The sequence below is a fragment of the Embiotoca jacksoni genome, unplaced genomic scaffold (genome assembly GCF_022577435.1).
Source record: "Embiotoca jacksoni isolate LCO1_2020_lvr unplaced genomic scaffold, fEmbJac1.0.p SCAF_20, whole genome shotgun sequence".
Lineage (NCBI taxonomy): Eukaryota > Metazoa > Chordata > Actinopteri > Embiotocidae > Embiotoca > Embiotoca jacksoni.
In genome coordinates this window covers 1265655-1409833 of record NW_027185341.1, presented here as the reverse complement: position 1 = coordinate 1409833, position 144179 = coordinate 1265655, and the positions used below count along the sequence as shown (strand labels likewise).

General features: G+C 42.0%; 8 protein-coding genes across 13 annotated transcripts in view; 2 read left to right on the top strand and 6 right to left on the bottom strand.

Annotated features, from left to right (window-relative positions):
* Window positions 1-18715, bottom strand: part of LOC138201911 (SH3 and cysteine-rich domain-containing protein 2-like) — a 25970-nt gene extending 7255 nt beyond the window's left edge. The window contains exons 1-3 of one of the 2 annotated variants that reach the window (XM_069155498.1): window positions 18208-18715; window positions 5571-5949; window positions 4811-4905 (exon numbers count right to left, since the gene is read on the bottom strand). In XM_069155498.1, coding sequence (XP_069011599.1) covers window positions 4811-4905; window positions 5571-5949; window positions 18208-18297 — 564 coding nt within the window. In that variant the 5' untranslated portion in view covers window positions 18298-18715. The remainder of the gene's footprint in view (window positions 1-4810; window positions 4906-5570; window positions 5950-18207) is intronic. The other variant, XM_069155499.1, reaches the window with a different exon arrangement.
* Window positions 18716-33929: 15214 nt separating this feature from the next.
* med1 (mediator complex subunit 1) lies at window positions 33930-45843 on the bottom strand. Its single transcript, XM_069155497.1, has 16 exons — window positions 45699-45843; window positions 43954-44060; window positions 42779-42857; window positions 42436-42490; window positions 41972-42104; window positions 41822-41850; window positions 41588-41659; window positions 41209-41283; window positions 40815-40978; window positions 40575-40686; window positions 40257-40381; window positions 40017-40144; window positions 39361-39562; window positions 39128-39223; window positions 38564-38669; window positions 33930-38475 (listed from the first exon to the last, which is right to left on the bottom strand). Exons 1-16 carry the CDS (start codon window positions 45817-45819, stop codon window positions 34602-34604), a joined length of 5478 nt encoding a protein of 1825 aa, XP_069011598.1. The 5' UTR covers window positions 45820-45843; the 3' UTR covers window positions 33930-34601.
* A 23311-nt stretch (window positions 45844-69154) lies between these two features.
* LOC138201909 (neurogenic differentiation factor 2-like) lies at window positions 69155-72802 on the bottom strand. The gene is made up of 2 exons (XM_069155496.1): window positions 72538-72802; window positions 69155-70559 (listed from the first exon to the last, which is right to left on the bottom strand). Exon 2 carries the CDS (start codon window positions 70544-70546, stop codon window positions 69452-69454), a length of 1095 nt encoding a protein of 364 aa, XP_069011597.1. The 5' UTR covers window positions 70547-70559; window positions 72538-72802; the 3' UTR covers window positions 69155-69451.
* A 4272-nt stretch (window positions 72803-77074) lies between these two features.
* Window positions 77075-89781, top strand: LOC138201908 (protein phosphatase 1 regulatory subunit 1B-like). Of its 2 annotated transcripts, none has more exons than XM_069155493.1 (5): window positions 77075-77601; window positions 84726-84809; window positions 86268-86343; window positions 88326-88451; window positions 88560-89781. In XM_069155493.1, exons 1-5 carry the CDS (start codon window positions 77494-77496, stop codon window positions 88691-88693), a joined length of 528 nt encoding a protein of 175 aa, XP_069011594.1. In that variant the 5' UTR covers window positions 77075-77493; the 3' UTR covers window positions 88694-89781. The 2 variants fall into 2 exon arrangements, with proteins under 2 accessions (XP_069011594.1, XP_069011596.1); XM_069155495.1 differs by lacking the exon at window positions 77075-77601 and adding an exon at window positions 84191-84301.
* A 1711-nt stretch (window positions 89782-91492) lies between these two features.
* LOC138202362 (phenylethanolamine N-methyltransferase) lies at window positions 91493-93701 on the bottom strand. The gene is made up of 3 exons (XM_069156304.1): window positions 93527-93701; window positions 92804-93014; window positions 91493-92140 (listed from the first exon to the last, which is right to left on the bottom strand). The coding sequence occupies exons 1-3, from the start codon at window positions 93699-93701 to the stop codon at window positions 91702-91704; spliced, it is 825 nt and encodes a 274-aa protein (XP_069012405.1). The 3' UTR covers window positions 91493-91701.
* A 7114-nt stretch (window positions 93702-100815) lies between these two features.
* aldh18a1 (aldehyde dehydrogenase 18 family, member A1) lies at window positions 100816-111475 on the top strand. 4 transcript variants are annotated; one of them, XM_069156300.1, is made up of 17 exons: window positions 100816-100903; window positions 101735-101886; window positions 102566-102715; window positions 103491-103595; window positions 103721-103879; window positions 104723-104813; window positions 105257-105381; window positions 106322-106466; window positions 106584-106657; window positions 106851-106950; window positions 107397-107617; window positions 107767-107904; window positions 108097-108292; window positions 108461-108582; window positions 108803-108989; window positions 110482-110577; window positions 110761-111475. In XM_069156300.1, exons 1-17 carry the CDS (start codon window positions 100816-100818, stop codon window positions 110955-110957), a joined length of 2346 nt encoding a protein of 781 aa, XP_069012401.1. In that variant the 3' UTR covers window positions 110958-111475. The 4 variants fall into 4 exon arrangements, with proteins under 4 accessions (XP_069012401.1, XP_069012403.1, XP_069012402.1 ...); XM_069156302.1 differs by lacking the exon at window positions 100816-100903 and having other exon boundaries at window positions 101780-101886; window positions 103721-103873; window positions 106851-106944; XM_069156301.1 differs by lacking the exon at window positions 100816-100903 and having other exon boundaries at window positions 101780-101886; window positions 106851-106944.
* Window positions 111476-115076: 3601 nt separating this feature from the next.
* On the bottom strand, window positions 115077-116566 carry crygmx (crystallin, gamma MX). The gene is made up of 3 exons (XM_069156278.1): window positions 116558-116566; window positions 115606-115896; window positions 115077-115352 (listed from the first exon to the last, which is right to left on the bottom strand). The coding sequence occupies exons 1-3, from the start codon at window positions 116564-116566 to the stop codon at window positions 115077-115079; spliced, it is 576 nt and encodes a 191-aa protein (XP_069012379.1).
* A 548-nt stretch (window positions 116567-117114) lies between these two features.
* Window positions 117115-126204, bottom strand: crygmxl2 (crystallin, gamma MX, like 2). The gene is made up of 3 exons (XM_069155492.1): window positions 126126-126204; window positions 117790-118032; window positions 117115-117412 (listed from the first exon to the last, which is right to left on the bottom strand). Exons 2-3 carry the CDS (start codon window positions 117970-117972, stop codon window positions 117137-117139), a joined length of 459 nt encoding a protein of 152 aa, XP_069011593.1. The 5' UTR covers window positions 117973-118032; window positions 126126-126204; the 3' UTR covers window positions 117115-117136.
* Between the last annotated feature and the right edge of the window lie 17975 nt (window positions 126205-144179).

Below are 144179 nucleotides of genomic sequence, written 5' to 3'. Positions count from 1 at the left end.
CATGTTCTTTTATGTATCCTCTAATGTAAAGCTTTTCTGTAATAGAGATGTTAATTCATTTATGTTTTGGTACTTGGGTGATAGTGATGGTGTTGTAAATTATATTGAAATATATTCTGGCTCCCCTTTGTGTGCAAGGTAGGGACAAAATATTTGAAACGCCAATCAATAATTTTGCCACACCATGATACCATTTATCTTAATCTACACATTCCCAACAACGTCAACAGAAGAGTATGAGGTGTGTAAAATTAGATGCGAGATGGATGTCGTATTTGGACAGCATTACGTTGTCCACCGTGAGTTTGAGACAACAGGACATTTTGTCAACCACTAAAGCCTATTCTACATGGTGACCCCCCCCCCCTCTCGTCCCTTCTTCTTGCTCCTAAAAATAAATTATTGTTGAATTTTCTTTTCATCTGGGTCCTTCAGTTTATGTACTCATGATGAATGAGCAGGCTATTGCCAGTTAATACATTTTTGACAGAAACACGAACCTGACAGTAATCCATCAAACTCTAATCACCTCATTTTATAGTCTATTAGAGCTATAAAAAAAAAAAAGAAGCAAAAATGAACCCCTCCGACGTACTTCTCCGTCTTGACACAACATTTCATCAGATAATGTGATCTATGGATGGATTTTTGGCACTGATGGTGGCAGTAATGAACTCGCTTAGTTTTAAATTTGGGTTTTCTGAAGAAATGTTCCCAAACTTTGAACTATTTTTTTTTTTAATATCACATGGTCTGTGTATTGAGGTACCACAAAGGTCTGTCTCTGTCAAATTAAAGATCGACCGGTGCGGATCTGCTACTGTACAGCTTCGATATACGATTCTATATTTAGCCCAAGGAATTTGTTTAGCTCCACTGCATGACTCAGTCCTGTTTCTTTGACAGAGGGGTTGTGATGAATGCGTTCTGTGTTCTGAAAATAGAAACAGCTTATAAAGATAGTATCTGGGCTTTATTTAATCTCTGTATCTCTTCTCTACTCGCGTCTGTTTACATTAAATGATACTGTCCGTGATGAAAAGAACATGTCATCAGGAAGATGTCTTCATTAGTTACTAGTGCTTCTTGCGGTCAACAGTATCGAACAGCTTAACTACCTCTAAAACAGAATTATTAAGTTCGTGAATAAAAAAAAAAAATTTAAAAAACTGTTAAACTTGACGCGTTTCGTCCAGCCTGACCTCAATCTAGCATATACTGATCAATAAGTTACCCTTTGCCTGTCAACCAGAAATGCTGAGGGTTTTATGCAATTTTGAAACTTTGGTGTAATGTTTGAATTTTTGAGCACGTTAACCATCCACAGTGTCTGATAGTCAAGATAAAAGAATATCCTACTTATGAATATAAATGAATCTAACAGCCATGACAGATCTTGTAAGTATTGACCATCTGAAAAGTACAAAAGTCATCCAAAAGTTAAATATTGCTTTAAGGTAGTGAGGTACCACCAGTGCAGGACTGATTGACTGAAGAGTGTGATTTTGTAAAAGTTTTATTGTATTTTTAACCAAGCAGACAATTAAATTATAGACAAAAAAAACAAACTCTCAGACATTCTGGTACTCACATTAATATCTGCACTTTTGTATATTGAATATTTTCTCTTGGAACGAATTTTTTTTTTTTTCTCAATGATGTCTAAAATGATGTCATTAAACTGCTCGTGGTGTCTGACCAACAGTCCAAAATGCAAAGATATTCTCTGCAGGTCTCTGAAAGTAAAGACGGCGGACGCTTCACTTACCGTCAGATTATTCTGATTGATGAGAGACAATTGGCTGCAACTACTCCTCTCTCATTTCAAATAAACTGATGTGCCTCGGATCTGCAGGATCACTAACCTTGAATCTTTGCTCTTACGTCAAATATCCCAACACCAAGTATCACAACATACTGTAACAGTGCTGGTGACAGTGCAGCATTAACTGGACAGCCTTGAAGTTTAGGAGAGCAGACAAGCTGAAATTTCCCACTTTGCTCAGTTGAGATCACGACTGGACCCAGACTGCTGGAATATGACAGAAGAGACTCACACATATTCAAGTGAGGATGGGAGTGTGCGTGTGCATGTGTGTGTGTGTGTGTGTGTGTGTGTGTGTGTGTGTGTGCGTGTGCGTGTGTTAAGCTTTCCTGCAGAAGCAATTATTTTGTGCAGTGCTCAGCAGGCCCTGGTCAAAAAAAAAAAAGAAACTGTAATTCATCTTTAAGTTTAATTAACATTGATTAGTAAAAGTTTGTCATGATTCCAAAGTAATTTAAAGCTGCTTGATTCTCAAGACATTTTAAAAGCAATTGGTCATATATCGATGCACTCAGCAAATGGGCTGAGAATGAGCGAGAGGAAGGGCGGTCATCAATATTTCTTTCTTTATTTTTAATTAAGTGACTTTACATAAAGACTGATGCAAGTTTTCTTTTGCCACCGTTATTAATAGCCAGCGGTGGAAGAAGCAAAAGAAACAATAACACTCATTTTCAGACATTTTGAACATATACTGGGTATCTAAAGTAAAAGTGCTTGTTGCCCCTTTTGTAGCATTTTAATAATACATGATATTTAAAAAAAAAAAATTCTATAAGTAAGCAGTATTTTGAGATCATTTCAACTACTTTATATGATGATCAGTGAATTTTACGCCACAAAAAGTCTCCAACGTACAAAGTAATTATGAATTTTTACCTTTTTTCTGAAGAAAATAATGACATCTGTTCATCTAGTTAAATTATTTCGAGCTGTTATTTCTGGGTTTTTTTTGTTTTTGTTTTTTAAATCAACTTGTGTCAAGAATTTTTCCGGGAATAAGTGTGACAATATAGACTCACCTGTACTAATAAATCAATTTTTTTTTAAAAAAAATGACACCTTATCCTGCAAAATACATAAAACTAGGTGGCTTGTGTTTAAAAAAAACTTTTTTTTTAATCCTTGTAAAAAAGAAAATGAAACATTTACAATTCAAATCAAAAATATTGATGAGATGGAGATTTTTTTTTGCAATGTTTGCATTATGTGAAATACTCATTTAAAAGTTGAATATTATATTAAGTACAGTGCACAGTACCTGTAAAATGGACTTAAGAGTGCAGTAGTTGAGAGAATGTACTCAGTTACTTTCCTTCACGGTGAATTATTTACTCCATACAGTACCGGCACTGATAAATTTAATATTAGTCACACGGAGATGGTTTGCTCCTCCTGCTGCTAATGGACAGTCTGCTCTTCCCGCCTGCAGCGAAGCGCCTCAGTCTGCCCTCAAGTCATCCCAAGAGTGCGGCTGCTCGCTCCTGCTCAGAAAAATCAACTTTTTCCTTCCATCTCTAGTCTACATTTCGTTTCCATTTCAAACCTGCATTTTCAGTATGCCTCAAATTTGAAATTGCACCCAAACAATTACAGTGCTTTAATCCCAATCTAAATTATACATTAAATCTATTCGCGCCAAACAACTTTGGTTGAGTGATCCCACACATGTTAATATACATAGATGGAGCCTCAAACTCCATCCAGTTTCAGTAAAAAGCCTAATCCTTGCTTTGATGAGTGCGCAGTGATCGAAAAGGACATTGCCGAAAGCTTGGCGAGAGCCTGCCGTGTCATATCCTCGAGGGATTGTGTGCGCCTCAAACACACTGAATTTCACACTGAATTAGACAGACCAGCTGGTACAGAGAGATATTGATTTTCCAACAGGGTTGAGAGGGGAGGAAGGAAATGTAGTGGCCAGACAAGAGAGAGGAAGAGAAGGAGAGCGTTATGCGAGAAGAGCAGCACATGCAGGAGGAAGGACAAAAAGGCCGAGTGAAAAAAATGTTGGGAGGTGGCCACGTAAACTTTATCAGTGTCATCCTCCTCAGCTTTTTGTTCCTGCTTTGGCATTTATAGTTGGGAGATAATTTGATCCCACTGCTACCCTCTCGCACATTTCCAGTCTCAGTCTACGTTGCAAAGCCATGGCCGGTCCGTGTTCTAATTATAGCCCCTACCTTTTTGTCTTTGCTGGTCTGAAAAGGGCTTTATCCTCTTTTAACAAGACGGGGGGCTTTGAGGCTAAGCATATTACCAGGACTACAGCCTATGCCAGCTCACTGAGAGACACAATTACAGCATCGAGATGCTGTTCAATTCTGCTGACACGACACATTCTGGGTTAGCCCCCCCCCCCCCCCCCCCCCCCCACAGAGAACGTGCACATTTCCGGTAAATTTTAGACAAGACATGCACAAATGCAAAAATGCAATTAACTGCGTGACAAATATTTTTGGCCACGTTAAGCCGGACTGCTGGGAGATGACAGCAGCAAAAGAGCAGAGCAACTGAGGTACACTGAACTTAATATTATTGATACAAAGCCAACCTGAGCAGTGATTAAGCATTTTATCCTCATGAGTTGTCTCCTCTAGTTTGGCAATGTGCCCTTCCACAGGATAATAAAATGTAATAAATAGCTGTGGATGTGTCATTTGTTAAACGAGCTAAGTGCTTCACAATTGTGAAAAAAAGAGAGACCGAAACGAAAAACCGAAGCATCACTGTACCGTTCATACAAATACTGTCAAGCCTAAAATTAATATTTTATACATTATATGTATGCCAGTGCCAAGGCTGCAAATGCAGTTACTTTGGTGGAACATCTGAGAAATGTGTTTCACACTCCTGTTCACACCAGATGACTGAATATCTCTTGAAAGCCGGATATCATGTCTGCGCCGCACAAACTTTGTGTTACCGTTCAGTTTACGTGAACCGTTGATAAAGGTGCAATGAGATGTCCGTCTGATCTCTTACCTTGCCATTACAGGGCTGCTGGGAGAGCTCAGAGGAGCACCAGAGGTGAGCCGCCAGCTTGCAGGCTTTGCAACGCAGCCCCTGCTTGGAGTTCCCTGCAACGACACCAAATAAGAAATTCGGTTTCATCGGTTTGGCGGATGTAACCGGTGGACCCGATTTACATAAACAGCACAGCTGAGAACTGTCAGCAGGCAAATAGACCTGCAAAGCAAAACAACTCCCAGAGGACAGAGCCGGCTGTCAATAATTTTCATTGGGACTATTTTCTGCCAAGCAAAATAGCCGCACGGCAAACAGTCCGCAGTACGATTTTTTTTTTTTGATGATCTTCAGTCCTTTTAAAAAAAAAAAATTAAAAAAAAAAAAGTGTTTCATTTGAGTAAAGCAACAGTAGTCTCAAAAGGAAAAACCTCCAAAAAACTACTTTGGTGCGCTGATGCTGTGTGAGGTTTTAACTGGTGTCTTTAGGTCAGGTGTTGCAGATAGCTGTACAGACAGGCACGTTAAAAAAAAATCAATATGTTTAAAATGCTAACATTCAACTATGTCAGGCTTCTTACTGTGTTACTTACCTCCTAAAACATATTTATTTCCTCCATGAGACTGATACAAGCAAGGAAAAGAAAAAAAAAACAATGCATCAAAAGAAACAACAGAGCATGTTTAACTTCAGAAGAGTTATTCATAGTAACTCTATATATATACACATACATACATACATACATACGGGGCCAGGTAAGTGCAACAGTTTGCCCACCTTGGATGGTGTGTTTGCATCGCTGACAGTTGGTAGGCCTACGGAAGACGTGCTCCTGGAAACAGTGGGTCTTGACCTGCTGCATCGGCGGGGCATGAGACTTTGGCTGGGTCTTGGAGGTCACGGAGAGCGAAGGACTGATGGATGGGGAGTGCGACGACAATGAAGGGTTCGGGCTGATAGAAGGGGAGAGGGAAGGAGAGCGCTCGTAGGCCAGGGGCGACTCGGAGAACGGGGGAGGAGATGGCGGCGGCGGCGGCGGCACGGTGATGAGGGCCGAGGTCGGCCGCGAATCGCCGTTGGCCCGCTGGAAAAAGTTGTCCACGCTCTTGCTGCGCATGACCGATTTGAAGGACAGGGAGCGCTTCAGCCGCTGCAGCTGGAACAAACAGTGAAGTTGTTGAGGTGATTTCTACAGTGAGGGGAGGACGACAAATTAAAAGTAGGTCCCGGAGAACCGAGTTCTCGGAGCGACACGCCCATCCGAGGACGTCGGAGCAAAGTGATCAAAGAATACAAAAAAGTCTTAATAAAGGTCGAGGAAAAAAAACAAACTGTCTTCTCAAATGCACCAATGTCAATTCACCAGGTCACAAAACATTAACATTGATCAAATGTGAGTCTAATATTCATTCTGAGACTAGCACTTATTTTAGTCTCCCCCAAAAAACAAACAAACAAAAAAAAAACCATCTGCCTTGTTAGCTGCTACACGCGCAACATTGTTCACAGGATGGTCATATGCTTTGTCTGGGTCTCTTGGTAGTGCAGGCTATGCAGCATGCAGTGGGTTTTTAGGGCTTTTTCACTACAGTCAGCTCCCTGCTGTGGCAGAAAACATGCTCTGAAAGTGGTGAACCAAACCAGTGACCGTGGGCCAGAAAACCTAAAGAATGACCTGAGGGCAGCTAAAAAATAAAATAAATATTTTTTTTTTTAAAAAAGCCCCCTGGAGCTCAGGGGAATCGCTGGGCTGGATGATAACTCTGCATTTCTTACTGCAAGCAACCATTTTCACAATGCGATTCATTTTTTTAATGGAAAAATATGAATTATAGAGGCTTTAAATGTCATCGTTTCTTAATTAGAAATAACTAATTAGGAATTTAAACAAAGTTTTCAGGGGCTTCGAAGTCGTAAGTGATGACGACTTTAAAAAAAAAAAAGCCGAAACATCCGCCCTTTCTTTTATTTATGACATTACGCGATGCAGGTACAATTTTAAAGTAGGAATCACAGAGGTGGCTTTCGATATGACAAATACAGAAGGTGTCCAGCTCGAGGGAAGGTGCATCGAAATGAGTCTGTTAAAAACAGTCTGTTGGCTCTGCCCTCTGACTGTCCTTGCCCTGCCACGCCGACTTCTGATACTCCATCTCCAGCCGCCCCCCCTCACCCCTCTTTCCTTAGATCGCAAATTTGCCTTCCCTTGTGTATCCACACAAGTCAATACCCCTTAAAATTCATGTTTGATTAGTTTTATTGAGCGGCCTGCACCTTTGCTTTTGATGCAGTCGGTGATGCACGGCGAACGCTGGGTTTATCTCTTAATCTGCCTGCCTCCATTTCCATCTCCACTGGCTTTGCCGTCCGTTGCTCTCGGCCACAATAAAGAGGAACTGATAATAACAAGCAATTACGGGGACTTTGGAGTGATGGGACCCAATATCTAGAAATAATAACTGCTGTGGACTCGTACATCAAGAGAATGGCCCGGAGAATGAGGGCGAAGGACGCAATAGGTCTCCGAGACCGAGGAGCACCTTCCTCGATGTGCACGGAGCTCATTAGCCGGTCTGCGTTTGTGACCGAGTGAGGAGACCATTTTCATAACCAGAGTGGTGCCTCAAACTTCAAAGTCGTAACCGGATTTAATTCTGGATTCATGCTGCCCGTGCTCTTCTTTCCGTTTGTAGCTGTGTAGCAAAAGCCGATATGTCTTTCCTGAGCGAGAAAAAAAACAAAAAAAACAAAAAACAGCAACCCAACTTAAAACTGGATAACTTCACATCACAGTTTTCATTTATCTTCATGTGCGGAGAGCATCCTCGTCATGTTTATTGCGTCTCCGAAAGCCACCGCGTCACCTGCGCGCACTCCGTCACAGAAAACTCAATCAAAAGCATTGAGCAGGTTCCTTTTTTTTTTTCTTTTCTTCTTCTTCTTCTTTAAAAGGCACAGATTCACAGATGCCAATTAGTTTGAGTGATGAAAGGAGTCCTCCCTGTTGACCCATTAGTGAGTTTCCCTCGTAAATGTTTTCTACAGGGAGCTGAGTCCATGCTTTCCTTAATGGCCTTTTCTTGGCTTGACTGGTGGGCCCATCTAGTAATGGATGTTCCTTTCTATTAGATTTTTAACTTGTCTGACTTTGTTCATCTTCTCTGTAGTGAAGGCCTGCCTTTGCTCCGGGTCCAGGGGAAATGGAACAACTTCTTCAGGAACAAACCAGACAACACATGTCTGGTGTCGTCAGTGGCTTAATATATCTCACTGGGCTTTTAAAGAGATTTAAGAGACAGACACAAAGAGGGATTTAAGGCTAATGTGAAAATGGAAAAAAATAATAGCGCGTTTAATGCCAAACATATTTTGTGAGTTGCTTTACATGGCCAAATAATCATCGAAATTAGGCACCACGACGCCGAACTACGACGGCGTACTGACACGAGCCAGCACTTTAATATTTACTGAATCTCCATTCAAATCTACGTGGTGTGTGGAACGGCATGCATGAATGAGTAAGATGGAAGGTGGACTAGTTATTTAAACCATCGCTTTTATCCAAGCCTCAAACCTAAGTATTGTCAAAAAGCTAAGATGCAATATCGGCAAGAAACGTCCACGTGGTTTGGTGAAAAACATTGTCAATATTTGTGGAACAGACATCAACACGCGTGATTGTCCTGACTTTTTGAAGAAACAGACATTCAAGAGAGTTAAACCTTCTCGTTCGTAGGAATCAAACAATTTTAAACGGCCGATAAAAATCGCTCAGTATTACTCGGCTATATCCTCGCAGTATCCTGACAAGTCAAATAAAATAAACTCGCAAGCAGTTGCACTTCCAATTAAGGGAAATTCAATACTACAGCAGAGTATGACATTACACCCAAAAGCAGCAGGAGTTTGAAAAACAATCTTCACTGTTTCAATGTCCTCGTGCGTAAAGTAAGGTCCATAACAAAATGGCTTCCCCAGTTTGGTGTGAAACGGTTTGGCGGGCCCGGCTTCAATCCCGTCAATGCCAGAGCCTGTTGTCCAACATCTGCAACTGAGCTCACGAATGCTCGCGGCTAAATGGGATCAGGTTACGAAACCCCGGGTTCGCTGCTATTTCACGACTGTTCTGTCCTCTAACAGGTTGCATAACTGTGCGCTGCAGACGGCACTTACTGCACAATACAGCAATACACAACCCAAGAGGGTTTTGGTGCTGTCCATCTGATTTCAGCGCGGTAAAGCCGACAGAGTCCACAAAGCATGTTGGAGGGGCACCGATCATAAAACCAGCGATTGACCTCGGAATATTTGGCGTGTCGACTAAAAGAAGCTCTAAATGGATACCGCTACCTTCATTTAATTGATCACAGTACGCGTTCTGTTGAAGCAACAACATGATTGCAGCTGCTCGAGCCTCTGAAATTTGCTCGCTGCAGGGCATCACGCTGCACGTGCACCACCGCACTTGATTATCGCTTCCATTTTTTTTAATTTTTTTTTTTTTCATAAAAGTGCGGCAGGAATTCTGTTAGAGCTGCTGGTTTGCCGTTTGAGACTTTACGTTTTCTGACATCCCGTAACAACCTCCCCTGAAAACAGAACGGAAATCAAAAGCTGAATTCTAATGAATGCAAATCTCCACGTTTCTCCATGGCACTCTCGTGTCTCTCCGCGAGGTTCTGAAAAGTCTATTTATGGATCACAGAACTGGAGACCTATTACACCGTGAACTACTGACAGCAATTAGCTCATCGCAGAGCGAGTAGTGTGGTGCACTAGAACAGACTGTGCGAAGAATAAAAAGTAAAGTACGTGGGTGGTCGAGGAACGTGAAGGAAAAAAAAAACAACAACAACAACAAAAAAAACCACACAAGTAAAACAGAAACAAGAGGTGCAGAAAAGAGCATATGTAAGAGAGGAGCTGAAAACACCACGCCGCCACCGTCAGCCCGTCTCAGCCTTGTTCTTTTGCCGTTTGAATACGAGCGCAGCGGTGTTTGGTGAAGGCGTCTATAAATAGGCTGTTGTGGGGAATGCTTTGATAAATTAATTATTAAGGAGGGAGGTGGGTGTTCAGACGAGACGCCTGCGAGAGGCAAGAAGTCATCCCGCTGCTACCAAGATGGAGTTTTCAATACAGTCTGCCTTGCAACACCGAGGTGAAGCAGCGAGGCGTGTGGTGGGCAACGGCTTCGTAAGACGAAGAGGCATTTCTCTGCTGAAAGGTTGCGGCAGGGTCAGGTTGTGTTTGTGGCCCGACTGAGCGATTGACTCGTCTGAGCTTTTATCTGAACTCCTCCGTCTTTACGTTTGTCCGTATGGTCTTCTGCCCTCACTAATGTGTTCAGGTGTGCAGCGAGCTTAAAAACTCGTAGAATAAAGCTCGAGGTCAGTGGACAAATACGTTTGATAATAGTGATAACATTATAAAAAAATAAAAAAAAAAATAAAAGAGAAATTCCATAAACAAGAGTTAACCCAAAGAACATATAACGGCAAAACAGGATCATAAATGTCTGGACTCGCTGTCGGATTAGTTGGGATTCAATCAAGTTTCACGAGTTTAACGTCAACGTCCAGTATCGAGTAGAAGTGACAAGAGTAAAAATAGATCGCGCGATGGGGCGTTTGTGTGCGTTCGGGCTGCGGGGGGGGGAAGTGGGAAAGTTAACAATCGGGAACCTCAGGACTTTCAAATTGGGAGCATTCACAAAACGGGCAACGCGACCGGCACTTTGTTTCCGCTTCCAGAACACAGAAACGTGACAAACAACCTCGACGGAGTCCGTGGAAACCAACGCGGGGAGGAAATGGAGCTCAGGGTGTCGGTGTTACATGCACACGGCGTTCCTGCACGTTACGCCGTGCTGTCGTTTTAACAGGCAACGCGGCGAGCTCACCGGATAGGCCGAGGCCAACTGTCGAAGCAAGCGACATTACCCCGTCGAACTTCAAGCGCTGCACGAGTGGTGCGCTCGACGAGCGAGGGGACTGCCGGGGAGCACGCCGTGCGAAACGCTGCCAACAGCAATCTTTTCCTCTCCGCGGGCGGTCCTCGCTGCCGCGCGGTCGGCTCGTCCCGCGGTGGCGGCCCCCCCCGTTCCCGTCGGTGACTCAATCCGAGGTCAGCCGGGTGCAAATTCATAAAAACGCGGAGCTTTTAAAGTCGTATAAAAGTACACGTAAGCACTTACTCCGTCAGGTTTATGGAGCGCACTTTGGATAAGAAATGCTCGTTTTATGCTTCGGTCTCGCGCCCGACAGCCGCGTGCGCCTCATTACACAGCAATATGCTGTTACGGCACGTCGCGAGCTCCAACGGCCTGCCGGCCGGTGAAACGTGAGCAGGTCCATTACGTTACAATGCAACGTTCACGGCTCTTAATCCCCCCCCCCCCCCCGCAACGCCGACGTGACGCGCGGCGCGTTTCGGCACATCTTATTCCCACGCGCGTGTTTGCCGGTTGTATCACGGTCTTACTGAACAGTTTAGATGACAGTGTGATGTGTCCGCAGTAGCACACGTTTTAAAAATCAGCACTTTTTTTTTTTTTGGGGGGGTGCGGGAGTGTTTGTTTTACTCCTGGTCTCCCGTCTGTCTGCGGAAACCTTATCTGCCGTTGCGACACAGTTGAGCCGTTTACTCTCCAGAGTCTTGCCAGCTTCTTGCACCGCGTTTGCGTCGGGACGTCCCTGGCAGCTCGCGGCATTCAGAATGTTACGGAACGCGGCCGGGCCCGCTCCGGTTTGGCACTCTCCTTGCAGCGACCCGAGCTTTGGATCAGAGGTTGACCTCGTTAGGCATCGTTCCAGCTGGACCCATTGTTGAGGTAAAAAGTGCATCTGCTGAAACGACCTTTTGCGCGTATGAAAAGGGGTAACGGCTCACTGGACAAGCCGCACCGCTGGTCACAAAGGGCTCGGGAACCAAATTGCCAACTTCCTGAACCCGTGCAAAACTCGAGCGTTTCATTAGAGGAAGTGTCAGCTTCCCTCGTATCAACGTCTTTACATTAACCAGAATTACCAAGCGGTCGAAGTGGCCTCTGTTGTACAGTTGCAGTTCTACCCAAGACCAAGAGAGGATAAAAGGTCCGCATTGTTAGTCATGCCCACTGATTATCATTAAAAGAAGTCACGTTCAGGTGTGATAGTATTTACTTTGATGTGAAGCTGCCCTGTCCCGACGCGTCCTCACCCCCCCCCCCATCTCTCCCATCTCTCCCATCACTTCCCTCAGGCCCACGCATTCGATAGAAACTCTTCAGAGCTGCCCGCCACAACCTGTCCACCAGACGTCCTGAATAACTTTCCCACCCGTCAATACACCCGGGCGATAAAACCATCCTGATTACGGAAAAAAAAAAAAAAAACACCCTCTCAATAACATTGATATAATAATGACTAATCTACGACAGATGTATCTGCTGTGCGTTAAGGTCTCAGCCCTCCTCTGTGAAATCACCATGTTAGGCTGTGGCGACAGGGTTACGGTGCCAAAACCACAAAATGAAAAGATGTTTTTGGAGAAGCTAAATAGTCAGATGTCCCCACAAGATGAGCGAATTACAGTGAAGAGGAGAAACAGTTGCTTAAGGGGCTCATCTCAATTTTACCGACCCGACTCATTTGACTGTCACTCTATTTATTACCCGATGTAAACTTTATGCAAAGCTCGGGGAAATTTGACAAAAATGTAAAAACAAAAAAAACTTTAACCATCTCCCTCAGCCCTCTTTAACGACTTCTCTCATTTTCCAGATGGTAAAGAAAACGCTAACGTTACACTAAACGTCACTACCCTGGGTAAAATATGAGGCATGAATGGAGGTAAATGGTTCCATCCTTCCCTGCTTGTGGCGTTCACAGCTCTGCGCGTGCCTGGCTGTTGTATGACGGGGCTGTTTCTTAGTGATCCACGCAAGCAGACTCCGCCAACCCACAAGCTGCCCGCCAGACTGCCGTAAAAGAAGCTTGGATTTTCCAAATCCAGCCGTTTAAAGAGCTTAGCGACACAAGGCGATTTGCAGTTAACATTAGGTGACAATGGCTCTTTGATGTTCATACAGTGGTAAAAGAACTACACTTCTAGCAAGTTGGTCATCTTTTAATACATTTTATACCCACTACAGCTGTATTATCGTAAATGCCACACACACACACACACACACACACACACACACACACACACACACACACACACACACACTGACATGAAAATGTGATCTTTTAGATACACGAGAAATCCTAAGCAGATGCCCCGTTTTGAATTTGAGCATCCTGATGTCGATCTGTATTAATGTCCATCTAAAGGAGTCAATACTGAGTCAGTTAACTGGTTTCCATACAAGTTTTTTTTGTGTGTCATTGTCCAACAACATACGGAGTGCCTTCGTAAGTTATGGTGAGTCTATTCAAATAAAAGATTAGAGAGAAACATGATCGTTCATATTTAAAGCATAACCTTCTTTGCTGGATAAACCAGCCTTGGAGAGCAAGTCAGGTCTGTCTTTTTTTTTATTATTATTATTTCAATGCCAGCAGCTTAGTAGGACTACCCTTTTGAGAAGTTGATAAAGTCACATCATGGTTGCTAAGCAACACGAGCAACTTATGGATGATCATTTGTTAATAATGCATAGAGTCTTCAGTGATATGTGATATATGTAGTTTTTTTTTTTTTTTCCCCTTTTGCCATTCAGGAGTTCAATATCTGAACTATCCACCCATCCATCATCTCCAGCCCATTTCAGCAAAGGCAGATCCACCCTGGAGAGGCTGCGAGTCCATGACGGCGCCAACACAGAAAGCCAGACAATCAATCATGCTCGAATTCACACATACGGCCAATTTAGCATCACTACGCATCCATGTCGTTAGACTGGGAGGAAGATGGCGCACCACTGAAGAGAAGAACTATCCGTGACAAAACTATTCCTTCCGCTACATTACGGCAAACAACTTTACATTTGAAAGAGAAGATAACCTCGAAGTTCACTGTCAGTGAAGCAGCGACCCGAAGTCGATGCTAAATAAAGTCCATACTTATTCCCATCCGACTCCTACCTTGACACTGCACATGGGACTCTGCTGAATCAGCAGCCTTTCTGAACTCAATCAAGGACAGTAATCCAATGACTTCATCATTGATCAAAACAATGCTGGGTCAACACCGAATACGCAAGCACAACGGTGACACTGTGAAGAACAAAAAGTTGGTTGATCAGCTTGCTTTATTTAATGAACAAGACCGTGACGCCGATCTTCTGCCGCTGTAAATATCAGCGTTAAAAAAAAAAAGGTCAGCGGGACAAGTCAATCATTCTGGCAGGCGACACGCAAACATATCACAGTCTGTCAGAAACGAGGTGAGTGAGTGATGTGCTCTCCTGCCGACAGCGAGGCGGAAGAAACAAACACGAGGAGGCGGAACAGCACGCTCTTACACTTGTGTGTGTGTATAATGGTTTGTTTCATGAGCCGCAAATACTACAAAGACCGGCATCATAAAAAGGACTTTGAGAATGAAGGAAAAAGTTTTGATCACCAATTGACAGTTCAGCCGACTAAACTCCGGTTTTGCATTCACCGTCACTTGCCTCTCTCTCGGTCCTCTTTTTTTTTTTTGCTTTCGTCCTGATGCGTGCTCTCTTACTGCCGGCAGGACTCGCTGTTTCTAAAATCAGCTGTATGATTTCGAGCACCCCGGCAGCCGACAGCAACCACTCACCTGGAGCTGTGGAGGAAGACGACCATGCAAGACAGAGCAAGAGCTGTGGTTAGGGAAAGTCACGAAGAGAAAGATGAGGACGTAGAGGTGGAAAAGTTCATTTAAATGGGGAAAAGTAAATAGGAAAGAAAAAGGAAATGGATATGCTAAGGGGGGGAGGGGGGGGGCAATAAATGATTAAGATGAAGAGAGGAGAAAAACTGATAAGGGTGTTAGTGAGAGGAACAGCAGAAGCAGGAGAGCTCGGAGAAGTGATTGTGAAGGTCACCAGAAACCGTCGGCATCATTTCACCTCCATAAAAATGTCTTTGCGTTTGCTGAAAATGCGGTGGGCCGTGCGAAGGCTCTGCGGACCGGGGCGCTGCAGCACCTCGCATTATCAGCGTTTACACCCGCTGTCGTTTGGGAGTATTAAACGTTATGTGGCGGCTAAATCTGAGAAACAACTCCCATTTCATCCATTACCAGACAAAGTGGCGCTTAAAAGAAGCGTTTGACATTTTGGGAAATGTGCCTCTTCGCTTTCTTGCTGAACAGCTGATGAAACGATCAATATCACTGTCATATCAAAAGCTAAATATGAAGTTACAGCGAGCAATTTCAGAGGTGCTTGTAGGATATAGTTTGGTGATTCTGGTACTTTTGGACGTAACGAAGTCAGCGCTTTTCCAGTTTCCAGTCTTTAGGCTGAACTAATTGCCAAAGAGTCCAGAAAAATGGTCATCAATGACAGATCCGGGAGGCCTTAGAGGCCTTTACAAGCCGGTTTTAGGAAGCCTCACAGTCCTCGATGTGTCCATGGCCACACTGCAACCCTGTAAAAAAGGAGAAGCGAAACAAGAGTCCCTGTAGCTTCATATAAAGTATATAGACAAGACTAGTATTGATCTTCTCATGTAATCCTCGGCAAGAAAGCAATCAAGAATACATTACTCCACGCAAGATACTTGAGCGACATGTGCGCCAAGTGATTAGAGAGGAATGATAATATTTTCGGAGCCATCACCTTGCCCGTAGGTGGAGGAGGTGGAATAACTATTCATTCTCTGACGCAGCCTCGATTAGAAGCACTCTGGAAAGCTGGTGGGCCCACTTAGCACTGTAATAAATACTCTAAAGAGCTGAGGGGCGGTGGAGGGACGGAGAGGAAGAGGAGTAAGGAGACCCGATGAAGAGACGAGGAAGATTGCAGAGACAGGTTGGAAGGGGAAGGCAGAAAGAGACGGAGACAGAAGGTGGGAGGGGGGGGGGGGGGAAGCAGCAGGTAGAAATCGTTGTGAAATCAGTAGAGAACAGTGAGAGGATTGAGAGTGACGTGAAGAATCAAGTGAAGCTCTAGAGATACCCTCAAGCAGATTACTCTTGAAGAGACCGCGGTCGTAACATAAGATATGGTAAGATAAATTCAATATCTCTCTCCCCTTTCCTCTTCGTTCTTCTCGTCTGGGATGCGAGGCAGCCGCGGCCGCCAGCAGGGGCTTGGCAAACAGCAGAGCTACATGGCTGACGCAGCTTGGAGGATTGTTTCCTCCCAGTTCCGTTTTGTCTGGACAACCATTTCTGTGAATTATGACCCAGCCCCCAGCAAGACAGAGCAAACATCTGCTGCCTGATTGGCTCATAAATTCACGCAGCACCTCACTTCCCACCATCCATTGTGCTGTCTGTAGTTAAATAGCAACAACAAGAAGCCGGTCCTGCCGGGCTCGTTTCATTCCCCGTGGTGATGACCAACAAAAGACAACCATCATGTGGTGGGTGATAACTGCTCCAATCACGGCTGTTGGTGGAGCTCATATGAAAATGTTAAGCAATAAAAGCGATGCAGGAGATTTAGGTCAAGCCAGGAAGAGGAAATGCACCGAGCAAAGATTCACTTTGAAGCTCAGCTCCACTTTTTGTCAAAAGAAAATCCATCAGCAACGGCAAGTCAATTTATTTATTTTTTTTAAAGAGAAGAGTTCAGGATTGAACTGAGGTTTTACACCTTTGGATTACCAACAGAGCAGGGGAGTGATCCCGAGGCCACACAACTCCAGGACGAGAGCTTCAGAAACACTGTTTTCTAGTTTGTTCGAGGAACACGCAAAACTAAAGTAAAAAATATAAACCGATATGATAAAAGCCTTAATGCGGGTGCTGCGTTACTTTCTGATCACCCACCTGGGCGACCCGATAGCCGGGTGGTTAGGGGGAACCTTCCACATGGAAGCAAATGCAATTCGGAATAAAGGCAAGAATAACAACAAATATAAAGTTTCATGATTTATATTCTTTTAGTTTTGCACTTTTTTTTGAAAATAAATTCTAATTAGCATGTACCTAATTAGGTAAATCCTACTGAGTTTGTAAGCCTGGTGGTACCTAGCAACTATGGCAGCAAAAATGTAAAAAAAACAAAGGGAACAAAACAATAACAAACCAGGGAACAATATTAGAATAAGGCTAAACGTAGGCTTGGAAAAGAGGCAATCATGTCAGTCATTTCTTATGGAATAAGGTCCTGAATTCCAGCAGGGATATCAGATTCATCAATTCAACCTTATAACAGGCAGAGCCTGATCGGTCGGTCAGTCATTACAAACATACGCTGCGCATCCAAACCGTGTTCAATTGCTCTCAGTGCAATCATCATAAAAGATGCAACTGGACGAGTCGGAGCCAGCGAATACAGTCAGTTTTTTTTTTCCAAAACTTTAAAGCTATTTAAGGGTTAATGAAAGATTAGACATGTATGTATGTAGACCTTTCCAAGTGGCCAGAGGAGAAAACAAACATACTTTCCTCCCAATCCCCAGTTTACTGACAAGTGATCCGAGATGACTGTATGTTGCAGATTCCTATACTAATGTGTGCGATGATATAATGCACAGTATTAGCAGATATAGCACAGAAAAAGTGCACAATAAGTAGAAGTACAGTACGAGGGGACAATAGGAGCGCAACGGCTCATTTTTGACCCGGGGGGGGGGGGGGGGGGGGGCATTTGCCATCCAGTTGATGGTCCCAACGAGACAGCATGGCCAATATTATGTAGCCTGCAACTCCTCCATTGGGACACCGGACCTCAGATGTTTTACTGCGTGTGATATGCACGCAGTAACATCCTCCTTTCACTTGAGCTGAAGCCCAGCTAAGACACAGTTTTCAAAGCTTCCTTCTTTACCCGTCATCTGTATTATGTTTCCGCACAACTAATGTGATGCGATTCAGGGATAATGGCTGTTTTTCCATCACTGTTTTGATGGGAAAACGGTGTCTTTTCTTTACTCGTTTTTTTTTTTTTTTTTTTTTTTTATTTTTTCCCCCGATGATATTTTGAATAGCCATATCCCTTCCACATGTCAGAGAAACCTCTCACGCACGTTCACGCAATATCTGCCCTCCAAGTTTGAGGTCAGGCTAGTTAGAGGAATTAAAGCGGCTTAGGAGTTGTTACGCAAGACCCGCGGCCACCACAGAATTACTCCGGTTAGATATAACAGTCATAATTTACATTAAAAAAAAAAATAATAATAATAATAATAATTAATAACAACTCAAACTGACAGACCACACGGTTGAACAAAAACAACAAAGCAAAAAATATATATATATAAATAAACAATTCCTTCAACTGGAAACCTAAACATTTGTTTCACCGTTTTCCAAACTCCCGTATTTACTCGCGCGTGTCGTTTACCTTTGATTCCGTTTGGCTGGGCACGGTTGGCTGCGGTCGGTGAAAGTCCCGGTTCTGTGGCTCGTTCTCCTTTTCGCTGATTTCAGTCATCTCGGTTTCAGAAAAAAAAAAAAAATTCTCCTTCCGACAGCGACACTCGACCGAACTGACAAGAGGGACGAGGGGAGCTACGCACGCAGAGGTTTGAACATCGCGACGGTCTCTCGTGCGAAGAGGTAGGGCCAGTTTTTTTTTTTTTTTGGGGGGGGGGTGCTTGTCAACTCACCTTTCGCCGGCTGCACCCATTTAGGAATTCGCTTTTGGGTGCGAGATATTCCGTCGAGAAAGGGGGGGCCGCTTTTCTCCACGTTCGGGACTATGAATTGAAAGTGAAATAGGTTTGGCGGAGGAAAAAAAATATCCCGTAGCTGCGGTCAGCCTTTGTCGGTTCCGTCCACTTCTCTCTGCTGTCTCGCGCCTCTCTCCTCCACACCGGCCAGTTTTTGTTTTTTTTCTTCTTCTTCTCCCCTCGCGACGCGCGCGCGCGTACACACGCGCTCTTACAACAACTTTGATTTCGCCTTGACAAAGTGCTCCGCTTGTCCCGATTGGCCCAGGCCGCCACAAATACGCCAGAAGCAACCGAAAAGCGCGTCGTCATTGGCTGACAGATGATGACGCTCTGAGAAGGTAGCGCGAGGGTCAGGTGAGAGCTGCAAATTCAACAGTATTTCACTTTTGTCTCTGGCTGCTGTAACAAAGCCTTTTCTTGTTGATGTTTGAGTACAAATTGTTGATAGGCTAATATTTGTGATGCTTGAATGCAGGATTTAAAGTGGGATATTATGACTCGATAAAATAGATTAACCTTCTTCCTTCACTGAAAATATCTGCAATCAATGTGTTCCTTCCCTCACTTATTTTTTTCCGTATACTAAAGAATAATTTATTCAGCGTTTTCTTTTCATTTGTAGCCCGTATGTAGCTCTCAAACTAGTGCTTTGTGGGTTGCATATACTTCATTAGAGCAAGATTACAAACACTGAAGGAAACTTTTTGACCCATGTAGTGGGGTGGTGAAAATAGTAATGGCAATAAAGTTGAATTTAATGTATAGTAGCAGTAGGGACACAGTCAGAGGCAATGTTAAAACTAAATAGTCACTTTTGCACCCTATGAATTATGAAGGTTAAAAAAAAAACTATTATTCTTACAAATGCTGTATTTTGGCTTATTTATCTTTGGTACGCAATAATTGTCTAAACTGTTGTGGTAAAATAACAAAGAGTCTTGCGCATGCATGCATGGTAGTCTTTATTTCGGATAAATGCCAAGACATAAATTATAGGTTTTATAGCTGTTTACCAGTATTAGCCTGAGGTGACAGTTCTGCCACATTCCTGAAAAAAAACTAAGAAAACCAATAACTAGCAAAAGAAACTGCTGTCATAATCTAATATGAATCAAACTGGAATAACTCTAAATCAACAGAGAATGAAAGTATACCTTAAAAAAACCACAAGCAGAGGTGACAAAACAGTCCACAGAGAGCACCAGTAGTTGAGCATGGGTGGCTGATTCAGCACCAAGGACAGCTCCTCTCGCTTGCCTGCCTCTGTGTGTGTGTGTGTGTGTGTGTGTGTGTGTGTGTGTGTGTGTCTCACTAATTATCAGACTTACACGTGAAACTGCCTGGTTTCATACACACGGCATATTCTGTTTAATCTATTAAAAGAATGTCTTTTGTCAATCAAACTTAGTTGTGTTTGTTGCTATAACCGCCTGTGTACAGTGTGTAGTGCGCGCCATCACGGAGCTAATTATAGAAACGACTTAGAACAAACCGATGGCGCTGACTACTAATGATTTCTGCTTTTTGCGAAGGCAGATATGTGAAGTTAGCAGGACAATTGTGGCATGATAATTAACACGGCAGAGGCAGGATAAGAGAACGTCCTTAAAAATTCTGCCTTTGGCGCTGGATTTCATTAATATTTAGATAATATTCTCAAACAAAGCAGTTCAACCTTGAGCAGGGGGAAAAAACACAGCAGACTGCGCTGCTATCTATCTATCTATCTATCTATCTATCTATCTATCTATCTATCTATCTATCTATCTATCTATCTATCTATCCATCCATCCATCCATCCATCCATCCATCCATCCATCCATCCATCCATCCCTCCCTCCATCCACCTACCATTCTTATACTATAATGGTAAGTAAAACATGAATAGTTCCTCCTTCTTCTGTTAAGCAAAATATTCTCTCGGAGGCAAAGCAGGTCTGTGCGCCATGTCCCAGTTTTTCAGTGGCAGTTGTCGGAAATCATCATAGGTGGCCTTGAGCAGCTGCACTGACAGGCCCTGCCTTTCTCCATTACCCGAACAATATTGTCTTGTGGTGAAACAGGTAATTATGCAAATTCAGGACCATATTATTGTATCTTAAATGCATGAAAAAGCTGATAAGGACTCTCAAGGGCTTCTCAGTCTTCTCAGCTTTAAAACTTAACAGAGTGAGGGTATGACCTTACCGCATATACTTTAATGTTACACACTGCACTGTGTACACTTTGTAAATAGCCCTTACATATTTCCTGCTGCATAAACGCGCCATAAATGATGGCACGTAACTAATCTGTGCTCATTTTTCATTTTTTTTGCTGAATGCAAATAACATCAGTCAAGTACAAATCACACAAAGTTTTTTTGAGCTGTGACTTTTTGCACCGGTGTAGTAAGTATGCAACTTTCATAACTACTGGCTTTCAAAAAATGGCATTGATGGCAGTGAATCCTTTGCTCTCATGTTACGGCAGAGTTCTCGCTGGTATCCATTTTGCAACATCATCTTTTATTAACTGCTCGAGGGAACTTGTTGGCTCTACTTTCGATACGCTACCTTCCATTCTCTCACTCATTCTCTGTCTCTTTTACAAACAACAACACACAAATGTAGACAGTTTACATTTGACACATCAAATTCTGTTTGAAAAGCAGCGCTCAAAAAGTAGCTTGACCCTTAACTCTAACCCTAGTTACACACAGATAAAAAAATTTAAAAAAAATCCAAATAAGTCATATTTTACCCGTGTTTTCCCCTTCGGTCTTTTTGTTTTCCGCTGCAGCTCCAGGTGTCTAACTGCATTTCCACGACTGTGTAAATATGCATTGCACCAGTCTCAGCACATCACCTTCTGCATTGTAAAATGTATGTGTGTGTGTGTGTGGGAGAAAGTGTGTGAATGTAAAGGGAAGCTGTAAGAGGCAAGGGAGGGAGATTAAGGTCCCATCTTTGGAAGTCACACGACCTGATATGCCTCCGTTTGATCCCCTCATCCATTCAAATTAGCATAACCCTATTCTCTCTTTGCTTCCCCTCCATCTACACTCTCATCTTCTCCCTTCCCATTTTTAAACCTGTCACTCTCCACACTCCCTCTTAGTTACCACTAATCATATCTGCCAACTTTGCTTCTCATTTGTTTCCAGAAGAAAAAGATCCCTCTCACAGCAGGAGGTCTGGTGAAACAGCTGACGTCAGCTGTTTCCCAGCGCTGGGTGGCCAGAGGGTTTTGTTTTTGCCAGAAAATGCTTTGGTTAGACTTTGCTTGGGTTGTGGAATCCGAATGGTGTGAAGATGACTGGCCACATTTCGGCTCAAATCTTTCTCAACAGTACGAGGTAGAGGAAGAATTTGTTACAGGAACCGTCTGAGGACTGAGATATGAAGTGAGACTCAATCTGAAAGTGCATAGAAAATAATTCTCTGTGCTATTATCTCATATCTGAGTGTGTCTGTACAAATATGTCTCAACATTATCACATGGAAAAACTAGCTTTTAAAACCAAACTACTGTTTGTTGCGTGCTCTCATCAAAAGGCTTCGTTTGCCTGAATCCTTACATGCTTTAATCAGAAGCATTAAACAGTGAGATGACCTTGCAGATGCAAATGTTATCTCTCTATCATCTTATCCCCAATTTCAAAAGAATGTGCAGGAAAGTAAATGAAGTGTGTATACATCTACCCCTGGGCCTGGGATCAGGTCATTCCCTGCATGGGGCCAACAGATTTTATTAAACAAAATGATACCACAGAATTCACCTGGGGAAAGTTGTAATGAACGCATTAGTCAACCGCTGACCTTGTCAACTGAAAATATAGCTGGTCTCATAAGGCAAAGTATCTTAAAGGTAAAAAAAAAAAAAAAAAAAAAAAAAAAAAAAAGTAATATTAATGCGGTAGTGGTAAATTTAAAAGTAAAAACTGAGACAATTTAGTTTGAGGTAGTTAGTGACTTAGCAGCATTCATATTGTGCTTATTTCCAAAATATTATTCTCATCTGATATTTACATGCTGTCAAGGATGAATGGATACAGAATTTTTTTTTATAAAGCTCATGAAAGGGAATTATTCCATTTCAGAACACTGTCAGTAAACAAAGGATTGAACTCATGAAACAAGTGTAGTCATCATTATCCTCACTCACATCACGTAATGCACCCGCAGTCTTTACATTTAGGTTTCGTCCTCAGGCCTTCTGTACGAAGGCACACGAATGCCGTACGAAATAATCCATTTAACACACTAATGGAGTCATGCAGTATTTACCAAATAGAGTGAAATTATAAAAGTAATTAATCCAACGTTTTTAGTTCCTCGCCGAACACACTCCACAAAGGCCTGGAGGGAAAAGGACTGACAAAAGAGAGGAGTTTTTGTTATTACCTGCTGTCTTATTGCAGTTTTAGCAGGAAGTTTGGGTACGGTGGCTGATTTACTAAAGCGTCCCTATCTTCTCCACCTGGGCTGCATATCTGCAAAACAAAACAAACTAAAAAAAATAAAAACCTGCTGCAAAAACCTGATAAATTGCCTCAAGTGATGTTACTTGAGTCAACATCAGTTGGGGCTGAGGTCTGACCTCCCTGTTTCTCGCATTAGCTTGAGTGTGGAGACAACAAACAACAGTCGTTGCTAGCGTAACACCCAAATATCTGTTTCAACTGCCTGCAGTTGAGTTGTACTGTTAGTAAAATAAGGGAAAGGTTTTGTCCAGGAAGAAGAATAAGGAAAAAAAAAATCTCTCTGGCTCCGTTTAATCCAATTTGATCCTTTCTGAAAACTGATCAATTGTGAGTCTGATCAGTTTATAAATTATGAGAGTTGCAGGAATGAAATTCTAAACTGGTGGATTATCAAACTAAGCTTGGAGTTTTGTGATTCAACAAACATATTCTTTTTGCTGTCGGCCGCATGTGCTACACACTTTCAGCACACACATTTCCTTATATGATCAGTAGAAAAGCTTTCTTATCTACTGTGGTTATAATCCTGAGTTGGCCAAAAACAACAGATTTTCTAGATCTTGGAGGGTCGTCATGCAGAATTGGTTGTCCGTGCAAAAATCGTACAGGGTCACCGAGGACGGTCACCACACGTTATCTGGTTGTGTCCAGAACACTGTGCAAATCTCTTGCCTGCCAACTGAGCCTGGGAGCAGACAGAACTGTCTCAATTTGAACTTTGTCACAGGAATATATATATATATAAAAAAAACTACATAAATGTTAACGTAACGTAAGGACAGCAGTCACTGTAGAGTACAGGAATTTGAAAGCCTTTAGAAAAAAATAACCATTACATGCTGGTCAAATGTTCCTCTGTGTAGTAATATGTTAAGTATTGTGCCTCGGTAAGCTGCTAAGAGCAACATGCTTTTAAAGACTAGTAAGAATCTTTGTTGCCTGGGTTTAGGATATAGCAGACAATATATTTCTGTTGTCTCTTGAGGACAAAAAAAGGCCTCCAGTTACTCAGCCTTTCTTGAAGCTACAGTATAAGCCGACTACATGAAAAAGTAGATCCTTTTCTATTTAAATCAGAAAGCTTAATTTAAACTCTTTGATGAAATGAACATCCACAGATCTCTACTGTATCTGGGTCAAATGTTAACCTGCTAATTCCTGATAAGGGACAAATCTCTTTCATGATGTAACACGCAAACGTTTGCTCATGTGTGAAACAGCCTTGTTTTTTATTTATCACTTTGAAGAGTTTTTCACCGTACGCTCGATCCATGTGGAATTCATGGCCCACTTTTTTTCTGTGTGGATTCGTTGCGTGAGAGCATGTGCTGGACCATTAGACGTTCATGTGTGTTTCTCTATTTTCATGACAAGGGGAAGAAAACGTAGTGTCAGTATCTAATGACAATGTGAAAACTGAGTCCCTGTCGTACAGCTGATGTTAGCGCCTTTTCATCAGGTTAGCTGTGAATCATGAAATATATAAAAGTGTGAGCTATCATGAAAAGAACTGTGGAAGTAGAGCTTTCAGGGTGTCAGAAAAATGAAAGAAAATGAGGCAAGAGAAGCAGTAGTGAAAAAAAAAAAAGAGAGGAAGATGGAGCAAACTGAGAACTGTCTTGAGGAATTAAAAGTACATAAAGTGATCGAGAAACATGTGTGTTATTTAAATGCATCACAGTATGGGACCTTTAAAAATATGTTAGATTGTTGTTTCTTTGGCAGCCCAAACATCCAAAATAAAAGGGGCAATGTGTTTTTTCTAGCATAAGTCTTCATTGAGGGATAAAGAGGTGTCTGACATCATTACAAACAGCATGTTATATAATATGTATACACCACAACTGGCAGAACACCACAAGGAATGTGGCATGCTTCTGCAGTACATTTTAACAACACACCCTTTTCTGGTATCCGACTGTAAGATAAATCAAAGATTCAGTCTTATGTGAGCTCGTGTTGTGAGGCAGAAATGAACACCGTGACAGGCGGAGCGAACACAGGCCAGACGATAACCTGATTATAACAAAATCAAATTATTAGAACATATTAACAACCAGAAATTAAATTGTCAAATTAAATTGAGCATAAACTGATTATATGAAAATGATTCTGACCTAAAATTACAGTAAGTAAGCATATTACGTGCTGCCTCACACACTAAATCGCATGGATCATTACATACTCAGTGAGCAGTCCATAAAAGAGAAATGTACTGAGATTAGCTCCTTTAGCCCTAGGACTATTTTTTTTTTTTTAATTTCCACCTGAAAAAAAACAAAAACTAATTCAGGCAGTGACAGCTCCACAACTGTGAGACTAAAAGCAACCTTGGTCTCTATTAGAGACACTTGGGATAAAATTGGAATAAAATAAGTCTCCTTATCTTTTACGCCAGGCAAGACATTTGAAAAACCCCAGCAAAAGATTTGACATTTCTACTTCCACCTAATAAAAATGTATAATTGGAGACTAACAAACAGCATTATAACAATTAATCATTAAACTCTGATGTTATTGAACCTGTTCTACAAACTCTAAAATCCAATTCTACAAATTTTGATGCAACAGAAACAAAGCAGAACAAATGCTGCATCCATTTTAGTCGCAGTGTTACCAGGTGGCCTCTTCATTGGAAGTGCCGCCCTTGGCAACCTCTGAAAAATAGCATCGGTTGCATTTGTATAACAGATATGGTCTCGTTCTGGGACAGAGACCTCCTAGGGTTGAAGTGATTAAGACACTTCTCGGGTGAAATATTAACTAAACATATATATATAAATGTACACGGCCTTTCTGGTGATGAAAAAGCAAAAGATCAAACCTGTATTTGGTGGAAAAATTACTAATGTTGCCTTCATGGGAGTGCGAGAGGTAAAGTCCAAGAACCAGGAATCTCTTGATAAAATTGAATGTCATTCCATCCAGCAGTTGTTTGTTTCTGTCCCAGTTACCAGGAGGACCCAAGTGAACAACACTGAGACAGCTCATGAAGTAAACAGTGAACTTTACTTACAAAGAAGTTGAAAAGGCCGGTGGAAACGATGTAGAGGCAGGCAAGGTCTAGAGCTGACAAGTAACTGATTCAACTCAGAGATACAAAACTTAAAGAAGATATACAGAGGCACTGCAAGTGAGCAAATTGGGGAACGGGGAACAGGTGAGGTGGGCGTGGCAGCCAGGAGAGAAAATGAGTGGCAGCACAGAAAGGGCTTGAGGCAAGGAAAAAGACAACTAAGTAAAAGACAAAAGAACAGAAAACCAAGGTGACTACTGTTTCAGTATGCTTCAAAGTGGTGAAGAGATCCACACACCAACTTTACATTCTCTGGAGTCAGTTAACCAAACAAACTGTTGGCTGTAGCTACCTGTCATTCTTGTTAAAAAGCAGACAATATCAGGAACAGGTGGAGACTACAAGAATTATATGTTTTACTGTGTTAGCTACAGTATTTGGAGTACTTGTACTTTACTTGACTGGTTCCATTTTAACACGTTGGGGTGGAATATAATTTTTACTATTGCCAAAAAAGATTTTGCTGCAGATTTGGACACAAATGACACAGAAAACAAAATTCACTTTCAGAGCCAGAGTCTCAAAAATTTGGAACACAAACGTGACAGCTATATTTAGCTCCAGAGGCAGAGTGCCAAGTGGTGTCTGTTTACAGACTCTTGTCGTCTGTCAGTGTGTGTGTGTGTGTGTGTGTGTGTGTGTGTGTGTGTGTGTGTGTGTGTTAGCTCAAACTAACATTTACAACATGCCAGTGAAGACATGTTGTTCTCTTCTTGTGAGAGCAATTTTGTTTGGTCCTCTCTGCTTTTAGTGGTTAGGGTCGAGACCTCATTTAGAGTTGTTAAATGAATGCATTTACAAGAGGACGATGTGTGTGCGCCCACGACAGCAAAATGTCATCTATTCAGACTGATCAAGGTCATATGTAAGTGAATGTTGACCACAATTACACCCACTATCTCTCGCTCATTTTGGATGATAATGCAAACTCTATTTACAATCTGAAGAGATATTTGCGGGGAAAGGTAATATCGCATTTTACTCTTGGTGTAGTTTATGTCTAAAGCTTCTTCACATAAACGTGTGTGCACATGTGATAACATTCAGGATTTGTGATTTAAAACACGAGTGAATTTGGAATTTACATTTGTTGGCAGGTGATTGGGCAAGATTAACATTGTTTAAAAGAAAAAGAACTACATTTATTAATCAATATACCAAAGTAGAATTCGACTTTTAGATATAACACAAGTGTTACAGCAGAACAAAAATTCGCTTGGGGGTGAAATAATAGAGTCTTGGGAAATATCATCCAGTAAAGTCTCTGTAAAGCCACGATGGAGCAGCACACTCACAGTACAACCCTAAAAGTGTCAACAGGAGTAATACAGTAATAGTTTTCAAAGAAGAAACAAAGGATTACTCACAGCAAGGATTCTATGAGAGCGAGAGATAGAAAAAGTGAGGCACAGGCCGAGAGGATGGGCAGCTGGCCAGAATGACATTGGGGTTTGTGTTTCGACATGCCAAAAGGGGTTGGCACTGCCATTTGCTGACTCACACCCCAGCCCCACAGGGATTACAGGGACGATGGACTCCCATTTTGTTTTAATGAGTGCTACCCTTAGCCTAACACAGAGATACAGCCACTGACAGGAGAAACAAGTGGAGGACACACAGCCATGTGATCCGCTCTGACACAGGCACACAACTTTTAATTTTTACTGCTGTTGCTCACAATTACAGTGCTTCTTTTTTTTTTTAAATTTAGCTTAGATGGTGCGTGTAGTGGAGGGAAACAGCGTATTTCCACTGCTGAGGGAATAAACAGTGTATCATGATTTGACGTGGCATGCTATGTTGATTTGTAAATGATGTAACTGCAATCTAGGCCTTTCTGACTTGGCCCTGAGGAGGGCAAAAACAGATTAAGAAAATAGTGAGGAATAAACCATGATGTACCCCCACCAGGGACCACCTCTATGAAATTACAAGAAACCGGGAATGAAATGACATGACAGGACTTAAAATCCATTTTATTTTGTATCAACATCCTCTCATCCGATGTGGCACTTACCTTTTTTTTCAGAAAACAGCAGATGGAGTAAACTTAAAGGCCAAGAGGGGTAAAAGTTCTGGGGGAAAAACAACACATAAATGGCACCTCGTAATTAGAGCAGCTATTTCATGCCTCATAAATGAACCTTTTAGTTCAAAGAAATCATTCCAATATACTGTATACTGTAATGTCACAGTTGTGTGGATCTCTCCATGGTGCTGAAAACTCACCCAAAAAAACAACATTATGTAACATTTTACTGTACATAACAATACCACAACATTACCACTCGTGCGCGTGAGTGTTTATTCATATTGCATATTTGGGCTACATTTATCATTTTACCAACTCCTGCAGTAATTTTGATTCAAAAATCTGCCAATAAGATGGAAACTACGGTAAAATGCTTAGCGCTGAGACTATAGTCACGAACTTAGGTGTACCTTCCCTGCCTTCCGTTTTGCTGATGTTTCACAAGCATTACACTTTTACAGCCACTTACTTCAGTTTGCCTCAGCATAACTCTAAAGCTTGATACAGTCAGGGCAATTTTCCTCAGCGTAGCATTTAAAAAAAAAAAAAAAATACCTGCAAAGCCACACCACCATAAACTGCTCCCACAAAGCACGTGAGGTCATGACAGAAAGATTTGATTCTACTTTCTGTTTTTTTCCAATTCAAATGAACATGATTTAATATCTTAATATTACAATGAAAATAAAAAACTGCTGATGAACCTACCAACGCAGGTCTTTTCAACAGTTTTCACGGTTCAGTTGCAGGACCTTGTGAATGGATTGAATTCATTTTCAACCTAAATCCATTCAGCTCCGGTCGCTATCGCTTGTCCAAACAATTATTATTCAGTGATGCTGATCTACATTTCCGCGCGCACAGAGATTCAAAATTATTGGCACAGTGACACCATTTGAATTCTATTATTGTCGAGAAAAATTTAGAACATGTTGTCAAATTTAAAACTCTCTTTCAGATAGCAACCACCATGACAGATCAAATGTTTCACTGCAGCCATGCTGTAAGCTGCTGCTGTACTCCATGGAGTAGAAGCTGAAGTTTGTCTGTGGCTCTTGTGCTATAATAATATCCTTACTTAAGGATGCAGCACTCTCAGGCTGAAAATAAATCTACACTCTCGTCTCCTCCCTCCTTCCTTTGCCTTTATTCTTGCTTCCTCTTCTTTTCATCCCCCCCCCACACCCCCCACACCCCCCATCTCCCATCCTTCCTTGCCTCCCAAAGCTGACTGTGAGCAGCTATAAAGCTTAACTAACTGGCAAATGAGTGCCCCCCCCCATCCCCCCACCCCCTCCCACCCCTCCTCCTGCTTGCTTATCTACAGAATAAGCTGGGAGGTTATTTCCATGCTATGCAGCTCCTCAACAGTCATGAACTCCAGCCCTTCCTTGAGTGCCGGAGGGGAGACGCCGGCAACACGCTGAACTCATTTCGCTGTCTGCACCCTTTGTGTCTCACATTCCTGAAATGTAACACATCTGTGCACCACAATACACAACTTAATGACCGGAAAAGTGATCAAATAGGAACACACAACAGCATGTGAGACAGAGGAGCGCGGCTGCAGCTCTTGTAGCTGATTTGCGCTTTTTCAACCCATGAAAACAAGAGTTCATAACAAACCTGTGGGGCAAAACTGGATCTGCCACTGGAGAGGAGGGGGTTGAAGGGTGGGGGGTCCAGGATGTAGCTGAGAAAGAAGAGGTAAAAGCAGAAGGGGGGGCACGTGAGAGGAGAAGAGCGTGAATTGGTAATCACATTAAGTGGAACAGAATAATGGTGGAATTAAAACTGAAATTGAATCGGGGTACGACAAGATCAGAGTAAAGAGAATCAGCTGCACATTAAATTAGGGCAGCATATTTTCTCTGCTGCCAAGACTTTGGAAACAGAGAAGACACGCGACAAATAAAAATGGACGGGCTTAGCTACAGTCATGGACTGTGGCTGGTTTTGATGTCAACCAGTGTGTACAGGAGCTGGGAGCTCTGCGAGGCTGTACTTAAGGCCGCAGATGTGCTTTTTGCAAAATGCTACCGTGACGTCAGCTCGCTGACACGCTCACAACAACAACGCCAACATGCCAATGTTGAGAGCAATACCGGACATCTTAGTTCAGTCCGTTTGCGTGCTAACATTTGATGATTAGCGCTAAACACAAAGTACAGCTGAGGCTGATGGGAAATTTATCAGACTCCCAAGAGTGTGGGCAAAAACAAAAACAAAAATAGGAAAATGAACATTTTGACTTAGTGCTGGCTCAAGTATGAGTAGAAACCTGTGGTGCTCCCCTGTCATGTAATCCCTTCTCCTCTGTTGTGCCCCTCCGATATACACCTGCTCCACCTAAGTGCTTTCCACCTGTGGGAGGGGAGCTCCCGCCACGCCATTGGACGCTGCGCCATGCCGGAACTTGTGATTGGCTTGTTCGGCTGTCCTTCACATTAGGAAGACTGCAGGTGCAAGCGGATAAGCGATGATGAGCTTTGAGTGGAGTCAAAGAGCAGCGGCCAGGAACATGTACATTACAAAACATGCAAATAAAAACAAACCATGCTAAAACCAATATAAAAGCAAACAAATTAAATTCCCCATTGAAGCAAACAGCACACAGCAAAAATAGAATAGTTAATTTTCTGCTTGATGACACTAGAATCCATCCAAGATATTTACAAACATGTGAACCTCATTATCGTGCAAGATTAAAAGTTAGGAAACACCAAAGTCGTCAGGATTTATCCTCTGGAGATAAAATGTTACAGCAATCCTTTTAATGCTTTCTGTGCAGACTGAAGTGGTGGACGGACCAACAGAAATCAAAGATTTTTGCATTTATGTCACCCGACCAGATCTGAAAATGCTCAGTAACGTCACCGAGACCTGCAGTCGGCCTCGGGCTCGTCTCTGAGAAATGACGAGAGCGTTTGCACCGGTTGGAAGGATGATGGGGGGGGAAAGGAATAATCAGGATATGTTCTGAGTGGTAAGATTGAGTGTAAAGCCAGGCAGGAAGTTTGAGTGGCAGGGTCAACAATAGAGAAATTAGCTGTGCTGTGGAAAAGCGCAGCTCAGCAGTTTGAAAAGGTTGACAGGGAATAGAGTCAAGGAGCTACAGAAGGGAGACATGAGGAGAGGAGCTTGCCGTCGAAGGCTTTCTTTTATTTACGTGGCACTTGACAAATTGGTCGGCCTGCGTGAAATTAGTTGATTGTAACAAAGTAAACTTGAAAGTGTCGAAATGTGCTCGCGTAGAAGAGAAAAAGGACAAAAAAAAAAGAAAAGAAAAAGAAGAAGGATGCGAGTTCTCAGTCACCTGACGCACGCTTGTATGTTCTTTCCTAAGAATTAATAATGAAAGGGCCCTCTGTTGCTCAAGGCTACCTCCTGCTATTTTGTTAATGTAAGATGTATTTACGTGGCTGAAAGAAGCAAAAAGAAAATTTAATGAGTGAGTTCGGCATCAAGATTTTATAAGTTGCATCCTTGTCGTGCCCCATTTTAAACTAGTTTTGTACACTTGTCCTGTGGGAGGAACTCACTCACTCACTTTACAAAATGTTTGAGGAACAGTTTAACCCTAATCATGTTTGGGAAGTTTGCAGGCCCAACACGTAAACACATTAACATTGGTTTATCACATGATAATGATCATTTTTTTTGATGTTTATAAAAATAAAAGTTATAAACATTATTTCAACTCAACAAAATCATTTTAACATTAACTGATGACGTCTCAAAAGTCCGCAACAGAAGATTATGCTTTAATGGCTTTAAAATATGGTATACGATGGACGTTAACAATATTTTTAAACAGCACTAGCCAGATTAAATACGAAATACTGTCGTTTCTTCATAAGACTAAAAGGTCCCAAGTACAAGTAGCAAAACTATGGAGGGTTTAATTGTAAGCTTTTGTGCTTGCAACATCTGAAACATTGAACATTTTCCTATCTGGTGTAATAACTACTTTATGTCCATTTATATATTTTGTAGATTTGCAAAAACTCTTGTTTGAGGCTTTAAGGAAAAAGTGACCTGTCGATTAATTCTCAGCATACTGGATTTAAACAAGGACAAAAGAAATGAAAACAATATTAAAACAGTTTAGTTGATTGTTCAATTGCCATTCATTTTTCTGACAAATAGAGCCAATGTCAAGAAAACAGAAAGGTTAATCTCCTACCGGTCATCAAGAAGAGCTTCTCTTCTTTTCTTTTTTTTAGTTTTTTTTTTAAAACCGAGACAACTGAGGAGCAGACTGTACTCAGCAGCTGCTCTGTAGCGGGAACACTTGCGCTCCATCTTTTATTACAAGGACGGATAAAACCACAATGGCAGCGCTGACATTCAAACAACCTCGTGCAGTGATGTTGTGTAGTATTTAGCTGAATATGACACTTTTGAGCATCCATCTTCAGTTAGTACCTACACAGTACAAAGGGTTAGAGGACCTCCCTCGGGGGGCATTTCAGCTGGCACCTTGGGGACACTGACAGGACTGGGGAAGTTTACCAATCACTAACGCAGGCGACTGAAGCAAGCTGCTGCCCATTAAAGTGCGCTGACGATACTCTCGTGCCATTCCAGCTGAATGGAAAGGTTCTTAAGAGAAACTGCCTTCATACTAATTGATTTTTTTTTTTTTAATTATTTTTTTTATCATAACAGGACTCCATCCATTTGTGTCAGCTAAGCTGCTTAGCAGTGGCTTCTGCACAAAAAAAAAAGAAAAAAAAGAAGCCGAGTCAGCAGTCAGGAAAAAGTGAGGCCGTGGGTCAGAATATCAGCTGACTGGGTGCCATGAAGCCATGTTTGGTTTCATATGTTGTCGCTTGGGACACGAGGGAGGGGCAAAGTTTAAAAATTTTTTCTGTTTATACAGGAAGATATTCTATCGATTCTGTCAGATATACTGTGTGTTGGCATTTTATATCCACTTTTAAACTTCTGTATTCAGCCTTTACCCTCATTTTGTCCGTTTTTCCTGTAATACGTGCTTATTTTCTTGTGAATTACTGCAGAATTTTAGCACTATTGTTCACAGGGTGTTTCTTTCCATTTAACCACCGAAAACTTTGCTAATTATCTGTCCTAATATTCGACGCCTGAAGTCTCAAGTTGTGACAGCTCAGCTCGACACACTTTGCTTGACTGACATTTATTAAATATTTTTGGTTTTGTAGATTATTAAAGGAAGTACATGTAATTTACTTAAAACTCTCAGGTCTGTTTGTTCTGTCACATTGCTTCTAATATGAAAGTGCTGACTGCCTTTATAGCCGAATCCCATTTGAAGCATCATTTGAACCCGAGCTTCGTGTTGAAGACATCCTTAATTAGATTATATTTTATCTACTTTTTTTGTACCTTGGTCTCTGTGAACCGAGGCATCTTCTTGATGACACACTGAGCGGTGAACATTGTTAGCTCGTAGTCTTCCTTTCTGTTGTGTATCTGGCTGTTTACGTTTTATTCCTTCTGTCCTATCTGTCTAGCTGCATCATCACTTCACAAAATCATCTCCTTTAATACCTGTGAATAAAGATGTGAAAATCCATTTAACCTCTCAGCATTACCCCCTGGGAATGTGCAACTCATTACAAAGCACCATGTAATTTTGAGTTCCAAGTAATTGAGCAGTCTGATACACTGCTGCCATCTAGTGTAGCTTGTAGCTGAGCCAAAACCACTCAACAGAACAGGAAGCGAAATGATCCAAACCTGAAGTATTAACGTATTTACAGACAATTACCCTCGCTTTTCTTGCTGGCAAAAAAAATGAATACGAACAACAAAGTCTGCTAAAATGCAAAAATGCGATTTTTACAGAAGTGAAATGTTTATTTCAAGCTTCAAAAAACTACAGTTCAAAAGAATTAACAGCAGGTCACTTCTTGTCCATCAGCATTATCATGTGTCGTTGTTCTTTACCTGCACTGATTTACACATTTAACCATTTCAAATATATCAAAATCTAAAAATCCCCAGTTGTATCTGAAAAACAAGGCAACTGAACATTGTACCCTTTTGGCTTTACAATACTAATTTTAACAGATGTCATTCTCATTTTTCATACACAGACAGTACAGTGACAATTGTTTTTAGCAATATGCACTGCACATGTATTCAATTTGAAAAGAACATGAAAAACACATTTAGCAACAGTAAAAACCTCGACTTCACAGGAAAGACAAATATAATGTCTACTTCTGAGAAAATGAACAGTTTAAAGCCACTTCCTCAATAAAGCTAGAGGAGGCTGGTATTCCGTAGCATCCACTTTCATAGAAAACTGACATTTCGCATTGGTATTTATAGAGTCAAAAGACATTATCAGCTTTAACAGGTGATCACTCGGGAAACCACGACATTCTTGAATCCGGTTCCAATTTGTGCCTTGGGTTAAATAAATAAGTTTACTTTGTATATTACATGTTAAAATGTAACAACAGGAGAGTAAAATAAAAGAAAGACTTTCTAAATCGAATTAAAGGTTACCGGTGAGGGCTGAGTCCATGAGATCGTCGTCTTCATTTCTCATGTACATTGGACTGGGTCGGGATGGACGATCTGAGCCGAGCATGGACAAGGAGGAATCCGAAGCCGAGATGGGTGACCGTGACCAACTGTCTGCTTTTATTGGATGCGAGGACGGCCCCATGGACATAGATGACTTCTTTTTCTCTTTGTCCCTGTCCCGTTCTCGGTCTCTGTCCCTCTCCCGTTCTCTCTCTTTCTGCTTCTTCTTCTCCTTCTTGTGTTTCTTGTGTTTCTCCCCTGAGCTGAGGGGGATGGAGCTCATGTAGTCCTGGGGGGGAAGTGGCCGCATGGTCTGGTCGTCGTCCGAGCTGGGGCTGTTCTGGTGGGACTTCTCGGCCACTGAGCTGCTGCCCGACTCGCTCTCGCTGTCGTGGTTGAGTGGGGTGTATCCTGGCGATCGGCTGTGGCTGGGGGAGGAGCGGTCGTGCTTGGGAGTGGAGCCACTGAAGAGGGGGGAAGCTTTGAGGCTGGAAATTTGGGGACGCATAGAGTCGCTAGATCCTTCCCCTGCTTTCTGAAGGGTCACTTTCGCCTTGATACTTGGTGAGCCGCTGTCTGGTTTGCTAATGATAATTTTGGCCAGAGTATTCCCACCAACCCCCCCTGTTTTTGGGTCCATTAGCTTTTTATCGCCACTGCTCCCCCCAGAAACCGACACTTTTGCTTTAGCCTCTTTATCCGACTTCTCCCGCTTATACTCCCCACTTTGGGACGATGACGCATGCTTGGAAGGACCCATGTTTGACGGTCCACTGGGAACATTGCCAGGACCGCCACCAGGAGCAGATGCCGAACCGGCTCCTCCTACTGGTGGGCCCCCCTCACAACCATCCTCCCCCACTCCTCCTCCACCTACACTCTTCAGTTTGTCTATGACTGCTGTTAGAGAGGGTTTCTTGTTTCGACTGGGAGACTTCCCTTTGGCGTTGGCATTATTTGCATTGTTCTGACCAGCCCCTCCACCACTTCCACCTCCACTTCCGCCACCCCCCCCACATCCACCACTTCCACTTCCTCCTCCTGCCCCTCCTCCCCCTCCACTTCCCCCTCCACCACCCCCATACTGAGACTGGGAGCCTCCCGAGAAGCCCATGGAACCGGAAGAGGAGGAGCTGGAAGACGATGAGGAAGACATTGAACCAGAGGAAGAACTTCCACCAATTGGCTTCTGGGAGCTCATACCTCCACCAGAAGAGGACTTGGACCCTCCAGAGCTGCCCCCTCCTGAGCCCATTGGGGATTTGGCCTTGGAAGATGGAGGGGTTCCTGGAACCTGGGACTGCTGCATTTTCATAGGTGAGGACAATTTTTCACCAGAGCTACTGGAGCGAGAATGGGAAGGAGAGATGTTGGGCTTTATGTTGGGATTCATAAGCGACCCTTGAGGCTTTCCCCCCTGAGGCTTAATTTTATTACTACTTCCAATTCCACCTCCGGTACCTCCAGGCCCAGACAGCCCATGTTTGGTGATTGGGGAGGATCCTGGTTTGCCAACACCCATTCCTTGGGAAGAGCCTTTTGACTGGGATGGTCCACCTCCACTTCCTGCACTTCCTGGCTTGGAGCTGTTGCCCTGTGTCATGGAGCCTTCCTTGGACTTTATCTTCCCTGAGGAGGATGAGTGTGAATGATGGCTTTTGCTGCTGCTGGTTCCTCCTGCTCCTCCTGTGCTGCTGGTGGCTGAACTGCTGGAGGTGTATCCACTGTGGGATGAAGTTTTCCCCCCAGTTATGGTCCCTTTTGGGATCTGAATAGTGATTTTGGGAATCGGAGGTGTGGCACCTCCTGGAGGAGTTTGTGAGCGTCCTGAACTACCAGGAGACTTGGAGCCTCCACCACTTATGCTTCCACCAGAGCCTGAACCACCACTTGGAGGCGTATAAGGTCGCCCTCCGGAGCTGTGAGAGGGGGACTTCCCATCAGGGTCCATCTTTTTGCGTTTGGGAGGCTTATCTTTGGACTTTCCCTCACTGGATGGGGTCCTGCTACGTTTGACCTGTTTGCCCTCTGCTGAGCTGCTCCCCATTCCCATCCCAGAACTGCTCCCTCCGCTGCCTCCATTCTCATCCTTTGGCCGCATGAGAACCTGTTGTTGTTTTACTTTCGGTTCGGCACTTTTAAAGTCACCACATGCTGCTCCGAGGCCCATCATGAGGGGGCTCTGGGACCCTCCGCCATGTGCGTCTCCCAAATCAGGAGCTTGCCCTAAAAGAGGTTTACCACTACCACTGTTGCCTCCAAACACTATCCCCATATCAAAAGGGTCCTTCAGTGAGGGCTCTGGAGTGCTCTGCCCATGTGGAGTAGGATTTTGAGGTGTTCCTGATGGGGTATTCTGCTGGCTGCTTCCCCCAAAACCCTTAACCAGGTCTATGTCCCCATCAGCACTTGGAGAACTGTCATCAAAGTAGCTTTGGGAGAAACCATGGCCTGACGTCAGGAGGTCAGGGTTGAAGTCAGCAGCGTCAGGAAAGAAGTTGGTGGAGGACGAGTCACTGTTGGGAGTGGCGGCAGTTGCAGTGGCCTCAGCAATCAGGTCAGCAGCATCTGTAAAAGGGTTCTCATTGCTGTTGGTATTGAAAATGTCTGCTGAATCAAACACTGCACTACCCTGACCTGAACTGGAGGAGTCACGGATGGGGGTGCCTAGGGGACCTCCATCCTCCACGCCACTGCCCATGGGGTGCTGCCCATGGCTCCCACTGCTGCCTTTGCTGGTTTGCTCTGGTAAATCTGACAAGATTTCTGTGATATCAGGTCCAATACTGTCAGAGCTAGAGAGGCGGACCATACGAGGCGGTGCAGCACCTGGTGGTTGCTGTTGCTGAGAATGGACATTAGATTGTGAATAAGGCATGCTGGGGCCAGAGGGTGGTGTTCCACATTGGCTAGGTGCTGGAGTGATGCTGTGGGGTGTATCTAAGCCATCACCTGTGAGGTTAACATCAAAGATTGAATTCTGAGACGCGTCCACATCCATGGAGAGGAGCTCCCTATGGAAATCATCCTCGTGGGACACTGGATGGTGCTGGTGATGCTGTGGCATGGAAGATCCTTGTTGTGATTTCATGCCTAAACCACCCCCTCCACCACCTGGAGCTGTTCCACCACCCTTTTCATTCCCCCGTTGGCGCTTCTTCTTTCCCTTTGTGCTACCTGCAGGGCAGGTTCCACCCATGCCCTCTGTCCGTGGAGAACCAGATGAAGAATTCTGTCTCTCTAATGGACTAGAACCATACAGTGTGGCAAAATCTTGTGTGGGGTTGTCTTTCAACAAGTTCATCAGCATGGGATGATTCTTGGTGTTGCTGGCAGGTGAGGATGTTGGTGGTGGAGTTTGGTGGGGTTGTGGTGCATTCTGGGAGCTGGGACTAGAACCCACACTTCCAGTTATCTGCAATAGACTTGTCAGTATGGGATTCTGGGTGACTTTGTTGTAATCATCTGAATGCCCTTGACCTTGTTGTTGTTGCTGCAACTGTTGCTGGCCAGCCACCCCTCCCGGGGTTAGGCACTCTCCTACTTGGGCTTGCCTCTCTGTTCTCGAAATGCCAAACAGAGAAGCGATTGGACCTGGAAAATTAGGTCCTCCAGGGGGTCCTCCCCCAGTTGGTGTGTTCCCCCCTGTGAGCCCAGGAAGTCCCATAGGGTTAGTTCCATCATCTGCTGCCATGTTATAGGTGGGACTACCAGAGGGTGGCAGGTTATTCTTCACCATGATCTCCACAGTCTGTGCAATTAATGAGAGTGCCGGAGTGTCTGCCTGGATGGTCTCTGCTTTCCTCCGAATGGCCCGCATGGTTACAGGGATGGACATGCATCTAAGAGGGCGAAGAAACGATTACCTTAAAAAAAAAAAAAAAAACCACTGTTCACACTCATGCATTCAGGGGGAATTGACAAGCTCACCTCTGGACCACTTTGGTAATGAATTCATCAGTGCAAATCAGAGCATCTGACAGTCCTTTATACAGCTTGCAGGATACCTGTCGGGAGTCAATCACCTCCATCACCACTAAAGGAAAGAGGTCAGATTGGACAGGAATTAAATAATAATAAAGTTAACAGACTAACTAATAATAAAAAATATATTTCAACTGACACAACTCATGTAAATGACCAAAGCGAATTCAATTGGATCGTTTGATTTATAATTTTAGTAACTTTCACTCATTGAATAGTAAAGAAAAATGGCCTCACTAAGAGGTTTGAATGGATTCAATTGAATAAGTGAATTCAATGAAGTGCTAAAATTACAGTCCTAATTTCAAAAGAATTCTTGTCTATGCCTCCATGTGATCCTTGAATGATGACAAGTTTTTCCTCTAGTTTATTTGTATAATAACTTCCAACACACTTTGTTCAAAACATCATGTTTGGTGTGATTATGCATCCTCATTATGCATTCATGTCAGATAACTACACCACCAAAAAATGAGCAAAACTGAGATTTTGTAAAAAGTGATTGCTCACCACAGACTAACGACTCATTGACTGGATGCTGGAAAGAGACACTGAAGCTTGAGTCAGTAAGAGGACACACTTCAAACTGCAGCAGGCCAGCACTGTCTGAAGGAACAGAAAAGATGAAACACTCGTCAAATGTAATTTGATAAAAAAAAAATAATAATAAATTAAAAAAAAAACAAAACAGAGTACATATTGTTGATTGACCGAATATGAGAAATCAGAAGCCGGATTCTTACCTTCTTTGACAGAAGTTCGTTTCACACAGCTGCCAATCAGGGTGTTATAGGCTGCCTGGTGCCGAATGATATCTAATAGGAGAGGCACTTGTGCTGGGTGGCGGAAGGGAATCTTGGATACCAGTGCTCCTTGAAGAGAATGACCATCTTGCACTGGGGCGCTGCCATTCAGGAAGTAGCAGTGCTGCTGATCTGGCAACACCTGTGAAAGCATAAATCTGTTTCTCTTAAAGGGTTTTATGTAGAATAACGTTCTAAAATGTGTTTTTTGTATCAGCTGCATTTATCTTTTGAAATCACAAATTTCTTTGAAGAATGTCAAGAAATTACGTGTTTGATAGAAGATAGCGGAGACAATAAGAGCATGTCAAACACAAAGACAGAACTAAGGGGCATATAAAGAGACTTGCTGGTATAAGAATCCTGACGGAGAGAAATGGTCATAAAAATTGTAATATTACTTCTGTAATAAATACAATGAGTAATGATTTGACATTTCCAATTCCAATAGGTGACCAAAATTACAAGTAATCAGAACAGTTGAGGGCCAAACTATTGAGGCACACATGCTGGATGTAGAACAAAACTGAATGAAAAGTAAGAGGAAAGATTCCACATGATTACAACACATTACTAAATTGTGTGTGTCTGCTCACAGAATAAAAGTGCATGTTGTGTGAGGGTGGCGGCAGGGAGCTGCTCTCTTCCAGGAGCTGGAGCTGGCTCTGGACAATTAACTGGTAGAGAGGCGAGAAGCTCGGTGAAGTCTCGAACACCGGGATCGCTGGGGGGGGGGGGGGATGGACAGAATGAATTACCAAACTGAACAAGTGTCATCCTTCCGGTACATATTTATGACTTATGAATATTCACGAGTATTCGTGACATAAACTCACAAGTAGCATTGCCCATCCTTTGGATAAAGGAGAGTGAGAAAGGCATAGGGCGGTTCATTTTGAGGAAAAAACAGGCTGGCAGGTCCACGCAGTTGGAGTTGGTCACAGTGGAAAATGAAGGTGTCCTAAAATATGGAATAAACATATTTCTCCTAAGAGGCTAAAATAACCCCCAAATGACTGATTTATTATGTCAAAGAGTAATGCATTTCATGAGGATTTACAATAACCTCCAGTTCTGGGCTGAGTATTTGCAGTTTTTAGACAGATTTATAGGTTGCTCATCGCAGGATAGAACGATAAAGTGAGGTCTCTTACCCTTTGTTGTCAACTGGGTGGGATCCGGTGATGAGTGGAGCGATTGGGAGTTTGTAGACAGCAGAGGTTCCCTCGATCGTCACAGAGACACTGACACCCAGAGAGCGCGGCACTGCAACAACAAATGTTCGCATACAGACACAAGTCACGAAAGATAATCCATCATTTGATCATACGGCCGGTGGCCGCTGTGTAATTCTTCCTCTGTGCCCTTGTCGGCAATGCTCTGCATGTACTTGCCATTGTTGTCTGTTAAGTTGAGCGGTGAGCCGGTTCCCTCTTCAAATATGTCATAAGGGGACACGTAACACTGGAGAGTAACGAGATGGCCACCACTCCTGGCTGTCAGTAAGCCCACACTCCCATGAAGAATAGTTTCCGCTGTATTAGCGTTGGTTGCCAACCTAGAAAACATGCATCAAACAAAACATGACCAAATTAGGCCTTTTAGTCAATTTACACTACGAGCTTAATAAATGTATATTTTAGGGTCACCAACTTATTACTTAAATTTGATGGTAGCTGCATTAGCACGTAGCATGACACACAACCGGCAGGCATTTGCAAAACATCAGTAGCTCGAAGACACCGAGAATAACGTACAAGGGAAGATAAATCATTTCTGTGTACTTACCTAAACATGTGCAACATCTTGGTGAGATCAAGCTCCAGAGACTGCAGTGCTATGTACATCTTGGTTTTCAGCTTACTGGAACACAGAAAATAAGTGCGGTAATTTGATTTAACTGCCATGAAAACAATACTCATCAAGACTTCCACGTCTTAAACAACAACGATCTTTAATCTGGGATTCACTTTTCTTCATCCTTCGAGCAGTTTGTTTGGCTTCTTGACATAGAAATAGTGAAGAGAAAAATTCTTTCACGTTCTTGGAGAGTTCAGTGTAAATTCAAGTCAATCTATCCGTAGAAGAACAACAACAACAAAACAATCCACCTTCATTTTTATGTGAGCTTCACTCAGACAACTTTCTAGCCTACAGGTCTACTTACTTGTCCCCAGGAAGTTTGTATAAATCAACCAGTCCCTTGAGATGTTTAGAAAATTCTTCAAAATTCTTTTCTCTGATGAGAAACAAGAAGAAATGTTGTTTCAACAGGTATTAGATCATTAAAATGATTTCTTACAGCTGCTTGCATCATTCCGCAAAACAGAAACGATTAACATTGCATCCGAGTTTGTTTTCCTCATCACATTGTAACGCGAAGTGAGTGGGTTCAACTCACCTTAGATGTTGAATCAGCTCAGGACAACTCTGTGAGCAACATATTAAGAAAAAAGTAGCATTAACCATTTGAAGGGAATTCAAAATAAACAAGAATCAACTTGAGTCTTATTTGATTCACTTTCTGGAGCAATATGGAAATTACACTGACCGTGGGATTTTCTCCCTGATGAGCCACCTTGACGTCCACCAACTGACCACCGGTGTCCAGCTGCACCTCCACGTAAAACATGTCTGATGTGATGTAGCACTCGGTCCCTGATGGGCTGAGGTGAGAGCCCAACCTACAGGGACAGGACGAAAACATAAAGAGAAACAACTGTCATTTTCTTGTTAACTTTTTTTCACTTTAGCCTATTTAAAAACAGTTTAAGTGTATTGAAAAGGGAAGTCGTTAAAATTCACAATAGATAAGTACAAGGAATACAATCTAAATAGCAGTTTTGCAATGTTTTATGCGTAGCCCGCAGCCATTCGAGATCCTAATTCTCAGCTCAGTTTGGAAAAAGAAAAGAAAAAAAGCATCGAACTGAACACTTTCCATCCTTGAACTTACCAAAACCATCTGGAGTAGTTAGAAAATGAGAAAACATGGGCAAAATGTTTGAAACTCACATGTTTTGTCGAGCGATGGATTCTAGGCGATCCGTCATGGAGGACAGAGAGGAGACTGAAAAGTAAGGCGGAGAGGAACATGAAATTTATAAGGTGACAAGTCATTGACGACTGCGTGCATGCATGACAACGCAGAGGACATGTCAGGAAGTGACAAAGCAAGCTGTAAATTACCGACACCACTGACACTTTCCATTAAAGTGTCGCACTGGAATGTTAAATAACTATTTTAGTCTAAATACAGTTACATTTCCCCTCTCTAGTGATGAAAGGTAACATTTTCTAAACAAACAGGTTGCCCCGCTCTTCCTCATGTTTCGGTGCTATGATTTGTCAGCCTCACCTTTCAGCGCTCTCTGCAGGGTCTCTAAGCAGTTGAGCAGGAGCTGGTGGCCCGTTGCATTCATCACGCCGCGTTTCTCCTGAGACACACAAAAAAAAGAAGAAAATGCTTAATTAACCAGATCAGATGTTCGAGTTTGTTTTCCTCCGGCTTAGTCAGCACAACTAGTCCGACATTTAAATGTCACAATTACACACTGTAAGAAAGAACTTGTTTGCGCAACTGCGTGATTAATGGCTATAAATTTGTACTCAGCAGGCTGGTTGTGAGTCTCTGTTGTGAATACTTGTTCTGTTGTGACCTGATGAGGAATTGTTAAGTACATAGATAAAGGGATGGCACTGCTGGGTCATAGTGGATATTGATAGTGTTGATGGTAATCAAGAACTTCTAAAACCTCTAAAATAGCTTGAATTACAAAATAGATTTTAGGGATGCCCCGTCAGAGTCGTGGAGTCAAATTGTAAGTCAGAAAAATTCACTCAGAGTTCAGTCATGACAAAGCATTGCTGATTTGTTGTAATACCAGCTTGCGCCACTAGGTGGACCCTCTTACTCTCTAAAGAGATGGGAGTTACAGGTGTGGTAGCTGCCCATCCACAAGGACTGCACAACTTGTAAAAAATAAAATAAAAGCGCACCTTTCAGCAGTATAAGGAAAAAGAAGACACCACCCGCCCGACTCTGACAGTCATGTTCAGGAACACTGTCGCTTCAAGAAATGAAAAATCGCCCTAGTTGTGGAGAAGCACATTTTCATCATGCCACAAAAAGATGTGAGGTCAATCAGATTTAACTTTGACCTGCAAGACTCTGTAATTTTCAGACATTTTAGAGGTGGAGTGCATTTAAAAAAAAAGAGCATTATTTTCAACCTGTGAAAATAAGGCTTATGTTTGCAGGCTAAGCTTCCTTTAAGCTCTGCTGACGTGTTTCTCCAGTCCTGCCTGCTGATGGTAGATTTTGTTTTGCTACTTCAGGTTTGATCTCAGCACATGAAAGGCTTTCAGTCAGATTGGTCTGTCAGAGTACAACAGGGAGGAGTGACAGCCAATCACCGGGCCCGTTATTACTGGTTTTAGAGCTTCAGGTAATTGTCAATGTTTAAGCCCGTCAAGAGTTTTAAAGCGATGCTGTATAAATTCACACAAATTATTTATAGGAAGATGTCTCACCATGGCCTGACGCACAACTTTGCAGGTCTCCTGCCATGGCCGTGAAGCATTGTGTTTGGCATGAAGCCTCTCCAGCAGAGCGGCATTGCGAGTCTGCTTCTCTGTTTCTGAAAAAAAAAAAAAGATGCAACAAACATTCGATAACGGTGAAACAAAAATCGGATGAATACTCATGTAATGTCACCCTCAATAAAGCTATGATTCCTTCTCCTTCAGTCCTTAACAGAAAACTCAACTACCTACAATGGATGATGTGTGTGCAGGGCATCGGGCAAGGTTGCCCTTTCACTTTGGTTTTCAATAAATGTAGAGCATTAAACAACCTCAATATTACATCATGAAAATAATTATTTATTTTTGCATTTGACTATTCACGAGTTTCAACTCTCTATCAAACACCTATACGGTAGATCTAGTTCGGCTAAAACACCAACAAAACTGTATCTGACCAACAAACATTCTTCATTAAGAGGGCTTTTTTACCAGGAAAAGCTTTTGCCAGGAAAAAAATGTAAATAAAAAGAGTTCACAATGTTTACAGCTGTATAAAGCAACAAGAATACGTTTATTCTATTTCTGTTGGTGCATTCAGGTTTGATCAAAATACACTCAGTTGCCAGTGTATTATTCTCAACTAATCCCAACGCAACAACACATTTTGATATCTTGTCATGTCAGAGGCGGCAGTTTGAGGTGCTGTTAAAATTGTATATTCTGGCAGGTGTTCCTATCACTTATTTATTTAGCCTGCCCACATCAGTATTACGTGGGCAGGCTAAACAACCGAGGCACCTCTCAATATAAAAGCAATACTGTTCAACAACACAACCCAATTTACACCCTCCAAACTGATCGTTTATATTCATCAACACCTGCGAAAACAGTTTCATCAACAACTGAGCATTACGAAAATGAAAACTGCATCTTAATTAAGGCTGGATTTTATATTTAAGGGGCTGGTGTATTGAAGTGCATTAGCATTACTTAGCTGAACTGTCAGGTGACTTTGTGCCGTGATATAAACATATATTAAATAACCTGGAAATACAAACAATTAAGATAATCAGGTAAAAACATAGTACAAATCCTTGTGATATTCAGTGAAATGAAAGTCTCGATTTTGCTACGATTTGTTTCGTGTGAACACAAAACCAAAACGACTACAGATGAGGAGTTATATTGCACGTTAATATAATTGTTACGTGTCTATAAAGTATGATTAATTAAATCATTATCGCAACCAGAAAAATGACGTGACGTCCCGAAAAACCGAAACAAAAAGAAATAGCACACAATAATGCGATATTTCATATTGTGTGGATGTCCCCGACCGGCACCTTCGTCCCACCGCTATTCCCATAAATAAGGCAAACTTGTGTGGTGCCAACAGTTTCTCTTCGGAGACCTTTAAAAGTCTCAATTTATTTGTCGATGTTGGTACAAAGTTTATGTTAGCATGTTGCTAACGTTAGCCATTTGCTAACAACATGGGGGGCGGCTAACTAGTGTTTTAGCTGCGCGATCAACTTGTTTCACGAGTGAATGTTGTTATTGTTTCGTGTTACCAAATAGAGATGTGTCTTTATCGTGCCGAAAACAAACAAACACACGCACACAAAAAAACAAAAACAATAGTAGGCCGATTTAGCCGTTAGCCATCGTTAGCTCATATCACTAAAATAACACCAAAAAAAAAAAAAGAATCAGTAAACGAAACCAAGTTAACATCCGGGTCGTGTTCTTACCTGTTACCTCTTCGGTTTTGACCCGGTCTCCGTGAGGCTGATTTCCTCCTTGCTGAACCGAGATAGAAAGCTCTCTCGCAGGGCTGCCGCTCTGCATAGAAACACCGGGTCCCGCCGCCATCGTTCCCCCGGTCCCCCGTTTTTCGGTTCCCCCCTCCCTCGAACTCCCCCGTTACAGTTCCGCGCTTCGGGTTCCCGACTGCCCCGCCCGGGCTTCCGTACTGTGCTGCATTCGTAAGCAGCGTTTTTGTTTTTGGTGGTTTCGATCTCGCACTTTGTATGAATTATATATATTTTTTTTTTTGCTATATATGTGTCATTTACCCGCAGGCCATTTTAAAGGAGCAAAATAAAATGTATACAGGTTCTTATTCTCATTTTAAGAGGTTATGTCTGATTATTTCAACGCTTTGCGTTTATTCTGAATCGAAAATCCAAATCTCTCAACTCGCCTCGTTAGAATTAAAGGCAGTGGCCCGATGAAGACTCCAGATGGCGTACAATAGCTGCAAGTAAATGATTCATGATTTGCCAAGAGCAACTACCGCCAAAAACTCCAAAGGAAGGTTGAAGCATCATGTTCATCTACTTCAAAAATAGAACAATGCAGTACCTTGATATAATGATTGTTGTTTTTTCTTACAATTTGTACTTTTATACCCCCATTTATAAAGGATTCACATGAAGCAATGGGCTGTCTAATTAAGCAGTAGATTTAAAAAAAAAAAAAAAAAAAAAAATGTATACAGCAAAGGCAGCCATGCCTTGCACACACAAGCACATACTCCATACACACACCTGAGCCTTTGGTACAGCTGAGCCTGTGGCAATGAGTGCTCTCTAGGGAGGATTTTCCCACCAACCATTATGACCTGCCTAAGAGAGGGAGCAGGGAGTGTGTGCATGAATACATGTGCATTTGTGCATATGCAAAGATATATTTGTGAACATGCGTATAAAACAACACACACACATGGGAGATAGCTATAGAAGCAGTGGAGATGGAGAGGGCCCAGATTGGCATCGTCTGAGACAGTAGACAGACCCACAGATAGACATGAGAAAAGAGGGGAGGTGCCGCTATGTAATTGATGTGCCCACCAGGAGCTTTACTGGCTGCCTGGCATGGAAGAGGAGGTGGGCAGTGCTGCCAAGACAGCAGTAGGAGAAAGGAAAAGGAGGCACGGGCCTTAGGGAGCACAGTAGCGGGCTGAAACCATGCCCATCAATCAGAGGCTAGTTCACCTTGCCATGCCAAGCGGGACCCCCCTCTGTGCCGAGGGATGGCGTGGCACAGGGAGTGAGGCTGGCACCATTGCTAAACCTACCCTAATCCTCCTGGTGGGTGTATCAGTGCCACGTCCGAATGGCAGCAGAGTGGGTCGAGCCAGACAAGAGGGGGGGGAAAGAGAAAGTTCAGCCCCTGTGCTGAAAAATGTTTCACTGCATGTTGTTAACATGATGTAGAAATGCTCATATTGTTTCAACTACAGAATAAATGACAAGGTGCCTCAAAACAAAGAAAAAAAAATCAGTCAAAGAATTATCACACTGCCAGAAAGGCTATCTGCCCACTGTCCATTATTACCAAGACACTCTTAGCACACTCGTTTCTGTAGCTTTGGAAAATACTTCTTTATACATGAAATTTAGAGCAAGCTATCCATTAAATTTGGCGGCAAATACTCGATACATTTTACTTATTAATACACTGAATCTTTGCACAACAAGATTCTTACACTACAACATTTTTTTTATATTTTATTACACAATGAAGATTAAATGTGACACACGGGCTTGTATTGTTTAAAACAGTAAATTCATATTGAAAAAATAATACACACGGATGTGAACACATACCGAGTTCCTTGAACAAAAGTTTTAGGCGCTTTAGATGTTTGGATTCTTATCCATCACATAGTACCATCAGGGAGGCATCTGATGAGTCCCTAAATCATTTTTGCAGCATGAGAACGACCCCAAACATACAATCAGAGTCATAAAGAACTATCGTCAGCATCAAGAAGAGCAAGGAGTCCTGCAACAGATGGCATGACTCCCACAGAGCCCTGATCTCAACATGATTGAGTCAAATTACATGAAGAGACGGAAGCAAATGAAAGAGGCTAAATTCACAGATACTTGGAAAAACTGTGCACATATACAGAGCAGAATTGATGTTATTTTGAAGGCACATGCATTATTCCTAAAAGCATCCTCACTTTACTTTCAGTGATCCAAACTTTTGCACAGTTCTATATTATTGTGTGCACATGTACCTGCATGTTTCCAGTTTTTAACACAGGGGATGAAGATGTGTGAACAGCTTGGCAACCTTATTGAGCGCTTTGAAGTTTGACTACCCTCCCTTTTTTCACAGCCTCTCTCGGTGCACCCGCGTTATACCTGCCGTGAATAAAGATAAAGTATTTGATGCATACATGCCTCCTCGACAATTTGCGGCCACCAGACAAATTAAGCAGACAAGGCAATCAACAGATTTTTCTATATGGTTTGGTGGTTGGTTTTAGAAACGGTCTTATTAAGATGCTCTTGTACAAAATGTGCCAGACAAAAGGAATCAGCGGAGCCTTCTGCTTTTCACCTATCATACAAGTTTTGAGATCAGTGAGCCTCGAGGCTGGAAGCAGTCCAGAAAACAGTGAAGCATTATCAGGACACAGTTTCTGCTTCTTTGGCACAGAGTGCCTTGAAGTGCTCGGGCAGCTGGGAAGATAGGGGGGAGGGTGGTGGAGTGAGGGAAGAGCAAGAGACAGGGAGAGGAAGAGGGAGAGAAAAAGGAGGGGTTAGCCCTATAGGACCATTTGTGATGAGGCTCATTTGCACAACGGCACTTAATTGGCTACAACAATTAATTAATGTGTTGGAAAGTTGGCACAAAAAGTTCATTTAAGAGGGTTTTAATAAGCAATTAGGGAGAAGTAACCAGTGAGGTAGAAGCAAATGCAAAAAAAAAAAAGAAAAAAAAAAGATGCTGAAAACTGTGAAAGCTAGGACTTTTTGAGAATAATGTGCCATATCTGGAAAGCGGGATGTGGTTTGCTGTTATAGGTAGTTATGGGGCTTCCCATTGTGAGCACTGATGACATTAAACTACATTATTTGTACCACATACTTTTACAACCCCAACTGTTCATGGCACCCACTTTCCAAAAACAGCATTGTCTCCTCTCCCCTACATTCTCCCTCCCACTGTCTGCCTCCCTCTCTCTTTCTCACTCTGTGTATGAAATATCGCATGACTAATGAGTGGAGCAGGTTGAAATCCTGGGGAAGATGTCCTTGGAAGACGAATGCATTTTCAGCAGAATAATTAACTTAATTAACAAATTCACATGCATATTCATCAGCCTATTAATGTCTCCTCTGTGCGGCTTGATGAGCAGTGGGGTAATAACCATCTCATTTGCATAGCCTGTTCACACGACTCTCCGTTTAAAGACAAAATAAGGGAAGGAAGAGCGCAGGAGGAAGAAGGAAGGGATAAATTGGAAGAGGAGACAACAAATAGAAAACAAGGGAGAGGCTCAGCGGGGTGACATGCAGAGGTGAGGAAGTGACGTGCGCTGGTTGGAAATAGGCAAACAGTTTATCTGACGGATGGGTGACACGGGGAGGAACGGCAAATACGAGCCCGAGCAGATTGACTCATTCTCCTTCTTTCTTTTCCTCATCCCTCCAGTCAACCTTGTAAGCCATCTCCCCCCTCCTGCTGTTCCATCATCACAATTTCCATGCATCCATGCCACGATATTCTCTCTGCTCAAAGCTGAAATAAGTGCTCCTTTGATTTTTAATGACCCTCTCAGCCTTATATCCAAGTCACACTGCACTAATATCACAATTCAAATGTTTGTCTTGGTAAATTGTTGTCCTATCATTCAGTGGAAAACACATGATCATATCAGCGTGCCCTCTCCATGTTTCTCTCCCTCTCTGTCTGTCTCATTCTCTCCTTCCTACAGTCTCTCAGGGGGAATCTTCTTGGCATTGCTCCACTCCTTTCTTCTCCACTGCCAGGCTGCTGCTGCCGTCTCTACTCTGTTACCACTGTCTGCACACAACCTGGTGCTCCTAGCAACGCCACCTCTCTCGCATACACTCCACATGGCGGTCCGAATGGCATGTGTGTTTGCACTGAACACACACACACACACACACACACACACACACACACACACACACACACACACACACACACACACACACACACACCTCGTGTTTGCCGAAGGTTTATTGCCGCTCTTGTATTTGTGTCTGTCGTATCATAAATCCTCAGTCCACAACGTGAAATGTTGAATGTTTATTCTGCCACTTCAAAAGAAAACAAAAGTAAAATGTCAAATTCAATAACCCTGTGTGCTGTCGTCACTTGTGATTGGTTGTCTGTTCCAGTTTGGAAGAGTTGAGTCTCACTACAATACACTCCAGTACCTGTCAGCAAGACAACTATTCTTTACTAGACAATTATGTCACTCTTTATTTAATTTATTACTCCATAATTACAACCGTTTTACCTCTTTCATTACATGTTTTTAAAATGTAGCTCCATAAATTAAGCAACTGCATTTGAAATGACTTTTTAACAGTTGTTTCATGTTTTACATCTTATAATGGGATTTATTTGTCATATTTTCATTTTATTCCCTTTTCATTTTGCCTGTAATTTTGCTCTGGGTGTTCACTGAGGTGTTGCTGCTGCTGTTGTGTCTCCATGGTCCGTTGTTACAGTAGGTTGTTTCATGCACTTGCATTTTAGGCAAATATTTTTGTGCAATGTACGATGTCATCCAATTTTCCCTTTTTATCTTTACATTATGTTAAATGTAGGTTACGTATTTTCAAAGCATTGCACTCGTTTCTTATGGTACATAAATTGAGAAAGTGCTCGGAGATACATATTTGTATTTATTATAATGAAGGATTGACAGTTTGCATGTTTTTATTCTAAACCAATCTAAAGCAGCTAATTTACACATAGGACAAATCAGTTCGTAATATGTCCCGATGCAGTTCCATTTTTCTATGTAGATGGTTCCAAAACAAAAATGTATTTCACAAACGAGCCCAGCTGTAGACTCGAGCATGATGTGTTGTTTCTCCAGCAAATCTGTGGGCTCTCATTTTTTTCTCATTGGCCAAGTCATGATCCGGCCCTGGAAGCATGAAATGATCTGGGATCTTTTTCATCTTCTCACCATGGCATTAATATAATGTGCATGAACATAAATTAAGAAAGTTCTCAGTCTTATTACGGATTATTTGGATATTCTGCAAGTTTCTTTGTGGTGAGTGAAAAAACGAGGTATCGTGCTCTTAGTATCTTTCAGTTCTCCGGACTGTTCTCACAGTTATGTCATTGCTCTTTGATTATGCAGAGTAGTGTGGACGAAGTAATATGACTGAGCAAACTATTCCATTATTTTTGTACTTTTTGGTCTCAATCACTCTCCATGTACTTGGTTGAATGACTTGCTGTGAAGTCTGTTTGGTTTTGGTGGCTCTTATTAGAATGCTTCTGGTTAGAGCAACATATGCAGCTCTGTTTAAACTGTATGGCCTGTGTTGTTACAGTAGGTTACTTTAGGCACAGTGTGTCTTTATCTCGCTGATTTTGTCTGGGCAATGTGTGAAGCTGATATTACACTTTCACTGTTGGAGTATAGTCTCCTGCAGACTTACTGCACACATAGCTGTTGGTGGGTCAAGGTGGATTTGGGTATTTTAAACATATGGCCTCAAAACTGGATCACTCGTTAAATAAGTAAGCTGTGTTTTTTTTGTTTTTTTTTGGCTTGCATTTGAGAATGAATTTGGTTTAATTGATTTTTTTCTGTGTCCACCCACACTAGGATTTTTGACGTGGCTGCCTTTACAACTAGATTGGTGAAAGGAACTCGGAGATTAACAGCTAATGGTTTGACACTGATAACCACATAATGACCATGAAATCAATGTTTTCTGAGGTTTTACTAAGTTTTTATTTATCACAGTGAAAAATCCTACTCAAACACTTAAAGGGATAGTGCAGATTATATAAAGCGACGTTTTATGACACTTATCCATAGTCAGTGTATTACCTGCAGTAGATGAGTCAGCTTGTACCCAGTTTGGAGAAGCAGGCAGCGGAATCCAAGCTTACTGTTGTGCTTGGGGTCAGCAACAGAACGGTGCACCTAGAAAAAAATCAAAATCAGTTATAGTGTACACTATATTTTGAAAATTTGTACCACCTTAGCATGCTACCAGACAGCCGTTTCCTTTGGCACTTGACCATAGGAGTAATTAAGTGTGACACAACTAATATAGATTTTTTTTTTTTTCTTTTTAGGGGCTAAAATACGTAGAATTGCTGACCGCGTGTACATTGCCGGACATTACTTTGCTTCCATGCTGGTACAACTGCCTGCTTCTCCAAACTGAGGACGTGCTGACCCCCCATCTACTCTAGGTATTACACTGACCTTGGATAAGTACCTTATACAACCCCAAAAAAAAAAAAAAAAAAAAGCTTTTTGTCATTTAGGTTAAAATATGTTTTGTGCATCTTGACTCTCTGGGGCATTCAGTCATCTACATTTACCTGAGCTTTAATGAATAGTTTTAGAGTTTTTGTAAGGTTCTTATTTTGCAACGTGTCTCTCACATTTCTTAGGTCAGTGTAGACCGTGCTGATTAGTTGAGCCGGCTGCTGTGAGAGGAAACGCTAGGCGATTGAGATACAGAGCATTAGCCAGTGTCAGGAGGAAATTAAAGGCCAGATCGCGTTCTTAATCAGAGCACAAGCACTGCGTTAAGAAGGAATTAGGTCGACAGCTGCTGTTTAGCTGCTTACCTTGCTCTCGCTCTCTCCCTTCCTCATATACGTACCCACACGTTCTTCACACACTGTCATCATCATCCTCCTTTTGGATTCACTCCTTCAATTTTTTTTTTTTTTTGCTGTAAACTTTTTTCTTTCATCAGTCCCACTGTTGTGCATGTTCCCCCCAGGCTATCACATTCCCTTTCACTACTGTAGTACTATCTCTCAGGGTCTCTCTCCATATCTAATCCCCCCCCCCCCCCCCCCCCTCCACACACACACACACAAACACATCAGAACCGTGCTTTAGCTATTTGTCAGACTTGGACACACACTCATAAAATATTTCCCAAAATGTGTAAACAAAAATATGGAAGAGAAGAGAAGAGAAGAGAAGAGAAGAGAAGAGAAGAGAAGAGAAGAGAAGAGAAGAGAAGAGAAGAGAAGAGAAGAGAAGAGAAGAGAAGAGAAGAGAAGAGAAGAGAAGAGAAGAGAAAAGAAAAGAGGCATGATGGATAGAGATGGTTTTTGGTTCTGTTCCAGGAGACTCAGTAGTATCCCTGTGGCTGATGGATGAGCTGTCATTGTTGAGCTCTTCCACATACACCTGAGATGAATGGACAAACAGCAGTGGCCCTTTCGTTATCTATCCATCTTCCTCTCCTTAGATACATGCTGCTGTCCACACTTGTCGCCCACACACCCACCCACACAAGGGGCCCATCAGATATGCGTTTTTCGAGACGAGTGCCATTATTATAGACTGGCGTTTCCAGTAGACAATACTTGTGCTTTTCCCAAGACTGTTAGTGTTGCTGCAATTGTAAAAACAAAACAATTAACTCTTACATCATTTACTCCCCAAACAACAATAGGGCTTAGAATTAATTTGTAGAAATTGTCATTATGAAGCTTAGAGGACAAAAAACCCTGCAATATTATGCATTTGACAGCACTGACTTGACATTATTTGCTAAAAGGCTGATATCGGCTCAATGCCAAATCAATGTGTCAATCAAAATGTTATGGCCAAACATGCAGATTGAATGTCTCTCAAGCAAACTCTTCCAGTCCGTATTTCCAGCTCCCACATGTCTTTTCAAACCATGTGTCAGAACAACTGGTCACTAAGGTCAGGAGCTACTATTTAATTTGGTAAATGCAGCGCATAAATTTTAATTTGTTGCTTCAATCAGGTGAATCAACCGGAATAACCCCGAGACCGAGTGCCAGCATATTTCCAGATATGGCTGGAGATCGAGGCTGGTCTCAATATTCAGACATGGAGTTTCAGAATTCTTTATTTCTCTTGTTGCCACGTAGCTGCTTAAATGGAAAGGGTTTTCTTTCATTTCATGTTATCGCGAATGAATTCGTAGCTACTGTAAATACACATTTGTGGAATATCAGGGGTGAGAGAATTTGCGGTTATGCAAAAATATGTACATTTCATATGATGGAATATTGGGATATAACCAGTTATTAAAAGGTGGGATTTAAGTTCATGTATTTAACAACTTGTTTTCTTGGTTTCTTTGATGAAGCAAGAAAGCACAAAACATCACTAATGATTGGTTAGATATGTGACCAATGTCCTCTGAATGTTTTCATTTTAAACCAACATAAACAAGGTAGAGTTTTAGTGTCTAAATAAGTTGAAATGTTTTTAGAAAAAAAAACTGAAATATACACTTTATTTTCCCCCTGTTCTAAAATTTGCTAATAAAGAGCATGTCTTGAACATGTTGCTAAGGGAGCTGTCAAATAGCATGCACATGTGCAAACACAAAAATTCCACAAACTGCCCTTATGAAGTCGGTCAAGTACCTACAGTCCATATTAACTCACCCATTTGCGGCCCAGACGCACTTTGGGTCGAAACTACTCTGTGTCCTCTCCAAGGGGAAAGGTTTAAAAAACATTTAATTAGGCTTTTGGCATGGCTTCACTTTTAGCCTGGAGGTGTTGGAGGAGCTTTTACAGACTTCATCCCTATTAGAGCCTCGCAGATTAAACATTCATGAGAGCAATCAGCAGACCCTATGCGATCTCTCCTGCTGTACAACTTCATCTGTAGTTTGTGCAGCTTCATGTTGTTGACTGGTGCATTTACGCGGTGCACACTCTATCATACTGTCACTTTCCTACACTGATGCAATTCTGAATTATTTGCCTGTGAAATATGTTACATTAAAGTGTCTCTTAAACACTGCTGTATGTGAATCTTAAAAATCGTCCTGTTTGGTGGTGCCCAGAGCCGACGTAGTTTGTATCGTATGGGTAGGATGGCGCAAGAAAGGCGGAGGAGGTTTGGGGGAGATGGGTGGGATTGGTGTTGGGTGGGGGGTGGAGGGGGGGATGGGGCGGAGGAGGGGGGGCAACAGATGGTACGCCACGCTGCGAGGGACGTCGGCTGCCACGGGTGGGGGTGGGGGGTGGAGTGGGGGCAGATAAATGGGAGTGGGAGGAGGTACTTTTCCCCAAAGTGCCAGCAGGGATGACGAGGAGGGGGACGAGATGCGTGTGTGTGTGTGTGTGTGTGTGTGTGTGTGTGTGTGTGCGTGCGTGCGTGCGTGCGTGCGTGCGTGCGTGCGTGCGTGCGTGCGTGTGTGTGTGTGTGTGTTTGCGTGTTTGCATGCATGTGCCTGCATCTCCATGAGTGTGCTTGCATGTGTGAAGGAAGGGCCGTATTCAGGCTTCAGCGTCTTCATCGAGTGAGGTGAGGAAGCCTTTGCCCCGGCGCTTCGTGCCCACTCAGTGTCTGTCTGTGGACTTCCAATGTTGGTGAGTGATGACTCCCCACACGCCGGTACACGGCTAGTTCACTGGCATCAAGAGTGTACAAAGATGATGCTGAAATTACTCGTAACCCAGTTGTTGTGATGAACTACAAATTGTGATCCTCACGTCAGACACCATAAATCAGCCTCGAGCAAAACCGCCATATGTGAGGGGAATTTAATAGCTCTCGTTTTGGTTTTTTTTTTTGACCAAGGCTGTATTTCATGCACTAAAAGCTGCTGAGCCAAGAGTAGCAAAACCTAAAACTCACCCTCAATATCCTGCATCCCCAACCCATCGCCGCTCCCTCCCCTCCTCGTCTCCCCTCTTCCACAACACCTATGCATGCACAGAAGGCACACATGCTCACACACATGCACATTAAGCGCACACACCATCCCCCAATTACAATGACTGCCTGTAAACACACCAGCTTCAGTGGTATATATGGTGCTGCCTATTGAACAGATGTTGTGGAATTTAAGATGCAAAACCACCCCTCCACCACCCCCCTTAACCAACACACACAAACATGTATACACAAACACACACGCACACACGCACACACACACACACACACACACACGCACACACGCACACACACACACACACACACACACGCACGCACGCACGCACGCGGGCGCGCGCACACACACACGCGGGCGCGCACAACCCTTGCTGTCTCCCTCCCCCCCAGCTGGCCCTGCCATGAACGTGCCATGTGGCGCTCCATTCCCCCTGGCACTCTGACTCTGGCTGTGCCAACTCTGCCGCGTCTGGCCGCCGCCAACTGGAAAGACCAAGAAAACAGCAGACTCAAAGTGCACTGTTTCTTTGTGTGTCTGGAAAAGTGTGCGTGTTTGTGCGTCTGCGTGTACCTGCAGAAGGACAAGACTGTTAAATACTTGAGTTGTCAGTTATTGTGCAGTTAAGATTTGAAGAATCTGACATTTTATGTGGACTCGAATGTCCTGCGCGGTTAGAGGGGAAGATGGGAATGCGTGTCTGTTTTGGTGGGTTTGTGTGCCTTTTGCCTCGTTTTGTTTTTTTGCGCAGGTGTACAGTGTACGCAGTGTGCACAGCATGTCACACTGTCAGTCTGTACATGCTGGTTGTGAATCCACTTGGGAATGGCGGTGGAATTCACGTTACCATGGAGATGTCCAAGCTCGTCTGTAATAAAATTTCAACTTGAGAGAGATTAATTTAGGGGAAAGGGTTGATTTATTCATCCTGGTGGATACTGATGCACTTCCTCATTCGCTCTGATGTATAACTGTGATGGCTGCCCATTTTCTGGCTGGTTTTGATTTTTCATCCATATTACTATTGAAAACTGGCTGCTGTGGCTGCTGATGTGCATTTCTGTCTTCATATGAAGACAAAGGCTAGGTCTGATGGTATTTTCTTTTTTCTTTCTTTCTAGTAGTCAACACACCCAAAAGACCAAACCTAACAATGAACCGATCCTACTAAGAAGTACTGTCTGTGTACCCAGATTACAGCTTAGTCCTATGTGGCTCCATTGTTGTCCAAGAACTACTGAAACACATCCGTATGCCACACCACTCGACTGACTGACATTATCCTTCATTACAAAGACCATGGGCACTAGTTTATTTTCAGACAATCCCACATAGGCCACCCAGCTGCCACAACAACACGTCTTCCAAATCAAACCAAACCAAACAAAACAAAACAAAAACTGCTCATGCCCACTAGAACGACACATTGAAGTATCTTGAAATCTAGATTGGAAAATTACCATCTCATCTTCTGTTATGTCTGTCACAAACCAAATCGCTGATTAAAAAACTAAAATCTGGTTCAGATCTGTCACAAAAATGACATGTTTTTGTTAAATTGTATCGATTTTATGTGACAAAACAAATTCTGGGGAAATTAAAATATATTGTTAAAATATAACAAAAAGAAAATTGATATCAGCTTATATAACTTTAATAGTTCCAAAGGTCTCCTAGCTATGGCTTGACTTCAAGGATTCTTGAGGTTGATACTGAAATAGATATTTGAGAGGTTACGGACATTGATAAGGGGAACTGGGAAATGGGAAAAACAAAGTCCGATATTTTGTTGATCGTTCCTTCCACCCGGACTTCCTCCCCACTCAAACTTTGCAGCTGTAAAACAACACTGTCTGACTTCCTTCTTCACTCCCGTCAAAATTACAGTCACTGCATTTTTTTTTGTCACCTAAACGTGAATAGAGGCGTCTGGGAGCCCTCAGTGAACTGACTGCTGCTGTTATTCTTCTCCTGCCATAAGTCTGCCATAAATACTCTCCAGAGCACCAAATGCGTATTAATTTGCAGCTGAAAATTGTCAATGACGAATACCCAATTTACATAATGTTTTCATAAGGTTCGCTAAAAACTACAGTGCCTTAATTTTTAGGTAATTACCGTGAACTTCTTTTGAAGGGAAGAATGAATTTATGACCCCTTTTTAGAAAATGATGTGCATCATTTATGGGAACGAGTGGACTTGAGGAGTTGTGTGTCACAGAGTAAGAAAGTCAAGTAAGTATAGAGATTGGTTTCAGTGATTTGATTTTGAAGATATTTAAATGAAACATAATGAATGCATATTAATCACTGCCCAAAAAGCTGTAGCTTAATTCAAATCAGGCAGATTTTCTCTTGGCGCTCAGCAAAGGTGCAATAGCTTGTAAAAATAAGCATTTATTGCCCAAGGTGGGAAAAAAATACTAGATTGATGGGCTGTGATGCTCATTAAATAACACAAACATGCATTTTTATTAAATCAAAAGAAGACGCTACATCAGTCTTGGCTGAAGAAGGTACCAGTCCTGTGCTGGTGTTTATGTTTGTCAACACATCGACGCATGCATGTGTGCATACGCATGTGTTTCATACCAGCATGTCTTTCTGCGACCCTCGAGTCTCTCTTTAATTCAGTGGATGACCCCCCCCTCCTCTCCTTGCTCCATGCTGTGATGTGAAGTGAGAGCCCCTCTCTCCAGTCCTCTTGTGATAATCCCTTTTTATCTGAGAAAGCCGGAGTAGGCGGCAATGTCAATACGTCGTCTCAAGGCTGCCACCGGGACACACACTCCATTTTGTTTACTTCTTCTCCATTTCCAAAGAGAGGTTGAGGGAGATGGATCGGCAGAAAGGATGAAGATGAAGAGGGAGAGATGCTGAGCAGAAGGTGGAGAGAGAAAGAGAGAGAGAGATGTAAAGGAAGAGGGGAGAGTGCAGAAAGTGGGGACTGACTGACTCCTGGGAAATGGTTGCAAAGATGAGAGAGGCAGTGACATACAGCATACGTTTACCCCTAGATTAGAGTTCTCTGTTTGGAGACAGGCCCTCCAAAATAAACAGCACCTTTCACACGCTTGTAAACATCCCCCACTACCTCAGACCAAAGGGAACACCAGCTTACAGGAAACACGGAGTTATCCAGTAGGTAGTTTTCGCTGCATTGTGCCAACGGGGCAGGTGTCATAATCAACTAAAAACATTATTAAACTCAACAGAACATTGCACTACAGCAGAGTGCTGTAGTGACGGTCTTCTCAGTGTAACACAGCATGTCTGGAGAAAAATGACAAAAGAAGCTCCAAATGTCTGACAGAGCAAGTTAGTCCTGAGAGAGGAGACATCAAATCCTTATGAGACTTCAAATTGTGTTAATTGAGTATACATCTCTAAAATGCTCAACAAGACACTTATCAAAGGGCATCAATTCAGTGACTGAGACCACAATGACTCATTGAAAAAAAACGAATGACTTACTGTTTCTGGAGAGAAGCTGACATCTCTTGAGTCAGTTGAATTCAGCGAGGGATGTATTTACAGTTGCACCTTGTGTTTGTTGGCGGCATTGCAGTTTAAGGTGCCTCCGCACTGGTGTCCGCCTCAAGCTGTCATATTTTCTCTGTGGTTTGACTTCTCATAAACTGAAAGAGAAAGTAGAGATCAGGTTGATCAAGGTCAACAATACCAATGTAATTATGAGGGCATGATTGTCAATTGCTTGACATAATCTAGTGCAGCTCAAGTGAATAAGCTTTGGCAAACTCATAATCAGCATGAATGTAATTATTAAAAGCAATTATGACCTTAAAACACAAAACACCTTGTCTTCTTTGGGACTACATTTAATGGGATGAGTGTGCTTTAAATTGTTCATGATTTTGAGTAAACATGAGCAATTACAAAAGCTAGAACGAAGCAACCTTTGTCCTTGACCTTCCCTTGACCTCTGAGACTTTTGCCCCTGTACCCCATCCCTCTCCACTGCTTTCACCCCCAGCCTCTCATGATCCCCCTCAACCCTCCGGCCCCATCCCTTAAAAACATCCTTTACAAATTGCGGACATTAAAGTAGTATTTATGGTGTTTTTGGAAGGGATGTGAAAAAAGGGTCATGATAATTATTTGCCACATAAATTTTACAATTTTCAAAAACAAAAACACATTTTCAAAGACAACAGTCTGTGGAAACTAAAAAAAAAACCAGAAATACCAAGACTGACTGACAGACATGACTGTAAATATGCTGCAGAATCATACGAGTGTGTAGAGATCGTGTTTTATTACATCAGATTGCGTCATGGCCTCCAAATGTAAGGCTCATATTTACTGTAACACAAACACAGGTCGAAAACAAGATAAAGAACATGTAACATTTTCAAAATGAACGTCATTCTCTGGCCTGTTTTGATCAAGGACTACAGTAACTGGGCAAACAAGTGTTTTATATGCACACATGGACAAATGCACACTTAGAGGTCAGACCCACACAAAGTCGAAACCTGTGGGTGGTTGCGAAGTCAAGGCCAGTGACTAAAGAGAGATAGACTGTGTGTGTGTGTGTGTGTGTGTGTGTGTGTGTGTGTGTTGTGAGCATCTGCATGCATGAGGGACACCGTGGTAGTCTCTGTGTGTGTGAGAGAGTGTTTAAATTCAGTGACAGCTGTTCATTAGTCCATTACAACCCCACACTGCTGATTCCTCAAAGAAACACCTACCAGCAGAAAGACACTCGACAGGAAGGACAAGGCACATTTCATAGCTGTATCTTCTTTGTCTTTATTCAGCTTTTTATTTTTATATACAAAAAAAAAAAAAGGAAAACATTTTATGCTCTGTTGGTTTTGGAAAAATACCGCAATCGAAGATTTAGTGGATACAGAATGTTGCATCCAAAATTTCTTTCAACCTTTTTCCTAATTTATGTTTTCAGTTTTATTTTTAGGGATATTTCTTGCTACAATACAACATTATATCAGTGACAAGGTGCTGCATCTGTACCCATGTACAGTACACTAGAATTGCCATGGGATGGTGACACTTTTTTGTTTACGTTTGATGCTCTTTGTTTCTCTTTGCACCTTTAATCTGGAGCAATTACTGACTATTTTGTATTCTTCCACTTTAGATTAAACTGCTATCGTTGCTTCCCATAAGAAATAAAATGCACCATTCCTTATGCATCACTGATTTAAATGATGAATATATACAGTAGATTTCTAAAATGCCGTTCTATTTGAAGATGTGACCTATTATGTTTACTTTCATCCTGGTAATTGTAGCTTATCAGTGAAAGACTGAGCCTCTCCTGTCCGGGACATGCAAATAGTTTCTCTCCTATTGTTTCCTGTTTGCTGTGTTGTGCTGTGTGTACATATGGGAGCTGTCAAATATGTGAGTGGGGCAATGTGTAAACATATGGACTGTGGCCAGCACAGGTCTTCTTCACTGAACTTTAAATGAAATCTGCACACCTGGCAGATACTCGTCTTACTGTCGGGCCTTTGGTAGTTTCACTGACATGTTTGGATATATGGAAATGCACACACAAAAAAATAACTAAAATGTTGAGGTAACTGTCCTGTCGCCGTCACGTTTTATCCCATATTTTGCGGAGCACAAAATTAGACACCGAAAACATGTACTGTTACCAAATAAGGTAAAGTGGTAAAGGCGAAGCAAACAGAGGGAAAATAGTCTCCGAGCTTTGATATAATATAGAAATGAACAAAAGAAAACACAATTCAGAGACTTCCAAACACTCCTACATCCCGTCCTCATCCCTCAGTCCAATCCCTAAAGGAAAACTCCCATGGACGCAGACCACACAGACGCAGTACCTGGGAACAGACTACTTCAAATGTATGATTGAGGCTTTTTACTTTCACTTTTGATTTTCTCTATGTGTGGCCAATCAAGGTAGAGATACAAACTAATGTACATTGGCCAGCTGGTCTGAAGACTGCAGGTTGCCCCACTCACTCTCCGCTTGGTGTCACTCTCCATGTGGCTTAGACTGTTTGTTCCACTTGTGGCTCTGGTGAGCCAATCCTGCGTTTTTTTACGTTCTTGTTAGCGTTTCTATTGGGGTACTGTTGGGATGCAAGCACCCTGGAGAGTTGTATTTTTAGATCATTGATATAGTGCGTCAGCCATAAATATTGTTGTAGGTAGAAAAGCTGAAAGGAGATGGAGGACTGTAGCTGGTGCAGAGCTAGGTAATGTCTAAATTTTGCAGTGCAAATGATCAGTGTAACCGGGCTCTGGTTGTTTACCGACAGAACACCGGCAGCAATTTATTTAAGTATCAGGTATTTCAGTCCTCGTTTATGTTGTTTATCGTGGGATTGATTTCTCTCTGTTTCTGGTGCTGCAGCTGGTGGAGGCCTCGAGTGATCAGTGCACTGGTAGTTCACTTACTTTTGATGGTGAGATGGTTTGAGGTGGCACATTTCATTAGTGTGGTGTTTTATTAGAAGTGTGTTTAGGTTTATGTTATGTGCTTCATCGGTGGGTAGCTGGCTTTGGCCATGGTAAAACTGTCTGTCCCCTCTTCCTGTCCTCCCTGTTTTTAGAATTTTAGTAAATGTCTTAATAAATATCCAGTCAATGCCGATAACCCACACAGACTGTTATGGCCTCTTCACCGAGGCCCCTGTGCCTAAATTTACCCGTGTTACAGTTACATTTAAAAAATAACATGTTGGCAGCTAACAGCAGCAATAAATCTTATATATATATATTTTAATTTTGTCTCTTGAACACTACTGTTGTCATTTTCAGCTGGAAATACTTGTGTGTCCACTACATCCCCTGTAAAGCAGCTGTTGACATAAATCAATATTAATATGGATGTCATTTCATTATGTGGGAGAGGCAGGAGCAGCAATAATAACATATAAATGTTAGTCAAGTTAGGGTATTCGGATGCTGTTTGATGGATTCAGAACTAATGTTACTGTCCCGGATTTCCTCAGCTGGGACGATATCTGACCACGGAGTCTCCAGCTATTTCTCTAATTGTAAAGCTGTCACCTTAGAAAAACTGAAGCTGCCCATACCATCATCAATATGTTTGAACCTTTGCAAAATACCTGAAACTCATGCTGTATATTAAGTCTAACAAACACACTCCATGATGACTGCAGCAGAGACATCCACCTGATGTTCTCCCACTTTGTATCAATCACTATTCAACACTAAAATGGAATAAGTCTTCGAGGCAACGTGAAGCTGTCTAGCTGGGGGGGTGGGGTTTTGTCTCGAAATTCTACCCCCATCAGTTTCTGACTAAATGTCTCTGCTTCTTGGAATGACGGGTATCTTGGCTGATGGCCAGTCAAAACTAACTCTAACATGACAGACAAAGAAAGAGACACAACTGCAGGGGTGGGAACTACTACGAGGCGTGTGTGCGTGCGTGCGTTTGTGTGTGCGTGTGTGTGTGTGTGTGTGTGTGTGTGTGTGTGTGTGTGTGCGTGTATAGTAATCACGTAGTGGGGACATAAATCTGTTCACACAGCCACATTGTTGGGCAACTACAGTAGGAGTTGGGGTTAGAGTAAGTCTCCTGGAAATGATTGCAAGTCAGCCCGAATGTCCTCTGAAGTGGTGGAAACAGGAGCGCGTGTATGTGTGCGTCTGTGCACGTGGGTGACCAGTGATGGAGGAGCTAGGCAAGGGTGTGATGTACTTTAAGATACTGAACGTGTTAGATAGAAGTGACCATGTGCCATTAGTGAGAAAAACTGCAGACAAGAAAGTAAAGAGAAGAGAAAGGTGAGGAAAAAAAAAAAAAAAGTGATATGCTGGGAGGGGAAAGTGCTGTGTGGAAAAATAAATAAGTGATGAGAGCGTGATTAAAGAAAAGAGGGACTGTGAGGGAGAGTTAGTGTAAGTTTGTGTGTGGGATGAAGCAGAAACACTATAGATGGGTAAAAAAAAAAAAAAAAAAAAAAAAAAAAAAAAACAACGGCAGGGAGAGGAGGAGAACAAAAAGAAGTGAACATGCCAGAGAAGGAGAGGAGACAGAGGGAAAGAGAGGAGAAAGGAGCAGAGGAGCGAGGGCAATGAGCTGGATTGAATACCATCTGACAGGTCCAGCTGGGAGTTTGCCCACCCTGCAGCACCGCAAAACCCCTCAATATGGAGGCCAATTACTGCTGCCCGTGTGACCGTGGCATGGCAGCATCAGAGACGCAAACCCTCCTCCTCGCCTCGCCTCGCCTCTCCTTTCCCTTTTCCTCTGCCCCTCCCGCCCCCCAACAAAAATAAAAAAAATAAATAAAAAAAAAAAATCCTCCCACCATCTGTGCAGAGTGACAACAACCTCAATACCCTACCATGCACAACACAGCCTGTACACTGCGCACACACACACACACACACACACACACACACTTGGGGCAAACACACACATCAAACATGACAAATCCTCACTTACGGGCTCCGTGTGCCCGTACTCAACGGCAAATTCTGCGTGCCGTTTCTTTTCCGGCGCGTGTCTGTGCATCTTTTTCGACCACGAAACCACAGCGAGGTCTGATACTTTCGCACTTTCTCCATCCCCCCCCCCCCCCCCCCCCCCTAACACACACAAAGACAGTTAGCCGCGAGCACGGACGGGGATTCGTGGCGTGTACGATCGCACACGCCGTTTGTTCCACAGATGCAGAGGAATTTTCGCCCGATGCCAGCTTCATATCTTTTCACAGAGCTGGGCGTGGCGCTCAGGCTGGCAGGGTGCTAATGGTGGGAGGGTGCAGGGTGGGTGAGCATGATGCAGGTGGCACCCGTTGCCCACTGCAGTGGAGGTGACTCCCAAATTTAGCTCTGCGTGCTGGCAGACATAATCGTCTACGTGACGTTTTATGTTGTTCTGCCTTCTCTTCAACCGGTGGGGTGGAACTGACAAATAAAACATGTTGCATATCGTAGCGCTGTCCCTGTCCACTCTCTGTCTCTCACACACACACTCTCACACACACACACACACACACACGCTGGCCATAAGGAGCTCGCCAATGAGTGATCTTGGCCTTACAGTGGGACTTTGTCACCAATCTTGTATTTGTTAAAAATGAAGCTGCTTTTTTTTGTGCTTTACGTGTCCGTCCTCTCCCGCACAACAAGACCTGCTGTATCAGGATTATGACACTCGTTAGTCCCATGAAATATTTTCTAATCCCAAAATGATTAATCCGATAAATTTTTACCTAATCTGATAAATGGGAGTAAAACTGTCCAGATGGAGGTTTATGTACAGTAAGCGTTTGTTTGCAGTGTGGTGGTGCAGTTTGGGCGAATTAGTTGATCTTTTTTCTTTTTTTTTAGCAGTTAAATCGAGCTCTGCGCTGGATTATTTAATTACAGTAATTGCATGGTATTTTATAAACAGCCATTTGAACAATTGCGCCTGAATCAGATCCCAACTAATTGATTTTATGCTCTTCAGTTGTGTCACTTAAGCCGATTTGACATAGATATTTAGAATAACCACAAGTCCGATGATATCAGACCACTTGGTAAGTGACGTGAATATATATTGTTGGGAAAATCTGACTAAAAATACAACATAATAAGTAATTAATCAGTTAGTTCATTTACCCCCAGGCCCATACAGGTGTTGTATATTCATACATTCCTATGGTAAATTCTTCAAGGTCTTATTTGAGCTCATGTTTGTCAATATATCCCTACAAAATAATAACAATAATGATGATAATTATTATTATTATTACTACTACTACAATTAACGCAGCTGCTGATGGAAATTAACATTCTGAATGCAGCGGGACCCACAGGTGAGTTTAAAGGGTTAAAGTCACACGCAGTTTAAAACTGAGCTGCAGGAACGGCTGACAGGCTTTTTAAAAACCACCTCTTTAACCCGGTTCCATGTCCCGATTAGTTTCATGCGTCGGTCTCTCCGCAGTCTCCTGCAAAGGTGCATGACCGGGAAAAGGGGGTCTCTTTTAGCGCGGGGCCGTGTGCGGACACCGAGCCTCCTTTAACGGCGGAGAATAATGAACAGATGCTGAGTGAATTAGGAAAGAAATACTGGGTCCCTCCCTCAAGGGCCACTTTGGCAGGGGCCGCCTGGCTGCCACGTGGCGCAGCTGGCACTGGGTTGGTGGTGGTGGGCTCTACTGGTCTCTGGCTTTACTGGTGCTCAGACATTTAGCGACTTGGCACTGAGCTCCGCCATCAAATGCTCTGCCAACCGCCACCCCTCCTCACTAAAGAAAAAAAAAAAAAAAAAAAAAATCCATGGGCTAATAACTAAGAGGTTAGAGCAGAAAATAAAATCAGAAACGTGTCTCTCACCGTGCCCTCCGAGGCCTTCCCTTCACCCGGGACCGGAAGTGGGCAAATGGAACGGATGCTGCAACAAATCACAAGGAGAAAGATTTTTGTTGTTGTTTTGTTTTAAAGGCGTATGACGACCTAACTGTACAAAACATGAACATTCATTTTTAAATGTTAAGACTTGCTTTCATGTACTCAACCGCACAAAAGCCACAAGCGTCCGAAACACATGCAGTTTTCGTTCGCAATTGGTTAATCAACATGCAATCGATAGATGGATAATCTCATTTCATCATCTAAAACCTGTCAATCTGATACAAAAAGTGTCAAACTAATCCAGTTTTCAAGACTATGGTTTTACTAAAACAAAATGTCTGCATGCTGTTTTAGTGATCGCCAAATTTAACATGTTTAATAGCCTACTTTATAAATATTTTTTTTTAAACCTAAACTTAGGCCTACTATCTTTCCCATTAATTTGACATTAAATATTCACAGCCTGAGTGTTTGTTTAAAAAAAAAAAAAACGTCAGTGTATGGGTGTGTAAATGCATTAAGGAAAGGAAATTGAGGCATTTCTCCCCTGATAAAATTAGTGTAATTCAATTTAATAAACATGACTAATTTAGAGCCAATTAAAACTATACTTATAGCCTACTTCAAACTACGAGTAAACTAAAAGTAAACCTGTTGTTTGAGAGGAGTCTTTGAGGGGCAAAAAAGTAAAAAAAATAATTTAAAAAAAGTACATACATTTTTTGCTTGTCAGCTGTTGATAATCACCATAGACGTTTATTTACTTGTCTATTTATCTATTATTGGACGTGGTATTGTCACCATTTGGACTGCGGTCTGTCCCGAGAAGTGTGTGTGAGTGCATCTGCGGGTTCAGGTATGTGTGTGTGTGTCCATTCTGCCATCACAAAACCTACGGGCCATTGATTCACCTGATTTTGCACCTGCCCAACTCTGTCATGCATCTGGTCAGTCAAAATGACCTTTTAAGCTCAAATAAAATAAAATAAACATGTAAAATAAAAATGCTCCACGTGGAAACAGTTAACGTGTTTGCAGTGCAACTCGTCTTCATGCAGAATTCGATGACATATTTTTGCTTGTGTGTGTGTGTGTGTGTGTGTGTGTGTGTGTGTGTGTGTGTGTGTGTGTGTGTGTGTGTGCGTGCGTGCGTGCGCCTGGGTCAGTGTTGGATGGGACCGTTTCCACCCTGCGGTGCCCGGTACTGATTTCCCCTGGATGTCCGCTACAACATATGGGACCCGGGGCACCGGTCCAATGATGGTGCCTGCTCCCACTATTGATATGAGAAATCACCGCTGATGTGATCTAGCCCACATAAACGAAAAGTGTCAAATATTCAGTTAAATGGTGGGAACGGTTTTAAACACAGGGGATGTTCTTCCTTGAATTCTTGCTTCGTCGTCTGCCAAATGAGCACAACGACTCTAAATATTACAGTCTTTGTGACGCAGGTTTTAAATCATATTTTGGTGGGGACAGAAATTTTTTTTAAAAAGTGTCTCATGTTGCAACTTGTTTTATGGTCATTGCTGATATTTTGTATTATTTTAGAAACGTGTTCTGATTTGTTATTGTGATTATTTAAGCAGCTGGACGAATATACTACTCACCTGAGAATCAAACCCATGGTGGCGTGACAGGGCCCAGATCCACCTGTACCGGGGCTGGAAAGGAAACCGTCCAAGCACGTTGATACGTGTCAGGTGTATAAGTCGAGTCTTAATAGACGTTCTGCCTCCTGTAGGCTATATGTGTGTGAGGCCTTTAATTTAACCATATTGCAATGATCCACTGCACTGTTTAATGTCCTGCATCTGAAGCCTTCGAGTCAAATCGTGTGTCCAAAAGAAGAAGAAGAAAAAAAAAAAGGCGGAAGCCAAAAAGATAGAGCAACTATTTCAAATGTAAATGATTTTGATTTGGGTTCTTCTGTGACTCTCGTTTGAAATTATTTGGACAGCTGATCAGTTTGTTGCTTTGCTGAGTGTGTGTATTTTACAAGAGTCATAGGTAGAAAATGTCTCCGAATACAAAGCGTCTCAAATAATCTGCTCGCACATGTCTGAAATTTCAAATTACTTTACGCATATGTTGTACTATCTATTATTATTATTATTATTATTATTATTTGGTTGTTATAGGCTATATGCGTGTTTAACACCCCACTTCCTTGTGGCTGGGCACGTTTCAGCTTCAGCTCGGTAATGTTTGCGGCATCTCAAACACATTGATTGAGTAATTCTATGGAAACCTGCCTTTTACACTTTTGGGGGGAATAAAGTCGTTTTGAATTAAGTCTATTAGGAGCAGCTTTGAAGTTCAAACATGCGTCTGTGTAGCAGCGATGAGATGAACATTCAACTGGAAATTATGGTCTAAAGTAGCCTCACAGGTGGATTCTGTCTTCACGCATTCATAGTATAGTTTTATTGCGATCTTTGTTAATTTTGTTTCTTTTGTTTCTATATTTCATCTTTCCAAAAACACGCGTTTACTAGGTTTAATTTCAGAGGTGGTTGTTAATCTAATTAACCCATTGGCCTCAACATTTCGGTATTTTTTTTTTAGGCTACCGGTGATTAAAATGGGTTGTTCCTCAGATATTTTAGATCTATCGGGCCAAGGCCATAATCCAGATATAACCAAACATCAATTGAAAATCAAATAATAAAGCGTGGTGTGTGTGTGTGTGTGTGTGTGTGTGTGTGTGTGTGTGTGTGTGTGTGTGTGTATTGGTTCTAACCAAGCGTAGCATATAAATTCTAAATTTATAAAGCAAAACCAAAAAAAAAAAAGAGCTAAAAATGTATTTGCCAGTAAACCAAGTTAAGATAAATTACATTCATCATAGTCACGTCATCTGTTGACAGTTTAGACTTCACAGCCATGAGTGGAAATAGCCTAAAGGGCATATGCTAAGCATGCGAGAAGCGATTTTAATGTTTAATTTAAACAGACAAAAAAAATGTGTCGAGCTATGTTTTGTCACGCCTGTTGAAACCTTTATCCATATTTTGTTCAATTCGTTTAAAAATATCTTTGTCAGCAGAAAATATTTCTGATGATATTATAAGGGTTTTTATTTGTGTGGAAGCTTTTATTTAACGGAAGTATTCATTTTAAATGTATTAACTAATTCATTAAAAGTGACAGTCAGTGAGTGAATGCTGCCCTGTTGTTCAAAAGAAAGATTTGTTCGATCATTTCAGACAATTATAAAACACTTTTTATTTCTTTTGTTTGTGTCATAACATGTTGGCCTATACATTGTTTATGTCAATTGCACTCATTCTGCATACAGGATAATACTGGACACACTTTGATCGGATGTACAACAGTATAGGGATGACATCAGTAGAATACAGAAGATAATCAGAAGACTCGTTCTGCCACTTCCATCTTTCATCCTTGTAGGAGCTGCTCTTCTTTCCCAAACAACATTAGACGTTCTAGGATTGTCATTATGAAGTCAATAAGCCTGATTGGACCACTGAATGGGCTCAATTGTGGAAAAAAGCATTAAGATCTTCGTATGGGGGTGCCCTGTCATGGTGCAAGTGCACGTCATGGAAAGGTGGAATGTTTTCTGAGTGCGCACCACCACTGCGCGCTCCCGAGGGCCCAAAAGGTAAGCTGTGGCCTGGTCGAGACGTGCTCAGTCCGGAGTAATGCATAGAGTAATGATAGTTCCTGTCTGTCTCTGAGGACTCCTGCTGCCTCCCGGCGAGTCCGCCGTTCGGGCATACGGGTGGGCTGTGCTGGCCTTCGTAGTCCGGGCTGTTGTAGTCAGGGGACGTCCCACCTGGAGGGTACACACCATCATACCCGGAGCCATAGGACTGGCCCCGAATATTAAGCGCACCGGTTCCGGGCTGGTAATGGGGACTGGAGAGACGGGAACAACGGTAGGAGTAGGGATGCACCGAGAAAGGAGAGCTCGGCATGTGGAATCGCGCTCCGTCTGTGCACTGTTCAGTCAGGAAGTTCCTGGTGTTGAGCTGCAGGCAGCCTGCCACGAGATTGGTGGTGGGCTGGGACAGGCCTTTACACAACATCTGCACGTAGGCTACCACATCTGGACGCTTTCCGTTGCGTAAAATCTCCCCAAGGGCCAAGATATAGTTCTTGGCCAGCCTCAGAGTCTCTATCTTGGACAGTTTTTGGGTTTTAGAATAGCACGGCACCACTTTGCGCAGGTTGTCTAGCGCAGAATTCAAGTCGTGCATGCGCGTGCGCTCCCGCGCGTTTGCCTTCATTCGACGTACTTTGGATCGCTCCGCGCGAGCCGGCGTCATCTTACGTTTTTTCGGGCCACGCTTCTTGGGTTTGTCTCCACTGTTCTCGTCCTCGCACTCTTCTTCCTCGGCCTCATCATCCTCCTCCTCATCGTCATCATCATCATCGTCGTCGCCGGCCATCTCAGACTCGGCCCGACTGCTGCCTTCCAGCGGCTCGTCCAGCTCATCGTCTTCGAGGTGACAGGGCTCGTGCCCTTCGTCCTTGTCCTTGCATCCCTCGTTCTCGTCGTCCTCCACCCAGTCAGCCGCGAGCCTCTGGACGTCCGGCAGCACCTCGCTAAACAGACGGCTCAACATCGTGGCAAGCAACCTGCAAGACAGGCAAACACGTCAGCTGGACAGCATGGACTGTTTACGCACCCAGGCGCCCTGCAAAGACAGAGAACCTGTTTCACTGGAGCTCTCACAGGGCCGTAGTCTCGATACTGGACTACAGTTAATATCCCCTCACTGTCTTTCAATGGCAACAGCCTGTGGAATTAGAGTTAACATTTAATTCCGAGGCTTCGTTAGACTGATTCCCGTTCCCCTGTTTTTCACGTCTTCCAGCTGTTCGATATCCTGGTTTTCCGAAGACACGAAAAGGGCAACCTTTCTCTCATTTTATAGAGGAGAGTTGGTCAAATAGGCCCCACATCCAGGCGACAACAGCCCAAAAGGCAGTTTATAGTATTAATGTAAAGGCAAACCTTTATCAGCTTATGGAAACAATTGTAGTCTGATATGAATCCTGATAATAACTAGGCTATTTGGATAAACCGTATTGGTTATATAAAGATGAAGCATTAAAATATGCAAATATACAATATCTTAGGAGTTTGTGTATAATCGATATATTTTTTTCCACCTTATTTATCTGATATTATTCTCTGTTAGAAATATTCTCTTTTAAGTGTGTATTCTTTTTAAGTTTTTTTTTTTTTTTTTTTTCATTTTTATATACAATTGTATTATATCATTGGTTTAAAGCAACAGTCTGACTCTCTATTCGGTCTCCATGTGCCTCCGTCTGTCCCCTCCAGCAGCCCGGCACAGGGAGCGGCGCTGGCCTGCTTCAGCTCATCCCCCAGGGACTCACTAGATGGGTGCGGGTCCCTCCTCTGCCCAATAAATTAGCATCCTGGAGGAATTCCAGCACAGTGGACCACGAGATCCAAAATATTTTTTGTCTAAATTCTCTTTTAAAAGATGTTGTCCAAATGATCTCCATTGGAGAAGATTCTGTTTGAATTTCAGAAAGTGAAAACGATATTGAAATATGCCTTTAGGACCAGAGTCTTATTAGGGAACCCACTGCATTTTCATGAACCTTATTTTGGACACCTTTCCAGGCCACAGAAAATTCGTAGCTGACATTTTCCTCTTTTGAACTTTAGTCCGTTTAAACGAAAAATTTAATTTCTGACAGAAAAGGACCGCGTTTTATAGTGGCCAGGACTATTTTTTTTTTAATTTCATTGACATCTTTCTTCCTTATTAAAAGTGTCTTTCTCTCTTGATTGATGGGATCACATTGACCAATAATTCGGGCTGAACAGACAGGTTGTGTAAAATGTTTTAATTTAACGCCAATAGGATATAAAAGCTGTAATAGTCCCAAAATCTTGACAGATTTTTTTTCCAGGATCCGAGCTCAGCTGTGCGCGTGGAGTCCAAGGACGCAGGCTATTTTTTTTCTAATCTTGTAAGCACAATGTAATTAATGCCAACCAATACCTTGTCAATTAGCCTATGCATCTCTATGGAGAATTCTACCCCCACAGTGCTCTGACGCTCGTCGTGCGGGAACACACACACACACACACACACACACACACACACACACACACACACACACACACACACACACACACACACACACAAATTAAAATATAATAAAACACACGCCCCAGTGCTCATTTTCAAAGACAATAAAATTCTAATTATGAATGCAAAGGAGCCAGAGGAGGGTCTCTCTTATAGGGATCAATTTGGATTTATACTTATTTAAACGAAATCTATCAAAGTAAACATATATAGATCAATATCTCCGAAAAGACCATCAATAAAGCACCTAAAGACGAAATGATCTGATCAAATCGCTTGCAGTTAAAGATGAAAGAGAACGAAGAGGGAAAAGTCCCCTATTCCAAAACAGGTTTAATGCATACATTTATCTTTATCTGACACTGAAAGCCTAATATTCCCTTCAATGTAGCTGCAAGAGGCATTATCACAAAGACAAAAAAAAAAACCAAATCTGGATCTATATCTGGTGGTCTAACATTGACTGGAAACGTGTAACCTACCTCCGTGGTGGAGCTCAGTGACGGGGCAAAGCGGGTTTGTTTACACCATCTCTCTCCGGGTGGGCATCGCATCCACACGCCCTGCACGGATGCTTGTGCAGGCGAGGCGCTGTGTTCTGCTCTCACACCTCTCTCTCCTCTCCTGCCACCCTGCTCTGTCTCGCTGCTGCTGCTGCTGCTGCTGCTGCTACTGTTGATGCTGCTGCTGCTGCTGCTGCTATCCCCAGCCCAAACGCGTGGAGGGAGCCGTGTGGCACCTCAGAGGCAGGACTGGGTGGGTTACATACCAGCTCTGATGCCAGGCCCATATGGCTGGCACGTCATTGGCAAGAGCCATCACATGAGAGCCGGTGATTGACATGCGGCCGTATTCACAGAGACTGGCTTCCCCTGGGGGAGAGGGACTCGCCATCTGTCACTGAACTGAAAGAGAAAATGGAATAAGGAGTGGATGCAAAAAGACAAACCCTACTGAATTCAAACTGCCTCTGTTAGCCTCCATCTTTGAAAAAAAAAAAAACGGGGTTAATCTCATACAGAAGATTTAGGAAAACAATCCCCTTATAGTAAGCCTCGTAATATATATATATATATATTTTTTTTTTTTTTTATTATTTTTTTTTTTTTTTTTTAATTACATCATTCAAGTATTAGGCTAAAGAAAAACGACACTCCTTGGATTAAGGGCTAATGATTGTGTAAAACCTGATGATGGAAATAATCCACATAAGCCCTATGGGGAAAACTAATCAACTATTTCAGCGATACAATCAGAAACAATACCTTAAAGAGGCCAAAAGGGAACAACTAAACGCTATTAATCCCCAAATTTCCAACAACAATAAATTCAACAGACAGAAAACCCATAGCTTGTCCACACAAAGGCTTGGGATGAATGAGAGGCCGGCCATAAAGATCAGAGTCAGGGTGAAATTGCCTAAACGAGTCAATTGAACTGAGCTAAGCAGAGCGTCTTGGTTTGGGTTGCCAGGCTTGGCACCGGTGCCAGTGGGCGGATTGGTGCCAAAGGTGGCAGAGGCACAGATTGCAGAGAAGGGCCAGAAGATGGGGCAAGACATGAGGAAAGAAGAAGAAGAGTAAAAACCCACAGGGACCGGGCTTATCATCACCATCATGATATTGAGCCACAGTTTATTCACCAATGTGTAAATTTTCCATTTTCCACGAAACAAGCACAATGCATGAAGGACAAAATCACAATATTTCTAATAGTGGCTGCCGTGCCATCCTAGAATCGGGCCATACCCCAACATGGTATCCCAGAGAATAGTCAGCATGAATTAGAAGCACAGTTAATTTGATTACTGCAATTCAGTCTTTAACTCAAACATATCGTTATCATTTTCAAATAACATCATTTTATTTTATTTTTTAAGATAAGTAGGTACACAGGTTCTTTTTTTTAAGATGCATGCTGCAATAATGGCATTTATTTTCAGGGTTTGTACATTTCTCAATAAAGGTACAAAAGCAATAAAAACCAAAAATCTACAGTTCGTTTCCCATTTCATATCATATTGAATAGCTAACATTGAATTATACACACCATATGGATATTTGAATAATGAGGACCTGACTTATCCGTTTCTCAGGCAAATAATTGTTTTCATTATGCTGATTTTGTTCTGCAATCTTGATATTCTCTTTATGTCAAAAGTCATTATGTGCTTCTTTCCACAGCTCAGTCTAAATCTACAGTGACCTCATAAATGTTTTTTACCCAGCCATGAATGACAAAAAGAGCTTTAATTATTCAAACCCAGAGAGGAAAATTTATGGTACTGGTTTGAGTGATTTCATTTAAAGAGGAAAATGTAAAGTTTAGCAGGAGTTTTGTTCTAACTAACTGGTCTTAGGTTGGTTTTTTACGAGTGACCTTATAAAATAATTTGCATGGTTGAGTTCACACAGCACCCGGGATTTTCAGTTAATGTGTCTTTTCAAGTTATATGTGGGTGACATCTGCTGGCAGTAAAAAGCTAGTACATGATGGTTTCGATGAGAAGCACTCAAAATGATGTCTATTATTTTTGCTTAGTTTATAAAAGGATATGAATAGACTTTTTTCATTTTATAGTGTGTGGTGGGTTTTGTTTGTGCTCATAATAAATGTCCAGTATACATCACTCTTTGCAGGATATTTTCCACGCTACAAAGTGTCAATGAATTGAGGCTTATTAAAAATATGATACAAAAGTATATTCATTTAAAGTCACATTAAACATAGTGGTTATTGCAGTATTTTAACTGTAAATGCAGAATAAAGCTGTTTAAATGTGTAATACAGAAGTCAGTCCTCAGGAATTAATTGTTGCTGGCAGATTGGCACCTCCTTGTGGTGGTTTAAAAAACGACATAGTGGCAGACAGCATTATTATTCAAAACAACCTTGTGGATTATACAGTAAATTTATCTATGGTGGTCATAATACTATAATCCTGTAAATTATTTATTTTTAGCTCTGTCCGTTTTAAATCTATCCGAGCGGTTGATTGCAACATGGGATGTTATGTAATTTACAGATAAGCAAACCTCCTCTCTCTCACCACTGAAAATATTTCTTCAGCTTTAAACACCAGATACTGCCAACTCCTCATCTCACCTTTTTTCCCAGGTGTGATGCTGTGTTGAAAAGCGCTCACAAACATATGCTCATTTTTCAAGGACAAGAGCTGAGCTGAAACTGAACCGAGCCGCAGATGGGCTGTTTTAAATTTTCAAGGTGGAAAGTTTTACCTTTCATCTGAAGACAGTCTCCGGCAGGCCCGAGTTTTGGAGCTGGCAGAGATCCAGAGCCTTCCTCAAGTTCACTTCAGGACAGGGTGAAGCTGTGGGCTTGTGGGAGCTGGGATCAAACATGGGGAGTCTCTGCGTCGAGGCTGGCCTTTAATCTAACTGCAAGAGAGCTCAGATGGACTGGTTGTCAAGTCATGAGGAAAAGCAGCAATTCGTCTGACAACGAACATTTGTGAATCTCTCTGAGTAAACACAATACACAGTAATGAAACTTCTGTCTCCTGTCATGTGGACTTTTTGCCTGTTTCACATCTCTCTCTTTCATCTCTTCTTCATCGAGACCCTGCTTCTTCCTCTCCCCTTTTCTTCTTCCTCGAATGTACAATACATTTACAACACTGTGAAGCTACTTGTGTGTACACATGGCCAAGAACCCCCATCATAAAGCCTTGAAATTAAAAAAAAATAGCAGACCAATACATTGTTAATCCTCCTACAATATAATATTTTCCTTTCTCGCTTTTATTTTGGTTTCCTCGTGCATTTGTCCTCTCTTACCTCACCTGTCTCTCCTGCTTAATCACACACACACACACACACACACACACACACACACACACACACACACACACACACACACACACACACACACACACACACTACGTTTACTGCACTGCAAACACTCAAACACTATGAAGGAAGGCTGTTACCATGGCAATGGATTTTCCAACTTACTATATCTCATATATTTGCAGTATGATATACGCTGGGCGGGCATTGGAAAAAGAAGAGGTGCATTTTGCAGGGGTACACTATAAGACACACACACATAGATGTGTATAGTATAGAAATGAGGGATTTGGGGGATAATTTGGTGATAAAAGTGGATCTAGAGCTTTGTTAAATATTCATAATCAGAGGAGGAATGAGTTGATTGCACTCATCTTTAACAGCCTCATCCAAAAATGGATAGGCCTACAGCACAGGCAGTAAATTACCCTATAATTGCATAGTATTGCGGTCCACTGAAAGGATTTGGGTTTTGTTATGCCCAGTTTAATGGGGAAGAAGAACATGAAGTGCAGGTGAACCTAAAAACAAAACTCAAGGAGCAAGCAAAAGTCATCCACAGGCAGGGCCACTAACGAGAAACCCCTGCAAATCTATACTGTAATGATGGGCTGATTAGACACAGATTTGTACACCTGGAGGGACAAAACACAACGACAGGAAGTAAATATATCACATAGTAGAGGCGAGTGACTTCAAAGTAAAACAGGAAACTCAAACACACTGAAGGGAAGGAACATTAAGGCTTGTTGTTTTGTGCAGTTCATAACAAGCTAGCTTGGGTTGTATAAACGACCCTAGTTCACTTGTGCCAAGAAGATGATGTAGAGCAAACAGTAGCAATGATGGTTCGTGATATTTTCCGTCTTTTATAACGGAATAAATGAATAAAGCAGGTCGTGCAACAAACTTCTGACTCAATGCTGCCTTCAAGGTCAGTTATTTTACTGTTTAGTTTTTTTGAAACTAGTATTCAATTTATTTATTTTTCTTTAGACTTTTTCCTTTCGACTTTTGATAGTGACTGCAACTCAGGGACATCAACAGCATGTCTGCAGTTTTTGAATCTTCTTTAGTGATTCGGGGGGGGGGGGGGGAATTGGCTTCTTTCTGGGCCCCTTTTGAATAACAGGGGCGGAAAGTTTCCGACGGTAACTGAAAGCATCACAGAGCCTCGGCACCCTCTCCCCACCTTCACTCCTCTTCCTTCCTCATCACGCAACACAGGTCAGTGGTGTGGACACAGTGGGAGAAAGAGACATCTACGAGCAGTGTGTGTGTGTGTGCGTGCGTGCGTGCGTGCGTGTGTGTGTTGTGTGTGTGTGTGCGTGCGTGCGTGTGTGTGTGTGTGTGTGTGAGAGACAGAGAGGGAGGGAGGCAGAAAGAGGCGTGAGAGGGGAGGAAGCTGTCAGACGGAGCTCCAGAGACCAGAGGACCGCCGGGACAGAGCGATGCCACTGGTCACTCACCAACGCTAAATTAATTATCTCTCTCAACAAACATTCCCACGTACTGCTGCGCTGGGCGTGAAGGGAGTCGTACGGATCACACGGGCAGTCGAGCTGATTCCGCCTGGACTCTAAATTGGACGTTTGCGCGGTTGTCTGTGGAGGTGACGGGCTGGATGCCATGGACCCGCTGCTTCCCGCAGAGACGGACAAGGACGCGAGGAGGAAGATCCAGTTCTCCGTGCCTTCCACCGTGCCCACCCAGCTGGACCCGCGACAGGTGGAGATGGTGAGAGCGAGGGAGTGTGATGGGGCAGCCTACACGGATCATGATAGTGGTTCTGGTAGTAGTAGCAGTGTGTGTGTGTGTGTGTGTGTGTGTGTGTGTGTGTGTGTGTGTGTGTGTGAAAGGCGGGGGTCAAACTGGGGACAGAGCCTGTTTGATGAACAGCAGTTATTGTGCTTCTTTGTAAACACTTCTTTTTTGGGCGTTTCCAGTTGGTTAGTGGACTTAAAGTCTGCCTCTTTATATTGGTTAAAGTAATGACAAAGACCTGCTTGTCTCCAACTTTGATCATGACTTACAAAGAAGTGTGTGTCACTTTCCATCTGAAGCATCTGTCCTTGCAACAGAGGCTGACAGACAGTTACATAACTAGTCTAGCAAGACTTTGCAGAACTCTGTATTTTGACGTTGCGTATTACACTGTGGGCAGCACTGGGATTAAGCTGAGCTGTGCAGCCTCAGTTTTCAGAGCCTTTAAAAGTGATGAGACATCTCTCTGCCCTTCAAAGGATTGGAGGAGGACAGAGGGGAGAAAACACCATTTGTGATATTGAAAATGAGATGTGGCCGAGTAATAAAGCCCTCATCTCATATGTGGAACATAATGCAGAAGGTCACATTATCAGGATGAGGGGGTGAGTATTACGTAAAATAAATCACTATATAGATAATAATAGAAAATCAGTTATATGCTGAGTCATCCCAAAGCAAGTGCAGGTGAAACATGCTGACATAGTCAGGCACGAACTGCAAAATAGTGCAGTGTGAAGAGGAATAATGTTGGCCAGCGCAGTATGGATATGGATACAGATGTGTATTTAGTGTGGTGTTAATGCTAACAGCCCATAAAGGTCACCGAGGTAACTGAGATCATTTTTTGGATACAGACCTACAGCAAATGATATTTTAGGCTTCTTCCGCTTTTAACACAAAGATGTTCACAGCTTAATCACGGGCTGGTCCCCTGAGGGAAATCTCATGGGAGACCAGGTGCAATGTCAGAAATTTTTATTTCTCCCCAGTAGAGGATTTGGATGATTTCATCAGGCATCTGTTTGGAAAGCTTGTTTCAGGCTGGTATGTGAAAAATGTAAAAAATAAACTAATAAATCAAAAACATAGGCATTCAAATATTTCTCACACATCTGTTGTTTACAGCCCATTTGTTGTCTCACACACACACACACACACACACACACACACACACACACACACACACGGATACAAAAAAAAAAAACTACTAGAAAATTACTACAATTTGTGTACTTATGTACTTACTATTGCTATTTTTAGAAGATAAATGTGTCCACACTGACAAGTATGGAAGCATGTAGTGCACTGAGTACCCAGGTGGTGTACTCATAATAGTAAAAAAGAACCCTCAATGGTTGCTACGTACTGGAAGGGGCGGGACCACTGATCTATTTTCAAACTTTGGAAATTGGTGGCTGAGGAAGCTGCAGCTGTTGCACTGCACTATACAAAAGTTGTTATTTTTCCGTAACTATTGTTTGATAGAGGCCATCAGTATGTATATTGGGGGCAGGAAAACACGTTATTTTTTTTAGTAAAAGATATGAAGTGCTCATTCTAAGGTAAAGAAAACATCACGATTCTTAATTTCTGTTGATTATACACTTATCAAAACATATTTATGAATATTATATTCAATTTCTGCCAAGAGATCCAATAGATCATATGCTACAAACTGAACCTTTAAGACATTTGACAAATGCTCATGATCTGAAGATGCTCAAGCAATTTTCTGAGCTCATGACCCAGTAAGATTACTCCAAATCTTCTGCCACGGATGTAATAAGAATAAAAGAAGAGTTCTTACACGATAATACGTCTCGGGATACATCTTCCTGTAGCCTCCAAAGTGACCCTAATTCTAGTGTTACAGTGCACGCAAACTAATATTGCTCTGTGTCACCTGTTGCTGTGAATCAGAGAGAGGAAGTCAGCTGGCAGTTTAGGGAATTTCTGCAATGTTTGCGATACCAGAAATCCAGCTGAGGGGGATAAACAGTCATTCAGCTGCAAAGTGAGTTTTATAATCCATAATTTAGGCACTCTGCATGAGAAACATTCCACTTCTTTTTTATAGCTTTCCACTGCTCTTCAGCCATGCAGGCTCCAATCATGATGATTAGGAAAAATGCCTAATGGTCATGTCACGAGGAAGGAGATTCAACTGACACAAGCCACACAACTTTCATGGATAATTGAACTCAACTTGTTGCAGTTGCTGGGTTATCTTGTCCTTGTGATGCTCTTTGAAAGAGTGACCCTGCTGGCCTCTCATTGAAAGTGACTGAAACTACTAGGTGCGATCAAAAAGTACAAGACTGTTCCAGTTGCGCCCGAACGAAGTGCGGCACAGTAATGTGCAATGAGCAGTGGGAAAGCGTTCGAAGTGACGTTGCTTCATCAACATTAGCACTTGTGTTGCACACATTTTTGTGACCACTGCTACATTGGCCTTTGCAATTTCATCACTGACTTGAGCAGATAGCGAACATCCAATTTTGTGTCAAACTCTGGGGAATATTCAGTGGAGACCTTTGAAATGCTTCCGCAATGAAGCAATGAGCTGGGCGAAGGTGTTTTGAGTGACAGTCACATTTTAAGAGGGGCAGATCGTCACTGTCTAAGACTAAAGGAGATGTATCAGGTCAGGAGCGCGATCATGTGGGTTTCCTTTGACATTCACGGGTCTTGGGGGCCCTGAATTCTCCTCCCAGGGTCAGACTGTCGACACCGAGTTCTACTGGGACGTTCGGAGTTGTCTCAAGGGAAATATTCGGTGCAAATAACCTGAACTGTGGTGCGCTCGCACTTCGATTCTCCAACAGGACAACACTCATGCTTAAAGAGTGAGCTTCCTACCCACAACAACACAATCGTCACTCCCCGCGGCTCCCTCTCATCGGATTTGGCCTCCACGAGACGTCCTTTTGCCAAATTATTACACAAAAATGATCGCGTCTCCCTGCTTCATGTGCATCGCTGTGCAACACTCTGTTCGTGCACACCAGGAACAGTTTCTGAACTTTTTAAATTGTGCCTCATGTGAAGGTTATATTAAGGAGTCAGCCATGTGCTTGTGTAGACCCGTCTCAACACCGTCATAACACATGGTGAAGAGAGAGACAAGTAAAGAAAGAAATAGAAAGAAGTGTGAAAGAATGAATGAAACAGATTTTCGGACAACAGCGGAGGGGAAAAAAGGAAAGACAGCTGACAGAAGTCAAGCAAGTAAAGCAAAGGAAGAAAAATCCTCAGCCAAGGAGGCGACTGATTAAAATGAAAGAGATTAGCTGTGGATGACTGAGGCCCGAATCAAGGGCAAGGACAGCTAATGCCAAGAACAAATTTTTACAACAGCACATCCAAGAGCTCTAAACTCTACTGGGGTCATATTTGACACACCCAGCAAACAGCGCTCTACCTCATTAAAACTGTTTACAAAGTGAGGCGATGGCAGAATATTGGTTTGATTATCAATCTTCAAAACTGGAGAAAGTGACTGTTTGAAAGTGGAAAGCAGCAGCAGGATAAACACACTGAGGAAGACACAGTAACTCCAGTTGGATGTAGTCTTGCAATGAGAAGTTTCATATTTCCCGTGCATTATTTTTAGTGTATGTATATTTTGCCTGTTTGAATGAGGTTTAAACTCAAATGTTCTGGTGCCCTCTAAACTATTTTAGAAACTAAACTCACTGGAAAACAAAAGGTCAAATGTCAACGGCGGTTTTTGTTTATTTTTTCTTGAGCATGTAGTCGTCAAATCGGGCTCCCCAAAGGATTATTCACTGAATAAATTGAAAGCATTGAATGAACACAATGAGGGATTTATGCTTTCAGTGTGTGGTCTTAATTGTTAAGTGGATAGGTTATTTCGGTAAAAGGCTCTTTAGGTCACTGTACCCACCCAGTGCTGTCGTTGTGCATTACAAGCATCCAAAATAATGTACTAACTTTGAATGTTAGGTGGAGAGGGATTAATGATTCATGATTTCCCATGTGAGCACTATACCGAGTTCCCATACTGCTTAAACTCCCCCTTCTAGCAGCTTCTGTGGTGTTGTTGTAGTTGCTATATTTGTAGTTAGGCTAGATAGTTCTCAAATGGAAAATAGAAATGACTGTTTTGCTGCTTTGAAAGCTGCAGAACATTGTGCAGCATGAGAGGGGACCCCGAATAACTTAAAAATATACCTTTATAACACAACAATTAGTAACCCACAACTCTCTCTCTTGAACAGGGTAAATCAGCATAGCACACAACAATTTGTGACGCAAATAATTTGTAAGGCTAATCAGAGAACATTATAGCTCTGCCGCTATAGTCAGTTCAAGAACAGAAAAGAGAGGTGGAGACTGGAGAAAAAGAAACCAGACGTGCACCAGAAGAATTCATGGCCAAGAGAGGAGCTGTGTCTGCTTTTTGACTGCTGTCGTAGACCAAAAGACTATATACTGTAAAGTTTGGTGAACCACTCAGGAGACATTTTCTCTGGGCACCACATGTGAGAGGAGAAGCAATTACAAACGCAATAACAATCCACCTATGTAGGGACGGGGGTTTACAGACACTGTCTACAGACAGTCAAAGACAGAGGTGTTCAGATCAATGATTATAACACTGGATTTGCGGCATGTCTTGGGTAATTAAATGGTCTCTGTGATCCTGTTTTTAGCACTCAGGTATATGAAGACAAGGGTTGTTACTCCTTTATGCAACAGGAGGGAGCATACCCTTAAGTGAGCGCTTCTGTAAGGTGTACACTCAGGCAAGGCATATAGAGGAGGTGCTAAGAGAGGCTGGACAGAAACATCTAACTGATGTTTTGCAATGCCTGGGTATTTCACAGAATATCTAGTCAAAGAAGATATACGTGATGCAATATATACATGATGACATTCAAATGTTATTAAAATATATTCTATGTACTGCTTATAGTTAAAAAAGCTGAAACGATATGAAGGCCCATGCAATCACACACACAAAAAAAGTGATAGTATAGCGGGAAAGTGCCAGAATCTGATCAAATATTTTGATTATCGAGAATGGTACTTAGCAATGTATAACATAAAAGATGACCCCCCCCCCCAAAAAAAATCTAGCGAGCTAGAATAACATAGCCAAGGAAATAAAGCTATGACCAACTAACAGTTACAGATCAAATCAGTCTGTCAGTGCAGCGACACCGAGGTACCAGCAGTGTTTACAAGGCATTTCAGACATTGCACAACATGGACCTGATGAAGATACTGAGTTTATTGCGGGTGCTTGACCTTCTGAGTACAATGTTAGAAAACACTAACAATAGGTCACTCTGCCTGAAAAGGCTCTCAGACAGGTGCTCAGTGTGATTTGGTCCTTTGGTCTCACATGCTTTTTCCTGAGATGTGTGTGTGTGTGTGTGTGTGTGTGTGTGTGTGTGTGTGTGTGTGTGTGTGTATGTTTGTGTGAAACTGCACGTGTTTATGTTCATGTTAACACATTTTTGACCTCTAATTGGATGTCTTGCGATTCATATTTAAATTTGTTCCCCAACAATGGCAGCATATTTAATTCTGGTGTGTGAGCGATGAATATGTATGAATCCAGCACACAAAGGGAAGCAGGAGCAGTTAAGAGTCACTCCGGAGTGAAAGCTGCCCACACGTTTCATGCCTACACTCTCAGCTGGGATTGGCTTGGCAGCCACTAGTATTTCACAACAATGTTATTGCCATAACACATTACAAAACGGTGATGAATATATTGCATATTTCACCAAAGATATCAAACAAAAACATCTAGTACAAATACAAGTCCTGCCTTTTAAAATGTAACAAAAAAATAAAGTATAGAAGTACTGGTGACAAAATGTAATTAATGCATTAAAAGTAAAAATGCTCTGAATGTTTGGAGCCTGACAGTGTTGTACCGTTACATTATTAAATCATTATTGTTGACGCATTTACATATAAGGAGTACGTTAATTTTGATTTTGATTTTTTGATTTTATACACTTTATTAATCCCCGAGGGGAAATTTCTTCACTACAATGTTGTAGTTGATCAAGGTGGGAGTACTATACTGTATTTAGTATGGCGCAGTTTAATTACAACATTCTTTTCTTGTAAATGTTGCATTTAAAATCTTAATCTGAAAAGAAAACTGCAAACTATCCCAGTAACATAAACCTATGAACATAAAGTTATGGATTGAAAAATCTGACATTTCCCTTTGAAATGATATCAACTGGCGGTATAAATAAACCTAAAACGAAAATAATTAAAGTCAGAGAACTTCAAAACTGTATGAGTACAATTACAGTTCTACTTCTATGTATTTACTTTCCACAAAAGAAATGTCACAGCTATCAGCAAAATATGTCACGTGGCCTCAAATTGTGTTAGAAGGAAATATTGAGAATAAAAACCTGAATAAATTTGAATGATTTATTTGTTATTGGCAAACTGAGTTTTATAACACTCTTCCAATATGGGACTAAACCCAATTTGAGATATAGATATTACATTTCATCAGTTGCATAACAGATGGTTTCTTTGACTCACTCTGCCTCTCGCATAGAAGACAAAAAGATGATGAAGTAGTCATCATATTTGATGGTTAGATAAACACGCTGGACAAAAGAACTGAAAAACAGGAATGATTACGACCAAGCGATGGGAACATGCAGTAAGTACATTTAAATAATCCAGCCGCCATCCATGACAAGTTGTAATCCTTACTCGGGAACAATCTGGACAACAATCTTTCTCTTGCCGTTACGTAATGATATGCATTTTTCTCATTGCATCGTTGTCACCGAACAAATCCTGACATGCTGAATAGAAGACTGATGATAGCTGAACAACTGTGACAGTTTGGAAATCAGTCACACCTTGTTCTCTTCCTGTTTTTGTAGGAGTTTTTCATGACACGCACACGATACATGCAAATATACCCAAATTCACACACACACACACACACACACACACACACACACACACACACACACACACACACACACACACACACACACACACACACACCATGGTTTGATATAACCAAAGTCAAACAAACAAACGAACAAACACCTTTTCTGTTCCTGTTTGCTAAGATTCGACGCCGGAGGCCAACACCAGCCACACTCTTCAGACTGACAGACCCACCATCACCTGACGAGGACAGTGGCTCACATCAGGTACACCCGGAGGGGTTTTTGCATAATACTTTTTACATCAAACTGCAATAGGTTTAGAGAAGGAACAGAAACCGATCCACTAGTCTCAACATGCCACAAATTGGCAAATTGGTGTGTTTTGAGGAAGACGTGCGAGATACGTTTTCTTGATCGCACTTTGCTGCCCAACTTTATATGTACACATTATAAATGTAGCTCTCTGAGGCCTGCTGGGACAGTAGAAACGTCTCCTCTCAAATATTTGAAATTCACATTTGTACGCATCGTACGAGCGTTGAGCGCATGAATCTAAATTCGGATCAGAAAAGCTTAAACACGTCGATGATGATATGTTGAGAAGTTCGTTTGACTTCGTCAAAGGCCGTCACCGGGGCGATGCGGCAAAGTCTGACGTTTTGTCGTGACACAGGAAGTTGATGTTTAAGGTCAAAGGATGCTTGAAACCTCACGAAACGTGACGATACATCTGATGTGTTTTGCACGTGGGCGTGGCCAAACGGCTCGCTAGCGTCCCCTAAACTGCAGCCCCGGCACCTAGTTTCACCTACATGCACCAAATTTGTTGGACACGTGTATAACACCGAGATGTACAAAAAAGTCTCTTGGCATCATGACCTCAACTTAACAGGAAGTCTGCTATTTTGAATTTAGGTGCCATTTTTGGCTATTCGCACGTGTTATTTTTTAACGAACTCCTCCTACAGACTTTGACGTACCGACCTGAAATTTTGTCTGTCCTATCTTAACGCCTGTGAGATTAAAAGTTATCAAAAATAATTAGTTTTCGTCAAACGGTGTGCCCGTGGCCTGGCGGCCATTTCGAGCATCTCGCCATGAAACTACAAGTTGCTGTAACATTTATGTACATATTCCGACCTTCCTCAAACATTACACCTTTGATAACAGTCCCGCCCTGAAGACACTTGTATGGTAATATTCGCTCGTAGTCACAGCGCCCCCTGCTGGCAACAGGAAGCGAGAACAAAATTAAAATTGCAAGCGGGGATATGCGGTCCCTCGCACGCTGCACGTCGGGGAGCCCGCGGCCCCGACCCGTTGGATCCCCGATGTGCAGCGTGCGAGGGCCCGAATATCACTGCTTGCAGTTCTAATTGCAGGTATAATTGAGCAAATCTCATAAAGTTTAGGATACGGTGTTTTCATTCCTGTATCACTCTTTTTATTGACTCGTGTTAAGAAAGCTCCAAAGCGTCTTCCTCTTTCCTTTGAATACAGATGATGGTTAAACACAATTGTTTTGTTTCTTTTGTATTAAACGTTTTGTCTCATTTTCGCTGCCATTCTGGTGTAATGCTAACAATTAAAAAACAACACAAGGAATATTCTATTTACTAGCTAGTGTGGGCTATTCTGACAAAATCCTCTGATGTAACAAATATGTACAGTCGTGGGAATCAGTTTACTATGAGTCATAATCTGGATGTTTTATCTCTGCAGTGGGTTCTGGGGGAAAATGGAGCGTTGAAAGCCAAGTTGGTTCACATGTCAACCTACCAGCCGCCCTCACTTAAAGGTAAATGCATTGTGTTAAATTATGTTGCGCGTGTTTCACATATACGTTTTAATTTATACAACAAGTGACACAAAATGAAGGAATTTGGGAGACCTAATTCTGCCGTGGCAACTGCCATGTGGCCTATATCTGCCAAAAAACAGTGTGTGTGTGTGTGTGTGTGTGTGTGTGTGTGTGTAAAAATGTGTGTTATGCGAGATTAGGAGAAGAGACAGCTGTGAGTCTGTGCTGGATCATCCTGGATTATAGGATGGGCACACAGCTGCAACACGGTCTCACACATAGTCTCTCACACACACACACACACACACACACACACACACACACACACACACACACACACACACACACACGCACACACACTCACACACTCACACTTTCACTCACACACTCTCTCTCTCTCACACACACACATCAGATGAGACCAGAGTCACACAAACTTAAACACATACAAAAACAATTAATATATTGGTATGAACATGTCTGCAATATATTTTTTTATCTGTCATGTGAAAATTGGATCTTAGTCGATGGCAATCACGAAGGCTGCTGCTTATAATCTCGACATTGTTTTCTTTATTGGGTGCGATACATGAGGGTGAATAAAAAAGCAGGGAGAAGCTATCACGAGTAAATATTTAAAGTTACGTCGCTTGATCAATATGAGCACCTCTGTTACGACCGGCATGTGATGTCACCATGGAGTTAAGCAGAGAGCGCACATCAAATTTGGTGTCAAACTCAGGAAACCGGCAAGAGACCCTTAAAAAGGTTTCAGAAGCCTAAAGGAGTGAAGCAGCGAGCTGAGGGAGGAGTACTTGGTGACACTTGCACTTCAAGAGGGGCGGAGCGTCAATGTCCAAGACCGATAAAAGGTGCATCAGGTCAGGAGCACAACTATGTTGGTTTTCTGGGGTTGTGCACCCTGAATTCATCCTCCAGGGAAAGACTGTCAACGTTGACGTTCTTAGGAGTCAGAGAGAAAAACAAAAAAGTGCGGTGCCTTTGACCTGAACTTGGGTTCTCCAACATGACAACACGCTGGTTCACAGTGTGATGAAAACATGAAAATATCTTGCATGCGACAACACACAAAATTTGGCATAAAATCTGATGTGCACTCAGCGAAAGTTTGAGGTTCATTTTGAAATCGCAAATGCAAACGTATCTCTGTAACACAGGTGCTCATCTTCATTAAGGGACCCAACTTAAAATACGCACCTACAACCTGTTGCTTCCCCCACTGCTGCGAACGGCAGCAGTCTCTGCACTTTTTGATTGCCTCTTATATATTATATAAATGACATTTTCGCATAACAATCAGCTCTTAATTTCATAAGCAATACGATTTCATAAATTTTCTAAATCTAAATATATAATCCTTTAGATTTATCCATTCATATAATCCTGTAGCCTACTGTTGTAAATGCAATATTGGATGAGAGCTCCAATCCTGACTTAAAAAGATGTCGAGGTGTATGTATATATCCATATATTTCTTTGCTTTATTGCACAAAGGTAGGTTATTACATCCTTATTGCTAGGAATTATGGCACACAACTCATCTTCATTACTTTAGCCCATCAAACTGTTGCTTTACTTTTGGAGGCTGGTCCTGACCTTTAATTGCAGACATAGCAATGGTCGACACCTGTTTACATGCAGACGATGCCGTCTTGTTTTAAAAACTTTATAGTGTCCTTTCCTGCACCTATTAATTACTAGATATTGAACTTGCATTAATTAGATGGCCAGAAGCAAAACTTCAAATGACTGATAACACTGCGCTGGAACTGTTGGATGTTTAAAGAAGCAACTGACAAATGTGCCATATCAACTTAAGATGTGATGTCATATATAAATAATCTCTTTCATCATCCACCTATCCCTGTATTCATATGTCCTTTGTCCATTAGCGGACTAAAAACCATCTATGTGTAAAATTGCTCCTTTATTCTAATGAAACTGATTTGTATTTTCAGCGGTCCAGAGAATGGCCCAGGCCCACCTGTCCTCCCTGGACATGACGTCTATGGACAAAGAGGACAGCTCTTCTGATGAAGAGGAGCAGCATGACGAGGAGAGGGATGAGACGGCCTCGGCGACAGGTGGGCACAATTGGATAGTCTTAAACATGATTTGTTTTTTCTTTCTTATAGTGGCACCTGTACCAAACACAGAAATTACTTACAGTGTTGAAATTCCTCTCATGCCAGATTTAAAAGAAGAGAGCAAACCACTCAGGGATCAGTGTGGTCTGCCGGACAGTTCAACAGAAAGTGCTGATCTCAGCTATCGCCAAGAAGACAAAGACGAGGCCAAAGAAAGAGAGGAAGGAAAGGGAGAATGACGGGCTCAGATGGAGACAGAGTGAGGAATCGACTTGCATTGCACATGTATGGACCGTGAGTGTGCGTGCATGGGTGTACGTATGAGTGTGTGTTATTTGGGTCTGCGAGTGTGTGCATGCATACAACTAAAGAGCTGAATGTGGAAAACAGACGGTCAGAATATCAATGAGCATTGTATGTGGAAAAGTTTAACCCGAGACTTGTGAAGGAAATCACGTCTCGGTGAGCCAAGGAAGCCGAGGCTCACTTCAAATCAGCCAAAGACACTTCACGAGAAATATGAGGACTGCTAAGAACTGTGGTATTTTTTTTTATAAGCAAATCATTTTATTTGAAGGTCCAACAAGATTCAGCAGGATTCTGAGACTAATTACGTCCATGTTTGAAAAATCTGATTTCAAATTTCCTTTATCCACATCATGTAAATGGCGTATCACTTAGTGACTTCGGTGCTAAACACACATCCCAAGAACAATTAGAAGACAGCAGAAGAAGCACACAATTTAAGAAAGCACCTCTTTACACGTGCAACTAATATCTTAACTTCTATATATTGTACAAGTAACTAATTTTCCAATTTTAACTGTATCTAGGGCGGTGTACCAAACTGACCGAGTAGTTGAGTGAGTGTTTTAGACAGATATGAATCTCTATATCAAATGGTAAACAACAATATGATACATACAAGGAACCCCTATTGGACTTTAACTGAAGAACTGTGGGGCTTTGAAGTAATAACTTTGGAGGTTTGCTATCCGCAGTCTTTCAAATAATTGCATGCAAGTTCAAGGAAATCAAAGGAGGCTGGATTACAGACTATTTCAGCTCACTCACAGTAGACCAGATTGTATCATATCAAACTAATCCAACTAATCATGATAATGCAGCACAGTTTAATATTACGAACAGGATTTTTGTAACATGGCGATTAACGAGCATGATCTGTTGGGGATAGCACATGTTCGGTGGGGATTGACAGACAGAGGACCTACTTTTTATTTTTCAAAATATATACATGAAGAGAGTGAAGGTTGACCCTGTACAGAAATGTTTTGTGTTGCTTGCTAATAAAACAATTACAATAGGCTGCTGGTGTTTTTGTGATTGTATGCCTGTAAAGATTGTTACAATCATATTTTTCTAAGAAAGGAAAGTCAAAATGCTTTATTTGATTTTACTGACATGAAGTCAATATATAATTTGGTCATTTGTATAGTTTAAGTTTGAATACAGCAAATAAAAGCCACCATTTAATAAATGAAGATACTGAACAGTTTTTTGCACTTTTATTATCTTAAAGATATTTTGTGTTCCTTACCACAAAATTGCAAATCAAGTCAGAAGATCATCAAAACGCAATTTAAACCAGTTTAATAAGACTGACACACGATGGTGAAGAACTTATTTTGATTCTTCTTTTCTTTCCATCTGCTCTTATTCTACAAACAGTACAAGTAGTAGCTGGTCTGAGTAGATTATCACAAATACCAAACAATATTGAAATACAAAAATATGTTTTTGGGCTCATGGCTTTAAGTTGGCTAAGTGGCGACACCCAGTGTTCAATGCTTCTAATTACACCATAAATTCCTAGACTAATAACTAAAATGATCACCTAAAATAATAAACATATACACACCGATGGATCCATGGCACTGCAAAGATGTGAAATTATGGAATTTTCTTTTACATTGTGGACATCTGCCTGTCAGTATATCAGCTGGATATTGAAACAAGAGGACATGATGAAATGAGCATTACATTTTTATTGAAAGAATCACATACATGTATTAGAAAACCCCAAATTTGATTGCAACTTTTTAAATAACTAACAGCAGATTGAAGAGAACTATATGAAAATATACTGTTTATGTACTGCTAGGTAACCATGTCATGTCATGATTTTGTATGATATGCAGATCTACACTCACCAGCCATATCTTTAGGTGCACCTTGCTCGTACCAGGTTGGACTACCTTTTTCCGTCAGAGGTGCCTTCGTCCTTTGTGGTTTATATTCCACATGCGCCTGGAAGCGTTCTTCCATATTGATGATAATAGCATCACACAGGTGCTGCAGATTTGGAGGCAGCACCTTCATGCCACCACATCCCAACGGTGCTCTACTGGAATCTTGTGACTCAGAAGTCATTGTCATGATTAAAAAACAAATAGGGGATGATATGAGCTTTGTGACCTGCTGCATTATTCTGCTGAGCGTAGCCATTAGAAAATGGATACACTGTGGTGATTAAGAGATGAACATGATGAGCAATAATAGTGTTTACATGATGCTCAAAGGGTACTCCAGCGCCCCGCCCCCCCCCCCCCCCTCCCCACACACACACACACCATTACACCACCATCAGCCTCAACTAGGCAGGATGGATCCATGCTTTCATGATGTGCGTGTCAAATTTTGACCCCAGTAGCTGAATTTTGCATCAGAAATGGAGACTCATTCTGATGTTTGGTTTGAACATTATCAGATCATCTTGACCATTTCTGCCTCGTGATTGGTTGATTAAATATTTACTTTAAGAAGTTGAACAGGTGTACCTAATGAAGTGGCCGGTGAGTGTATAACTAACAGGTTTTACATTCTTGATGCTGTAGTAGCTGTGTTTGAACTGCAGGAGGCAACGTGTAATTACATTTCTAACACGAGCAAGTACTTTGCTAAACAAAAGGCAGTCTAGTGTACTCATTCACCTTTAGAAAAAATAATTATTAAACTAAAATTAATTGTAGCAATAAAATAAAGTGAAATATTTCATTTACATTTCTTTCCTTCAGAGACTATTTGATTGAGGTTCGAAATCAGGGCAGCCTTTTCCCAGAAACAAAAATGTGTGGGTGTTATTATTAGCATCAATACATAATCCACATTTTATTTTAATTGCTAAACAAAGCATTTAACTCAGTTTAAATCTATAATATCTTTATCCAGGGAGATCATTTTTCCTTTGACACTTTGAATTAGCCCTCTTTGCCTTTTCGCCCACTTATTAATCCTTCCTCGCCTTGACAAAAAACACTCCACTCACATCATCAACCCCCACCCTCATATCATGAGGCAGTGTGTAAACCTCCAGCCGGATCAGGGTGTAGCCACTCTCCTTCAAACTATTACAGACCTGGGCCTCATTCAGCGGGACCACAGGGATCCTTACCCCAGGCCCTCCGAAGTAGTAACTTTCTCCCAGGGCACCGATGAGCAGGAGGTGGCCGTCGGGCCGCAGGAGCTTCCGGATGTGGCCCAGGGCCCTGGTGAAGGCAGCCAGGTCAGGGCTGACACTCTCCAGGCAGAAGCAGGACACCAGACAGTCGGCCCCGGCTGACGGGAGGTCGTCGGGGGCCAGTGGCTGAGAGCAGTGCACGTCAATGGGGAGGATGTCTGTGATGACCTGACGTAGCTTGGCAGCTTTCTCTGTCCACGCTGAGGGTCTGGTAGAGACAAACGACTCATCAGGTTACAGAGAACTGTTGCAAGTACACGACACGGTATATTATCTGCACTGATTGGTTTCCAGTGAAACGTCTCAGCATGCATCGGATGGATTAAATCTGCTACACACATTCAGTCTGCGTCACCATTGAATGCAATCATTTTAGTGGTCCGCCGATCTACTTTGGTTTGCGACTAATGACATTGCCTTTAATCTCACCTCTATATTTAGTGACAATTTGTAATTGACAACATGCTAAAAGGCTAAACTGAGGACAACATTCTAGTAGTTTAGCAGAAGCATGCAGGTCACGGTCACTGCCAGCATGATGGCCGTTGTAATGTCTTCTCATTACATTGCCTTTTCAATTAAGGCACTTTGATTAGTGTTACATTAGACACAGCAAAAGCAGGTGTCATCACTCAATGACCGGTCCAGAATAAAATATTATGACACTTTAAGAGAATGACTCTTAAAAACAAATTATGAGGGAAAAGTGTAGAAACAAGTAAAGACAGGAAACCATGATGCTGTAAATCATTCGATGCCTGTTAAAAGAGATTTTTTTTTTTTCATTTGATGGCGATAAGAACCAAACGATCACAATATTCCTCGCCTTCAAACATTGTTAACTTTGATTATTATTTTTTTCCCCCCATACCGTCGACCCTCCAGCTTGCAGACATGCTGTAGGTACGGCGTCCAGTCCAGGCTGCATCCCCCCTCGTCCTGGAGCCAGCGCCTCAGCTCCTGCCGGTTGACCTCTAGGAAGTCTGTCAGGAGCACCTTGTTGAAAACCTCGCAGCCACTCAGCACCTGGTACAGGGTGGGACCAGAACCTATGTCCACCAGGAACTCCCCGCCCACGTCACCTGGGAAAGGTGGAGCAGGAAAAAAAAAGTGAGACTCCGAGGAAGACCTAAAGGAAAATCTAACTAGTTGGATGTGACTTGGAGGATAACTTTAATCAAACAGTGAACAGTGTCACAGTTTACTGTAATTTTAGAGATTAAACTGTATCTAGGTTGTTTCCATTATAACCCCTGACTCTGAAAACACAGCATTAGTTTTCAATAGATTCCAAGTGTTCCACCTTTAAATGTATTTAAACGTGTCCATTTTGTACAAAATCCTACATTATTTTTAATATTCTATATGATTATTCCTTTAATTCTACCAAACAGGTTTCAAAGATCTTTCGAGACGTGCTTTCACATACAAATTAGTAGGGAGAAATACGGAGCTGAAAAGGCAGGTAAGAAAACGTTTTGTTATAAGGGGTGTGTTTTATAAAGTTTCAAAGACAATCTACACTACAATTATTTGTAAAAAAAAAAAAAAAAAAAAAAAAAACACCAGAATGCAGTTTACATGTTCTCCTTACCTTCAGTGAAAGCTCTGTGCAGGCACGCCAGTTTCCACGGCACAATACTGTCCGTTCTTTCAAAATCCGCCCGCGGTGGAGTGTAGTTGTACTGCAGATATGCTGCAGGGTCAAATCTCTGGTAGCAGGCTGCCATGGCTGCTACTCCATTCTCTTTTCCCTTTTCTTCCATCATCTCTGTGTCTTTGTGGCTCTACCCAGCACTCCTGTCTGTGGTGGTCAGTCTTCAGGTGCGCTGCTACCCCCTGAGCTAAATTATATACTTATGTGTGTGTGTGTGTGTGTGTGTGTGTGTGTGTGTTGGAGGGGTGGGACCTGTGCTATTATGTGTGTCTGTGCTTTGGGCTACTCTTGAGTTTCATGGGCAGAGATAGTGATCCTGTTTGTCAGCCCATGTTGCCTGATAGCATTTGTTCTGTTCACTTTCCCTGCCCCGAGGCGCTGATACCATCAGAACAGGGGGGCTTTCTCCAACACTAGACCCACTAATGGACTCCTCATATGGCTTTCAGGTCCTTCACTCACCTCCAAAAAGGCCCTTCATATCTCTACAATCATTCTAAAATGCCTTTTACACTCGATCGGGACGGAACAGGTTCGTCCCAGAAAACCCCTTTTCAAGGACAAACAGGCCCATCATAAAGACAAACGGATCTGTCTCCGTCTTTGAAATTTTACTTGATATTTTTCTTTGGATTGAAATGACTTTGGACAAAAACACAAATATGTTAATTATAATACTATACTTACAATACAGGTCAATATGGTAACGATTGATCAGATGACTAATATGATGGGGTTTTTTTTTCTATAGGTCTGTAGCTGCATATCTGCATTATGAGTATTGGAACTTAAAGTTCTGGTTGTAGAAGTTTCAATCTCACATCTGTAAGATATTCAAAAGTCTAAATAGGATTTTACCTGCACAGGCAAAAAATATTAAATCATGAATACAAACGTGTCTGTCACTAAACTAACTAAATTGGTCAATTTGATGTGATGTGACTGTTAACTGTCATGTTTAAATTGCATTGATCTATTTCAACCTTTTGTTTCTTAACAACGTTAAGGAGGTGTGGACCGGTATGAAGGAGATTACTGGCTTCAAGGGGAGAGAGAGAGGCAACCAGACTCCCTGGAGAGGGCCAATGAGCTAAACTGTTTCTTCAACAGGTTTAGTTCACCGCCCCCATCTGTTTCCTCCACACCTCACACCTCCCAAACACCTCTGCTGCCCCCCCCCCACCCCCTTCTGCCCCCCCCTGGTGAGCTGCATAGACACAGAGCCCTCAACTTCAAAGGGCTCTTCCTCCATCAACGCCATGACCCCCCTCCCCTCCTCTCTCTCTGTGACAACTGGCCAGGTTAGGAGACAGCTGGAGAGACTCCACCAGCACAAGGCTGCAGGACCTGACGGCATCAGCCCCGGGGTCCTGAAGACCTGCGCCGTCCAGCTGGCTGAGGTCCTACAACACCTCTTCAACCTGAGCCTGAAGCAGGAGGAAGTCCCGGTGCTGTGGAAGATGTCCTGCCTGGTTCCAGTCCCTAAGAAGACGACTCCATCCGGCCTCAACGACTACCAACCGGTTGCCCTCACATCTCATGTGATGAAGGTGCTGGAAAGGCTGGTCTTGGCCCACCTCAGGCCGCTGGTGAAATCTTCTCTGGACCCTCTGCAATTTGCGTACCAGCCTCATGTGGGAGTGGACGATGCCCTCATCTACCTGCTGCAACGAGCTCAGTCTCACCTGGACGGAACCGGTGACTGTGAGAATCACTTTCTTTGATTTCTCCAGTGCATTTAACACCATCCAACCACTGCTACTGAGTGAGAAGCTGCGGGTGGTGGGGGTGGACGCGTCCACCATCTCCTGGATCACTGACTACCTGACAGGCAGACCACAGTTTGTCCGTCTGGGCGGTGTGCTGTCTGATACGGTGGTCAGTGGTACTGGAGCTCCACAGGGAACTGTTCTGTCTCCCTTCCTGTTCACCTTATACACCACTGACTTCCAGTACAACTCAGAGTCAAGACATCTGCAGAAGTTCTCTGATGACTCTGCAGTGGTAGGGTGTATAAGGGATGGATGGGAGGACGAGTACAGGGCAGTAGTGGAGGACTTTGTGGAGTGGGCGGGAAGAAATCACCTGCTCCTGAACGTGGCCAAGACCAGAGAGATGGTGGTCGACTTCAGGAGGAAGACGACGGCTCCACAACCGCTGAGAGTTCTGGGAGAGGAGGTGGACATGGTTGGTGAGTACAAGTACCTGGGTGTCTCCATTGACAACAGACTGAACTGGAAGACCAACATCAACGCTGTCTACAAGAAGGGGATGAGTCGACTCTTTTTCTTGAGGAAACTTCAATCCTTCAATGTGTGCAGCAAGATGTTGGAGATGTTCTACCAGTCTGTTGTGGCCACTGCATTGTACTTTGCTGTGGTCTGCTGGGGGAGGAGGGGAGGGGTGACAGCATTGGAGCCGGCGACACCAACAGACTTAACAAACTGGTTAAGAAGGCTGGCTCCATCATTGGCTGCAAACTGGATAGCCTGGAAAAGGTGGTGGAGAGGAGGACGCTGAACAAACTATTATCCATATTGGATAATCCTGACCACCCTCTCCACCACCTGCTGCAGGGACAGCGGAGCACTTTCTCCAAAAGACTCCTCCAGCTCCGCTGTCCCAAGGACAGATACAGGAGATCATTCCTGCCCACTGCAATAAGACTGTACAATAACTCACCTCTGGCAAAATCCATCACACAACAATAACACTGTTGCCTGTGTTTCTTGGTTGTTTGTATAAAAAAATATTTATATATATATATATGCAGTATATATATATATATATATATATATATATACTGCACTGTATATACAGTATATACTGTGCATTTTATATTTAATATTTTTTTACTGTTATTTTATTGCTTTTTATTATTTTATTTTATTTTATATTTTATTATTATTTTATTGCTTTCCTGTATGCTGCTGTAGCGAAAAAAAATTTTCCCCTTGGGGATTAATAAAGTAACTACCTAACCTAACCTTAAGTCATGCAAATTCATAAAAAACAATAAATTAAAATTTATTTTTAGATTCGTAAAAAAGTAAACACAACTTGCTTTTTTCTGCTGATCCTTTTCTCTAACAAATCAACTTTCCACTTATTCTTAATGTTGCTACTTTTCTTTGTCTCCAAAGTTTGTATTCGTGAGAACGTTTCCACATTTAGAATGAGTCATGATTTTCAAATATTCATTAAAAAAACAAATCAAATACTATATGCAACTACCCTCTTGTCATATGTCTCTTGGATTCCACACATGAACTTAATTCCTCAGTGGGGACGGTGTACAGCTCTTCAGATCTTTCCCACTTTCCTTGAGGATAACATGTCAGCTTGACAGGATGTAGATTGAGTTTAGAATGGGTTATTTGGTTGTGCATCTGCTGCTATTTTAGAGAGGTTCTATTACTACCAGGACATGCTGATATTAGAAACGCTCTACATGCTGCCACTTAGTTAAGGGACAATCACACTCTCCATCCCAACCCAACCACTATATTACACTTTACAGCCCTCCACAGAAACATCAAACTCCAATACAAATGTTCCACTCAAGGCAACACTTCAATTGTTCCCTTTCGACAACTTTTTGCATCTGTGAGTCGTCGCCCGGCCTGGTGTCCTGCCATTACCAGTTGGGCAGTTTTGTTCATGATATGCACAAAAAGAGGAAATATACAAACATTTTATGAAAAGAAAACGAACACCAAACAGCCATGTTAGCTGCTCAGTGAGGCTGCACACAGCAGCTAATCGTCAACATCAGCAAGCTCACAATTACAATACAAGCATGCTGATGTTAAGCAGGTATAATGTGAAAGTGGTTTACGATCACAGTTCAACTTTTCAGTATGCTAACATTTCTAATTAGCTATGAACGCAAATTACAGCAGAGGAATAGGAATGTGATTAGCGTTGCGGGTATTTGGTCATAAACCAAAGGATCAGACGAAGTGTCATTTTGATCTGATAATGGCACCAGATGAAAGAACAAGGCGTCGCCCACATTATTACAATTCATCCTGAGGGAGACATGAATATCTGTATCAGGTATTACAGTAATTAATTCCACAGTTATGGAGTCATTTCGCACAACGGCAGAAAGGTCGTGACGGTGATGGAGGAAAAGTTACGGAGACACGTAAAGTTTCAAATTCAAAAAGGAATCGAGATGAACAGACTTGTGCGAAGTTAAAAGGATCTGCCGATACACACACATGATCATACACACACTCCTCCACAAACACATGTAGTGGATTAGTAAAGGCAGGAGTAAGGTAAGGGTCAGTTCCTTCCCCCGAGTTAGATAGACAGATAAAAGAGCAAAAAGGAGGAGGAACACAAAAGAACAGATAAAGGGAAAAAGCAGGCAACAGATAAAAGAGCAGGACAGATCTAATGGAATAATACACATTTAGCCAGAGCTACAGGAGCCAATTTAGTTATCTATGATCGTAGGGGCAGTGGGGGTTCGACAGTGTCAGTCAACTCTGCTCTGGGTTACTTTTCATTTTGTCACAGCGGGACAGTGTAGGTACAGAAAACTTTCATCGCTGCTGCAACCCAGTGATTTTGTATTTTTTCTGCCACATGGAGTAAATGAAAGGTGACAAATTAATGAAAGAACTAATTAGGACGACAGGTTCGACACTACTGGCTTCCTATCAAACTGATGAACTGAGAATAATCATGAATGAAGAAGTCTATGGAAAACATTTGGTTTTAAACTGAAGTGGCCTACGACATGAGTAAAGAGTAAATATTTCCATGCATTAATTAAAAAGAAGCTGTGGACTCCTGTTATTGTTAGTTGAACTAGACTCAGCATGCCAGATGACAAACCTAATTGCTGTCAACATCTAGAATTGGATGTTTTGCACATGATCTTTTGCACATGATCTTTTGTGAAACACTTCTGTACACACCAGTAAATGCTCTACACCTTTTATGTTGTTTGGCAAAACACTGTTCGAGCCTGCAAAGTATGATCTCTCATTCTAGTTCCCAAATACACAAAATATGTCAGATTAATTGTGCATAACAATTCAACATGGATAACACAATGGTATGTTGTGTTTGTGGAAACATAGTACAATTTTCAAAGGGCTTTTGTTAATAAGTTACATACCTGTTGTCATATTAGTGGTTGCACAACGCAAGCTGTTCTAGTGGAAAATAATGTTGTGCTTTTTGAAATCCTTTATATATTATTTAATATCGAATATATGTTTTTATATTATTTCTATTTTCTGGCTGAAACCATCCACCGTGGAAGCCGTGGTGGAGAGGAGGACACTGAACAAACTGTTATCCATTATTTATCATTATGACAACCTTCTCTACCACCTACTGGACAGACAGTGGAGCACTTTCTCTAAAACATTAGTTCCGCTTCGCTGTCACAAGGAGCGAAAGGAAATCTCCCCTGCCTAAAGCAATTAGTCTCTACAAAACCTCACCTCTACCTGAAATATAAAAAAAACTATGAAAAAGATCTGATAAAGAATGATATAGGCTTTAAAATGTACATTGTTTGTGTATGTTTCCATACATATATGATTAAGGCCCTTCAAAAGTAGGTTGTACTGTGATGAACAAACAATATTTGTCTATGAAAGGAATAATGATCACGTCAAAAAAAAAAACATAAGTAAAGTATAGGCTACACGCACATTGGATGCTGGGCACTGGCTCATAGGAAAGCCAGATTTACACAATGAACGATGATAAAACAGTGATCACCGACAATGTTATTAACTCACAAAACAGGGGATGATCTGATAACAAACAAACAAAGAAATCAGACATTATATAACAGCTATGCACTGGCTGTTATGAAAGCCAGATTTAGAAATATCTTGATGTTAAGAGCATCAAGTACTGACGTGGTTTTTGTTCCCAGGCAAAGCAAGATCATAGAACTAACAATTAATAGAAGGCTAATATGCATTAAGGCCAACTGTAGAACAGCATGCAGTGTATATTTTCCAAATCTGCTTATTTGTTGAACTTGTAATGCTTTAACCCTGAGAGATTCACCACAGACCAACATTTGTCTTTTTTAGGGGTGGGACAGGCGATCTTAGCCACCTTCCCGACAAGCTACCATAAACTGGTTGGTACCAGTGGAAGCTTCTGGTTGTATGATACAAGTAGCTTTAATTAAGCTTTAAAGCTGAGCTGCTGCAGATCTCTAAGGGTTGAATGACCTTGAATATCTTGTGTAAAACACCACTTGCATATCTACCTCCCTGTATTTACAAATTTGCACACTTGTCTATAGTATTTAACTTTTGTTATTTGTTATGTTTATTTTCTGTTGATATTATTGATATTCTATTGACTAATGATCTATCTATCTATCTATCTATCTATCTATCTATCTATCTATCTATCTATCTATCTATCTATCTATCATTACATATTCACAACTGATTTTGTTATGAATGTTATGAATTTAAAGTCAGAGTTGATTAAAAAAAAAAAAAAAAATTATACACACACACATCATTCAGCATTTTAAACGGTGGGGATTTATTTTGAAATGCGAGTCTTTCACCAACACTTCCGTTCTTTTTTCCCGCATTCCGCTAGCCGGCCAGACGTCACTTCCTGCCATTTCACCGCCAATTTACGAAGCTTCTCCTGTACACTTTGATTTAATGTCAGCGCGACTTACCGTCATTAACTGGTCGTTGGTCCATGTCGCTGGTCGAGGGAATTAATGCGCAGCCGTTGAGGTATTGTTTGCGAAACGGCCCGTTCACACTTGTTGTAAACTGCAGCGACAGTTTCATCAGCAGCTCGTCAGTGAGGGGAGGAGCCATGCACATGCCGAGCCCACCTCGGTGCAAACTACTTGTGTGATAAATGAAGGAATCACTGGTTAAAGAAGATGAACAAGACTTTATAGAAGACGTTACACGGAGCTGGTGCACAGATACAGTGGGACGTCAGGAGTTTAAGTAAGAACAAAAGCCCTTTATTACTTTTTTTTTTTTTTTTTTTTTTATCCAGGGAACCAGTAGGAGATTTATATTTTGACTCTACAAGTGGACACATGGCATCACGTTGCTGTTGAGATATAACGCTCATCTAAAATTCCTCAGGCAAATGGCACAGTTCAATGTATTCATTGGTGATGTGGCACATTTGTATCCCTCCGTGTGTTCCTCACTCTCTCTGACTTTGTGATATTAAAGGCTCTAAAAATGACCATGCTGCTGCAGAGGCTGACTCTTTGTTCAAGGATCCCTCTGGATTCACAAAGACACTTGTGCCGGTTCACCAGACCACTGACACAAGGTAAGCAATGCTGCACTGCCACATTATCATTGCATTATGCTGTCTGAACTCTCTGCATCCAGCAGCCAAGGTTAAAACAGAAAACGGATTCTTGGGATTAAAAAAAAGAGAGAATAACTTTTTGATATGTCATTAATTATTTACGACGATAACAAAATTGTTAGTTGCAGATTGAAAAGTTTAGAATGTTTTGTTTATTTTTTTTTTGGTAATTTCTGTATCACTGTAAATTCCATATTTTTGTAAATGGAATGTCACTCAAAACACCCCCCAAAAAACACAACAATTAAAGAGATGGCCCCACATGTCTAACGTGCTGTGAAAACGTTGGGATTTTGTGCCTGTGGGGAGGTTTCTGACCTACTCTGGTCTGAACAATATGTCTCTCTGTCTCTGTCTCTCTCTGTCTCTCCGACTATCTCATGCGCCTCGTTGCTCCAGAGAGATGTGTGCTGTCAGCACAGGCTTTTCTCTGCTGGCCCTGCTGATGTGGCAGTTTGAAGGCTGTGATTATGTGTCTCCCAGGTTACAGATTGATGTCGGGGAGGGCTTCACTTTGTTTGCCCCATTCATGTAATCAATGAAACGAAAACCCAGCCAAACATGCTGGTTTGCGCTGTTATGTGAAACGTTAGGGACTGTAAAAGAATAAGTATTTTTTAAAGTATGTAAAAAGTTTAAATGTGTTAGTTGTTTCTTTTTAAGTCTTGAAATGGATCTTCTACTCAAGTAGACACGTGTGAAAGTTCATATCTAATCTCAGTCGTGATATAGGTTAAATCAATCTTAATCACTTTTTAAAGATAACATTTCCGTCCGTCCTCTGTGCAGTTCTCCATGGCAGGGCCCACGGCAGCTCCTTGGCACACCGCGGTGAACTGCGTCAGGCCAAGAGGATTGTGGTGAAGCTCGGCAGTGCTGTAGTCACACGTGGTGATGAGTGTGGTTTGGCTCTGGGGAGGCTGGCCTCCATTGTGGAGCAGGTGAGAGGCCGAACACCAACAGAGATTCAATTTTAATCTAGTAACTTTTGGGTCCTGCAGAAAATTCTACATGTGGAAGGAAATCAGCAGGGAATTATTATAATTTTATTTTTTTCCAACATCCGTTTCAGGTTCAGTGACATCTAAACCCATCAGTGGGTATTCAGGATTTATTTCCACCCACTGTAATTGATGTTGATCTGTAGACAAGCTCATAACCATACATATTTATCTACATATTTATTTTAAGAAATCAATACAATATGTAAATAGACTTTTTTTTGTCATTGAACAATCAATTAAAAAAATATTTTATAGAAACATGTCTCTTTAGGAATAGTGTCTTTATTATTCTGGATAATTTACAAAACACGTGCTAAACTGTTTTGGTGGGGGAAAGTTTCTCTGATAGAAATTACTTTCGTGAAAAGTATTTGGTTTTGTTCTGGAAAAAGTCATTACTTTTCATTTCTTTTCCTGCTTTGATTGGCACATGTGTAATTCCGTTCACTCCAAAGCTTAACGAATACAACAGAAAACATCAGCGTGGGGATGAGGTGAGGAAATTGTTGGTTTTGTAGTTTGGCTGAAGTGACCTTTCAAAGCGGACTCCTTGGTGAGCCTCAGCGGACCCAGCTGTGCTTCATTAGTCTTAATTGGTTGTGTTGTTGTCATCCAGGTGGCAATGCTGCAGAATCAAGGAAGGGAGATGATGATTGTCACCAGTGGAGCCGTGGCCTTTGGCAAGCAAAGATTAAGACACGAGATCCTGCTGTCCCAGAGTGTCCGACAGGCCCTGCACTCCGGACACAACCAGCTCAAAGACATGGTGAGGAGAGGTGGAGGAACATGTTGGGGCCCGAGATAATGTTGATGAGTAACTCTGTGAAAGATGCTGCTGCTACTTGATAAATCATGTAAAAAATGACGTGCTTTGGTATTTTGTTGCCATAGTAAAGCACAAAAAAAGGACTAGTACCGTTGTGTGTAATGCGGTCCAGTTATCTTTGTGAGACGATTCACTTGAACAACCATACAGTACGTTTCACTATACATTTGTGTGCTTAGCATTGCTGCCATTATCAGGCAGGCCAGCTTCCTGTTTCTAAAAGCTCTACTCCACCGTATTACCTGTGCTGCTGTGGTATGGTTTGATGAGGTGCGTTTGAGAACTAGAGCTAGACCGACTTGATTTTTGGGGCCGATACCAATATTGGCAAGTAAAAAAATTCTCAGCAATTTATTGACTGATGTGTTGTTGTCAAATGGAGGAAGGATATTTTACAATTTAACAATAAACCTGACCGTGCACTGAAACTGAACTTCACTGGGAATATAATAGTAATTATAAGTAATTTTAAATTAAAAAAAAAAAAGAATACAAATAGAACAAATTCTAAATTATCCCGAGCCTCTTTTTGCTGCATTATATCCTGGAAAAAATAAAATAAAGTTTTCATTTCCGACTGACAATGTAGATGCTGATACGGCAAATATGGGCCGATAACAGTCGGTGAACCCATAGATTGGTTGGGCTCTACTGAGCACCCAGAAAGCTGGAAAGATGTATATATTGCTAGATGTTTATGACATTTGTGTTGCAGTCTCTGCCCCAGCTGGAGGCCCGGGCCTGTGCTGCAGCAGGACAGAGTGGCCTGATGGCCCTGTATGAGGCCATGTTCACCCAGTACAGCACTTGCACTGCACAGGTACTTCTATACTTCACAGTAAAATGATCTCTTTTGAATTCTCCAGAAGTGTGTTTTTACATCTTGCGGCTTCCCTCTCGCTCTCGGCTCTCTCTCTGTCATCTTGGTCCCCTCTGTGCTGCCAGGTCCTCGTGACAAATCTGGATTTCCATGATGACCAAAAGAGGCGGAACCTGAACAGCACACTGCGGGAGCTGCTGCGGATGAACATCGTGCCCATCATCAACACCAATGATGCGGTCGTGCCCCCCCCGGAGCCCAACAGCGACCTGCAGGGGGTAAATGTGGGTACAGACAGCATGGGGGCGACGCTAGTGGTGGTGATGGTGGCAGCAGGGCGCTGAGGGGGTTGCCAGAGACCGTGTTTATAAAGTATATACATGCACCACTCATTAACTACCCTATTTCCATTCACTATCATTCACGCACACATCCTGAAACACCTCTGCTACCCGGCCTCGTCTCATCAGCTCTGCACTCAAGTATGAAGTCATTTTGCATATGGGGATGGATGGCAATGCAAGCAGTCACTCGGCGGGAGGGGCAGTCTGAGGGGACCAGGACTAACTTCTCTTGGTAGATGCCTTCTTTACATGCTCTCCTACAGAAATAACTAACATCTCTCTCTCAAATAATTTTACCTCAAACTCTGCTGGTCTTTTTTTTTTTAACGCACTAAGCTGCTGGCAGTTCAGCCAGTGAGGTATAGTTGGCAGAAATATTGCCATTGTACTGCTTAAGTGGACTATTCAGCAGAAATCCGTGTCATGAAAGTCTAAAGAGTTTGAAAATAATTTTGGGCCAACTCGAGCTGTTCTCTCGTGTGCACTTAATTCACTCGATTTAATTTGGCTTATCTTTCTGAGGTATTTACTGTATTGTCTGCGTAAAATATCGACCACCATGAAAAGATGGACCCCTGGTTAGATGATAATTTGGGTTTGACATTTCCGTCATGGTGGTTCCAACAGTTTAACAGTAGATTAGTGTTTTGGTATTTGATACTCGTCAGCTTGGTTTTAAGAAGTCTTAAATAAAGGCTCAGATGAGTTGATGGCACGTGGCTACTTTCTGGCTCTGCTTTTCAGTCTTCAGAAGCTTACATCTGCAACTTTCTGGTCATGCAGGTGATCAGCATTAAGGACAATGACAGCCTGGCGGCGCGGCTAGCGGTGGAGATGAAGGCTGACCTGCTCATCGCACTGTCTGACGTGGAAGGTAAGCGTGTTACCACAACAACAGTCTGGGTCAGCTGTTATGTAACACACCATCTGTCTGCGCTCTACACTGGGGGGAAAAAACATCATGCTGAGGGTCAACTGAGAGTCATGTGACAAAGACAAACACGGACCTTCTGCCTTCCTGTTTGAAATTGATGCTGACGGGGTTGACACAAGGTGTCCATGTGCACATGAATATCACGGCTGTGGAGTCTTTCATCATCAACTTAGGCACTTTTTAGAAAAAAAAATTAAAAATCAGACCACTCCAGCATGGGAAGGTTATTTCTTAAAAAAAAAAAAAAAAAAAAAAAAAAAAATTGTGATTATCAAATTAATTTTTAATCATTGTATCTTTTGCAAACATTGGTGTGTCTATGCTTCTAGTGTATTTTTGTCCTTTGTAAGTGAACTAAGTGAAACAACAATTGTTTGTTGTAGGACTATACAACAGCCCCCCTGGAACAGATGATGCAAAGCTAATTGACATCTTCTACCCTGGAGACCAGCAGTCCATCACCTATGGTACCAAGTCCAGAGTTGGGATCGGAGGCATGGAGGCCAAGGTGTGTTTAAAGTCCGCAGTCATTCTGTTAAGGAAGAGGTTGTTTACACGCGAGTTAAAAGCCTTATCTTAGTAGATATTTATCAGCTGGGAAAAGTGCAGAGCTTCTTGTTCTATGGATTGTTTCCGACTTCAGTTCTTGCGTTTACAGCAGAAAATTCAATTTTAGCTTGCTCTCAGCTTGCGGTGATGTACCTGTCACCTCCTGACAAAACAAATCAACACACGATAATGTCCACTCTTTTATTGAATGTCATGTGTTGGAAATATTACTCAAGAGGCTTGGTTCAAAATCAAACGCATCGGACAGTTTATTCTTGCAAGAAGGAGCAACTACATGCACCCTCAAAGAGAGGTGTCCAGCAGTGCTCCCCCCAGCAGTTCTCTACAGCAGGGCTCTTTTCCCCAGCAGGTCCTCTCCTCCGCAGTCCTCTCGCAGTTCTTCTTCAGCAGTCCTTCCGCAGGGCTCTCCCCAGCCGGCCTCTACCCAGCCTGGTTTCCCCCAGCAGTCCTCTCCTCCGCCGTCGTCTTCCGTTCTCCACTTAGTCCTCTTCCTTAGGGTAGCTTTTATACAAGTTGACAAACAGTTGACAGTCACCCCCATTCCCTTTGTATCTGCTTTTGTATGGTAATACAGTACAGAGTTGGTTGTAGGTCACAAGATAAGGACACCGGGGAGTCGTCAATTAGATGCGGAAAGAATCGCTCGCAAATAAGACAGAAAACAAAGGAAACTTTTTGGACAAGATACTTTCCGGAGCCACAATGCAAACAAGAGGAAGAGACAAATCCTTCCCCACCCCCCCCCATCACATGTAACTTACTGTGAGCTTTCAAGTTGAGATTCTGACTCATCCTGTTTAACTTTAAATTTAAAGGTACAAACACTTAAAAGAGACCTTTTTAAAATTCAGCTTGTGTGTCTCCGTGTTCATCTGCAGGTCAAGGCTGCCCTCTGGGCGCTACAAGGGGGCACCTCAGTGGTCATTGCTAACGGCACCCACCCCAAAGTAACAGGCCACGTCATCACTGACATAGTGGAGGGCAAAAAAGTGGGAACCTTCTTCTCTGAAATCAAACCAGCTGGTGAGTTTACCTGGTTGGTTTTTTTGCTTTCAATCTCGCGTCGGTATTACTGCAGCCATACTGACTGCCGCTGCAGCCTCTGTTGTTTTAGTCTGTCCTATTTGTGACTGAATGCAGGCCCCTCTGTGGAGGAGCAGACAGAAATGGCTCGTAACTCTGGAAGAACCCTGGCATCTCTGCATCCAGCCCAGGTGATGTATTTGTTCAAATAAGAACATCTTAAATTATTTTTTAAGAACTTCAGTTTAAATGAGTTAATATAGGTTATAAACATTAATAATTTAAAATGTCAGTCCTTATTAGTTGGAGAGAAACGCCAAACTCTTGTGGATAAATCTGCAACATACTGAGCCTGCCTGTATATTCGGATGACTGTGTCTTCAGAGGAGTGAGATCATCTGCCATCTCGCAGACCTGCTGACTGAAAGGAAGGAAGAAATTCTGGCTGCAAACAAGATGGACATGGACCTGGCTGCCAGTGCAGGTAAAAGAAAGAGGACGAAGCGGCGTGGAACATTTTTATGCATGTAAAGTCTGCGGCACCATTTCAAGTTTCTCTCCCAAATATTTCAGATTTTAATTTCTTTTTATGTTGGCACTAGATAAGTTGTTGTAGAGGAAAGTGTGGACTCCGATGTTTTTAGCTTCTTCAAGAGGAACATGTATTCATTTATCCATAAACACATTTTTATCAACAGATTCTTCTCTAGCAGGAAAGAATCAAAGCTGTTATTTCCGCATTCATATTGCCACATAAACTTAACCAAGAAACCAGAGATAACTTTGTAAAAAATTCCAAATGAACAAATAATTGATCTCGCCACCAGAGGGCGTCTGTCACCATCTCCTTCATATGGATGGTCTCATTAGAGTTTGATTCCATAGCACATAATGACGAGGTGTAACTCTGCTCTCCCTCCTGTTTTATAGGCCAGTTGCCTCCAGCCATGTTGAAGCGTCTGAGTCTATCACCAGCCAAACTTGACAGCTTGGCCATAGGCCTGCGTCAGATTGCCGTGGCAGCTCAGGACAGTGTGGGTCGTGTGCTGCGCAGGACCAGGGTGGCTCACAACCTGGATCTGGAGCAGGTTACTGTACCCATTGGGGTTCTCCTGGTCATCTTTGAGGCCCGACCTGACTGTCTGCCCCAGGTATGTCTGCAGAACACGCCGTAACACAATTCAGCGTAACGTCGAATTAACTTTTTGGATTTGCTTATTCATAAAGGATCCTAATTTACGCTACTCTTTCTTGAAGTACCCGCAGTTGCTTCACACCCTGCCTGTATTTGCATTTCTAGGTGTCAGCCCTGGCCATAGCCAGTGGCAATGCCCTTCTGTTGAAGGGAGGCAAAGAGGCGGCCAACACCAACCGTGTCCTCCACCAGCTCACCCAGGAAGCCCTTTCCATGCATGGGGTCAGAGAGGCTATACAGATGGTAAAACTGGTTTCCTACACATTTATTAAAAAGCAATACAGACCATATATACACACACACACATACATGGGGAAGTTTAGATGAAAAGGTCTCAGTTCGATGTAAGAGAACCTGATTTGTGCATCTATATTCCTAATAAGTAGAGCATAAGCTCCGACCTGATGTGCTTGACAAACCTGTATTTCTGACAAGGTGAGCACTCGTGAGGAGGTGGAGGATCTATGCCGACTTGACAAGATGATTGACTTAATCATCCCCCGAGGTTCATCCCAGCTGGTGCGGGACATTCAGCGGGCGGCCAAGGGCATCCCGGTGCTGGGTCACAGCGAGGGCATCTGCCACGTCTACGTCGACGTAGAGGCCAGTGTAGACAAAGTAATAAAAATTGGTCAGTAAATACAGTTACCCCATATCAATTTCTTCTATACTGGTAAACTAATACCACTCTCCTAAATGGCTGCTAATTGGATGTAGTAGATGTAGTACTCAGAGGCTGGTTCTGTCAGACATTTGTTGTATTACATGCCAGTAATTGACTGATATTGTCACCTTCTAGTAAGAGACTCCAAGTGTGACTACCCAGCTGCATGTAATGCCATGGAAACTCTGCTGATTCATCGGGACATCCTGGGAACCCCACTGTTTGACCAGATAATCGACATGCTCCGCACTGAACGGGTAAAACACCAGACATGCACATTAGCCCACGTTCACAAGAGTACAGTCAAATAATAACCTTTGATTGTAGTTTACTTGTCAGCAAAAAATGATTTTATTGAATTTGAGGAACTTCAGTGGTCATCCAACAAAAGCTGAAGGTTTTTTTGGGTTTTTTTGTAATGTACTTAATTTTTATGTTTCTTGGAATGATTTCTCTTTTTTTGTCTGGGGTCAATAGGTGAAGATTCATGCGGGCCCCCGGTTCGCCTCCTACCTGACATTCAGCCCCTCAGAGGCAAAGTCCCTGCGGACAGAGTACGGCGACCTGGAGTGCTGTATGGAGGTGGTGGACAGCATGCAGGAGGCCGTGGACCATATACACAAGTACGGCAGCTCCCACACAGACGTGATCATCACAGAAAATGGTAGGTGACGCCTCTTCTTACTGATTGTACATTGTTGTTGTCTTTTTCTTTGCGTATATACATTTTTGCCAATTTGCATTTTAAAATGGTAAAGTCACATACTTTTAGTCATATCTTACCTCTCCATGACTAAGCAGCACCTGTCAGCTTTGGTCAGTCTTTTCTTTCTCCGTGCCTCTTCATGTAGGTGCTTAACATTCATCAAGTTGTCCTTCTCACTCTGTTGAATTAATTCCCCACTTCCATCTCATTTTCTGCCACACCGAATAATGAGCAGTGACACTTTGTTGTCAGGGTGAGTGCACACCCTCCCTTTGTGACTCCAATATAGTGGACAGAGCCCATTTAAAATGTAGAGCAGATGCTGAACAGTTTAAAAGACTTGTGCCTGTCATAACTTTGAATCATACTCAAACAGATTTCTGTCTTTGAAGTGAGCTATCACGCTGCGTCTTCCTAACTCATCTTGATGGAAACTATTTTGTGCTGTGCCCACAGAGTAATTCATGACTGTCCATATTGCATGTAGACAGTGTTGATGACTTACACCTTGCCATTTTTATAATTTGTTCATTTGTCAAGCGGGGTTCAGGAATATGAAATCTTGATGTGAACTAAAGATTCCCATAAACACGTAAAGAAACGTGTTTTTTTGTTGTTGTTGTTGTTGTTTTTTTCTGTTCCCGTTATAAAAATATATGTGTGCATAATCAAAATGCAAAGAGTTTAGCCTTCCTTGCAGAAGGTTAAATTACAAATCTTTAGTATATTTTTGCGCTTCTTTTGCCGATGAGAATTACCGTTGAGCAGCATCTGAAAAATACAGGACAAAGTGTGCGGCTCACATTTCTACATTGAGATCTACATTCTCATCTGCAGTGGAGGATGTGTTGCTGCCATCTAGTGACCACAGAAGGTACATCAATGACTTCACGTATACTTAGCTGTTCGTGTCAGCTAATGTCAGAAGAGTAGAGAGGGACAGATTGATAGAAATGATAGAAACACTGGAGAGATAGATATCAAGTTAGCGATGGGTGGAGAGACGGATACAATATGTAGGTGTGTGTGTATATATATATGTAGAGTAGATGAATGTAGATACAGATAGATAGTTTATTGGTAGGTATTCTTTAAAGTCATAAAGAGAAAAACCTGCCTTGGCTCCTTGTGCTGATTTGGGCCTGTTTTTTTTGTTGTTTTTTTTCCACTAATACAATATTTTCGATGTATTGACATTTTAAAAATGTAGAGCCATGCATCAACTGAAGGATTCCTCCTGATGACATTTAAAGATATAGACTTGGTCACACTGGTGTATGTTCAACGTACGAAGTAGTTCGCTCTTATTCGGTGCATTAATACCTTATTTTAGCCGTTTCTATGCTAATTTTTTTTTTTCAGTTTAATGCCTGAAACACTGTTCAGATGTGGTGATCAAAAGAACAAGGTTGTTGACTTGTCGCACCAATAAGCTCTCATTCTCTTGCAGAGGACACAGCAGAGCAGTTCCTGCAGCAGCTGGACAGCGCCTGCGTTTTCTGGAATGTCAGTTCACGTTTTGCCGATGGCTACCGGTTTGGACTGGGTATGTGGTGTTCCCCTTGTTTCAATATCCTCCCATCATTTATTGCCTCCATCCCCGTTACATCTTTTTTGCAACAGCCTGTATATTCTCATTTATACTTAATGGAGATAAGTTGTCACAATTTGTATCGTAATATTTTGTTTACCATGGTCACTTGCTGTCTTTCTTTCTCTCCGTCTCCAGGAGCTGAGGTAGGTATCAGCACAGCTCGTATCCATGCCCGGGGCCCTGTAGGCCTGGAGGGGCTGCTCACCGCCAAGTGGGTGCTCAGAGGTGATGGCCACACAGCAGCAGACTTCTCGGAGCACGGCACCATGAAGTACCTCCATGAAAACCTGCCTGTCGGGCAGTCTTTAGCGGGACAGAGGGAGAGCAACTAGGCCAGAGACTTTGACATTCACTCTGCCTTATCGTCAGTCAAATATGTTTGCTTCACCCTCCAAAATCTCCCCGGGGTCTTGTTGGTGGCCAATGTGACTGTTTTGAACCTCTGACGCACACAAAGGAAAGATTCACTGAACACACCAATGGTCCATTTTATCAGCACAACCAACAAGATGTTCCTGTTCACATTACACTTCTGTTCAGGGACTAAAAGTTTACAAATGTTTTAAATTCTACCTCAGCTTCTGATACTGATGACTTAGGTCAGTCAGCCTAATAGACTCCTGTAGGAGATATTATGTTGCAATGACAACACAAATTACCTTTACAATAATGCATTAATTAGCAAGACTGTGAGTAAAAGTTAACAAGGATTACTTTAAGATAAAGTTAATACAATTGTTACCAGACATGTATCAAAGGAGATGCTTGAAGGCTGCATGTAGCTATTGATTTCTCTGTTGATTATTTTCTCAATGAATTGATAAAACATTTTTTGGTATTTAAAATGTCAGAAAACAGTTCAAAGTTGGGTAGTGTTTTGAGTCCACAACAGCCACCACTTAAACATATTCAGTTTATCATGGAGGACTAAAGAACCAGGAAATGAAGAATTTTTGCCTTTTTCAATTTTTATGAAAAGCCTCGGAACAATTGCTCAATTATTAGTTGGTGATTCATTTTCTTTCTATCAACCAATTCTGACTAATACAGACAAACCTAACAATGAACGAAAATGCCTTTACAATGATGACGGGCATGCTTTATCTTTTTTTTTTTGTTATCTATTCTCTCAGAAAACAAGATCATGCTTTGATTGCAGAAATATGACTGAAGGTCCAGTTTCATTTGAACAGATTGCATTGGCTCATATTGTTTGTACTGTAAGTGCTCTTTGTTCATATAACATTGTTTTTCATCTACTTGCTTTAATTCCAGGTTGGCTCTCTATGATTCTGAATTTATAGATACTTTGATAAAATGAGGTGCTGGATTAGATCATTTCAGACATGCAGTAATATCAGTACAAAGTTGCATTTAATAGCACACATTTTTACCTCCTTTTTACTGGTGTTTACCAGCTTTCAAATTCCTTGAGTAAAAACCTAACTACAGGATTGAAATAGAAATGTATAACAAACATGCATACTGATCAGAAAGTGTGATTTGTTATACAATAATGCAAGTTAAATACACCAACTTGTATGCATCCAGTTTATTTCCTGTTTTTTATTTTTTGTATTTATTTGATTATTGTTACAAGCCGTGCTCATTTTTCTATGCTTTGTTGCTTTCCTGCGTGTTCCTCGTGGCGCCCAAAGCCTCTGTCAGAGCAGGAATAGTAATTGACAACCTGCCTCCTTCAAGCTGGAGGGGAGAATGCGACTGCTTTTAAATTAAGCTCTGTAACTCTCCAGCCTCTGAGATCCTATCTGATGTCTTGCAATGCACACTTAAGGATTGGTTTGGGCTATTTAATTGCGGTATTGTAGAATTAAAAAAAAAAAAAAAAATTGGGGGGGTAATTTTCTTTCTTTCTTTGATTTTTGGAAGTTGAAATGCTACGGATTTTCACATATATGTTCATCTCTGTCCTGGCACCATAGTCTTTCTACTTTCACAAAGAACACAAATTAATGGGGGGGAAAAAAAAGTCATACTGATCTGAAAAACAGATGTCGAAAAAGGGCCTTTTTAAAGTTGCCCATAGGGGAATTCGCATTGCTGGAAGTGGGGCAACGAAGATGGAAGACAATACTATAGAGGTTTAATTATCCAGCCATCAGAAATGAAAAGAGAGAAAAGGAGAACTGAGACTAATAATGGAATCACAGACTTATGTTCTGGGTTTCTCTGTTTCTTTTTTTTCCTTTCTCTTTTCTATCATCTAAAGAATTCATTCTCCAAAACGCACTACTTACCCTTCAATCAGCCTCCCATCATAAGTCCAAAGGGTTCAGAGATGAAGAGGGAGACAAAACTCGGATCTCACTCTTTTGTCCTTTTTATGTGTGAAGCGATTGAAAATATCATCTAAATGACTTGAGGTAGAGAAGGAACAATCTAGGGACATTGAGTATTGCCTCTTTGATGCGTAGTGGTTTATAGATTTGTATTTTACCACATCTTGTGTATTAGAGTTGTTTGCTTCAGTTACAGTAGTTATTGAGGTGCAAGTGTGTACACCTAGTTACTATAATAACAGGAGTTTTTGATGTACAGTAACAGGACACTGAGGAGTGTTTTTTTTGTGAAGTGTAAGGCTTCCATTACTGACTGAAATTAATATTTTATGGTCAATGTTGAATTTGCATTGAAATACTCACAGGAATTATCCATTACCCTCAGATTATACAAATGCTTCTTTAAGGTGTTCCCACAGAAAAGTCTGCATTTGAATCTGGTTATCAACTGAACAAACAGTTTAGAGGGGCATTTTTATTTCTTGAAGCTCTACAAAAAAATAATTTTAGAAATGTTAGGATGGACAGACATGGAAATATAGAAGATCTGTTCTTAATTTTGACATTGTCATTCTGTTTTTAATTAACTGGCCTTTGTCCTTAAGTTATTTTTCAACTTTATGGCTCCTAAAAACATTTCTGAACAAAGGGTAGATGTCAGTGTTGTATAAAGTGGAAAATGAAGTAAAACTCAGAAGGACTGTTGTGGATATTCTGGCAAAGCTATTTGCAGAGTTTTCAGGTTATTTGCCATTACTGTTGTTTTCATGTGAGGTTTGGAAGGTTATAATTTTAAACACAAATGACCACAGAGTTGTTTTCTGAGGTTTCATGCAAGGCTGAATTGTTTTCTTCCTGAATTTGGTTAATATCTAAAGCCACGGCCCCTTTTGACCTTTAGGTTAACTTCCAGTTATGTCTCAGGCCAGTCAGCATGTAATTTCCTCTCATCTTTTATCAGGCATTGCCTCCAGACCCCGAGAGATCAAATCCCATGCTGCACCCTGTTGATGGTGAGCTGTCTACTGGGTATTGTTGTCCACAGATATATGACAAGATGATGAGGGCAAACCACTGGACTTGTACAGCAAAGCTGACAATCCTTTAATTGGACATTACTCAAGGCCAAAACTCTTATTTCTTGTTGTGCTTGATCTTGAGAGACTCTCAAATGCACTCCCTGCTGGGCTTCAAATTTTTTTGAATCAATAATTAATGGTCAAAGTTATTTATTCATGTGTTTCTTCGCCAATTACGCAGCGTCTAATTAACAATTTCAAGAATTGATATTTATTTCTGAAAGGGTTCAGTATCTTGGGCTGATGAAAAATGCATGAGCAGGGATATGGACTGGGTTTTGTTTTTTGTTCTAAGAGAGCTTGATGCTCGGGGCTAATACCAGGCCACTTTGACTCCAACTCTTTGAGTTGGCACTGGCCCTGTGATGTGGATCTAATATGGGCATCTTTCATGGACCCAAAGCGCTTACTCTGTACCATGTGATCTCATAAAGACTCCAACATGCCCATCCTCAGATACCCTTTTTCGAGTCTTTAATAGTGAACTTCAAAGAATAAGCTTCTGTTTCCTTGATAATATTTCTTTGTGTATGTGGAACGCCGATGTCACAAAAAACTGTAGAAACTCTTGGTCTTGCTAGAACCTCAGTGGCTACACTACTATATCTAACTCTGTGACCTGAAAGTTTAATCACCATATTAAAGAGAAAAATATCCCTCAGATTTATGACAGGCCATATCTGCCTGATCTTTTGATAGTGACAGCTGTAGTAGTCAATAGAAAATTAACAAAGGCTCCCTTTAGTTGACTTTCATCAAGTTTTCATTTATTGTGATTCCATTAGGACAGGAGGTTTGGGACCAGCGAGGCAAACCGTTTTGCTATGGAACAACCAAAGCAAAAAAGATAATCACCATTTACTGATTTGGGGAGGAACTTCCCCCAACAATGCAAAGCAACCCAACAAAACCATAACCCAACATCAGACGCACCAAAACCCCAATCATTAAAATGCATGATTTCAGGTTTGGGCACCACAGTGTTGAGACCACACTGAAACAGTGCTGGCATTAGGAGAACAATAAGGTGGAAATCTTAACATTGGGGCTCAGTTAGGGTAAAAATTCTGAATCAGTTGAGCTCTGTGACACGTCTCAGAGAGCCGAAGGTGGGGCTGGTGCTTCCCCACTCGCTGTGCCTCCTGTATTCTCCAGGACGCAGGAAGTACTGGCGTCCCCTGTAGTTAGGGTGTTCGTGCAGCATCCAGTAGCCCTCCATGACATTGGCAGAGGAAATGTCACGAGTGTGGAAACGCTCATGCAGATCTGGGCAGTCATCCATTAGCTCCATATTCTGGCCTGCAAAGTCGGACCGTTCAAAGATCTTCATCCTGTAGTTCCCGTTATACTAGAGGACGAAATGACAGAATAAAGTAATACCAAACGTGTTAAATTTTTCTACTGCAGTGAAATAGAATGATCTAATCCAATGACCTTGTCCATAGTTCAATGAAAAAAAGACATGTTAAAATGACCATCTACTGGTATTGACAGTTGAGGGCAGTAACACTAGGCTGGAGGACAATGATCCTAAACTGGTACTTTTACAGAAAACCTTTTAGTGGGAGCAATGCTGGGGTAGGACACAAGTTAAAACTCACAGGTGGCACCATACGGCAGGAGCGGATACAGTCATTGAAGCCTGCCCAGCGTTGGTAGTCGGGGTACTCTCCCTTGTTTAGCATGTACTGGTAGCCGCCATAATTGGGCTTCTCGTAGGCCACCCAGCAACCACTGTCCACCTTGATCGAGTTACAGCGGCTAAAGAAGTTTTGCATCTCGGGGCAGTCACTACTGCACTCATAGTGACGGCCCTGGAAGTTCCTGTCTTCATAGAAGATAACCTGCACATGACAGAGAGTTGGACATTGCAGAACTATTCCAAAGGCAAACTAAGACACACATGTATGACTAGTTGTCTCATAAAGAATACAACGTGAACTTTTAGTATGCATAGTTTTCATAACCACACCATTTGGTATTCTGCACCAGGTTTGCAAGTTAGTTTTATATCTACCAAAGTTTTTGGATTATATATTTGGAAGGGAAGAAGTTTAGAAAAGATGAGCTGAAGGGAGAAAATGTCCCGAGTGATGTGCCAAAAGCAAAATTGAATAAAATACAGTATAGCATTTGGTATACTTTAATGAAGGGAACAAAGTCTAGACCAAGACATTGTAAAAAGTTCTTTGTCTATTTTCATAGGAAGTAGGACTGTAAGCTCAGCCAAATAATTGCAATTTATACTATCCTTAGCAGAAGACAAAGACGCTTAAGCAATTCTTATTTTGCAGCAGTTATGTTATGAAGTTTGGGCAAACAATCCTTTAGAACTACTGACCAATACATTTCTACACCAGAAAAGGTTCAGTTATCAGTCTGTGAAGTTCTTTAGCATTTTAGGTTTTAAAAATAATTTCTTTTTGCGCATCTTTGCATCTTTTATCAGTTTAACTGACATTTTAAAGTTATCACTTTACCAAACAAATCAATATACTGTACATCAAATATTGACATCGCTGTTACACTATAGATTTTACATTTCATGCTTACCTTGCCCATTGTAACTGTGTTAAGTTCAGACCAGACCAGACACTGGGCTGTAGCAGACCTCTTTATAGACCCTGCTGGGATCAGGGCTTTGTAAACGTGAAACAAAGCTTTGTCGTGTCAGCACAGTGCGCTCTATAGACTGCAGAACACTATAGGACTGGTGAACTGCAGCAGTCGCTTTGTCTCTGTCAAAGCTCTGCCTGTCTATGGAAAATACTGTACAACTGCATTTTCCCAAAGGCCAACAATAAGAGTTGCAACATCTGCCTTTATTGGCATGAATACCAGAAACCTACAGCCAGACTGGGAAGACAGACAGGGCAACAAAGAGAAAAGATTTGGTTTGTTACTATAGGTATTTGACAGTGACATAGATCATTAAGCAGCAGCAGCAGCAGCAGTAGAAGTAAACTTTTATGGGTTGAATATATGCAGGAAGAAAAAGTACTGCCTTGCCAAAGAGAGTTATTGTGCTTCACACTCAATTTTGTATGTTGTGTGTTCAAAGAAACTCACAAAGGACATCAATATTCGAAAACAAGGTCTTTAATGTTCATTTGAGTTGCGCATGGGTGGAGTTTACATGAGAGTCCTCATCCTCCTGAAGGAGCCCACCATGGGGTTGTGGCAGCCCCAGTCGCCACAGGCCCTGTACTCACCAGGGCGCAGGAAAAACTGGCGTCCCCTGTAGTTAGGGTGCTCGTAGAAGATCCAGAAACCCTCCATGATGTTGCAAGAGAAAATGTCACGGAAGCGGAAGCGGTCGTACACGTTGGGGCAGTCATCCATGAACTCCATTGTGTGTCCCATCATGTCAGGCCTGTTGTAGATCCTCATTTTGTAGGATCCCCTGTACTGTAGGTGGAAGAAATCAGGACATGATTATTATGCTATTTTGGTAGGTGTGAGTCCCAGAGAGCACTTTGGTTGAGCTTAAACTACCAGAAACACTGAGAGTGACTAACAGAATTAGAGCGAAGGCATCGAGTCTTGTGGGGGTTTATCATATTCTTTTTAAAGGCTGACTGGGTCTCCTTCCGGGCCTTGGAGCAGAGACTTTTATGCTATGACCTGCATGAGTATTTTTAAATGACATCAAAAAGCTAGTGATTGACATCCATTTCTAAAGCGGCATTTGATGTACAAGGTGTGTGTGTGTGTGTGTGGGGGGGGGGGGGGGGGGGGGGGGGGTTGGGAAGGACCGATCCTGTCTGTCGGTTTGATTGACTTACAGGAGGGAACATCTGGCAGGAGCGGACGCAGTTGTTGAAGCCCATCCAGGAGTGGTGGTCAGCGTACTCGCCGGGGCCGAGGATGTACTGGTAACCCATGTAGTGGGGCTTCTCGTAGGTCACCCAATGACCACCACTGACACGGATGGAGTTGCAGCAGTTGAAGTGCCTGAAGGTGTCCATGCAGTCACTGCTGCACTCCCAGTGGCGGCCCTGGAAGTTGCGGCCTTCGTAGAAGATAATCTTGAAAAGGAGAGAGAAGCATGTGTCACTAAAGTTTGTGTCAGGAATATAGATTTTTTTTCTAGTTGCCATATTCGTGAATAGACTGTAGGGGACACTGCTCCCCCTTAAACAAACCCAGTTACTTGTCACGAGTCCTTCTAGTTTACAAACCTCTTCAGTGCTGAACTCTTGCATGTTATTTGCAATGTTTGACATGTTAAAAATCAAGGCAATCGGAACTATTTAAACAATGTCAAAAACAAAAGTTAGCAATCCAGCCTATATTTGTCCTTCTCTGCTGCATTTTCTTTCCTGGTTTCCGCATGTTCTCAAAACATGCCATTTTCCTCCTGTCTCTCCTCATCAAACCTGACACCTTCCTGCATGTGAGCTCATACCTTTCCCATGGTTGTAGGGCTGTGGATGTTTTCGCACCATATCCTAGACGCACCTACAGGTCCTTTTATACTCTCCCAGTGATGATGAGGCCTCTGACACGTCAGGAACTACTACTCTTTACCTTTTCAGATACCAACTACGGTTCCCTTTGTCTCACAGCCCACGGCCAACTTATCTACTATCTGCTAGAGTTTACCTATAGAATTGACCCCTCCCTCCCTGTCACAAAAATGACCACCACACAAGTGTTATTCTGTGTTTGCATGACCCTTGTTGCGCCATGACCTTGTGATGCAGCCTTTTGAAATATCACACAAAGGCCCTTTGGATATGCGGCCCCCCTAACAACAAAGCGTTTAAAGTGTACACTGGCTTAGGTCATTTTTTTGGGGGGGTAAGGGGGACCACTCACAAAACTAGTACTTAACCAGGTCATGGTTTTCGTGTCATGTCTGGCTCAGGTGGAAAATTGTTGCATAGTTACTTTTCATTCAGTCTGAGTTTCAGTGAGTTTACAGGGGAGTGTTCCCTAAGTGGTTTAGGTCACATTTTAACTGTTGTTCAGTTCCTGTTAAAGGAAAGTGGTGTTGATACTGTGGACTGAGTTAAGCTTTTGTGTTGATATAATCTACAGTGATCTGTTGTCTCTTTTTGCTTCCATAGCCTGCAGTTGTACTATGATGCCAGACGGGACTGGTCTGTTTGCAGATGTACAGACAGAACTGCTCAGTGTGGATGTATGCATGTATGTGTGTCTGTGTGTGTCTGTGTGATATAAAAGGAGGGGGTTCGGGGCATCTGTGTGTTTGAGTCTTTGTATAAAATGATAGATGTTTGGACTTGAGTCTTTGGCTTGTGAGCATAGCCCAGAGCTGAAGGGGAAAAGGCCAGAAAGAGTTGCCGCCATGTATTGTGTTCCCAAAGCCCAGCTGATGCCAGAAAGGTCAGTCCCATCCTTTAGCCTTTCATCAGGATAAAGAGCTTGTGCCCCCTCTTCACTTTGTGTGCTTTTTTGCAACTTCAACTCTGTAAAAAAAAAAAAGAAAAAAAAAAAGGCTAATGTTTTCATAAAACACAATAGCCATTGTGTTCCTGGGCAAAAACACTGCTACCCTGACAGTATATCCAAAGCCATATGACACTGTTTCAATGCTAAGAAACGGCGCTGATAAGCTTTTGCTCCTTTGATCATTGATCGACTTGAAACTCTCGTAGGCTTCAATAGGTTTCATGTTTGAAGCGCCATTCTTTTTCTATGACATAAGTAGACCATTGATATGCTTTCATCACACTGTGCAGCGTAATTGTGGGAGATTATCAGATGGGATGTTGTTTTGTTTAGTGAGTTTCTGGTGCAAATATTTACTCTGTGAGGAAAGGTTTAATCAGAATATATAGGAAACAAATGTTTAGATTTCCCTCATATGTTCACATATTAATTATTTCTTTCATCGTGCTTATTAAATGTAAAATCTTGGTACTTGCAAGAGGGCAGTGGAATGACAGAGAAATGGTTCTCAGTCAAATACTTGTTTAAGCTCTGAGACTGATGCAGTAACAAGCATTTTTTTTGTGCTTTTAAGTTGAACCTTGCCAGCTCCAAGGCTGCTCTTTAGCCTGACCTCTGACATTTGTACCGAGAGAAGCGTGTCACTGAGGTGCAATACAATGTCTAAACCAAGAACAAAAAAAAGAACTTATTGCCACTATCATGACTGTCATTGTTCTCATTTTCATCATTGAGGAATTCAGCTAACCCTAACTCATTAGTCGGGACCTCGGCTCTCTCCATGTCTCTGTGGCTTCCAGAGGGGAACCTTGTTTCACAGGATCTCAAATGATCATCTTTAGCTGTGCTACAAGACATCTCCTCCCCACCCTGAAGGGAAACTAACATCACAGAGGCCCTTGCCTGCTTTCTCAGTTCCCCCTGGAGGAGAAGAAAGCTACCCACTGTGGAGCATTCCACTCTTCATCTCAGAATGACGGAAGAAAAGGAAAGGAGAAGGGGAACAGAGTGGGGGGCTACATTTGCAGCTCCATTGTGTCCGAGGATCTCATTGTGCAATCTGTGTAATCGCGAGGGAGATGACGACACTATTAGCCCGCAGAATGACTGTCAGTTGGGGACCTCTGTGATTGATGTACACCCCACAGAGAAAGGAGAAACTTTGACAGCTAGCAACCCAGGCACTAGTTAACTTGCAGCCTTTTTTCATCTATCCGGCTTCCAAACGAAAAAACCCATTCGTGTAGCTGATACCTAATTAGAATGTGAATATGCAATTCACTCAGTAAAACACGTTTCAGGTCAGAGGAGACTTCTTTCAATATAAAACAAATCATATTCCCTTAATCCAAACCATGGTCTCTCTGACCCAGCTATATGCAGTAAGTCTCACCCCTAAAATGTTGTAGGGAGAGATAGGAGAGCAGCCGTGCTTGCAGTGCCTCCAATGTGCTCTTTTACTGAACAGTCATTACAAAAACACTATGGTACTGAGGTGTAAACAAGGGGTCTATGTGAGTTTTGCTCCTGAGAGCTGGCTAATCTGGTGCTGAAAATGTGGTATGATGGGAAAGTGCTTGCCAAAAAGCCTCCCACGCCGGGAGTAGAATGAGGACCTCTCTTTTGCTGAGAGATCATCCTCTCCATTCTTTCTGTCAAAAAATCTCCAGGCATCCTCCCTCTCTTGTCACTGCCAGCGCACAGGCTCTATCGGGATTGCCAGACGCAGGAGCCACTGTGAGCCCGTGCCAGGGCCAGGATTTTCCACGATGCGTCTGATGTGCTCCATCTTTTTGCTGGGGGATAATTAAAAGAGGAAATGGTGTTGGAAGAACAGAGTGGAAAAGCGGGAGGGAGGAGGGGTTGGGCCGAGCAAATGGATGCAGCTGTCAATTATGTTGAATTGTTGATATGTTTGTTTTGCTTTTCTCTGAGATTTTGTGTTGAACTGGTCCCCATCAGAATTTAGTTTTAAAGTTTGTGGTAAATCTCCACTCTGTACATATAATTAAGAAACATTTAGGCTGATTAAGAACTACTCTTTGCAATGAAATCACCATAAAGATTTTTTCTTAGTTTGATTCTGATGACCCAAAGGTGATCAATAAGCTGCAACTGAGAGAAAAAAAAATTCCTTAAAGAATTACCAGACATCTACGGTACACAGCTCTGAGATTTATTTTTTATGAGCCTCCTCCATTTACAGTTGGTCCATTTTGTATTGTCTCCAGATTTAAAACAAATTAAATTGCGTTTAAAAGTATTTCGCAACCACCAGATGTTTGTTTATGGTGGATTTTTTTTGCATCCATATTTGTCTTTCAGCAAACCTGCACTGTTTGACTCATCCGAGCATCTTTCTTTGTTCGACTAAATCAATTTGAGATGCTCCACCATGCAGCATGACCCAAACTCTGTGAAAAGCAGGACAACTCCTTCGTCTCTCAGCAGACACACCTGGGGGAGTGATGGCTTTTAGCTGCTCTCACTCCTCATCTTCACACACTGTTTTGACATGGCGTGTCTCCCATACCCCAAAGCTTTAAAGGTTTAAAGAGCAACTTTTTTCGCCCTGTAATCCAGGTGCCTTTCAAACAAGTCACGCTGTTTACTGACACATGACAAAAAAGTTCAACCACCTCTCATCTCTGTGCTTACAAGACTGTAACTCACCTCGGAGCCTAGTAGTCATTCCTCCAGAGCGCCCTGAACAAACAGAGGCTCAGTGAGAAGGGGCCCCTGCCTTTCACCGCTCACTAAATTTGTAATAAGATGTGATGCTGTTGTTCACTTCTTCAAATTTGTCGTCAAAGCAAATGTGTTCTGACAACAGCTGGTGACAAGTGCACCAGAGGAGAGGCAGCAAATCAGCTCTTTCACACCCCATATCAATTATTGATCATGTTGCTCTCCCTCCAACCCCCCGCTACCCCACCAAGTAGACACCTTGTGATAATGAAATACATCAATTTAAAAAATAAATAATAAAGCGGGGTCGGCTCCATTGTTGCAAAGCCTTAAGAGCTTGATTGACTGCCTGCACATTTTCCTCGTTGGCAGTCAGGCAGATCAAAGGAGGGTTCCTCTTATTGCCCAAGGCCACTTGCAATTTATTTAGAGGAGCAGTGCTGCTGTCCCAGCAGGTAACATTATTGGGCAGAGACACTCAGGATAATCATAGCTTTGAGGTGCCTCTCAAATCCCACCTCTGCTGGCTCTATCATGCATGCACAAAAAATACATGCATATGATTTTCAAAAACTCTTCATTATTACAGTAAATTAAGCATTAGATAAAACCACATTAAAATCCTCACTTGGAGGATTCAGTTGCTCAAAGGCAGTAACCTGGGCTGACCTAAATATGTTAGGCTATATTGGCTTTGGCTACATATGTCAAGATCTATTGGATTCCATTTTTTATACTGCAAAATGGACTTTCCTATTATGGTACATATCATATTTTTCTAATAACTATATATATATATATATATATATATATATATATATATATATATATATATAAAATAATGTAGATTTCCTCGCATATTAAACATTTCAGGCGCATGTTTTAGTAACCTATCAATTTATATAGTTGCAGAGAAAAATGAATCATGATGTGACATAAATAAAAAATATTTCAATAAGGACAATTTGACTGAATTTCATCTTTTCAAGGAACAAAAACATGGTAGACTAAAAAAAGTTTCACGAATAAACAAATGACATTGCTTTTATTTTTGTTCCAAATTTTTTTTGTAATGAAAGACACCTTGATTTTTCAGATGCCTTTTGTGGGCACCACATTAATAATACATAACAGAGAGCTAACGGGATGCACTTTTTGTCCCAACACACTCGTTTACTTAAGAGCACACAATTTAAAATAATCTAAGTCTTAGATCACTTTCCCCAAAGACTTAGTTAAAACAAACTATTGTAGTTATTAACCTCTTTTATATAAAAATTTTTGTATGTCACTTTTACAGTTTGGCTGCAAGAAACATTTAAGTTATTAAAATCGAAGAGATTTATAGTTTCATCTGGTTAAGAGATATTGTCAGACTAACAATCAAAAGAAAATGAAAGGGTATTTTCATTACATTTTCTTTATTTGAAAATGTTGTGATTGTCTAGACTTAGTCCTTCAACAGCCCCTTTTTTAAAGAGATGAATATAAAATAAAAGCTGTTTGTGTGAATAAATATGTTGTTATAAAGCAAAGTAACAGGACAGGCTGATAAATATTATTAAAATAAGTTTTGTTTTAGAGCCTGCTTTAGAAAAAATAAGTCTCATTAAAAAAAAAAAACAACTTTTATTTTGATAATTATAAAATAAATGTAGCAATCAGTCTTTTAGAAATGTTCTTGGTATTGGCAGCAAATAACTTTTATACAAATATGAAATATGTAAGACAATAGTTTGAAAGTACATAATTATAGCCATAGAAAATGGTGTTACCAACTCAAATTTTGATCTTTAACATAGCAGAAGTGCTTTTATGGAATAGACATACATTTTTTATGATCTTAATTTTTTTTTCTGCCTTATTGATATTGGAGATCACAAGATTTGTAAGGAAATTGCAAACATAATATTGTGATGCGTCAATGAAAAACACATTTCTAAGCTATGTCTACAACTATATATATTCATACTTAGATTTGTCCTTTCTGTTATTTCCATAGGACTCAGTTTGTTTTCTCAGTTGTCCAGTTAAAGCAGATATCCAGTTAATTTGCCAGTCAATTCCAAGCACTAGAGGGCACTAGAAGCCAAAGCATGGTCTGTCTGCTGGTTGGCTGTTTAAAGTTCTTTATACAACAGCCATATCTATGAGCAGCTTGTGTGAGTGTTTGTCTGCTTGCATGTATACATTTGTAAGTAAATTTGGACATGCATGTATATAGACGTGGGCTAGAAAATGGCACGAAATATGTAGTACAGCTCTGTGTATGTCAGTGCCACGGCTCCTGTCTGTACTGTGGCCTATCAGTGGTCCAACATAGCTTTACCAAGGGAGAAGTTAAACAAAACAAAACAAAACAAAACAACAAATAAATCACCAACAGGCTGACACGACCTGTGTCCAAGCTGCTCGTCCACTTGTTTGTGGAAGCAACACACACATTTGCTGCACACGCGTGCACATATTGCGTTCGAGTTGTTTTTAGAATGCTAGTTTATAACAAACTTCGACTTGACACACACACACACACACACACACACACACACACACACAGACACAAGCACACAAAAATGCACACAGCATGGTCAAACAAAGTCTCAGACATACAATGAACCGTTAGCTTTGTAGCAGTTTCAAGCCAGTGTGTGTTTTTGAACTGCAGATGTGGATGCTGACAGAAGGATCAGTGCACAAACTGCAGGACTGCAGAGATGGCAGTTCTCCCATAGGGTCTGGCACAGCCGGGGCCTTTGTGTTGTACCCCATTTACGCTGTTCATTTAGCCATGTCGAAGAGGTGGTGGTGGTCTGTGTCTGTATGTAGTGACGGCCGATCATTTGAAAGTCCATGTCAAGCTTGTGTGTGCATATTGTACTCCATATGACTTGTGTGTAGGCAAAGCCTTGTGGATATATTGTTTTAAAAGGATTTTGTCTGGTGCATTCGGGACGGCAGAGCAAGAATCTAAATTGAGTTGTCCATTTTCTTGTTGGTATTGAAAGCTACGCATCTTAGATTTATGAATTCTACAGAAACGACTTATCTCAGTGGCAAGGACTGGTTTCCATTTCTACTGGGAATTAATTGCACAACTATGAAGCGCAGGTATGCGAGATGGAATCAAGAATGTTATTAAGATTCGGGCTCAGTTGTTTGGTGTAGAAGGATGGGGTAGTGAGATGCATAAGATGCTTGACTTGATCTGAGTGAGGCCTCAGAGGAGCAGCAGAGAGGCGCTGCTGTCCCCGGCCTGCGGAGAACAGGCCCTCAGCAGAGTCCCTGGAAGACCGAAATCTCCACTCAGGGGAGTTTCAACTAAATTAAAAAACAATGATACACTAAGGGAGAAACTAATGCCAGTTCCCATCATCAAGACCCACATTCTTCACTGTTTTGCTTTTAACTTTTATTTTTTTTTCTCTCTCTCTCTTTCCCTCTCTGTCTCTGACTCGCTCTCTCTTTTCCCTCCGCACTGTTGTTTTCTAGTTTGTTTTCCACCCGTACTCCTCTGGCTGTCGCCGAGCGCTACAGCCACTTTCAAAGGCTCAGCTGTCACACGCCGCCTTTGAGTCCCGTTTGAAATTTTAACGTACATGTTGTCAGAGTGCCGTCAGGAGTGATTGACAGGTCCGTCCCAGAGCAACACCGGGCTTGGCAGGCTGGCTGTCTTTTGTCAGAGGCAGCCGAGGAGAAGCAACAAAGGAAAGGAGCAGAGGAGGAAAAAACATACATAAATAAAACAAAACTGCTCTTACCCATTTCTCAATAAAGACCAAATTAGATTAATCTTAAGGCAGAGCAAGGCAGGCAGGCAGTTGCAGAAAAAGACTTGATATTTTCTCTGGCTTTGTTCCCTGCCATTGATGGTGCACTGCTTAGACACCCTCTCAACAGGACACCAAAGGCAGCACAGCAAGAGTTGTATAAAGAGCCAGCTGTACATATTAATGTTCATTATCACCTCCCTTCAATGCAGACAAATTCCAAAGTACAGAGTTTGTCCCGGACTCACCTTTGTTTGAAAGTGGAGATGTGATGTTTGTGGCCTCGTCAGCTGCTGTGTTTTAAATAAAAACTGGTGACCACTTGGATCCGGTGGAAAAATCGTAAATTCTGCTGTCTTTGCAGTGCCGTAGCATTTTAAAGGTGGATTATGAAATTAATTGTAAACTTGAAAACTGCAATAATGTATATGACTCAACGATGCCAGCTTAAGAGAGATCTGCCAGGCAAAAGCTGTCTTTCCAAGCCCCCCTCCTTCCCCCGGTGCGATTTCAGCAGCTCATAGATGGAGGAGAATGTGACAACACAAATCTCCATCGTATTCCCCTCCTCTGTTTCCATTGCCACCAACACATTTGGTTCGGAAGCCAAAGAAATACACATACACACAGCGATATTGTTCATTTTCATATATTTTTGTAGATATTTCATGAGAGGCTTCTATTGGATATCTTAAGTAATTAGCCGATTGAAACTGTTGTGAAAACTGTAGGTGGCTGTTGTATTCTCTCAATTACGGGTCAGCTTACGCATTTCCAGAGATGCTGTAATTTCCTATTTGAAGATAAAAGTCCCTGATTACTCTGTGCCTCTTTAGACAATTCAAGAACAAAAGTGCTGGATAAAAATATCCAGTGAAACACAGTCTTTGAGATTCACATCAACTGTCAGCGTTTGGGTTGCAGGGCAGTGTAGCTGGGCTCGAAGCCCACAGTAGCAAGCACCCAGTCTGCTAAAGTGTCTTTGAGCAAGACACTGAACCCCTGCCAGCTCCAGCCTGATCTGTGACCTCCCTGTGCAGCGAGCGCGGAGCACAAAGAGACTTTCTCCGAACAAAATCAAAAATAATGAGAATAGAAATGTAGGTTCATGTGAAAGTTGCGCAGAAGTTTGTTTGAACAGTGCAATAGAGCGGTAATGATTGATTCAGTGGTGTACATAAAAATGAGGGCATTAACAAGTCTCACCACTTTGAAAATCAAGGACATCGACGTCCCATCTCTCTTTTCGCACAAGTGCGGCTCAGTGTGAAGGGAGTTGAACAACATCAGCCACAAGGAAGTGGAACACCAACATACATGCTACATGGATGCTACATCCAGTGTTGAGCAAGCTGTTTCCGTCAGTCTGGGTCGTTGATTTGTGCCATGAAATCTGTACAGGCCATATCTAAATGTAAACACGAGACGTAAGAGCCAGGGGTGCCGCATACACCTTGAAGCAATTTCAGATCTGAACGTGACCATGATTTGAGGGAGAGGCTCATTTTAGCTGAGTTGTGAAGGTAGCTTGTAGTGAATGACTTGACGGTGAGGAAAAGTTCCTGCATCTTCTTGGACAGAAAAACATTTTTTTTTTTTTTTGTTAATGTCTGAGTGTTAGTTTGTCTTGTTTGCTTTCCGTTGCAACCTACCAAGTAAATATCATTAATTCCCCAGTGTGAGGTACTTTTACTGTTCCATTTATTACAGCCGTCAACAACTTGTGTCAGCAACTATAGATTGAAATCAGAGAGTAGTGTAAGCCTTGTAAAGAGCAAGGGTTTTGCTTGTGTGGAGTACCGCACATGATGGGTTGAGTGACTTCTACTCACTCGCTGAAAGGTTAGGCTTTTCCTTCTGCCGGTATCTTTTTAAAAGAAAACATGTCTGCTGTTTGATAACTGCTTGACATTTGACAGTCTTTTCAGACCAATCAGACAAGTTTTTTTCTCCGTTTTTTTTTTTTTCATTTTTTATGTTAGCCGTCTGGAGGAGCAGCAACAAGGAAAAAACATACAGTATTGTCACTTTCCTCAAGCCTTTCAAAGGCAGTCTTTCGCCACAGCTATCAACATCAGATACCGCGGGTGCTGTGCTCGTTTTTTTTTTTTCTTTCATTTGTGTTTATTTTTCTCTTTTTTTTTTTTTTTTTGTTGGCCTAACCCAGTCTGCTGAGACCTCATCGCTACCATCAGAGTTGAACTCAAGAAAAATCACTTTCCAGTGTCAAAAGTGTCAACCACCTAACCTTATTGCAGCATTGCAACAATGCAAACCCTCTCCTCTCCTCTCCTCTCCGAATCAGCTCAGCTGGTTGCACTGAAGCACTCTGTTTTGTTCTCTGTGGGGCATTGTCGCTATATCTTTCTTTATAGTTTCAGAATGTGTTCTACTGTAAATTATCAACTGTATGTTATCTTGGAGAAAAAGCGAAGAGCTAGTGGGAAGCAACAAAGCCACCAGTCTCTATGGTTACATAATTCATGTCAGCCATATTCAAATAAAATGTATCACATTGTCAATCATTGAGAAGCAAAAGTGTGTGCGGGTGTGTATGTATGTATGTGCCATGTGTATGTATGTGTGTGTGTGTGTGTGTGTGTGTGTGTGTGTGTGTGTGTGTGTGTGTTTGTGTGCGTGTTTGTGTGCGTGCGTGCAAGAGCATAGATAACTCTGAAGTGATAAATTAATAACATCCTACCATGGGAGCATGTGAATGAGCATGTTTAGTCATTCTGTTTGACAACAGAAGGAAACGGCGTATTCCGTGGGGTAGAAATCAAATTTCACACTTTTCATATTGTTCCCTCCTCCAAATGTTTAAAATATGGAGTCTTGCTCTGGTAGGGAAGTGGCTCAAACAATACTTTGCACTGGAATAACTTTTGTTTGGCCATAAACTAGGAGAACATTCTCTCAAGGAGAAAACCGTATGTGGTCTGAATGTCCTTGGTTTAAGATGGAATAGTTTATTGAGGAAAACACTGGTTTATGACTTCTGAATAAACTGCAGCACCTTGAAAATAATGCTGGAGCCATATGCTTGTTTATATTTCAGTTTGCAATTATCTGTTGTTTACATTACCTTTTGTTGTAATGTCAAGGCCAGACGTTTTAAACAACAGTGATCCAGTAAATATTTTCTTGACAGTCTTGTGGTGCTTAGCAGAGTTCATATTTCTCTTTACGACTCTAATCAAATGGCGAGCGATTCAAATAAATTAAAGAATTGCGACATGTTTAATCACATACACACAAACAATGCACCTGTCCTCACTACTACGCTGCAGAAGCCTGCCCACACCTGCTCTCCAGTAAGCTGTGCGTCTTTATGATCTGTCTATAGCGGAAGATCTCCCCCGAATGCATAGGCTTGAACATGTGAGGAGTGACTGAATGGATGATTAAAAACGACTGAGACACACAGTCTTCTCCACTGATTTCAGCTCTGAAGTCAGCCAGCCAGGTGTCGAGTGTTTGGGAGATATCGTTTGAAAAACTTGTGAGAAACGGAGAGAGAGGGAATGACTGATTGAGACTCTTGAGCGATTATGAGCAAGAACAATGTGCCACAGATAAACAAACCCTCACATCTCAAAACTGGAAGTCTAAAATGTTGAACGTTTGAAAGTATCTTTTTAAAAATAAATAAATAAGACGAGCCTCCCTCTCATCGGCTTGGAAAGCATGTGTTTTCAGCATGTGGGTACCGGCACAGACAGCCTACCACCATATGTACCATCTACCTACTGCATTCTGTCCTGTTTTGCACGAGTACACCAATAGAAGCACTGCTGCTGTCTAAACGGAGGTATGCCAAACAGCTCATTCTCTTTTTCCCCTCTCGTTTCCTTTTGTGTTGGGCCAATCTGACCCCTATCTTGCACCAGGTGTGCATTTCCTTGATCCCGCTCTCCTTCAACCCTCCCCTTCATATTTACACCCCTGCCGCCCGCAATGAATGATTCACTTGGAGAGGCTCCCTTCCTCCATCAGAAAGCTTTGCAACTATACACTACAGCCCAGCCTCCATTTCTCTGATCTCACTATGTTGTGTAACGCTTGAAACACCCTTGCGTTCTCGTACTTGTTTCTTTTTTTTTTCCACGCTCCCTCTCTTGCTCTTTCTCTGAGTTACATTCAGTATTGACTGTTTATGCTTTTTAATGTTGTGGAGAGGGCCCGGGGCTTGCGGATGGGGGAAAAGCGCTCTTCTTGACACACTTACGCCCCCGTAGTGAACTCTAGCTCCCAGCACTCTAGCAAGTACACAGACCTTCTTCTTTTTCCTCTCCCTCCCTTATCTGTCTCTTTCGCTCCCTCTTTCTTTCTACAACTGGGAGCTCCTCTGAACATCAGCACCCTGTGTTACTCCACTCCAAAGATCACCTTATGGAAGATTAAGATGCTCAAATGCTCAAGCAAAATATTTACACAATAACCCCCCCTCCCGCCCCTTTTGCATCAAAGTGAAGGCAGTGGAGTTGAGTGGAGTGATCTCAGGAGGGTGTTAGAGGGCACCAGAGAGTGCAACAGTCACCTCTGAGCAGAGAAGGCCTCGGTCAAACCTGACAGAGAACAAAAGTGATCTCTCCATCTTTAGGTGCTCCATGTGTCTTGCATCTGTCAGCCCACCTTCAGATCCCCTTTTGACTCATACTCTCTTTTCACACACTTACTTTTACCGATCGATAGGCTGAAATCTCTCCAGCCCAGTTGTGATGAGGAATGACTACCGCAGATGATGCTTAATATGAACACGCAGACTTTAATAGTCATTCGTCTGCTAGTATATTTAACTCACTTTTTTATCTCATCCGGCTGCCAGAATGTATTTCGCACTTAGTCGAGCGGCTTCATTTTGTGTGGGTATTCTCAGTAGAACAGTGTAGAAATAAATTGCAGTATACATATACAATGAAGAAGACGATGCCAGACCAGGGAGCCATATGTTGCCTGCTGTAGGCAGTGTGGGTCAACCAAGTGTCTTGAACAAGTCTCTGGTCTCTTTCTGCACAGCTCCGTGGCAAACAGGATCTCGATTCAATGCAAACTGTCGTATGCCTGCAGCTAATACAGAGCGACAGCTAGCGGCTCGCTGAAAGACCGATGTCTGCTCTTTGTGTCAGCGCTGATACTTGTGATGGCCATCTTTACCGTCTTCAGTGGGTGTGGGAAGCCTATGTATTATCACTGGATTTGCTTGTGTGTCCCTGCTGCTTTGATATTCAGTGATTGACTCCTCGCTGGCATTTTCAAGGAAAAAAAAGAGGAAACTTCAAGTCCCGCTCATCTTTCAAGTCTCGTTCATCTGCTTAAAGAGCATTTCATGGTCAAAAATTGCATTCAGGTGCCTCTTGTTCTAGAGGCAGCCACTAATAGAGTCGGTTTGAAGGCTGTTTGGAGTGTGTTTAATGAACACGAGTACACAGTCAGATCCATCAGTGCCGGCTCTTTGGCGGTGACAACCAGATCCTGTAAAGTCGATGTTTCGAGATAATACTACAAATTAAACAAGCACATCTGTCCCATTGTGCCCACAAGGGAATATACGTTACAGTTCACGAAACAATGAAATACAACTCCATCCCAACATGTGACCAGATAGATAGCTACGATAAGAAACGCTAAATGGGATCCTAAAGTGAAAAAACCCGGGGTCTGTTTCTGCTGCTTAATCACAGAGCCCAGTGACAGACCAAAGAGGATGCTTTTACCGTTCAGACAAAGGAGGAGAGAGGCTGAATCTGCGGTGTCTAGTGGAGGAGGGGGACACTGCCCCCTTCTCCATCCCTTACCCCCTCCCTTTTCAACTAAAGGAAGACATCATTATGAGTAAATGACATGAGGCGGTTGGTTCTGTTCCACTCCTGGCCCCCCAAGGACTCTTTTGCCCCACTGTGTAGCCTGTTCCCATCCTGCTTTGCTGCTGGCCACAGGCCCTCAGAAGCCCGGGCTCAGGCTGCAACTCAAAGAGATGGACGCTCGCACATTATTGATTGGACACTCGATAAAAGGTCATGGGGGCCCTCCTCTGCTGTGGGGTCCAGCGCTGTGCGTAAGCCGCTCTCCATCCAGACGCACACGCACACGCACACACACACACACACACACACACACACACATACACACACACAGGGCACTGTCCCCTGCATCAGCCACCTGGGGGATAAGCAGAGCTTGCAAACAAGCTAATCATTCTCTCCTTTTTCTCTCTTTTTCTCACTCACACACACACACACAACAGCTCCTGAGTGGCTGACAAATGTCAGAATGGCTTGTATGGGATTTTTAAGAAAATTATTTATTAATTGAACTGGTTAATTAGGTCCCTGAGGCTTGCACGCTAATTGAGAGCCACAGAGCTGGCGAGGCAAGAAAGCCAAAACAAAAGCGATGGCTCAAACAAATAGACAAGCGCTTGAGAACTGCAAACTCTCACACTCGACACACACACACACACACACACAAACGTACACAGTCACCCATAAATTTACGAAAAAATAAACAAACAACTGTTTACATTTTTTTTTTCTCGGGCTTCCCCTTTTTCTCGCATAATTTTGTGACCTGCCAAATGTTCTCCTCTTCTTGATGTTCCAGCAATGGAGAGAGACGCGCAGCCACTGAAATCTGCCACATTGCACAAAGCATCTGTCTCCACACAGCACCCTGCATTCATTAAGTTTGTACCAATTAGCAGCAATAGCTTATAGCACAAACATCCATTTGTGCCTCCCACTTTGAAAAATCTTCCTAAAGTGAGTGTGTCCCTCAATATGCCCTTGTGTCACCCAACTTTATCTTCACAGAGTCTCTTTTTCTTGCATAATTAGAGAAGAACTCCATCTCTTCTCCTATCTTCTCTCAGGCTCTGTCTTTGTCCCTTTTTTCATCGCTCTCGAGTGCACCTTGAGAGCGAGTGTGCTTTTGTCAAGAAATCACACCAAGGTTGTCTGAAAGACTTATGAGATGGAGTCAGAGGCGGAGGTTGGTTCAGGGACCAGAACACAGAGAGAAGCACGCTGACACTTCGACAGTTACACCTGTTTCAACAATTATCCTGCTCTCTGATAAGAGCTGAACTCCTTGGATCTGTGCTTCGTCGAGTTAACTGAAAGTTTTCATTGGTGACAAAGTCTTGTGTATTCTAACTTCCAAGCCCCAGTTTCATAGCATTTGAAGGCAGGATTACTGTGAAGGAAAAAAAGAAACCTGGCTGTTGCTGAGCATTATAAATAGATCTATAAATCTTTTTGTATTTTAATTTAAAGTGCAACATAGGAACATAAGATTTTGATCTGTGGAGCAGACTTGAAAGACACATGGAGCTTAATTGGTAACCGCACTAAAGTATAGACTCTCCATGTCAAATGAGGGATGATTTAGTGACTTCTAGTAAATACTCATGTTGACAGTGAGTAGCTGTGTTTAAAAGCGTTTTATAGTGTATATTTCTAACACTACTTACACTTACACTACAATGTATAAACATATATACATATATACATTTTCTTTTATCTATCTAGAGGATCGTTTTGGGGGGGGGGAAGGGGGGGTTGGTGTTCCCTGATGGGAAATTTGGCAAAAACTGTGCGAATTCTAATTCTAATCGTAGTCTCTACTAAAGGTCAGTGTTTGATATCGGGGGTAATTTTGAAGGCCTTTCAAACGGTTCTCCTTAACATTCATAAACATACATGACCCCAGTAGCTAGAGCACTATCACATTATGATTACCCGCTTAACTCTACCGCATTGTGAAAATTGGCCCCCGCCGCCTTCCCAAGTAAACTTTGCCTCTGACCCGCATTCCCTCACTCTTAAGGGACCACTTGTGGTCTGTCTCGGTAGAGAGAGTCGGATGATGGGGCACCAGGGTCAGATGCTATTGAGCGATGCTTCAAATAAATGTGTGAATAAATTACTTGATAAATGAATGGCCTGGACTGAAATCACTGGAGAAAAACAAAGATTTGAACTCGACCGAGCCGTTGTAGAGAAAAAGAAGAAGGGAAAAAAAAAAAAAAAAAAAAATCTGAAAGTGTGTTCTTGTTTCAGTTTGAAAACTTACAATTTAAAGTCCTTTTCAGAAAAGCACTGTTCTGATTGATTAATGAAAAGCTTTTAGTTTGATGAACTGAAAATGAAATTCCACAGCAGAGAAGCAATACTGCAGCACTGTTTTATGACATGACCAATAACCTACATGAAGTAAGACGCAAGGCAGGTCTTCAATAACAAGTGAAGTGACAAATCTCATTGTAGGTCAGGCCAACACCTTGTCTATTTTTATTAAAATGCCATTGCTTTTTACATTTTTTAATTACATTTAAAAAAAAAATTTAAATTAAATGTCCAAGGTAAATGATGGAAACCTAAATCATAAAGACTTTAAAGCCCACTACTGTTTTTACAATGCAGGAAAAAAACCTCAATCAAACATCATCGGTTTTGATGCTTTTGTCTTTAAAATTAGATTTTTACAACCCTGCAGGCTGACTGAAAATGTTATCCGGATGTATTTACAGAGTATGTTCAGTAACTGGAGGCTCACTGAAAGGAAAGGAGGGCAAACATATTAGAGCATGGAAGTATACACAACACAACTCTCTTTAGCCTTCAGAGCTTTGAAGTTCTGAAGGCTAAAGGCTGCTACAGAGAAGTGGAGGCTGTGCTTTGGCCAACACAGCTTGCGGTGTGTGTTGATCATGGATGTATGCTGTTGATCCGCTCATGTGACAGGCAGGTGCACATTGTGGTGCATCAGCGATCAAAAAGAACTTTGCTCTTGTGGAAATTTTCACCGCACGGGAACAGTCATGAAAGGTGTTTACTGTTCACGAGTGACAATTGACGATGCATCCAAGTAAAGTCCAAGAATTCAATGAAAGACACATTGTAAACAACTTGAACTAATGTTTGTCTGAAAATTTAGTGAGTCCTGAGTCCCGTCCCTGGCCTAAACTATATTACAGTGGTATATGCCTCCTACTGTATAATATATATATATATATATATATATATATATATATAAAAAAAGCCGAGAATAACGTTTTTAAATGGTGCAAACGGTTATGGCAAACTGCCAGTTCCTCTGCTGACCTAGCAGCTACCACAAAGACAATCATCATTTGCATGCTTTCAGTCAGCCTTTAGATAACTTTACTCTATTTGTAGGGGCACTGAGAGCTCAGTGTAAAACATACATCACAGTCTGCCAGCTCTTTTTCCTCTGTGCTAAATTCAGATCTAAAACTGAATCAAAGTCTTGCAAGACCATAGGTCTTAATTATTAAAACCAAAAGGGTTTATAAAGAGTGTCAAATCACTTTCTATTAAATGTTCTTGTTGCCTAAATAAGACTATTATTTCTGAGAATATTTGTTGCTATTGACATTTTGTACATCAGCACGTTCAGATAATCAAACAGACAACAGCAAAGAAAATGTAAGTAAACCATCGCTGATCACGGTGGAGCCAGTCGATGCCACAATAGAAGTCGTCACGCAAAAATTTGATTTTAGTTTAAATTAATCCATGTGAAGTATTAGCCTGCTGAAATACAGCATTTACACTCCTATGTTTTTAGAACAATGTACCAGCGCACATGTATACCTTCAGAATTTTTAATGAAAGGAAAATGTCTAATTGTTCTTATTTAGCATCATTTTAAAATGGTACCGTAGTTTGTGTAATTGAGAATAAAAAAATACTATATTCAGACAATAATATATGACCCCCCAGCACCCTGATCTCAGGATCATTGAGTCAGTCAGGGATTACACGAAGTGACAGAAGCAAATCAGACAGCATAAATTTCAGAAAAGAAATGTAGCAGGTTGGCCAAGATGTTAAGAACTAGCTACCTGCCAACCACATTGACAAAAGGCACAAATGTGTCTAACAAGAGTGCCATTTTTTTAAGGCAAAATCAGGTCACACATTTGACTGCACTTATCTGATATTAGTGAATAAATCTAACATATTTATGGCATTATTTTTGAAAGCATGATTTTTTATTTTTTATTTTGTGAACAGTCTAAATCCTTGTGAGACACTGAGGTGGATCTTCTCATTGTACATGTAGGGAATATGGAGGAGGAAGAGTATTGATTACGGAGTCACAGCTGTTTGATCGTAAAGAATGTGATCCTACTGTTTGGGTCTCAATCATCACATTGAAATGGAGGAGTTCCACAAAAGCCATACAAACATCTGTCCTGTTTCAGTGTCACAATAGCCACATTGTCGTTAAGTCTATGCTAGATTTGAGGGTGTGCTGTGAGTGTGCCTCTGTCTTTAGCTGATGAAAATCCCCCCTCTGCACCTCAAGGCCCCGCTGTCCCAATCCCCCTCAGACTGGCACTGATCGATTGCTGGTTGTTATTGACATGACACCCGCCGAGCCGGGCTTTAAGCTATTGAAAACCGATGTGGCAGATCAAAAATAGGACGCTAGCTTTCATGTTTGTAAACAGTATCGATTTGCATAATAACCTTAAAAATTAGTTCCCCGGATTAGGCAAGGACAAACCTGTTTCAGCGTTTGTTATGATGCCTCCAGCATATGCCTAATTAGAGAAAAAAAGGCAGAGGCTGTGATCGGCTTGAAAAACAGGCTGTGATCGGCTTGACAAGTCGGTGCATCGCTGTCAACACCTTTTGGTTTGCCATTGTTAATGAAAGCCATTTGCCATTAAATAATAAAATAAAAACGCACCTCTAGACTTCTTGGCAGACAAAAGCGCTGATGCGTCACTTTTACACGGATGCAAATTATTGCTGCGTGTCACAATCATTTATTCATGAGGGGGGCCTTCTATCTCTTGGCGGGTTTACCTGCGCCATGGAAGTGCTCTTTCCTCCGTTGTGCCATGGTGCTGAGAGAGATGTCAGACTCCAGAAGTGACGAGGAGACAGATGTAGTATGGAAACAACACAAGCACCGCTCACTTCACCAGACAGGTCCAGTTTAAAAGCACTGAATTATGTATCTTAGCGGCTGACACAATCACAGAATTACTTGTCAGTGTCGAATATCTCCATTTTCTGTCTCAGACAAACAGTGACCTAGTTGGCTACCAGGGAGCATTGATTAGCTGCAGAGGCTTGCAGACTAACGCCAGTTATAATGGCATTTACTGAGATGTTGTTAACTGCCACTACTACCAAACTGCACGCCTACGTCTTTAATAAATCAATTACTGACATTACAGCACCTGAAATTAAACCTGCAATTCTATAATTCTCGTGTATTTTAATAGTTTTGCACTCCAGTGCTGCAACACACAGGCATCACAACAAAAGATGCTGCAAGGCAAAGATGAAGGAGGCTTCTATTTCAACTCCCTGTTGTGGACATTTTTCGTATAATCCATTGCAACACCATTCCTGCAGCGAGAATTCCCCAGTGTAGAATGCAAAAGATTAAAAAAAAAAAAAAAAAAATACCACAAGTTTATGGAAAAATAAAGGGCTAGTGGTGTCTGACAAGCCTTTAAATCTAGGACAGTCATCCCAAAGAGGAATGCACATACTCATTGTGGGGACATAAAAGCGGAGTTTTAACTGTGCTACAAGGGAGATGGAGTTGGTAGGCCATTAGCTAGATGCCATTGTTGTTGTCTGTGAAGACTTCTTTGGCACCCTGCATGTTTGAAAAATGTTGAACCGTTTTTTTAAACTAAATTTTTTATTTTTGAGAAAAGCCAAATATCTGGACACACAAACCCATAATGTCAGAAAAGACTTGTAGCGTAAGGTTAGAGCGAGAAAATGATTTAACTAAATCATACAGGTGTTGTTTTTAATGTGTTGATATTTTGTTACATGTTTACGATATACTTTACAGTACGACTGATTATTTCCAGTCCTTGTCAAACGAGTTCACACAATGCCGTTTAAATCTATCAACGCCTGCTAAATCTCTGTATTTTACAGTATATTGAGTCTTTAATTTGCTGTCTGGCGACAGAGTGCCGTCTTCGTCAGATGAATGCAAACTGGGCGTGAGCAGGAAAAGGTATCGGAGCAAATTGATCAAATTCTGATCGGAGATTGAGTCATTTTGCGAGGGGTTGTGAAGCCTTTCATTTTCTTTTCTCGCAATTTATCCACCTCTATGGCGTAAAGCGCGCCTCAATCGTGATTTTTTTTATTTTTTTTTTTTTTTGTAATTTCTCTTACTGGCAGAAGGTGGAGACAAAAGTTTGGCACTGCAGGTTTAAAGCAAAAATCAACACTTCCACATGTCTTAGCAAAACAAATAAAATCCTTAAAGAAATTGTGAAGGAAGGATAGAAGATAGAAACAGGCAGGTGTTAGCAGCAAGAGAAGAACAAAAGTGTGTGGACAGACAGTTTGAAATAAAAACAGCCAAAACAAGAGCCACAGCAACAATCAGAAAACCTTCTGGGTTGATATGGCAGATTGCAACAGCCAGAATGGTTCTCCCAGACCCACGTTAAGAAAACAATACCATATGTGCGAGCTTATTTACGAAGTGTTGACACTAGGGCCTGAAAGAATTAGTATTCTGTTAGATAAATGTTTTCCTCTGGGCTCTGTTTCTGCAACAGCTTACAGATGTTTGGGCCATGCAGACTACGCCAGGCTTTTCCCTCTACGGCATGAATGAAAAAGCATGTTGAAGGTTTTGCCCCAGCCAAGCTCGGAAAGTGATCTACAACTTATACTCGGGTGCACTTTGCTAAGTACTACCTCCTGCACTGGCCGAGGTTTCATCTGACACAGACGCTATTTAGTGCTGCTTCCATGGACTCCAGTACATATTGTTCTGCACATATTTGTCAACCTGGCGACTCTCCAGCGACAGATGTACTGGCAGCAGCACAGTAAAAAACGGGACCCAGACTGCACCGCACAGGAGTGTGAAAACAATGTAGAATACATTAGAAATATGTTCATAAACTTGTAATCGTGACTAATTTGTATTAGTAGTAAAGAAGTGTTGATTGTGTGCAAGTAATTTCTTTTCTCTTTTCAAATCTCATGTGACACGCGCACACACACACACACACACACACACACACACACACACACACACACACACACACTACTGAGTCGTAAAAGCAAACTGAGCCAATCTTGTTTACAAGGAGTAACGTAGGACTGCAGACTGCTGCTGCTGCTCAGCCCCAGCCTTGACTCCCATTTACTAGTGTAACAAACCGCCAGGGAGGGTGAGGAAGGCAGGGGAAAACATTGTTATCAGCAGTCCAGATAAACCCCCTCCAGAGGTAGCGCTGATAGAGAGGCAGCCCTGCCGCTGGGCAAATAGAAAGATCCTATCTGGTCCTTGCACTGAGCCGGCCAATCAGCCCAGCAGAAGCACTGAGATGTGTGGAGAGAGGAGACCAGAGCATCGCCAGGTCTGCTCCTCTTTTTAAATGGGACTTTTAGAGGAGAAGCCGGATCTCCATCGTCTACTAGAGACGGCTGAGAGGAGAGATACCTTGGCTGGAGCTGTTGGGCTCTGGGGACGGGTGATGCTGGTGGAGGTCAGGTTGTGGTTGAAAAATGCTGCTTTTGGGATTTTAAATCCTGCTCTGGTTACCAGCTTCAGAGCTGCTTTTCGGGACCAGATGGTCATTTTAATACTTTTCCTGGTGTGTTGATTAACTGTTTCTGGGCATTGATCCAATGATCAATAATAATTGTGGGTCAGCAATATTTAATATTGATTCTTAGTATTTGTCACCGTAGACCTAGGGAAACCACTCATATGCAATTATAGTTATGTTAAAACATTTGTATGTATCAGAGGAGAATCTTGATCATCATCACTTTTGCGTCTTAAACTAATGAGATCAGCTTTATTTGATTTCAGTAATAATGTGAATTCACCAGCACTAGTTTGGAGCCTATATATTATCACTCCTGCTGTCTTCTGTTATAATACTTTTCAAGGCAGACTTTAAATTATTGATAGAATATGGGGGGGAAAAAAACCCCCACTTTTTTTAAGGCTTGAAATTTACTGCCCTCGACTTTACGATGTTATTCCATCGTCTTTGCTGTAATTGTCATTTTCTAACTTCTCACTGCTCAATGGAATTTGTGTTTTATCATTTCTGATTAATGGCTTTTGCAGGTGTCCTGATTTCTTTTACTTGACCTTAAGGTGTTTTGCTCACTTTTGACTACAAATATTGTAACATTGAGAAAGGTGCGAGCAGTGGCTTTTCCCCTCAAACAGGTCAATTAGAAATAAATGTAATATAGCCTCTAAATCTTATTTCTATTTTGCCTAAAAGACATTTCCTCTCTTTCTGTCATGTGCTTTTTTGATTTTCTCTCCCCAGATCACAGTCATTTTCTTGCTTTTCTTCTGCTCAAATTTTTCATGGAGGTTTGCCATTAAAAACAGCAGGAAATGTGTCCTCTCCCCTGATCCAGTCGTGGTTTTAGCGCTCCTTTGGGGTACATGCCTTAGGGGGGAACCATCAGCCTAACATTCCTCACTTCCCTTCCTTTTCAGTGTCTGTTAGACACAGAGGTAGAAATTAACTAGTGATTTTATTTCTTGCTCTTTGGCTTGAGAATATATTTTGAGAGTAGCACAGCCTTTTTTTCTGAGGGCCTTCACTTCACTGTGATTCATTTTAAAAGCTCGTCTCTATCATTCAGCTCTCACTGACGTCAGCTTGGCGACACCATTAAAAAGGGGCACTTACTAAAGTTGGGGTGATTGTACTTGAGTAAAATATTTCTGCACTCTTTCCACCTCTGTTCAGCAGTTTGATATATGATAGTAGCGAGAGGCCAAGATCCTCTATGACAAGCAGGAGGCACATTTCTAGAAGCAGAAAGGAGGGCTTCAGGGTGAAGAGGCTACAGCTGTCATTGCTCATCTTAATGGCATGCTGGAGCACTGACACAGACACACACACACACACACATCGACACGCACAAAACCTACACACACCTACAAATATGGGGTAAATGAGGAAGCTTCAGATGTATGGGCTGGCCTCGTACACACTTACATTCACATAAAACTGCACTCTTTCTCTCTCTCTTGAACACAAAATGTGCAGGAAATGAGGAGAGGAGGCTTTGGATGTACATATAAATACACAAGTACTCACGCGTGTGAATGCATACTCACACAGACATTCAAATGGAGTCACATAAACACACATTTGCCGGATTTGTACACAGATGTACACGCTCTCGCACAACATGAATATGTATTCCGTCACATGAAGAGGCAAATACACAACCATACACACGGATGGCACATACTGTATAGCACGCAGACACACCTTCACACAGCAAGCATTGCCTGTGACAGATGTTGGCAGGAATATTGCCAGGAAGAAAGCTCTTTCGTTTCTTTTTATTCTCTCTGTATTTTGGCATGCCTATCTCTGTACACAGTGTGGCCATGTCACCAGAGCTGTTTCTTTTTCTCTTCCAGTTCCTCTGTGCACATTTCTTTTTCTCCCCCCCCCCCATGTTATCATCATGGAATTGAAGTCATTTGTGCCAAGAGAGATTAGAAGAGAATCGGGCAAAGCGAGGGGGACATTAGCAAAGATATTTTTGTCAGTAATGAGCTAACTCTTTGTTATGCGCTGGGCTAAGGAGGTCTAATGATGACGTTTGTACCAAGAGGAAGAAACTGAGTCTCCAGAGCCCCCAGCCTGAAATCATGGGCTTTGGTGCAACTCTTAACTCTATTCAATTATGCAGATGAGCCCATGGGCTCGTGTTGGTCCTCACTTTAATGATGACGTGGGTAAACAGACATAGCTTTCCTTTTTCTGTTTTTAAGAGTCCCACCCCACCCCCACTGCAAACCCCTTTTTGCTTTTTTACACCCGCTAGAAAGTTAATTGTCTTAGTCATTAAAGAGGTATCAGCTGTCATGCCACTGACAAAGACATAAAGAGAAGGGAAGACAGAGGGATGTGAAGAAAGGAGAGTTGAGAGAGGTTTATTTTTGCCTTCCAGGCTGATGGCAAAGAATCTCCTAAGATGCAATCATGATATTTTGATGCGGGATGAGGACTGATCAACCTCTCTAGGCAAAGCCTCTTTGGAGATTTTTTTCCCCCTCTGTTCTCCCCTGTGGCCACCGGGTGGCAGAAGAGCACAAGGAACACTTGGCTCTTTGAAACGACTCAGCTTTTCTCACCAGAGACGGCAAAGAGAGGCTTTTTTCCTCCGTGCAAACCAACAGCAAAAAAACCAACCCCAAAACGACCCCAACAGCCCTGGAAATCATTGTTAAAGTTACAGGGAAGAACGCAGATATGGTTCATGATCACATGGCTGCAGTTGTACACAAGCAAGTGCATTATCAGACAAGCCTTTTGTTCATCTTAAAAGGGGCCTTTGCATCGTTGAATTGCAGTAATGAACTAAAATGCAGGCAGGGATAAGTAAAACTGTTGAGGTCTGAGCACATGAAAGACATCATTGAAAGAATTTACAATCTTCAATCAAATTCAGACACATTAAGCATATCTATATGTACAGCTCAGTGCGTTAAGGTATAAAGCATAACTACACAAGGCACAAAACTGTGGCTTGGATATAAGTGAATATATGTAGTTGATCAAAATCTATCAATTTCATTTTCCGAAGCACACATTTGGTTAATTTAAATAGAAAGTTTTACTACCAGCCAAATTTTGATTTGGGTAAAATTTGACTGTACAGCTCAACGATAATAATCACATTTTATAAATTAATAAACATAAGACAGGATGATTTATTGGACAGTTTCACTTATTGTTACAGTTGGAAAATACATTTCTTTAGTTATCACTTAAGTTACAACTTATTCAAATATTTATCTTACAAATTTATTTAACATGAACTGGCAAGAATCCTTATAAATGAAAAGAAATTTAAATAAAAGCAAAAAATTATAACACTGATGGTTTTTTCTCTGACAAAATGTATTCTGTTCCCTTTCAGATAGCGTAGCTATAACTTCAGTCATTCATCTGATCAACATTTTGTATGCATGCATGTGGCTGTGTGTGTGTCCAGAAATAAGTGCAAAGTAAAGATGTTGATGAATGTGTAGATATTGCATAACAACAGTCTGACCGATGCATTGTCTTTATGGATCTTAATTTACAGAGTAGCCTTTAGGTAGGCACCGATCAACCAGCGTATCAAAGTGAGAACATTATTCAGAAAAAAAATTCTGCAGTGTTTTCTTTGTCTTTCTACTGATTGCACACTAGATGCCCTGAGCAGTTGTGACTGAAGACAAATTAACTTGGGAATGATTGTCACATCAAAGTCTCTCTCCATGCGATTCATTTAAGACTCTGGGCATTGAGACCAAAGTTGTGTCCTCAAAGTGAGTAAAAAAGAAAAAAAATCTGGTTTTGGCATTGGCTCCATATTTTTTCTTGTTCCAATTGTCTGCCCACTTGTATTTTTCCAGACTGCCCAGAGGAAGTGGGGCCACTGAATACCAACCGTCACCACAATTCATCCCCTTTTAGACGTTCGTTCTCAAGTAGTCAAGGATCAAGGCTGCCTCTTTTCCCTAAAGACTTACTCTATGAAGGTATTGTCACTCTTTGCAAGTGCAAAGGTTTCTGGGTGGAATCAGCTCCTTGAAAACTGTCCTCATGTTTGGTCTAGTGTCAAATAATGTGCAGGGATGGCCTGTTTCTTACATGGAAACAGGATGCAGCAGCTGAGAACAACTTCTCTCTTTTTTGGTCTTCTCTATATATTCTGTGTACAGGCACTAAATCTTGTACTATTCTTAGCTGGCAAATGTGACACCATGCTTGCACCCAGATTTGCATCACACTACTAGCCACAAAACAAAACAAGGTGCCCCCGCCCAACTCCCCTTCATAAAACAACCCTCTAGGGAACAAATACTAAGTGAAAACATGTAGGTAAGCTCGACAAACTGCGCAGGAGTTGTGGCCGTTGTGCGTGTTTATTGGACGCCATCTTCTTGTGATGTGACAAGGGGTCCATGCCTCGTCTCTACACCGTGCATCTCAGCGCACGCAGCGGGAGGCTCCGCGCTCCCCTTCTCCCCGGTGCCACTGCCAGCCGTCTCTGCCGAGGTGGTGTGCTAATCATTTAAACAGCCCAATCAAAGGCGATGCGATGTTTCACACAAGGGAGAAAAAAGGAAGGGAGGAAAGTGATTATTAGTGTTTGGGAGAGGCAGCCAGAGTGATTGAGCTGAAGGGGGACTTTGATTTTAGGGCCTCTTGTTGTTTTTCAGAATGGCATTGGGTTTAGCCGCCAGGCTTCAGGAATCTGGTGAGCTGTCAGCGCATGACG

Bases quoted from the DNA above. Each gene is read 5' to 3' on its own strand.
- aldh18a1 (XM_069156300.1), top strand. From the start codon at position 100,816: ATGCTGCTGCAGAGGCTGACTCTTTGTTCAAGGATCCCTCTGGATTCA. The intron at 106,658-106,850 runs GTGATGTATTTG...CTGTGTCTTCAG, and splicing joins CATCTCTGCATCCAGCCCAG to AGGAGTGAGATCATCTGCCA. The intron at 107,618-107,766 runs GTATGTCTGCAG...TTGCATTTCTAG, and splicing joins GACCTGACTGTCTGCCCCAG to GTGTCAGCCCTGGCCATAGC.
- crygmxl2 (XM_069155492.1), bottom strand. From the start codon at position 117,972: ATGGACACCTTCAGGCACTTCAACTGCTGCAACTCCATCCGTGTCAGT. The intron at 117,413-117,789 runs GTAAGTCAATCA...TTCCACCTACAG, and splicing joins CCTGCCAGATGTTCCCTCCT to TACAGGGGATCCTACAAAAT.
- LOC138201908 (XM_069155493.1), top strand. From the start codon at position 77,494: ATGGACCCGCTGCTTCCCGCAGAGACGGACAAGGACGCGAGGAGGAAG. The intron at 84,810-86,267 runs GTACACCCGGAG...TTATCTCTGCAG, and splicing joins AGGACAGTGGCTCACATCAG to TGGGTTCTGGGGGAAAATGG. The intron at 88,452-88,559 runs GTGGGCACAATT...CTCTCATGCCAG, and splicing joins TGAGACGGCCTCGGCGACAG to ATTTAAAAGAAGAGAGCAAA.
- LOC138201909 (XM_069155496.1), bottom strand. From the start codon at position 70,546: ATGTTGAGCCGTCTGTTTAGCGAGGTGCTGCCGGACGTCCAGAGGCTC.
- med1 (XM_069155497.1), bottom strand. From the start codon at position 45,819: ATGGCGGCGGGACCCGGTGTTTCTATGCAGAGCGGCAGCCCTGCGAGA. The intron at 41,660-41,821 runs GTGAGTTGAACC...GTTTCTCATCAG, and splicing joins GAGCTGATTCAACATCTAAG to AGAAAAGAATTTTGAAGAAT. The intron at 40,979-41,208 runs GTAAGTACACAG...CATGTTTTCTAG, and splicing joins AAGATGTTGCACATGTTTAG to GTTGGCAACCAACGCTAATA.
- crygmx (XM_069156278.1), bottom strand. The intron at 115,353-115,605 runs GTGAGTTTTAAC...TTCGTCCTCTAG, and splicing joins CCTGCCGTATGGTGCCACCT to TATAACGGGAACTACAGGAT.
- LOC138202362 (XM_069156304.1), bottom strand. From the start codon at position 93,701: ATGATGGAAGAAAAGGGAAAAGAGAATGGAGTAGCAGCCATGGCAGCC. The intron at 93,015-93,526 runs GTAAGGAGAACA...CACCTTTCCCAG, and splicing joins GCACAGAGCTTTCACTGAAG to GTGACGTGGGCGGGGAGTTC. The intron at 92,141-92,803 runs GTATGGGGGGAA...TGTCTCTACCAG, and splicing joins TGCAAGCTGGAGGGTCGACG to ACCCTCAGCGTGGACAGAGA.